This window comes from Thermobia domestica, chromosome 13 (assembly GCF_964235325.1).
Source record: "Thermobia domestica chromosome 13, izTheDome1.hap1.1, whole genome shotgun sequence".
Taxonomy (NCBI): domain Eukaryota; kingdom Metazoa; phylum Arthropoda; class Insecta; order Zygentoma; family Lepismatidae; genus Thermobia; species Thermobia domestica.
The window spans coordinates 133,883,648-133,992,888 of record NC_137466.1 but is presented as its reverse complement, the minus strand read 5'-3'; the positions used below and the strand labels follow the sequence as shown (position 1 = coordinate 133,992,888).

The 109,241-nt window shown below is 35.8% G+C and overlaps 1 protein-coding gene across 1 annotated transcript; it reads right to left on the bottom strand.

Moving 5' to 3' along the window:
* Positions 1-21,516: 21,516 nt before the first annotated feature.
* Positions 21,517-96,775, bottom strand: LOC145668528 (uncharacterized). Its single transcript, XM_081736507.1, has 6 exons — positions 96,496-96,775; positions 90,170-90,263; positions 77,796-77,911; positions 56,246-56,318; positions 35,687-35,908; positions 21,517-29,780 (listed from the first exon to the last, which is right to left on the bottom strand). Exons 1-6 carry the CDS (start codon positions 96,654-96,656, stop codon positions 29,721-29,723), a joined length of 726 nt encoding a protein of 241 aa, XP_081592633.1. The 5' UTR covers positions 96,657-96,775; the 3' UTR covers positions 21,517-29,720.
* Positions 96,776-109,241: the final 12,466 nt, after the last annotated feature.

Genomic DNA, 109,241 nt, shown 5'->3' with positions numbered 1-109,241 from the left:
ACAAGGTATAATAAAATACTGACAAATGATAATGGAAGAACGGTGGAATAGTTCGGTCAGAAAACCTACGTACAGGAAATAAATTGTGTAAGAATGCAAACAAGTGAATGAATATTTAATTTAGTTGTTGATTACGCGCAAAGGCACGGCTTTTGAGTACCGAAACCATAATGAAACGTAGCCGCAATTTAGGTATTGTCCGTTCACTGTAGCTTGGCGCTGTGTTTTGACACAAAACCTGGCCAGCGAATCTTAGCAGTCCTTCCCCTACTTTCCCCTTATAGCAGTTGTAACAGTGGAACTAACTCATCAATTTTAGCACTAGTAGGGTTTGGTATTTGCAAGTTGCGTAAATTTCGAAAGAGTTTACTTGTTCTCTAATCAGGACCGTAACTTGTGTGGGACAGGGGAGGGGCAACTTCCCCCCAGGGAGGTTCCCCGCCGTTCGAAGGGGCCCATTTGGAGACAAAATTTTCTTAATCCATATACAATACGAATATGAAATTATAAATGAAGCATTAAACAGTTTCACTACATTACATAAAGCAGCGCACAAAAGGTAAATAAAACAAAAGTGAGCCCTGTGCCCACTTCAGAAACGTCTATTATTAGGGGCCCTAGAAATAACATATATTCGTATGGCTTTGAGATTTGTCAATGTTGTCCCCTTAATTAATTTGTCATGTATGGAATGGGCCCAAGGGCGTAAGTAACGGCCCCGCAGACCTTGCCGTGAGGGAGGGCCGACAGGCTCCGGGGGGCATAAATAGTAAGCAAAAGGTAGAAAGAGGGGGGCCAAGAATGAGAAAAACAACTTTTTCTAGGAGGCCCAAATACACATATTAATGCTTGCCCCCCAGAAAAAAATATAAGTTACGGCGCTGTCTCTAATGTGAATTTATTGGTACACTTCTGCTAATAGTTGACTATATCAGGTTGGTCTCTTTAAGCCTTGGGCCGTGGAGAGAAAGAATATTACAGGAGGATAGTATTCATATTTTAAGAATGTGGGGAAAGGAGAGCAAGGATGAGAAAGATGAGAAGAAAGAAAGAAAGAGAATGAAAGAAACACTTCTACATTTACTTCATAATGAATTTAAACACACATAAACGAAAAAGGGATGTCGGAACCCACCACCATAATATTTGTGGAAGTGTTGACAACATAATATTCTGAAGGAATATATTTCCCGCCAATTCTGGGGCCTCGGTGTTTGGCCCAATTCTGGCCTTGCAGCAGTGGCGGATCCAGGGGGGCGATCATGGCGATTGCCCCCCAGGAAAGGAACCTTTCTCATTTTATATATTTAAATAAAACCCAATCGCAGAGTTTGGAGCTCTTAAAAATAGCTCTAAGTAGCAGTATTAAAACCCACCGCCCTCAAGAAGTCCGTCCTGGATCCGCCCCTGCCTTACAGAAGCTACTATCTAGTCATTCACCTCGTGGGACTGAGGAAAACCTTAATAAGGAATACCGGCCAGAGCCGCGTTCATGCCCACGCTCGATCTACCTATTTTAATGTCTTTTTTCGTGTTGCACAGTGTCTGGTAAGGGCACCCAAACAGGGCAAATGTGTACAGCTTTAAAATGTTTAAATGTTAAAATTCGCTTTATACTGTACTTTGAACACTTAATTCAATGTGTATTATATTCTTCTTACAGCAGCATGGTTTATTTCCTAATACTTTAAGTCTATGGTTGTTAGTATTTATAATTATTGCATCATACTAATCCTTCTCAAAGCTCGTTCAATTAGTATGAAATTCTACACTTAGCAGTTTGCAACATTGCAAACCTTCACCAACAGGCAATATGTGGGGAGAATATTTCCACCTATACTCGCATCGAAATTCCCAGCCCTTGTTTACAATCAGTACAATATGTTTCTGTCGCCTTATCATCAAAACAACGCTGTCCAGCGAACCTAACGGTCTTCGCTACCTCTGTTTATTGTTTACAACACAAACTGCCATCTTCCAATATTGCCAGGCGTACAAGGTTTTCGCACACTTTCGAACAAGAACACTTGTACAAAATTGAGTGTGCATTATATGTAAGATTGTATTACATAATAACTAACTCAATTTTTCATAACGTTAATATCTCAGTCATCTCAAAAGCAGCAATTTATGTAGTAATAGCACTTGGTCCATGACTGTGCAGAAGTAGGTACGTTCGGTTCGGAGATTCATGTGCCTGGCAACCATGAATTAACCATGTAGGGGTGAGAAGCAAGGTTTTGACGCTCGCACTACAATTGTTGTTTGTAAACAATCTTCCATCCTAGAGTGAACAGACAATAATTGGTGTACTCTCAGCGGGATTTGAACACATGCATGCTATAAGTAAACTATTTGCAAACCCTTGATCTATTTTAAAAGAAAACATCGGTTCTGCCAACAAAAGAACTTTGCTACCTGTTAATAGTTCGGTTTATATTTTCATCAACTCGTTTTATTTAGTTATGTCCTTCCTTACAAATATTATCGGTGTTATTAGATTATAGGTTCTCCATTGTAACAACACCGACTATATCAGATATGGACCTATTGTGTAAGATGGAATTGGATTCAACGTTTATACGTTCAATGCTTTCCCACAAGGAAACGAACTTGGGACCATTGTGTAGCAAAGAAGAGCACGCTAGCAAGCATCTAGACCAAAGGATATGGCAATGCCCAGGTATGAATTCAGGGATAACCCAGATTGGAATTTCCTGCTCTTCGTCAGTGGATAGAAATTCTTCTGAGAAGGTTTTGAACATTTCAATCATGAATTGAAAAGATGGTTTGGTTTCAGCTGAGAAAAGAATCTTCAGCTCGAAGGATAAACATTTCCTCTTGGGTGAAGATGTGTAGATTAGAATTTGACTTTCTCCAAAAGATATTGGATTGCGCTACTATCATACAATTTATGGATTATTGAAAGGAAGTAGAAACTCTATTGTCTGGTTGCTTATATTAATAAGGAAAAGGCTTCAACTCAAATACTTTAAAAATATATGTTATACACAGGGCCGTGCCGTGGGGGGGGGCGACGGCCCCGCGCGCCGAAGTAAGGGGGGCGAAAATTCGGGAGTGAAAGTATGGACTACGTTTCATTAAATACTAAACAATTTTTATTTAGTTCCTACCAGAAAATTATTTTATATATGTGAACTTGGCAACGTTAGGATGATTTTATATTTTTTTACTCCCTTATTCTCCATGGATCCTTGCAACATCAAACAATAAAGTTGTTTTGAAACACTAGAGGAAGGCATATGTCAAATGCAATATCATTAAAATTGAATGAGCTTTACGAGAATTATAGTGAAACAGACTTACAGACACAAATGCTGGTTGCGTCAAGTGGTATAAACTTGTAACCAAGTTTCAACTAAGTGTACATTTAGTTTCAGATGTAAGCTTATTTGTATAGTTTATTAATGGAAGAAAAATCCAGAACATGCTTGCTTTTGACCTACAATTATTCTTACTGCCTTATATTATTCTTAGCAAAATAAGAAAAATCTAACAGAATGAAAGCAGATTTAAAACTATAATAGTACATTTTACAACTATTCTTTCCAGGAAAAAGTAAAGCTAAGTTCAAGATGGTTCCATAAAATCGAACATGAACCAGCAGACTTCTAGGTAAGAATGATACTCACTATGTTAAATATTCACGTGTTGTACTCCTGCGATAAACTTTAAACAGTCAGGTGATTTTTATATTTCTATTGTGTGCAATTAAACATATAAAAGATTTTTTTTTTATTTTCTTCGTTGTTACATTATTGTGTTGTGCTGTATTTGCAAACGTAATACATTTTGTTGTTTTATGAAGATTCACAGCTTTTAATAATGCTTATCATGAACTGATTTTACCATACTTTCCATTACTACAAGGGTAAAATATGCTATTGTGCAAACATGCATGTTTTATTGTAGCACATACTACATATATTTAACTGAAGTTCTATCATCTCACTTTTATTAAAATGCGTATCCTATAGTACAGGGGCATAAGAAAATATTTCCTAGTCCGTGGGATTTTGAATGATGAAATATTGAGACTAATCGTGATATATGTGTAATGAACATATAATCATGTGCTACCAGGTGTTTGGCCTGATTCTACTGCAGACGGGCTGTATGACGTCATAATTTCAAGATGGCCGCCAGAATAGATACTAATATCTTTTTTCGTCTGTAACTCGTTTATGGTTAATTCTATATAAAAAAAATGTAAATAACATTTTTTGTTCAGAATAAAGAAAGGAAGAGAAAAGGTTATTATAATATTTTTGATATCTCCTATCGTTTCCGAGATATAGTCATAGTTTTAAGTTTTCTTAGTTGTTTTTCATTCAATAGCAAGGGCATATATCAATATCTTCTACTCGAGGAGATTTTAAATGACGAAGTATTATGACTACTTACGATATATTTGTAATGAATCATGTAATCATTTACTACCAGGTGCTTTGCCTGATTCCATTGCAGACGGGCTTTATGACGTCACAGTTTCAAGATGGCCGCCAGAATAGATATTAATATATTTTTTGTCTGTAACTCGTCTATGGTTAATTCTATGTTTTGTACATAACACGTTTTGTTAAAGGAAAAAAAAAGAGAAAAGGTTATTATATATCTTACCGTTTCCGAGATATAGTCACAGTTTTAAGTGTTCTCAGTTGTTTTTAATTTATATCAATAAAGCCTTTTTGGCCAAGGCTGCAGGCGGAGGTAGATACCGTAATTTGTATATACAAAAGGAAGTATGTTATTAGTTTGTGCTATACATGTTATGCAACTCGTTTCACAACTAAGGAAATACAGGTTGCCGATTTGAAAGGATAATTTCAGACAATGGGGAATTTTTGAAATGCTTTACGCCCCCTTTTTTGGAGCTTTTTCTCAGCCCTACACCAAATTTTGTGGGTAGCCTTTTAAGGCCCTGCAAATTTAAGGTTGTTTTGTCCAACAAATTTTGAAACCAATCGAGTGGAATATACAGGGTGTTTTATTTATTTATTTGTTTTGTATTTTTCAACGGCTTTCAATCTGTTGTCCGGGCTATTTCTCCGTCCCTATTTGAATAGATTTACACCATATTTTTAGAATGATTTTGTATGAGTATCTTGTTGTGGCCCCCAGAATTTGTGACAGATCGGAGGAGAACCTCGCTTACAGTAGTTGCTACAATAAAATAATTGCAGCTATTTTTGTTGCATTTTCAACTCCCCTCCCCCTGCAACCGCACGGCAAATGCAGAAATTCTATATTGATTTCAAAATATATGATGTAAAAATTTACCAATTAAGCTTGAAGTTAACAGCATCAGAAGTGTCATTATAAACCTAAGCGACCACAACATCTACAGATTCAACACGACCGTTCGCATGTCACATCCTCCTCCACCTTCTCTCGTAAAAGCCGTTTCGATCATTGTTCTCGGTGCATTAACCTATATTTTGGAGGGTGAATATTCTAGTACCAATTCAAAGGACATCTTCAGCGACTCTACTTTCTTGACCGCTGAATACCAGGGTTGATATGGGCATGTAGAGAGCTGGTTGGTTCTGTAGGTCGCGAATACGTTGGTCTCGATGTCACAAAGTGAGGTGTGTTTGAGCAGGAGTCGAAAAACCGATCGACGTTCGCAACAACGTTGTAGTCACTTCTCGAGTCACCGTGCGCCACTGAAGAGGCTTCCGGTGGGGATTTTTGGGTATATCGTCATCTTCTAACTCTGTTGCATAATTCTATGCCGCACATTACCCATGAAACTACAGAGATCCAGCAAGATCCTTACAAGAAGTGACGAGAACCGGTCCCAAAGCACGAATTGTTTACTTGTAGGGGGCGCGTATTTCCGGTAACCGACGGGCCCCTCAGGCATTGTGCATATGGGGACAACGGAAAGGCACGCTAGTTTCCGAATATGCATACCTCAATATCGCATTTGAAGTTGTTTCAGTGCCAGGGCTCTAAACAGTGGACACTGCTAATAGCTCTCTGCTGTTTCGACCTATGCTTGTTTTGTGTGTGTGTTAGGGAAGAAACTGAACTGTTCCTCACCATAACATACTCCTAGCTACGAGCCTGCTGGATATCACAATTAAATCCAAGAATGGGTTCCAACTGGAACCAAACCAAGCTCAGGGCCGTCGAGGGGCCGCCACAAGTAAACAATCTCTGCTTCTGGGCCGGTTCTCGTCACTTCTTGTGAAGATCCTGGTGGATCTCTGTGGTTTTATGGGTAGTGTGCGGGCATAGAATGACAAAACGGAGTCAAGAGATAAGGACAGACCCAAAGAGCTCCACTGGAAGCCTCTCCAGTGGCGCACGGTGACCCGAGAAGTCAGGGGTGGACTGGCTATGTAAAAAGGGCGCGGTCACATACTCTGGGAGGGCGCCGTCCATCCGAGGCTTTCGCTTGTATGGAATACCCTCTCCTAATAAGAGGAAGAGCCGGGGGCTTACCCCGGTAGTACACAAAAAACAACAAAAGATTAAGTAGCTATTGCAGTTAATTACGATAGAATTATACAAATTCAATATTTTCATAAATAAAGATACTTTGAGTACTAAATATATTAGGCCTATATAAATCTGCACACTTTAACTGAGACTACAAAAATCACACCAGTTGTTTACATTCTTCGGCTACATTTGTTTACAGCCTAATTATAACTGAAGATTTGAGTTAAGTTTGGGGCTTATGCTATTTTTCACACTTTTGTCCTTTTAAAGCTATGTTCATCATAACATTAACTTATATTTCATCTATTTTTAAAACCGTTGATAAAAAAGTATACATGAAACATTTACTACGAATTAACAAAAGTAAATTTAGAATTATATACCCACCTAACAAACAAAGAAATTCAAAAACAAAACTGGAAAATGAAAGTAAAGTCACTGCTTTATGCTTGAAGGAGCTTTATCCAATTCGCGCACTGAGAACAATGATTCCAGATGTTCATCTGTAAAGTCTTGAACGGAGTCTTGTTTTTATGTATCTGAGCTTTGAAAATGCTCGCTCACAGGACACTTGTGTTGCCGGTAATGTATGGAGATACTTATAAACTTTGAATAATTCTGTGTAGAGTCTTGAGTACATATTGTGCTGCAGAATCACATCGAAGGCGCACTTAAAGCAAGAATTGCACTTCACTCCATCACATTTTATAGACCTTAAATCCACAATATCGTCAGTCGGCCCCAAATATTCCTCCTCATCCTCCATGAAATCTTCAGAAAACTTGTCCTCTTCAATCAAATCTTCAATCGTACGAACCTCAACAGCTTCTTGATTCTTTTCTTGGTTCTCATAAGGGGATTTTGAAACCTCTTCCCACATTGATAAGTTTTCCCTCTTCACAATCAGGAATTAATTCATTGATTCTTTCCAGTGACAACGGATCCAGACTTACTCTTCTTAGGATCAAAACACTCTAAATCAAAGTATAAGCTTTGATTTTCAGCAAATCGTTCCTGCATGCTGTTAAAAATTTGTTCTAGAACACAGTTGAAAACTGTTATTTCAAATCTGCATTTACTGTCTTCAATTACTACACAGAAGCTGATTCCCCTGCCATTTTCTTTCTTTTTCTACATCTTACCTCAGGCAATTCTGTTTCTATAGTAACTTGTTCTAGACTAGGAACATCTGTAATGAGTCCTTCAATACTATTTGACATTTTTGTTGCAAAGTGTTCTGCTGCTTTGTAGACTTCGTCAAACTGGTCCCTAGCTTCTTTCAACTTATTTTGAGTTGAGGATATCATGTTTGGACATAGTCTGTTTTTTTGTTTGCAAGTAGTCTGGTAAGGTGTGGTATGCTGAAAAATCGATAAAAACATCATAGCCACAATGATAGTATCAAAGGAGCACAACTTTTGGATGAGAGACATTGCATCATGTCTGACTTTGGAATTGAATTCTTGCGAGTTGCCAATCACACTTAAAGCTGCTACGAGTTCCACATATACTGGTTTCATTTTCTTGGTCTGACATCCTTTGAGTCGGGTGCCCAGTAATGAAAGTGTCCAAATATTTTATACAGCAGCGTTGCTTTTACTTCTCTATCGAGTTATCCCAATAGCCTCAAGACGGACGCTTGGGTTTTGTTCCAAGTACACCTCAAGTCGTTTCTGGGATTCTTTCAAAGATATCTGAATTTCCCGGAGAAGCCCAAAGAAAGAGATACAAACACACAAACTCTGGACGATGTCAGTTATCACCAAGTTCAACACATGTGAATGGCACCATATGTGAATGTGTTTCGGATTGATCTCTTTCAGCTTTGCTGTCACACCTTTATACAGTCCACTTATATTTGACGCTCCATCAAAAGCATCTGCCACACATTTTTTGATAGGTATTTTTACTTCAGCCAAAGACAGTTCGAGGGTTTGAAAGATGTTCTCTTCTGTTGTTGAAATCACATGTTTGAGGGCAATAACTTTTACGCATACCGAAGCACTATGAAGCACTGGTCATATGAGGAGACATCTAGGGTCGTGTCCATCATGACAGAAAAAACTCCAGCTTGGTTAACTTCTTTGGCAATTACTGTTTTGATTTCAAGTGATATTCTATATACATTATGTATTTGGGCATCATATAATTTTGTATATGTATACTTTTTCAATGTGCATATATACGTAAAATAATACTGTACATCTACTACATTATAAATGCCATTGTATGTTTGTATGTATGTATGAGTATGTTCCACATCTCCTCCTAGACGGTTCAACCGATTTTGAGCAAACTTGGCATAAATATTCTTTGGTACCAGGTAATCAACACTGTCTAGGTTAGCAACCCCCAACTCTTCCCTTTGCAGAGGGGAGGGGAAAAAATGAAATGAAATCTTTAAGTTTAACGTCCCACGGTTATGCCGGTTAGGCTAAAGGAGACGGTGATAATGAGAAATGAGTGAAATGGTGGAATGAAGAAAGTGGGAGGAAACGGGAGAACCCCGAGAAAACCCACGAACACGGTGTTTGTCCACCACAAAGTCCACACGGCGCGGGCTGGGATCGAACCAGGGACCCCAACCACCGGAGGTGAACGCTCTACCACTGAGCCACCGCGCCCACAGAGGGGAGGGAGTGGAAACTTGAACCCAATGCAATTTAAATGGGGGTTATAACAGTAGGAATGGTTTCAATGGTATAACGTAAGAACGAAAAAAATAATTTTAACGAAATTTTGGAAACATATAGGTTATAGTGTGACATAAAACACCCTTGGTATAACGCCCCTAACGGCGGGAGTGGGAGGGAAAGACATGTAAAAATAATCCAAAATGACCGAGATTAGAGTCAAATCAATATATTTCGAAGTCGCGGAGATCATTAATAGTACTACCAAAGCCTAAAACAGAAAGGGCATGGCCGTAGGCCGAGTAAATACGGGATCTGGAGGCGAAGCAGTGGGGGTGGGAGGGTTGATATATAAAAATCATCCAAAATGACCGATATTAGAGTCAAATCTATAAATTTTAAGGGTCCTTAAGATCATTATAATGACATTCCCAAAGCCAAAGACAGAAAGAGCGAGGCTGCAGGCTGAGCAAATACTGGGATTTGGGGCGGAGCGTGGGGTTGATAAGGGCTATATGTAAAAATCGTCCAAAATGACCGATATTAGTCAAATCTATATATTTAGGGATAAATCTAATATCATTAATAGCTTTCCCACGCCGAAAACAGAAAGAGCGAGGCCGTAGGCCGAGCAAATACCAGGGTCTGGGATAGGGCCCTAGCTGGCCAAAGGCTAGCAAATTTATAAAATAATTATGTAGCTTTTTTTTCTTTTTTTAATGTGTTCAGAGAGGAAACTGTGCGCCTTCCCGAGGCTAGAACGGGTCTTAGTCCCTCCTGAGGAAGGCGCAAAGGCACTGATGTGAGGAGGGCGCAGCGGCCATCGGGCCGGTACTTGATTATGGCCAGTCCACCCCTGCGAGAAGTGACTACAACACTGTCGGGACCGTCGATCGGTTTTTCGACTTCTGTTCGAACATATCTCACTTTGCAACATCGAAACCAACGTATTCGTGATCTATATACCCTACTGATTCTCTACATACCAATTTTGACCCTGGTACTCACCAGTTAAGAAAGCAGAGAGTCAACAATGCATTTCATGAAGATACCCTTTACCAATAACAACACTGAAAATTACTTGCTGGGTTATTTATTACTTACCGGTGGTTGTCTTTACATGTAATATTCTAAGATGATGGCAAATTTCTACGTGTTTCATGTTTCAACTATATTATTTTTAGCATATGAACACATATTCTTTTTTATTTTATAATTAACACAAAAATATTATGTAGAGGAAACTTCACAGGTCATCCTCCAAGTCAAGAGTTCTTCATCAATGTCTGCAAAATCACTGTTATCGCAGATCTCTTCTTCGCCACCACACTCAAACATTTCTGTGCACGGTAAAGTCCGTGTTTTACACATGCAATTTACAACACAGCGCCCTTTCCCACAACAAAATGTACGAGTTTCAGTAACTATTCTGGTGAATGTGGCATCGAACTCAGGGAGAATACTTGTTTCCAGATTTCTTCCATCTACTATATTGTGATGATCCTGGGAGGTTTGGGTGTTGCTTATCAGCATGCACTAAAGACATGCACGGGCCGGGCTTGGGCGGGCCGACACTGATTTCTCTTTAGCTCGGGCCGAGATGGGGCCGATTAATTGCAATTCTTTAATAATTATTGACTTTCGTTAAACGATAATTGGAATAAAGCCAAACGTTGAAGAAGTATCCCCGTGAAAAATGTTACAAACAATGCAATAGCTATGTAGAGTTTGTGATGCTTAGCGGCTCCACTTTCACTTTAGAGGATTGCAGGCATTGCGCGGTAAATTGAGCTCTGACCTTGACCTTCACTGAACCTAAAATATGACAAGAAGGTGTGGGAAAGTTTTGCCTGTCGCTAAACAATATTGCTATCTTCACTTTATGCTAAAACTCAATTAAGTTAGATTTTTGTTACAGGAAATGGAGTTTTTGTTCCCTCGATGATAGGCAAAGTTCTAGGAGGCAATGGTGCCATTCGGGAGGCAAGCGTCAGGTTGTGAACCAGACTTTAGAAAAAGTTTCTGAGCGTTAGGTCAAGTTTAATACTAAATTTTGAGAAAGATTGGGGCTCGAGCTAATTTTTTTTAAAATTATCGGGCCGAGGTCGGGCTAAAAACTTTTAAAATTTATCGGGGCCGGGCCGGGCTTGGACCAAGAATTTTTAAAGACTTATCGGGCCGGGCCGAAAATCTCCAAAACTTTTCGGGCCCGGGCTGGGTCGGGTCTAGGTACATTCGGACTAGATTGGGCTCGGGCCGAAACATTTGGGCCGTGCATGTCTCTAGCATGTACCACTCCAACACTTGATAATATACTCTTAAAATATGTGGTGTCAGGGAGGATTTTTGGAAGTAAATTTTCACTTTGCAAACTTTTCTTAAAAATATCCACCATGTACAATTGACCTATGTCTGATATGTTTTTCCTGACAAGTAGACTTGGCAAATGAATTGCTCGACTAGTTGCTCATGTTCTAGTTTAAATTCTACTAGAGATCCAAGTAATGCCAAAACCTGAAGAACTTCTTTCTCTCCAGTTTGGAAAGCTTTCCAAAAAGATAATTTGCCTTTATTCTTGAAGAACTTGATATGCATGAAGAGCTAATAATGCCTGAACTTTTGTTTGTCCTATACTGGAATAAACGAGATTAATATCAATAAATCGTTTATTAGCACCAAATCCGATGACAAATAGTCTTTCGGAAAATGTTGCGACCACAACAATAAAAGGATGAAAAGGTCTGGATCTGGTAAATATGTGCAGGGTAGTAGAATAACGTGAGATGTACTGTACAATGAATGTAGAATAATTTTGGTATCAGCTTCCTCTTGAATGTTTTGAAGTTCTCGAACATTTCCGTCTGATTATTTTGCCTCATTCCTCCAATTATCAGTTTTTGTTTAATCTTTTGTGCATACAATATGGCTTTATTTACGAGAAATGATATTAGTGCATCCCTAGTTTTTCAATGAGACAAGAGAAATCTTATTGGCAATCTTTGGATACTGGTAAAGTCTGTAATTTTGTACTCAACATGCATTTCTTTTCCAGAAAACAGAAATAAAAATTTGAATAAAAAAGAACTGAGAAAACTTACAACTATATCTCTGAAACGGTAATATATATATAATCTTTTCTCTTCCTTTCTTTATTCTGAACAAAAGACCTTAGTTACAAAATTTGCATAGAATTAACCATAAACGAGCTACAGACGAAAAAAGATATTAGTATCTATTCTGGCGACCATCTTGAAATTATGACGTCATATAGCCCGTCTGCAATGGAATCAGGCCAAACACCTATGGTAGCACATGATTATATGCTTCATTACAAATAGATCGCGATTGGTCTCAATATTTCATCATTCAAAATCCGACGTCATTATATATGCCCCTTGACTACTAAGGGAAAGAGGGGCTTTAAAATTAATGCAAAAAATAAAATACCACAAGGGTCCTTCAAGTTAGGGAAATAAAACTTAGTGTATAAGCTTATTAAAAACAAACAAATACTTATCCCAGGCCTTTCTGGAAATTCTATGTTTACCGGGGAGGGGAGGAGAGGAGTAATTTGAAATAACTTTTTCCTGCACAATCAAATCAACATTGCTTGTATCATAACGGGAACGGCTACATCAATTGAAATTAATTTTTAAACATTCCATGTTCTCGAGCCGTCGTTTCATAATGTCACTTTTATTAAACTGTTCTTAGGGAGGAGGAAAGGTTCAAAATGTATGTGAAAAATAGGATATCTTACTAGTGCCTGAAGTTTGGAAGATGAAATTCGGAACATAGATTGGTTATAAAAAATAAGCTGACACGGGTCCTAGCGTTCTCGAAACTTTCGCTTCAAAAGGAAGTGGACAATTTGTATGTCCATATTTAAATTTTCCACTTTCCATTTAGAAAATGGCCAGTGAGATCACAGTTGAACTGCTTAAAAATGATTTTTTAAATATGGGCGTGGTTACCACTTGGGTCTACCTGGGATTTTATACTTCGACTGAAATGCACATCCTAAGGGAGCGAGGGATTTTAAATATAGGTTGCATATGCTCTCCACAGACCTTCCCTTTTCTTACGAATAACGTGGATTTCAGCAAGTAAAATATATATTAGGAATTTTTTTTTTTTTTTTTTTTTTTTTTTTACGTACGAAAGACTAAAGAATATTCTTTAATTGACCCTTTCCACGATATATTTTGAGAAGATACTTTTTTTTTTTTCCTAAATGGACTCCCGAAAACAATGGAATGAACTCCAGATACATAATCTGGCTGTCTAAACGTGAGCTGAATCTTTTCAATATTAGTATATTCTGGAAATTCAATAACTGCTTTACATGAAATTTCTAACATAGGCCTATAAACGATAAAAACTACCACCTGCTTTTGTTTCCGTGTGTACTGTCCGAGTAGGTGTATGTCCTGAAGGGAAGCTTCTAGTAGACGATTCGCCACGAATACCTCTTCGCGTAGTGTACAAGCCAACTATTCATAAAGATACATACAAGTCAAATGATTCGTGAGCAATTCACTGCTCTTGTTCAACATGGTGGTATATATTTGGTGCCATCTGGCGAACAGCTTGGCATTCCCCCTCTACAGCATTATTCACTTATTGGAAGAGGTGAAGAAAAACAGATAATATGGCTTGAAAAGCCGGCACCAGTCTTCAAAGAATTTTTACCTAGCAACAAGTTAAGATCTTGATTAATATAAGCTGTCATAACTTTCACAGGGTGTCTACTAAAATTCCAAAATGAAATTTCGTGACCTTTTCTTTACCAAATCATCAAATTTCCTAACATTTCCCAGAGCGAATTTGGGTGCAAATTAGGCCGAATTTCATCCATGCGATAGAAACGTACGTACTTTGGTTGCGATTTGGTAGCGTCTAAAGCCGACCATAGACATTTTTGGTGGTGAATTTTGACGTTTTATAGAACAAAATTTTCCAATCTGTACTTACATTTGTAGTTAAAAAAAATAAAAAAAAAAAAAGCTAAATTTCGCGACTTTCATGGACGTTTTCTGATTTCGTGACCGATAGACACCCTGCTTTCATGACTTTCGACAGTTACTAGTGGCATTTCGTTTCCCAGGCTCCTCTCGCTCTGCTCAACGACGCATCAGATTCTGGTTTTAAGGCCTATTGAGCCGTACATAAGGAGCAATTGACAGACATTCATAAAATCGAACGACTAGCATTTGCTGAGGCAAAATATTCATCGTAACTGGGATCGTGTAATACTCACAGACGAGACGATATTTTCCCCGGCAAATGATGGACAACTGGTTTATAGACATGTAGGTAAACTATTCGATCCGCAGTACACGCTTAGAATATCTAGAATGAAACATGTTACGGTTCACTGATGGGGTGGTTATAAATAAGGAAGCAATAGGTGAGTTACAACGCATAGATGGCCGACTGAATAGCCACAAGTAACTGAACACTTTATAATATGAATTGCTCCTAGTTGTAAGAAATGCATTTCAAGATGCCATAATAGGAGTTCAGCAAGATCATGGCTCAATTCTTGATTACCATTTGGTTCAAGTCTGGCTTCAACAGGAATCCAATGTTGCATTAGTCAACTAGATTCCTAGAGCATTCGACCAGAATCCAATGGAAAATATATGGGCAGAAGTTACTAGAACTCCACATGAAAATTAATCTGACAACTCTCCAAGGAGAGCTGAGTTATGGGAGCTAGTTCTTAATAGGTGGGAAGAAGTGGCACAAGGACAGGAATATGTCGCCAGCTTAGTTAACTTCGTACCAAGGCGACTAAGGGACGTAATAGAAGCAAATGAGGACTACACAAGAATCTTTACTAATTAAGTCACAGACAACACTAAAAGCTCTTTATAGAACTGCCTAATTCCATAATTTCTCCTGTAACTTTATTTCTAAAGAGATCTAAAGTTAACCTGCGTACTTTTAGTACATATAACGATTGTTTACCAGTAATGTTTCTCGTAGGTAGGTGGTTAGTGTTCTTGCCTTCAAAGGAATAGATCTAGGTTTGATCCCCGGTGGGGTATCTTTTTGTTTTCATTAATGAGCAAGATTTGTTTCAAAATTATTCACTTACTGTGGAAAATTTGAAATGACGACATAACAAGTAAGGAGAGTAACCATCTGCTAATGTTGCTTAGAGAAGATATTGAAATCCACACCATCAACACAAACAAAATACATATAATATAAAGAATAGAAACAAACTGGTAAACAATGAAAAAATAAAGGAAATGAATATAATATACAAAGTAATGAAGCCAAAAAGTGCAAAGTTGTAAGGAAAAAGTCCACTTGTTTCAACGAGAATAAAAAAAGCTACATTGGTATATAATTTTGTTTTCACTGACATATTTATGTCACCTGAAAGAATGTTTCGTATAGGAAATTCTCCCTAATGCAATCGAAATATAAGAAGTTATAAAATATATCACTACTATGAAATACAGTACTTTTGAGCATATATATTTCAAAAACAAAATTACAACTCTCCATAATTTATACCCTTGTTCCGAAAGCTATATAGAAAGACTAACTGAAATCTGTTCTTTGCACAAGAAAAATAGACGTATGCAAGCTATTTGAAAGGTATAACCGAACCCCTTTTCTGTCCCTTACGATACGTATTTGAGTGAAAACGAAATTATAAAAACCCAGCCCGCCCCTAATCTAACTACTTTCCAAAATTCATCTGAAGCAGTTCATACGCTTTGTCGTAATAGTGAAGAGAGAAAACGTCGATATCGTTTTTCTCAATATACAAAGTGGCCTAAAAGTAGGCATACAGTCCTGTATCTTTTATATATGTAGGTCTGTATACCTGCTTTTGGGCCACTTTATATATTAAGAAAAATATTATAGAAGTCGACCCCTTCATCCCTATTCCTTAGAAGCAGAATTTTCCGAAGCGCCGGACGTGTCCACTTATTTAAGGACTTCATATTTGAAGTTCCAAATTTCTAACATGAGAGTTCATGCGATACTCTATTTTGGTATGACGAAGATCTCGGTTCGAAGTATATGAAAGTGCCACAAGTTTTTCAGAGTAGTCTTCATTGGTTCTACTTGTCATTCAACCGTCTTACACGTAACCCCTGGAACCGTTTGACGCATCTTATATGAGTATTTCGAGTCCCACCCCTTTAAAATTTAAATAGATCATCAGTTCCTTCCCGGTGATCTTAATTAGCGGAGTGAATTTTACAGGAAATTGTTATAAGTGATCTAAAATAATGATAACAAACACCGCGATTTCTTTATAGTGTGATATCGTGTACACCATATCCTTCTAAATAAAACCAAGGGAGCGTGAAGGACATACGTACTACCCGAATGTCCACTTTGAGGCCACGTCCGGATGGTCTATTTATTTCTATTAGAAAATATGCATATTGCTATGTTACAGAATGGAGAGAAAATAATTTTTCTTGTAAGGAGATCCGAGGGCCGTAAGGCTCTAGGTTAAACTTTTTGGACTTAAGACTCTGGAAGATAGTCAAGCTTTCTGTGGCCAGAAATGTACAATAAGACTGATCGAGAAAAATTGTATGTTATATAGGTGTAGGATATCCATGAGGTCTCCGTACATCCCATTCAATCTCTGAAACTATACAAAAATGTCGTAACATGTATTTCACTATTTTCATGGACTACTTAATGATTAAAAAGTATCTCTCAGCCATCATCGAGAACAATTGCAGGTAGTTTATCTTTAAAATAGCACAGGATCGTGTGTTGGATCGTTTGAAAGGTCTTTGTAAAAGGAACATTTTTATCAATATTCACAGTTGGATATGAAAAATACCAAATGTTTCTTTTATTCCGTCGATATTTAAAATTTTGAAGTCATTTGCCTTTACAGGTGTTTCTAGGAATTATTTTGTTGGCTCATTATTATTTTAATACTTTCAGGTTCTTCTAAGACTCTGGGGATAGGGAAGACTTTAAGCGATGTATTATTCATGTAAAGAATGCGTTTCTCGTGTTTTTTTTTTTTTTTTTTTTTTTCGCATAAGGAAAGGCCTTTCAAAATATGAAGGTAAGCTTTCTAAACAATACGGGCTTCGTTTTCGGTTTAGCAAGGGGAAAAGAAAGAAGAATCTATCACTCTATTTCGAAGTTCATCAGTAGTCTAACATCTTCGATGTGTGTAATTACATTCAGCTGTGCGTTAAACTAAATTCAGCTACTTACAAACTTCATAATTAAATATGTAAAAGCCAATTTCCCTATTAAAATCGTAACTTTTCCTAATGAACTTTCGTTCAAGAAACACAAAAGCAAATTCCACCTGGACCAACCGTGGTGAAAAGGCTTTGATATATGTAAAAGGAGAAATGTTCATACAAGCATTAAAAGAATGTAAGAGAACCAATATTCAATAACACTCCAATGTGCAATCGAAAGGTATTTTCTCCTATTCACTTTCAATGGCTTGAGCAATTATAGTACCATTTTACTTTCACTTGCATGATTACAGAGTTTGGTAATATTTATAGAGATCCCGATCTTTAGAATCTGCTCCGGAGCTTTGGTCATGATTTATAGAACGAAGGTAGAACAGCAAAAGCATCCCAGACTTAAGAAGGAACAAATTTGTTGAGAACAAACTGTATTATGTTGATACTGTATCAGTCTTGGTAGAGTTTTAGTATGTAAAGGAGATTGCCTAGTTACGAAATCATACTATGAAACCCTTAAAAGGACTCACAATATGCCATCAGTACACTGATTCTCTCTGGTAAGTTGGTTCTTTTCCCTACCCCTTGATATTTTTAATTTTAGTTTATTAACTTCGATCAAAGCTCTAGAGGAAACTCAAAACTAAGCTCTTATAGATATTAGAATTTAAACTAACCGTAAGCAGAAATCTTAGTTCGAAACAAAGTCAACTACATATTACCACCTAAATGTGCAAGAATCGTAATTTTTATTTAACATTTATGTAAACCAACTGAGTCTATTTCTCACAAACGGAGCATTACAAAGCATTCATGTGCAGTTAAGCTATAAGCAGAATGATTACGGACTATTCTTGGTTCAAATTCTTCACAATGGAACTGACAGATTTTACAAGCAATTTGAAAAAGGTAACAGTTTTTATCTTCTAAAATTCCAATTTACACATGGCTAAAGTGAATATAGTTAAATAACAAAGTGAAAAAAAAAAAAGTTTTCAAAATATATTTTAACATTTATTAATCATTATATACATATAATCACACACACTTTTTTTTAAAAATTACACCACCAGCTATAACGATTAAAGATTTCGTAAAAAATACATCGAACATTTGATATACCATATCTAGATAAAATTGTTTTACTATTTACCATTATAGCGGATGCATAAATAATATTACAAGTAGAATGAATGGAAGCACAATGCAATATATTATTTTCTAGCGTAGTATCAGAAATTAAGCATTTCTTAATGATTGTTTTATTCTTGTCGTGTTGGAATTTCCGTCAAGGAAATGCGAAGTTGTAGATACATATATATTTACCAAATCCATTTTCACCTTATAAAAACAAATGAATTTCATATACGAAGAGACCAGGGTGAAAAAAAACATATTTATTCTAAGCCGACATTCAAATATTAGCATTTGATCTACTATATCTTATGAATACTTTAAAGTTAAATAAGAGAAAAATCGCACACAAGTACATCAAAAGAATAATGTTAAATATTAGGTCGCGTGTATTCAAGACTGATTCCATAAGGATCTCTTTTGTTGAAAATTTTTCTTTTTACATGACTATGGATCATCCTCCGCAAACAATTTTCGGATTATAATTTTGAATGCTGGTATGAAAAAACTGATGGGGCAAGTGACCAACTCACTCACTCTATGGTCTCTGGAACCCGTAGGTTCAATGCCGTGTTCACAAAATCTCTCGATTGCCTTTTGTCCTTAGCTAACTGGATCCAATTTCTACTTTGTATTTCTATATTTGCGAGATCCATCTTAATATCGTCCTCCCATCCGTACCTATGTCTTCATAATGGCCATTTTCCAATTAGATTTTCCGTTAAAATTTTGAAAGCGTTCCTACTTTCTTCCATTCTGGCTACATGATGTTCCCACCTGAACCTCTAGACTTGATGACCCTAACAATGTATGCTTAGAGATACCAACTACCGGAGCGAAAAATCAGAAAATGGCCAAAGTGCCATATCATGTTTTTGCCATTCTCGTATAGATATATGCGCCTGGGAATATGTTAGGATACTTAAATCAAGACATTTAATTGAACTGAAGATGTATTTATTCATGAGGCCTGCTTCAGCTGTAAACGTCTATCCCAAAATGAAATGAAATCTTTCAGTTTTATGTCCCACAATTATGTTAAAGACGACGGTAACGATGAGTTGATTTTTTAGTTTAGCGTCCCTTTCAGCAGCGAGACTATATGAGACGTGGACCTACTGATTAACGTGGAAACCGAACCACATGAGCTCCCGCCGGGAATCGAACCCGGGTCTCCCACGCCAAAGGGGCGTACGTAACCGCTTAGCTACAAGGGAACTCGGACAGTAACGATGAGAATGAATAAACTGGTAGAATAAAAGTGAGAGGAAACGGGAAAATACCGAGAAAACCCCCGCACACGATGTATGTCCACTACAAAGCCCACTTGTCGCGACCTGGGATGAACCAAGAACACCATGCACTAGACATGAACGCTCTACCACTGAGGATCCGCGGCCCCGTTCATCGCACAATAAACATACTCTGGATGCATAGTATTTTAGTTGAATGCTTCAAGCGAAGAAACCGTTATGTAGGCCAAAAAAGCTGGAATAATACAATGAGTCGGATTAACAACAATCCCGACTGGACTATTATTGGTTCAAGATAAGTACGGTTGTCAGATATTACATTTTTCCCGTAAGTTTTACGTTTTTCTAGCAGGTTTTACGTTACACATTTTTTTAGTTTCTCATGAAATTTCTTCCTTTTTTGTCACAGAGCTAAAAAAATTGAGGAAATGATTTCTCTTACACTATGAACAAGAAAGCCCAACGATGTAACATCGTATTCAGATGAAAAACGCAATATGTTACGTTCTTATCTTCTACCTCACACTCCAATCATTCTTTAAAAATGGTTCGTTTTTAGCATCGTAGCCTTCGTCTATCAACGCCGTCTCGATAATATATACATATGTGTTGTTAATGTAAATTTTAAATATCACATATAGGTAAAAATCTGGCAACTCTAAAGACACGACCACTGTTAAGCTTGTATCCGCGGCGACCTTCGGATTTGTTAAGCCACAGAAAGTTGAGTTATTCTTTCCCTGGACTCTTCAAATACTAGCAATAAACAGTTAAAAAATAAGCATGCATAAATTTCTCATGGTAACAAATTATAAAGCATCAACAATACTTTCGCTACATGATATAGGATACTACTAAATGCTACAAGTATGCTTATAAAGGAACAGAAAAGGTTTCTGTAGACAAATTAAGACTATGAACAGCAGTACAATGATAGCCTGCCAAAAGTTTGTGTAATCTTGAAAGATACTTTTTTCAGAAATACACATCGATATGTAACCACAACCCGTCAATTATTTTTAAAATACTTGCATTGAATTATGCAAATATGTTAATGAAATATTTAATGTGGTAAATTACAGACAAGATCCTACATTAGATTGTACAGTTTGAACTAATGAAAACATTTTCCTTGTTATTGAATTAATTAACAGAATAAAAATAAATATTTATTACGATGTTATATTTTTCTAGATTTTATTTGTTACAAATTTTTCTGCAATGTTTGCTTGGTTACATTAATCTGTGTAGTATGATATATCTCCCTGAGGTCAAATGTTTTCTTTTCCTTTGCTGTTCATTAGTGAAGTATAGCATTGTATATTAATTCAGTCACTAAATGAGGCCAATGAAAATTAGAAAATAGACTTAAATTTAATATTTACAACCCCTGAGAAGAGAAACTCACCTTTCCTATTACACACATTTAATACACTAAAACGAATTTTAAAACGAACTAAAATTACTGTTGTTTCTACTAAACTATAACACTAACAAATTTTTCAACATTGTTCAACACAACCAATAACTCTTTTCTGCTTAAAGCAGAAACTACATTTAGATTATTGTAATACGTCAAATCATCTTCCTGATATAATTTTCGTCTAACAAATTTAATTGTACAAGTATATATGTACCATATTTAGCAGGAATCACATGCGAATTTTCATGAAATATTGTTTACTCATCAACGCTATTCCCGTGTGTTCCACCAAACCGGACTGCCCTGCAATTAACTGGTGCAAAGAAGTCCCATTTGAATGATAGTAATAATGATAATAAATATCGAACTTTTCAAAGTGTAGTTTTCATGTAAGCATGTAAGCTCTATGATTTATTAAATTAGATTTTTTCAAAATTTGTATGATCAAAACTTAGACAATCAACAAACCACATTTCCCGTAATTACTTGCAAAATACCAGTTGCGCTGAATTTCATACAATAAAAAGTACATTGACTCTGCACAATCATATATATATATATATATATATATATATGTAAAACATACGGAAGATTGATCTGTCTATATGTGTCCGATTTTAACCTCTATCCCTGCACATAATGGCTTCCAAGGAGAACCGATTTTGGAAGGCCTACCTTGTAGTACTTTTCCACGCCAAGTTTTCCGTGATACAGATTCAAAAACGGTACAGAAAAAAAATTGGTGCATTGTAGTCAACGGCCATCAAGATAATTAATCGACATAAATACCATAACGTTCCAGCACTTCATTCACCTAATAACGGGAGCAAAAAGCACCATGTACTAGAGTGACTCCACCTGTAGCTCGGAGATTGTGTCCAGCGGCTCGGCAGGAAAACTTCCTACACAACGTGTGATGGCAAGACGATTGCACGTAGCACAGTCAATAGTGAATCGCACCCTAGTGGCACATTAAAGCTCCAGATGGTGTTTAAAAGTCATGGACATATCCTTACTGTGGCCCATCGGAGAGATGGCGCCTCTATTAACGCCATCTATCCGGAGAAAAATGAAAGTTCGTTGTCACACTCGATGAAACATGAATTTATCTATCAGTGTGTGGCAAAATTAGAGCCGTACCGTACACCCTGCGGGACGCACAAAACCTTCCTAACTTCATCCGTCAGTGCAAATCGAGTTCGAAGGGATTTCGTGTTGTGGCGGGATACTGCTATGAAGACAAGTAATGATTCGGCAGGTACCTAAAAACTGCAAAATCAACGCCGCATTTTATTACGAACATACACCAATTTATATAGAAGATCTGACCCGTTTGAATGGAAATGCAATAAATCAAATATATGTGCATATAGATGAAGCCTCATCATATACATCCCCTTCTATACAAGGATTTCTCCAACAGACGGCGGCAGATACTGGCATCCAGGCTACTCCCTTCCAGGATATACCAGTCAAGTCGCCTGATGCCAGTCCCATGCATTTCTGCGGCTTTGGCCTATTGAAAAGAGCACTTGCATCTCGTCGTGTCACTACTGTTCGTGATCTCTGGAAAGTCTGCCAGGAGGAGTTGAGTTGATTTTAGTTTAACGTCCCGTTCAGCAGCGAGGCTATATGAGACGTGGACCTACTGATTAACGTGGAATCCAAACCACATGAGCTCCCGCCGAGAATCGAACCCGGCTCTCCCACGCCAAAGGCGCGTACGCTAACCGCTTAGCCACGAGGAAGCTCGTCTGCCAGGAGGAGTGGCTAAAGATTCCCGTTCCCGTATCTCAACAGTTTCCTACTATGGAAGTTACGGTGCACGACTATTGCCAAGATACACAGTGCTTATATCGAGGACAACTGATAGTAGTCCCGTGGTTTTTCGGAAGGTAGGTGAGACGTTAAAATCGATACATATAGACGGATCAACCTTCTTGAATCCATATATAAAAGTGTTATCTTGTGAAAATTTCACATAATGCCACATGGAGCTATGTTCCTTTTTTTCATTGGTGATTTGTTCCCACACCTAGAAAGAATTACGGTAACTCTATTCATCAAGATGCTTATACAGTATTTAAAGTTACAAAAAACAAGGAAGAGAGGGTTTTTTTTAAGAGTTTCCTCAATCACACGATCAAAACGTGAGAATACAAAAGTAGTACTTTTCTTTCAACCTTACACTTGATACTTTTACTATTATTCTGTGCAAACAGCATATTTTGACATATATTAGTAATAAGAGTTATAACCATGATGCTCTTTATGCACATTGTTGCATTTAATGAAATATTGATCTCAAAACACACGTCAATGAACAATTTACATACATTTAGTGCCCAAAGAAGATACTACATTTGAATATTTAAACTGTAATATTGTTTCGTGTTAAATTCATCTTCCAATGAAGTTCAACATCAGTTATTATCAGATATGTTCGTACTATCACTGGAAAAAAGAAAAAAACATTCTTCATTTCTCATATAATACCTAATGCAATTGTCATAGGAAATCATTGATATACAATAAACAGTAGTTCACATCGTATGAATTACCAATCACCGACGTCAAGAGTGCGCATATGACTGGTTTGGGATGGACTAGGTAGCGTAACACTACCATAGTAAGACAGAGATCCAGATTTGAATATTTTCCATTAAAAAAAAAAAAGCTTTGAATTTTATTGAAATTGTAGGGTGTTAGAAAAATAATTATTTGTTTCCCCTATTCTCTTTTACGATGACCTATTAGAACTGCCAATGATACTATTTATAATTTTCTCGTTCCTTGGTTGAAAGATTAAACTATAAGCCTGATTTTATTATTATTATTATTATTTTTAAATTTATTTATTATTATTATTTTAGGTCTGGTTTCAACACTTATTTTCAACACCGAGACATGATCTTTCTATGCTTACAATGACATCTGAATCACTATTCGGGTCTGTATCTCAGGCTTGGTACCACCACTAAAAATCAGATCTAGTGGCTACGAAGAGGCACTGATTATAATATTATCTACCATCAGTTCTATTACGGGCATTCTAGAAACGTATATTTTGATACGAAGGAGCACTGATTGTATTGTAATATTGCCCGTTGTCAGTTCTTACACAAATTCTAGAAACGTATCGTCGCTACGCCTCGAAGAACCGCTACGCGTTAAAACGACAACTTTTCAGAAGCAAAAAAACATTCCAAACTTAAAATTTTGCCAAATATACACGGAAACACTTGAAAAAATATAACAAAATTGGTTCTGCGTATATTATGAATTGGACATTATCGCAGCTTGCTTCAACAATATTACATTACTATTTTTGTGTTTACGCAGCACATGTCGGCTTATCTTTTGCGCCTTTATAAGCACATTGAAGATCAATACGTACGTCATGAGAACTTGAAGCCTCTAATTTCAATCTATTATTTTTTCACTGTTGTGGCGAAACAATTGAATATTCACTTATCACATTATAAGGGACGCTGCCTGACAGCTTTCAAGTTTATCTGCACGGCATAACTCATTTTCGACAAAAACGTCATATAGCGGTTTTTCGAGGCGCAGCGACGGTATACTGACACGAGGGAAACTTTTTTTTTTGTTTAGCGTCCCACAATTATCCACCGAGACTAAAACCGGTGGATGATAATGGAATGACGGAAGTGGGAGGAAACAGGATAAACCCTAGAAAACCCATGCACAAGATGTTTGTTCACCAAAAAAGGCCACTTGATGAAAGCTGGGGTCGAACCAGTGACTCTACGTGTCAGAGTGAGCGCTCTATCACTGAGATACTGACCCCTTCCCTCACGAAGGCCGGCGTTAGTTCTCTCATGCAAAAAACAGAAACGTGTATTTTGATACGAAGAGGCACTGACTATAATACTATCCATAGTCAGTTCTATTATGCAAATTCTAAAAATGTACACTGTAATACGAAGGGGCACTGATTGTATTGTTATGCACCGTCACTTATAGTACGCAGTTTCTAGAAGCGTACATTTTCATAATTAAAATTCATAATTAAAAATCAGCTAACGCGAAGCGTATCTTAAAGCCATGTAAGCCACGATCTATTTAAAAGACTGTACGAAAAGATACACCAGCATAATTGTAAATTTTATCAAAATTGTCACAGATAAAGTACTTCACTGATAAAGAGGAAGAAAAGAGCTTACTGCAATCTATTTACAAAAATTCAATACATTTTGATGTCAGCATTTCTTTAAGCTTGTAATTTTAATAAATCCAAATATCTCCACGTCATAAATTAAACTATTGTATTATTCGTAAAAGCAATCAGCATATTCAAAAGGTATCTTCATAACGGCATTTGAAGCTTGTTTCGGAAATAGAATTTGCCAATTTTAGGGCGAACAGTTGCTCGCTACTGAAATTCACTGCAATATCCCTGCTAACAGATAATTTAGATATAAGAAAGAAAAAAATATGTTCCTTTAATTTTGTATTTCCATGCTTATCTTCTCTAAATAAAATGTAGTTTCATATATATATATTGGTAAATGAATTATATTTCATGTAAAAGGTAATTAAAGAAGGCTACACGCTCATCAATATGATGCAAAATACTGATTACAAAAAAAATTCAGGACATTCTTATAATTACACTGGTAAGCAAAACTTAAGAAAGAGATAAAGTAACATACAATACTGCATAGTCAGTGGAAATGAATGAGAGCACAGCACCATGATGCTAGAGGCTTCCTACACGTACACACAGAGCAAGACGTTGCAATGCGCTGAATGGATCTGGTCTCTCAACACGGAACAGTTTAATAAAAGGGACTAGACAGTATATGTCAGTCAAAGAACTGTTAAGGTACACTCATGTCCAAAATTATTGTTGCATGTCTATAAATGTGTTGTAGGAATATAATTTGATAACGAATTCTCCAGGTATTTCTTAGAATGTTAGTATGTGTATAATCGGCAAAGACATGTATGAGGTAAATTTCATGTCAAAAGAGCAGTAAATAAAAACACTAAAACGAAAATAAAACTTTCTTGTCCATTTAGCAACATTTTGTTTTTCTAATTTTCGTATTTATAATTCTTTTCCTATGAAATTAATCACAAATATACATTTCCCGATTATACACATAGTATCAGTATTAAAAGTACCCTGCAAAATCATTATCAAATTATATTCTTACAAGAAGACAGTTATAGATATGCGACAATCATTTTGGACATGAGTGTACATTATGATGGTGTTACTCATAACATGGCCCACAGACATTTGGATCACTTCGCACGGGAAAGAATAATCAGAAAACTTGAAAAAGGGCGAAGTGTGACTCAGGAGTTTGATATTGCTCACAGCATTGTTTCACGTGCATAAGGTGCATTCCGAACTACAGGCGATGCTGTGTGAACGAGAGGTAGTAGTTGATCATGGTCAACTGCAGTAGAAGACAACGGCTACATTGTGTAACAGATAATAAGATACTGACGCCAAATAGAGGGTGCAATTGCGTACTTAACAGAACTGCAAGGCAACCAATCTCACGCTTTACAATGGCACGTTGATTGCATGACGGTAATTTCTTTGGCCGATGGCCATTATGTTGCGTTCTGTTGATAGGTACATCGACGACACAGTTTGCAGTGGTGCCAAAAAGATCAGGACACTGGCTCGACGAGGTGTCTTCTCTGATTCTGTCTGAGTAGCGATTCCGGAAGTACACTTACCTGGGGAAAGGTGGGAACACGCAGTGGACATTGTCGAACATGATCGTTTTGGTGGTACAGGTGATCTTGTGTGGGAAGGCACCATGTTACATGGGCATACATACCTTTAGATTTTTGAATGCGGTACACTCATCGGCCAATGTTACTATGCCATTATACTTCTCTACGTGCATCTTTTCAAACGTGCAGTCAATTCTTGCAACAAAAGGATATTCGGAGACTAGACTGGCTGCCCGTTCCCCTGACTTGTATCCCATCGAGCATGTATGGGATACTATAGAAAGACGTTTTGCAGCACATCCAGATCACCAAGGACCATCCAGCAACTGTCAACAGCGCTGGTGGAGAAATGGAACTGCATACCACAAAACTCATACCAACCTTGAGAGCAGCATGAGAGCACGCTGCAGAGCATGAATCACTGTTCGTGGTGATCACGTACCATAAGAAGTATTTCACTTCTGTAATGTCAAGGGAAGGAGACATCATAAATCGCAGTGACTTCAATGTAAGCTATTGTTTCTGTACAAAAGTGTTAACTTTGTTCTTCTAATCAAATGATCCTTCCTGTTGCTATCTGTATCGCACTGTAGCACTCACTACTTTCTAAGCATGGTTCAAGTTTTACCGATCTATGCCACCTGGAAGTGCCAAAGTATACGAAACTTACTTTCGTTCTTAAGTTTTGCTCAATAGTGTAGTATTAATTAAAGCTGTATTGATTCTTCTGATACTTTTATAATTTACACAATACAAAATATAAATTTAAACACATATGAATAACTACGCAACAATATAAACGTCTTGCAGACGATTGGAGGCCACAATCAAATAATTTTTTAACAATATATTACGAGACAACCATTTTAGAACACTAAATTTAATAATAATTTGTATGTTACTACAGCTTGTTCAATTAAACGATTTTAAAAAAGAAATCACTTTCCTCTTGTACATTCTGATTCATATATGGAATTTATTAAACAATGGCATACCTAATTTGTTCTCTTCAACATTAGTCTTCTTACAAGAGTACAACTTTAAAGTTTTCTTACAAGTGTAGAGTCATTCTTACATATTAGTGAAAAATTTCACTAGTGAAGTATTTTTTTAAAAAAAGAAAAGAAAATAAGGAAAACTAAAAAAATAATAAAGCTTTAGAAATGCCAGACAGAATTAATCTTATTTGAATCTTTTGATATCCTTGTGTGTGTTAGTAACAAATCTATGGTTTGAATATCAGGTAAATACAAAATTAGAAGTTGGAAGTACATACACAACGTGTGCACCGTGAGACTCCATGATTATAGAAGTATTTCCTTTTAATTTCTGGTATTTAGGTTGGAATACTAGTAAGAGAAGAAGGAAACACCAACAAGTTTATGTGGTACTGTTATAGTTCGTGATAGAACCACAATGTTGTTGGAGCAGTAAATTGTTTCTAAAATAGCGATTCCGAACGAGCGTGCCTATGTTATGAGATGTTACACAGAAACAAAATGCATAACTTCACTGCAACGAAACTTTAGTTGTGTGTACAACAAGGATACCCCGATATTTAAGACTAAAAAGAAGTAATATACTCAGTTTTTTTGGGAATCGAAAGTGTTGTGAAAGAACACGATGACGGAACTGACTACAGGCTAGATATTATTCATACTCATTTGTGTTACGCTAAAACTTTTTGAGTTACCTTGTTACTTTCATGTAAAGTAATGATGGAATACAGATTTTCTTTCCTGTTCGAAATACTGGAGTCTCATGCTGAATACTATGTATATATATCAACAATTAGTACTAAATACTTAACAATTACATTTTATCAATTATTTAACTATTATTTGTTAACAACCAACATTACATTCATTCTTTGAGCAATACACTATTCAATATCATCGTTTTCAATATTGATTGTATATAAATTGTTGTCACATACGATATGAAAACTCAAAAGTACCTAATGTACATGAGAATGAACACAGTACGTACTATTTCGATTGAAATCACCTGAAACGTATAGGCTCTTTTTACTAACTTTTCAAGGTTCAGAAAATACATTTTTCGACATAAGAATTTCTTACAATAATCAAACACACACAAACCTAATTATTATTATCATTTAGATGGGAACTGAGAAGAACGCAAATTCAAGTTGAGGAAATGTGCAGAACACACATTTCTCTTCTCTTATCAACATGAAACTACATAAAATCGCAAGAACTGTGGATGTATTACCCATAAAATGAAACACACTGAAGCCCAATACAATTCCAGGATCCACATCTCAGCCCCCTACTACAAAATAAAATCGATATATATCACAAATTGATACTTTTAACCATGAATGTACAATCAACCGAAAAAAATGAAAAATACTAATTTGTATCACAGTTATTTGAACGATTAGGCTTTAGATATTACATTACTTCAATTATAATGTATAAAGTAACGATTTACATACTTAAAAATATCGACTGTCATATGCAGACAAATAAGAATACTCAAATCATGTAGTCGGAACTTTACTTATAATCAACAAAGCAACGAGAAAAAAATACTATTTATACTCAACTATGAACACAGTAATACGCTTGAGTACATTTACTGTATCAGTCTTTGTAACTGGGACATCTCTTATGCAATATATGTAATACAGCTATATATACACACAAATTTTCCAAAAAATTAATATACAATATGAAAAACAAAATCATCTCAATGTTAATGTTCATGTATAAATTCACTAGATGTTTTCATACTAATATCAAGTCACGATACTTTGCAATACGTCGCTACTTTGTCAGGTACGCAGTACTGTATGACGGGCCAAGCACACAGACAGTAAATATACATCTCAAAAATCCGTGCAGTAGTTTCTTTAAATTCTTTCGTACGTATTTGGAGGTTGAAATCCTCCAAGAACGAACAGCGTTCCATCCTGGAGAAAAGAAATACATTAATAAATATTTAAAAAAAAACAATGGTATCATACAAATAAATACAAGAATTAAACGTTATCAACAAAGCTATTGTTTCAATATTAAGTTTACGAACTTTCGTATCTGGATCAGTCAAATGAAACCCAGCCAACTTCCAATACGCCAATGACTAACGAATTTCGGGTTCATTTCCAGATGGGATACTAGTTTTTCATACAAACTTGATTAGTGGTTCGCATCACATTTTTCAATAGTATTTAATAAGTACAGTTTCATTTAGTTTGGTTGCTGAAAAGAGAGGTTAAACTCCAATAATCAACTTTACGCCCCACATGTAACTGATTGCAGACTGATTTTCTCGAATTGAAAGAGACCTCACTCTTGTCTATATAGTTTGCGCATGCGCCTTTAGCACGGAAGACCCAATTCGATTCCCAGTGGGAGTGCATGTGATTCGGGTTCCATGTTAAGCTGTCGACCAACGTTCCATATAGCCTCAGTGCAGAAACGGATGCCAAATTCCAAATTAACCAATCGAACTAAAAGAAACAGTTAATACTGTTTGATATACTTGGAACTTCACAAGCCTCCCAAACGTAATGCAGAAAAAGCAGCTGGATTGGTAATCGAAGCTGAAATTCGCCCTCATCATAATATGCATCTACACACGCAACAGTAGTACGTTACTAAGTGCTTTTGTTAGGTACCGATATTTATCTGTCGTATAGTTCTGATCTGTAACCGGAAGATATATATACTTTTTATTATGGAGGAGGTTGCAGGCTGGAGCAATATGCTATGTAAGTGGGCTGAGATACAATCGGAATATATATATATATATATATATATATATATATATATATATATATATATTTATATTTATTTATTTATTATAATAACACTCAACGGACAGATGTAGAGTAGGCTACGTAACTGAATAATTTTGGTTTTATAAATCATTTACTTACACTTTCTTTTTCATGGACAGTTTTACTCGACTGACTCAAATATATACATTCAAGAAACTATTCACGCAATAAGCATGATCACTTTGAGAAGTTACTTGGGAGTCCGATTCGGAAATCTGTTTTATATTTACTATCTTACAATACGTAGAAGTCAAGATTTAAACACAGAAAGCTTCGATACAACGATTCTTTTATTCATTCTTGTAATTTTAAAAGACAAAGTAATCTAATAAAAATGAGAAAGGTTAGAAAAAGTCAATATTCACCATAAAAACTCAGAAAACTTAAACTCAAGATGACTGATGATACATAGAAATACATTATTACAGAATTAGTGCAATGAAAATGAAAGAAAAGGGAGAAAAGTCGAGAAAATCCACGTGACAATATTCTTGACACATGCGCATACAGCAAATGATCCAACCAAGGATCTTTTGTACCAAAGATAAGCGATCTACTACAGAATGACAAATTATTGTCCCCCAGCTGGCCGTCTAAATCGGCCATACCGCACAATGGCAGCAATTGAAGTTGCAGAGTTTCAACTACTTTTACATCCTCCCTACTTTCCAGATCTCAATAACCTCCATTTCTTCCCAATGTTAAAACAACATATTCACGAGAATAAATTTGAAACTAATGTTACTATTACACACGTTGTGAAACAATGCCGTGATGACCAACTGCCATTGTTTTTTTCTGTTTTACAACGTGTAACAGCTCTAGAACGTAGATGGATGAAACGAACTTCTGTAATTGGTAACTTTGTGGGAAAATAAATTTTCTTCCGTATCAGGATATCAGGGACAATAATTGATGAACATTTCTCGTACGTGTGCTACGCGCACTGAAGACTAGTGGAAGTTACTGCCCGTGCGAGAGCGATTGGCAGTTCATTTTATAAACTATCGGCTTTCTTTCTTTCCCATGCGCTAGTGCAAAAGTACAATTTTGCCTGTTATACTGTTGAGTGCAAAACAAAGTATTACCTTAAATATTTGAAGCAAAAGTAGGCGAAGAAATGAGAAAAAAGAATTTCATATATCAAACTTCAACATCTTCATCAACAAATATATATCAAATACTGATATTGAACAGACGTGAAGAACAATCAATATATCTAGAAACATAAACACAGATCTCCAATGAGCTTTTGAATTACAGGGAGTTTCGAAATTCGATCAATAAACTCTAGGATACATTGCTCTTCAGTATCGTTTTATAAATTTGTTCAAAAATTCACGTTAAACGCAGAGGATTTATGCTGCAAGCTGTCAATATTGTCAAGACAGGTAAGAAAAGGTTTCAATAGGGATAGGGTAACGGGATTCTAAATGTCATATTTAACTAATTCCGTACATCCTACCCCTACTAAAACTATTTCTTACCTACATCTTAATGCTGTCAGCGAAAATTCTCAATATTCTACATGATTTTTTAAAGCAACATATAATACGAAACTGAAAAACAAGATGAAACTTTTGGAGCTTATTGATAAGATTGTTCTTTAAGCAGCCTACGTTAAAATCATAACTTAGTGATTTTTCTACATAGAGATGCAACGAATAGTTAGATCGAGACGTGGTTAAATGGAAAAAATGAAATGAAATCTTTAAGTTTCAATATCACGGTTATGCCGGCTAGGTCAAAGAAGACGGTGATGAGAAATGAATGAAATGGTGGAATGAAGAAAGGGGAAGAACTCTATGAAAACTCACGCACACGGTGTTTGTCCACCACAAAGTTCACTTGGTGCGAGCTGGGATCGAACCAAGGACCCCATGCACCAGAGGTGAACGCTCTACCACTGATCCACCGCGGCCCGCCAGTTACATGGAAAATACACACTGGGTACATAGTGTAACAGCTGGAAAGTCATTGAGAATAGCTCATTACACACAAAAAAACTCTGTCCTGTCAAGTGTGCCAGAAAAAACTTAGTTGTTTCGCATTTTTAAACAAATGTTTTTTGTTTGTGGTTTCCTACATGATTACAGACTCTAAAAATATTAACTTTAATTTTTGTTGTTTTCCTAAAAATAAATACTAAGAGTGCTTCCTTTACAAGTTACATTTCAAAAATTGAAAATTAAAAAAATAAATAAATAAAAATAAAAATAAAAAATTTGTACACCCTGTACCTTTTTTGGGACAAGTTTAAAAACTGTAAATTTTGACAGATAAATTCTCTAGTAGGTATTATACTGCTGTACAAACGTCATGTTTAAGATTTATCTACAAATCAAGTTACAGGACTTAAAAATCACAGAAAAAAGAGGAAATGTATTATGCTAAATTATAATATAATCGTACTATTTTAAACATACCCGTGTTACATGAAGCAGCTGACATTATGTACATGTTAAATAAACGTGAATAACTTGAAATTGTGGATAATTAGAAAATTTTCATTGTTCCTTCAAGTTCGAATCAAAGAAGTTCTACTGTGTCAGGTCTGTTCGTGTTTGTTTGTCTGGTCTGTCCAGTCACTATTTTATAAAAGTTTGGATGAATGATACAATTAATAAAATCACTTTTTGGTTCAAACAAGATTATTGCTATATTATTTACAACTTATTTTTTCACTCTTTGAATACTGCTGTGGTTCTGCTGTGATTTGTGTCATTACGAAGTTTTGATATTTCTTTGCTTAATTTGGTCGTTATATTGTATCTCCAGCCAGTAGATGTACGGTACTTAGTTTAGTTAGAACATTCTTAATGAGCATTTAAGTCTGATCTTTCTCATTTTTTGTAAAAGCAGTCCTTGACCCTGTGGGATGATAAAATGTTACATGCACACCTTAATGTTCGCCACTAATGTCATTTACCTCTGCCAGCCACTACTATCATATACACATGAGATAGAGTTTCTTGTGTAAAAGGTAATTTGTATAGCTTTTGCAGTGGAATGAATTCCATATTATGTCATTTGTGAAGCAATGAAGCACAAGGCTTCTCTGACACAGGGGCAAAACAATAAAAACTTCTTGTACCAGTAATTGTCACACAGTTTGCAAGTCAAGGAACTTACTGTTGTGATGCCGAATGATTTTTCATCTTTTACATAAGCGATGATGATCTAGCCAATGTTCTATACTATTATTAATAGGCAATTACTAACAACTGGCGATCCTATCAACCACATAATTATGAAATAAGAAAGAAACCACCTATAGAGCAAAAACCTGTTTAGTATACTCTTAGTAGTTACATATTTTACAAGATACTAGGCATTTACAAATAAATGAGACATTATTATTCTATTAACATTGATCACAGCATTTAAACTGTTACCATAACTGAAACAATGGACATTAACGTATCTGTTTTCAACAACAAACTCATTTTAAACTTAACAATCGATAATTAAATTATGGATCCAGTTCAACCCTGGCACTTGCTTATCTATCTTCCATCTTGCTGTCCTCTGTTAACAACATTACGTTTTTTTAAGGAACTTTTAACGTTCTGTAACTTGACTTATATATAAATCTAAAACATGATAATTGTACAGCAGTATAATACACATTAGAGAACTTACCTGTCAGGATTTCCAGTTTTTAAACTTCATCCCAACAAAGATACAGGGTGTTCATATTTTGATTTTTTTTTTTTTTTTTTTAATTTTCCGTTTTTGAAACATTGTAACTTGTAAAGGAAGAAACTCTCACGGCTTATTTTATTTTTCTCATATAGTACATTTAGGTAGCTACACCCCCAAGCAATTCGGCCTGAGAATACGTTTCTTTATCGGGTGATATCCCTTCGAACACTGCAAATTCATCAATTTCGACGTCAACTGTTTACGTGGATTTGGACTATTTTGCCTACAAACCTTATTGAATATGAACTAAATTTAAGAAGGCTGTTCTTTTCTGAATAAAGCAGTTTTTGTTTCATAAACGTAGGGTTCAACACTTCTGAATAATAGAAGTTAACGTAAACCTCTACAAACGCAAGAATCAGGACTTTTTTTTTTCAAACAAAAATAGCTGCCATCATAGTTGGGGAAGATAAAAAACTGTTTATGGACTCAGTAATCACGCAGGAATTCACAAATATAAAATCATTTGATTATAAAATGGTCAAACAACCCTCATTGGCTCACTTTATATGGATTGACCCATTAATATAAGTAACAATCTTACTAGACTCAACTGGCACAGGATAGGACACTTGAAGACTTTTATTTCTGAGGCGATACACAAAGTTAGTTTACAATTTCACGAATATGTTAATAGTAATAAATAGAACGTACGAAATTACTACCCCTCATGTTCCTTATAACATCCAAGTAATTTGAGGCATATATATATATATAAATATAAACCCGGTTATCCGTCATCAGTAGAACAAAGCTTTTATTCAATCATGTGCAGGGAAATAAGCCACAATTTTTCTTGCTTCACCTTCTTGTTAAAATCCGTAACCAAGTAAATATTAATAATGATGTGTACGATTCTTCAGTGTCGTAGACGAAATCACTCATTAAACTGAAGAAGGAAGGAACCTAATCACTATACTTAAAAAATGCACTACTAACTAAATATTTGTTACAGGTTCACAAGGAATTTTAGTTCCTTAAATAAACAGATTCTGCATAAAATTTAACTGAACTTTTAACTAATTACTACTTAATTAAAAACATCGACTTAGCCATGTTAATGTTTTCCTTAGATTCAATACTACCAACTCCAATCATGGACTTTTCATTGACGTGAAATTTCCTGAAATTTAGTGATCTAATGTATAACGAATATACACATAAATAAACTCATAAATGTCTTTTGAAAGAACTTAATGTTTATGGGTAAAATTTGTGATTAATGAATAAAAGCCTTGCTCTACTGATCAAGAATAACCGGATTGTTATTCAAAATTTAGAAGCTACTAATTATTTGACTGAAACTACTTTAATAATAAAGAAATACCTACCCTCACTAATAACGGGAGATCAATCCAGAAGTCATAGTTCGGAATCATTTCTCTTCCTTCAGCTCCCCGAATACACTTGAGAACAAGCATTCCACCAAATAAGTACAGCGAGAAAAACACGAAGAATATTATCACAAGAACAGAACCAGTGGATAAACCGTGTTTCTCATCGTTGCTCATCTTCTCTCGTGGGCAAGAGTACAATGAGCTCAGGGTCAGGTTCTGAAAATAACGAATGAAATATTTTATTCACAACAAAATTCGGTTTATAAGAATCTTAAAAAAGAAAAACAACACAGGATATAAGAACAATGCACTCGCTTTCGCAGCGCATTTTTAAAAATTAATTTTCAATGCACACAAACCTCAATATTTCAATCCGTTTGGTGACCTTGTTCGCGATGTGTTCTGCATGCGTCGCTGGAAACCTACCACATACCAGACTAAGTTAAATTTTCATTTCGTATAATATATACTTATGTATAATAAAACAAATAAAATCAACGTTCCTTGCGTTGTGATCAAGCTTGATATTTGACTTCTTGGGGACGTGTGCTTAGATAATGACACCAAAAGCTTATTAAAAGTATCAAAATTATCAGAGCTTGATATGTAAATAAGAAGATACGCAAGATACATTGATTTTATTTTTTTTTTATTATGCACATAAGAGGAAATTAGTGTGGAAATATTGTTTTACATATGATTTTACATACGAGGGGTATCGTAAAGTTTTAATTATCACCAGGAAGTGATTAAGACATGATGATGAAATTTTGTTAGTGTTACGTTTGGTTCTCACGTGCATGGTGTTAAGGAAATCAGCTCCTAGTGATAGTTATTTTATTAGGGTGTGTGCCAAAAGTGACCGAAGTCAAAGATGGATAAGAAGCAAGAACGGCGTGACCTTTCCCAACAGATGTTGCTGCTGTTAGAAGAGGATGAAGAGGGTTTTTCGGGCGTCTGGTAACCATGGATGAAACGTAGATATATCAGCATGATCCGGAGACCAAAACTATAAGCATCCAATGGAAGCATGCCGATTCTTCCCCCCCTCCCAAAAAGGCGAAGGTTTGAAAGCCAGGGAGGAAGGTCATGCTGTCCTTTTTTTGGGGTTCTCGTGGGGCACTCCTCACAGATTACCCTGCAAAAGGACAAACCGTCACTGGGAAGTACTACAGCAACGCTCTGAAACCGAAACACCACGGCATGCTCTCGAAAGACATTCTTCTACTAGCTGACAATGCACCAGCTCATTCAACTCAAGTTGCTGTTCACAAAGCAAGGGCATGTGGCTTTCAGGTATTGCAGCATCTGCCTTATTCTCCCGACCTCGCACCCAGTGACTTTTTCTTGTTTACCCAAATGAAGAATCCGTTGCGTAGTCGCCGTTTTGACAACACAGATGATGTCATTCATGAGGTGGAAGAGTAGTTTAAAGCACAATGAGCAGACTTCTACAATGACGGTATTCGTAAGGTGAAGAAACGCTGGGAAAAATGTGTAAATCTAAATGATGACTACCAAGAGAGGAATTAACAACTACAAATCACAACAAGCCTTGTACCCTAATATATATATACACATATATATATACACATATATATATTTACTGTGATAGTTAAAACTTTACGATACCACTTCGTATGCTACATATCAGAACATTGCAATCAAGGATTCACAAGTGAACATACGAAAATCGTTACTTATTAACTCTTTTCTCTTCAACTTATTAATGAACAGATATGATTCACACTAGGTGATTTTAAATAGTGATGTCATTAAGTGTTTTTTCGTAATACTTTGGGATTTGACTTTTCTTTACAGGACAGTACAATAAGTCCACCAATTGATGCAGAATTACTAGGTTTCAAGCGAAGCAGATAGAACTGATCACGAACAAGATCACCGAGGTTACCGAAATATTGAGATTACTTAGCGCATACGGGGGAGGGGGGAAGCGGGAGTCTATTTTTCTTAAGCAGGGTGTCCGGAAAGTCGCCACAGTTTCGAAGTTTGGGTTGCGCTACTTTCCGGGCACTTTGTATAATATGTATTCTAGTTTATATTAGTAGAAACACAGTAACACATTAAAAAGTAATTCCAAACTGGATTAAATTCAATTTCATAATCATGCTTGAGTTTCTCACCACACAAATGGCTACTCTACTCTCTCATTCGTTTCTCATAGTTATCAGTGCAGCCTCTACGTAGTAAGACTTGCACGACCTCATTTTAAGGAAACGTATTTCAATCAGTTGTGAATTAGTTTACAGATCACGCGATATTCGTTTTTGTCTATGTTTACTTACTCTTTACAATAAACACTCAATGTCAGCATTACGAATGTTGCTATTCCGCTTTCGGTTTAAATAATTAATTATTATTCTCATTATCGATGTTTTAATTTTGTTATATGAAGGTAACCAAGAAAGTTCTGTCGCTTTTTGTGGAAGTCTATGTTCAATTGGCCCTCACAGCTCAGTTGAATGCAAATGGAGATAAGGCGAAGGTCAGTTGTTGGTGTGGGTATATCCAACATACTACCTGCTTGTGGCAGTTCAGTTACACCGTGAACTTGCGTAAGGACAGAGTGAACATGGACCTCCACAGAGCGCCATAAAGGCATGTATGATATACGAGTTCAAACTGGGGTCAAACGCCGCTGATGCGGGTAGGAAGATATGCAAGGCCTTTCGTGTGAGCGTGTCGTGACTACGCGGACAGTGTAGCAGTGGTTTAACAAGTTTAGGGACGGTGACGAAATAGTCGAAGACGCACGGTGACGAAATAGTCGAAGACGCACCACGTGCCGGAAGACTAACACACGTACAAAATGAAGATTTTCAGGCAGCAATTGAGGCGAACAGTGGCCAGACATGTGAGGAACTGGGACTACAATTCAGTGTGAGTGGAGAAACCATTCAGCAGCACCACCATCAACTTGGGAAGCACTACAATTTGGGTTGATGGGTCCCGCATGATTTTACTCCGGGTCAGAAGACAACGCGAGCAGACACCTGTATTTCTTTGCTGTCTCGTCTCAGGAAGGAGCCATTTCTGGACACGGTTTTGACATGTGATGAGAAGTGGGCCCTGTACGAAGCTCCACGGCACCGTCTTCATTGGTTAGCATCTCATGAATCGGTTCCAAACAGCCGAAACCAGCACTGTACCAGAGGAAGGTCCTCCTGTGTATTTGGTGGACTGCTCGGGGTATCGTGCATCGGGAACTGCTACCAACTAGTCAGAGCATCAATGCAACTGTGTACTGTCAGCAGTTGAGCAGTATTCAAGAAAAATTCAAAACTCTGGAACCAGCATTTTTGAACTGCAAAGGGGTCCTCCTTTACAGGTCAATGCTAAGCCCCACGTGGCTCGGATGACCCGGGACACCATTCTACGCTTTGGATGAGAAACACTATTGCATCTGCCATACTCCCCGAACATTGCACCGTTCTATTATCACCTGTTTCATTCCTTGGACAATTACGTTAGAGGACGCCAATTCAAATCCGTAGTAGAGGTGCAAAATGCACTTGATACCTTCTTGGTGCGCTTCATGACCCACTAAGTTGTACCGCGATGGAATCCATGGCCTTCCAGAACGTTGGCAGAATGCCGTTGATGCTGATGGGGACTATTTTTGATCTTCCAGGTACGTCTTAGGTGATATATCGATGTTCGAAAGTGGTGGGTGAAAAAGAGACAGAACTTTCTTGGTTATCTTATACCTGTATTTAAATTCCATTCATTAAAACCAAATTGCTATTATTCTACGCTGAGCGTTTCTTTTCTACTAAATTCAAATGTTCATAGTAACGTAACTCTCAGTTAGGCAAATTAGACTAATTAGAAAAAATAACAGTAATACTATAATTTCTTCTTAGGAGTAGGCTTACTTAACTCTCACAGAAATACTAAATCTCTTTTGATTCTGAGATATTCGATTAATCAAATTTTTATATACTCACTTGGATTCTATTTGTGGGATTTATTTCACACTTAAATGATAAAATCAGTATAATCGTAGTTCCTCAACAAAATTAAAGGAAGAAATTATATTATAGCTTTGTAGCTTCTAAAGTGTGTGAATTACAATCTAATTAATCTCATGTTTATCCTTATTATAAAAGAGAAATTTATCAATCTCTGAATAACGTTAATTCCTAATAGTTAATTCTCTTCGCTTCGCTACATGTGCTCTCTGCCTGTGGTGGTCAATAGATGGCACTAGTGTACAGGCAATTAGTAGATTTAGAAAATATTGTGAATTTGGAACTTATAAAAACTTCATTGTTTTAAATTAATTGTTTCAGAATACGACCAGACGTAACCATACTCACATTTAAACATCAATATTTGTGCAATCGTAAATTACTTAGTAGACAAATAAAAAATAATAAAAAAAGTTAAATGTAAACCACTACAGCTCTAAATTAGAAACAATTTTAACCTATAGTGTACAGTGAACCGAAGGCCTAAGGGAACATTAGTCTCCCTAAAGCTCTGGAGTATCGTAAGAAATTGGACTGCAGAGATTAAGTTTGTATATTTAATGAGGAACAATGGAAGGAAAATTGCCCCCACAGTTCTCATTTTGTCCTGGCAGTGAATTAATAAAATAACAATCACTGGCCTGGAAAGATGAACACCGAGACAAGATAAGGAAGAATTGGTGAAAGTTTTAACTAATAAAAATAATATACTTTACTACTATTTGACCACTACTGAAACACACACTGTCTATCTAGTTGTCCGTATGTTGCTGGACGCAACCACTGCACACGGCGAAATAGGTGTACATCATGCACAACATAGATTGCATTAGAAGAAGGATCTCCTTCATATTCTGCTATCTCATTTAGAACTATAACTAAAGAAATCTTTATTCTTTTACGTATCATGTCGTCAGCAGGAGGGATAGATGCCAGTTCATAAGAATAACAAATTGGGAGTAGGTGCATTATATTACAAAGGTCTTTTGGCATCGACAACCTATAAAATTCAGTACAAGTCTATCAAGAAAGAAAATAGAAACCATGCAAATCCCATAATAAAATCATCAAGATAAAATGAGTAACACAATGGGATGTTAATCTTCTTTTGCCGGAGATCCACGGCAAGGGTAAAGAAAAGCCCAAGTTAGTATAAAAGATACAAGAAGTCGAATATTTGTCGGGATTGTCAATTTAACTGGAAACGAAAAATGCGTTTAGTGAGAATAGACATGTGACAAACATATAGGAAGAAGCAAGAGATGAGTCAAGCAAGGTGCTATTTCGTAACTTCAGTAGTTAACAACTCACCTAAGCTCTTTGTAGCACACATTGTGCGTTGGAATACCTAGCTTGGGTTCACTGATACATCATCACGTACTCTCATAGTTTTTGCTACACAGACCAAGGATTTCACATTCTTTTTTCCTTTTATCTTGATATTGCTGAACGCTCGTCGCAATATTTTATTCAGAAAAGACTCCGACATCAAAATCACAATCACAGTTTATATCATTGTCACCAGTCACTCCATCATAAATGGAAGCAAGCATCGAGCTATATCTTTGAAAAGGATTAGGCGGATGTAGCCCCTTTACGAAAGAATTAATATCAGCGTTACCTCAACTATGTCTGAAATATCTTGGGTCAACATGCTGCTCCGAAGCTGACCTACTACTCCAGTGAAAGTCTCTAATGGCTCTACTGCTTTTGTTGCGGGTATCATGAGAATGCATCTTGCAATCGTTGAAATGTGATGCCTCTTCCATGAGTAAGTTCTCTAACACACTTCAATGAGCGCATAAGCACCTGCTTAAGAGCCATATCCGGCCATGGACCTGTTCACAATTTGTAGCTGCTTCTAATAGGAAATATCCTTTCTCCGAATTCCTGAATTCTTCGTGATCCATGCTTTCTCGAACATTTATCATTTGCTGAAGATGTATGTGAGCAGACTTAGCACAACTGAAATGCTCTGTGCTGTGGACATAAGGAAGACAGAAATGTTCGTGAATGGTTATTAGTTGCCGTTTTTAGGGAAAGCTTTGAAGTAGATCGTCTCTTTTTCACAGAACAGCGGTGCTCGTAAATCAACCGAAATACAGATGATGTTAATAAAAAAAAATCCATCAAGTTTGTGTCTGGTGTCGTTATAGCAGTCATAATTTGGTTAAAAATACAATATCTTATTGCAGCCGAACACTTTCCACAACTTTGTCCCTTACTCATAAATGTATATCTTCTTTACACTACAACAATAACTTACTTCGCACGAAAAACACAACACAAGCACAACGTATACTATTAACCGCCAATTCTTGACCTCCCAGGATCAGTGTTATTAATCAAAAGTAAGAACATAGTAGCATAACGCGAGGGAATATAAAGTATTTGCGACAGAAATTAATAGTTTATCGTTAGTTATGTTTACACAAAAATGAAATTTTTTTGATACTAACATTTATGTGAGGACCATGCTTGTGAAAGATGTTGAACTAGTCATTTCTGTTTTGTTATATTTCCTTGTTACTGCTCCTAGGGCCTGTACAGAAAACTTCAGTAGTTCAAAATAGATCGAGTTAGTAATACTGAGATATACCAGTGTCTATCTAAGCCAAATCATGGGTTGGACAGGATAAAGACAGGTAGAAAAGGTGTGTTCGTAAAAAGATATTCTAATTCTGGTAAAGATCTTTGATGTTCGCAGCAAATTTTGGGCACCCGAAGAACCTGGCGTAGGACACGAAGAAAGAGAAAACACGCATCTGAGCGATCGCATGGGCAGGGTTGTAACAATTTCGATAAGTACAAGAGAACAAATTATATGCATAACAAAATATCTACTTTTTTCTGTGAACAGGGGATGTCGGACATCTATAAGTTTCCTAACGCTAAGGCACTGTTGTGAAGTGACATATGACTTTCTTTCAATATTTAGAGGCGTAGGCGAGATCCTGTGTTCAGAAAATACTTGTATTTTCCAAATCATTATTAATGAACTGACTTTTGGAACAACAAATTGTATTATAATCAATATATATTTAGTAAAGTTACTAGCGGTTGCTTTAGGCTGAATGCTGACAAATTTTGAAGCACTAAAATTGTTCCAACCACGTTTCTTATCGATCGAGAATATTGTGTAAAAAACAAGGATTTTATTTTTAATTTTTCATATGTTAACGAAATGGTTACAGTAATACTGCCTTGATACTCCGTTTTTTAATTTTTTTTAAGCTGATGTAATGAAGGTAATGGGAGGAAAGAGAACCCCGAGAAAACCCACGTATCAGAGGTTTGCACTCTACCACTGAACCCCCGCGGCAGCGGCCCTTATTTGTTTTCTTAACACACATATACTATATTTTCCTTTATACATATATTGTTGTTAAATTGCTTTATCATATAAAGGGTGCGGCAGAAATAGTTAGACGATGTAAAATGAACATAGAAAACGTAACCCGATAGAGAACGTGCTCATTGTTGTTTTGTTTTGTAAAGTGGTTCAAAGCATTGTGTATGCATGTAGGTTTGTTCGACTGTTCGGTGCGCATGCGCAGTATTGGAAGAATTATGTAAGCCTTCCGTCAGTAGCCATGGAGCGTTGGTTGGACGAACATCGCGCTTTTGCAGTGGAGTGTTTCTTCAAGAACAAAGACTCTTCAACAATTACGCACCGTAAGTTTCGGAGTCATTTTAACATTAGCAGAAATGGACAAGTACCGACACGACAAACTATTCTTAATTGGGTGAAAAAGTTCCGAGCTTCGGCTTCTGCAAGATCAAAGAAATCCCCAGGTCGTCGACGTTCAGTGAGAATACCAGGCAACATAGAGAGGGTTCGAGAAGCATTAATTAGAAGTCCAAGGCGTTCAGCTCGTCGGCATGCTGTGTCACTAGTGCTGTGAGGCGAAGTGCAGAGATCTGTTTGAATAACCATGGTGCACACCTCACTGACAATTATCAAGACGTAGTTACCATATGTAATGCTTTTGTATGTACTCCCATGCGCAAAAAAAATTGCGCGTATACTGTAACTCACGATTTTCCGCATTTATTACTTTTTCCTTACGTTTATGGGTAAAATTGAGTTATTAGTATGTGGAGATAATAGAGAGCAATCCATCTAAGGAGATATTTCCAAAAAATATAATAAAATAATAAAAATATAAACAAAAAACAAAATTATGCTCGGTTTTGTGTATACTGGCAACGATGATTTCTAGGGATTTTTTCAGTAGCACAGCACGATTGCGGAAGGAATTCAGTAGGGGAGTCGAGGAGATGGATCAAGGAACTGGATAGTGGACTAAAATGTTGCATTTATTGGTTAAAACCTAGTGTGTAGATTGCCTGCCAAATATAAATTAGCTTCTGTAACTAAGATGTCGTACGAAAACATAGAATTAAACAGAAAAACTCTTATGTTAAGGTTCGGAGCGATACGCACCATGGTTATGAAGATTATTTCTTAAGAAAAAAGAACAAACACAACGTAGCCTCTGTGGTTAGGTGGATAGAGTGGCGGACTCGTAGTTATTTTATTACTTTGACACCACATCGAATCCCATCCTATCCCATCCCAGTTTTTTAAAACAAAACATTATTGGAAGTGTATAACTTTGATGTTAATAAGAACCGAAACAGTATAATAAGGAAATAACTTATTGATAGTATCCTTTAATCGGCGTATTTATTCAGTATTAGAATACGTGTACTATTGGAAACAGTTATTGTTTTCAGTTTATGGTCTTGTATGTTACCTGCCCGTTCTTGAACAGCAGACAACTCACTTCGGATTTGAGTGTCAACAGGAAAAATAACATACGCGACCTTGACAGTCTTCCCAAGTTTACCCCTTGTTATATCGACATGACGTTACATCGAATGATGCTTGTTGTCGTGAAAAAAAGGAAGAAAGGAAAAAGCTGATGTCAAATTATCGTTTGTGTGTGTGTGTGTGCTTGTGTTTTTTTTTCTTTTTAGAGTATTGACTTTCTCCCTCTCTCTCTTTTTTTCATATCCACAATTGCAAGAAATTATGACCGACCTTTGTGGGTTTATTGGGAATAAGACGATTTATTTTGGATTGCTAACAGACGACATTTTTTTAACCATTTGCTTTAAACTTTGGCTTTGTGGCTCTTAGCACCCACGAAAGGTCATTATAAACTATATAAGCAGTTTCCGTTTTCACCGGCCGCTGAAAAGATATTGGGGAAGAGAAAAGTGCTTGCCGTAAAGATAATGAATAAAAAACAAAACAAATTAAAACAAATAATTTATAAATCTTTATAATACACTGTAAAGTTACGAGCGATTACGGCTAAGAATTTAACCTGAGATTAAAATTACGAGTATTATGTATTATGATTAAACAAATAATATACAATAAGTAAACTACAAGCAAATTATATATTTAACAACCTGAGTGCTTAAAAAACAATTACTTAATTTTTAATTTTTATTTTTTTTTAATTATTTACTTTGATTAGATGGCCTTTTTGATTTATAGGAATGATTTTTTTTTTAAAAAATTATAATTTGCGCTAGCGGCAACGAATGAGAGTAGGGGATAATTTATATAACACTTGCGTTTTATTATGCACTGCACAAGGAGGGTGGGGATTAAGTCAGCCGCAGTTTTTTTCTTTTGGGCTTTTTTTTTTTTTTTTTTTTTTACAGAAATTTGGTTTTCTGTAAAAGTCAAAAACTAATTTGAGTGTTATGCTTATATTTACTAAATTCTAACGACGACAAAAACACGATTTCAAAATGCAATCATAAGTCTGTGTAAGGAATGTTTTCGTTGAGTGAAGCTAAATTATACAGATCTATGTATGCGGAACACAGCAATATTTCCAAAAGACAGCATGAATATGAACGATAATCATACCATATTTCTACATTATATAGTAGCGTGAAAAACTGATATTAAAATGATATAACAAACAGGCATAAGCTTTTTTTTCTAGCACGGCAACACATTAAACTTAACTCATTAAATTTTGGGAATTACAAATTATCACCTTACGTGTCGTTGTATACCTATTCGTTTTCACGTTCGAACGACGAAAGAAGATATGGTAGTAATAATGATAAAAATCGAATTCGAGATTTCAATGAATTCAAGTTTCACGCCCCCACATATCGAAAAAGTAATTTTGATGTCTGTCCATCTGTTCGTCTGTCGGTTCGTCACGCTTTTTCATGTATTCAAATAGAGGCCATACTGTTCGACGTATCTGGACCGAATTCTAGACATGAAGTTTTTATAACACTTTAAAAAAACTAACTAACTCTATGGCCTATGGAACCCGGAGGTTCAATGCCGCGTTCACAAAAGCTCTCCACTGACTTCTATTCTTAGCTAACTGCATCCAGTTTCTACTTTGTATTCCAATCTCTGCGAGATCCACCTTAATATTGTCCTCCCATCTGCGCCTAGGTCTTCCTAATGGTCGTTTTCCGATTGGTCTTTCAGTCAAGACTTTGAAAGCATTTCTACTTTCTTCCATTCTAGCTACATGACCCGCCCATCTAAGCCTCCTAGACTTGACGACCCTAACAATGTTGGGTAGACCATATAAATTGTGTAGTTCCTCGTTATGAAGTTTCCGCCATTCCCCATTCCCGTTCCTCTTGGGTCCGAATATTCGTCTCAGGATCTTGTTCTCAAATACTTTCAGTCTATGTTCTTCCCTCAGAGTAAGTGACCATGCTTCGCAGCCATACAGAACAACAGGCATAATTATCGTTTTGTATATTTTAAGCTTCAAATTCCTCGACAGAATTCGCGACAACAAGAGATTTTGAACCGAATAGTAACACGAATTCCCTGCTTTGAGTCGACATTTAATTTCTTCGTGAATATGATTTTCCTCCCTTAATATTGATCCTAGATATTTGAAACTATCCGCTTTACCAAAAGTATTATTTAATATTTTAACGCATTCATAATTTGCTGTATTCCGGTCCCGGCGCACTTCCATGTATTTAGTTTTCTCTGCATTTACTTCTAAACCCATGTCCCTGCAAGAGTTTAATAAGATCTCTGCATTTCTTTCTATTGTTCTCCTATCATCCCCTATTAAATTTACATCATCAGCATATGCCATAACCTGGTCAATACCGTTCAACTGTAGGCCCTGGTCGCTATCTTTGATTTTCCTTATAGCGTATTCCAGAACGAAGTTAAATAATAATGGCGACAACGCATCTCCTTGTTTCAGGCCATTTTCGACGTGAAAGCTCGTGGACAAAAATTTTCCTACCCGGACTTTACTTTGGGATTCATTTAAACATATCTTAATTAATCTAATTAGCTTTCTCGGTATTCCAAGTTCTGTAAGAACGTTGTATAATGTTTCTCTCCTAACCGAGTCGTACGCCTTTCTAAAATCAATAAATAATTGATGTACCGGGGTATTGTATTCCCACTTTTTTCTGAGTATTTGGCGAATGGTAAATATTTGGTCGATAGTTGATCGATTTCGTCTAAATCCGCACTGATAATCTCCAATAATTTCATCTGCGTATGGGGTCAGTTTTGCTAACAGAATATTTGAAATGATTTTATAGGATGTTGACAGAAGAGAAATGCCTCGATAATTATTACAGTGAGTTTTGTCGCATTTCTTGTAAATTGGAACAATGATTGATTCTTTCCACTCTTGTGGCAATTCTTCCTTGTTCCATATAAGGAGAATGAGTTTGTGTATCTTGTTCCACAATTTTTCGCCTCCAGCTAAAATTAACTCAGCCGGAATTTCATCTACACCCGGAGATTTGTGTTTATAACACTTTATCGTTTCGAATTCTATATCCTCCGACACCTAAAAATAAGGGTAGTTTACTGAAGGATGAAAATTTAAAATCATTAAATTGTCTCAAAAACGGCTGTAAAGATTTTGCTTGTATTTTTACAAATATAGTATGAATCATTGCTCTGAAAAAATACGCAAGGTGTAATTTACTGAATGGGATGCATTTTTTTGAACAATTTTCTCAATCACATTTTATAAATAAATGTATCATTAATAACCTGACAATATGACACAACTCGTTCGTCCTGTAAACATTCAGAAGAGGTAAATTAGCCTACTCTTCGACGATTTTCCCATTAACGCCTGACCCAATTTTGTTCATATTTCATAAATAAATGTTACATAAATAACCTAACGATATGGTACAATTCCATCATGCTAAAAAGCTAGAAGTGGTATATTACTTTTCGGAGCAAGTTTTACCCTACGATTTTGTCGAGAACGACTCAGGCAATTTTGTTCGTATTTCATAAATAGCATAACTCGTTTGCCCTGAAAAGATATACAAGGGATATTTTATTCTTGGGGATGACTTTTTTAACGATTTTCTCAGAAAGTACTCAGAGGTTTTTGCTCATAGTTCACATACAATTATCTCCTTAATAATTCTAATGTATGGCATAAGTTATTTCTAACAGAAATATGACGAATGGGTACTTTACTTTTGGACGTAAGTTGCTTCGAACAAAGTTTTCTAAAACACATTATTTTATTCGCATTTCCCAAATAAATGTTTCAGTAATAGCTGTAGCCTAACACGAGTCAGTTTAGGAAATTCGAGCGAGAAAATTCAGTGCGTTTCATCCGTACCCATTCTTAAATATATTTTTAAATGTTACACTCAATCACAATTTTCCTAACAAAATCGAAACTTCTTTTTAAATGTGCCTTGTTGTGGCCAAATGGTTCAAGTGCATTGGTTCTGGATTTGATTCCCGGTGAGAGCTAGTGTATTTTTATCCAACGTTAAGGAATAGGTGCAAAGAGAAAAGTGTTTAAACAAGTCTAACCAAGCTAATGAATAATACAAAGAAATAATACAATATTACGAAATTCTAGAAGAAACGTTGTTAATATTAGATATTTGCGTGTAAAATGTCCAACCCATGACTGTCAACTCCAAAGGTAAGAAAGTGAAACATTTAATACCTGGTTAATCAGTGGTCTCTAGTTAAAGCTATCCTACTAGGAAGTGATCGAGAAACCAAAAAATATTGTAATCGCTGGGAGACATGTTAGGAGAATGCATTGGGTGAGAGAGTTTAATACTGGAACTCATGAATAGTCTCTGCACCTTCGTTGGGTATTGAAGTGCGTACGTCTATATAGGTTTGCATTGAAATGAGCATTAATACACAACACCTGTTGAACATTACGGGGGGCTTGCGGACAGGTTTGCAGCACATTTTACGAGGTTCGATATTGTAACGATCCTAGCAAACTCCTCAGCCTTTCCGCACTGTACTCTATAAGTTAAATTCGTGCTTAATTAAAACTATGTGTTTAAATTTAACACTGTTAACCGTTAATACCTGTGCACTACGGGCAACAATCCGCCAGTAATTCTTTATTTTTGCCCTTTGTTTTAGCGCCATAAATGTCTTTGTTCATAAATTTCTTTGTCTATGGTTTTGCATATACGTAGCGTGGACATTAAATTTTGACTTCTACGCCATATGCATCTAATTACAAACACACCTATAGAACGAACACAACAAACTTGGAATATATATTTTATGTATGGAAAATCATACACGAGGCGCTGCACGGGAGAGCAGTGTGCATACATATGGCAGTCAACTTCCTAAGAAATTTATAGTAATAATAATAATAATAATAAAAACTGAAAACGAAACAGTTATTTACATAATGTATTTATTTAAGCATGGAAGTGCAATAGACTTGAGTTATTTCTCTCTCTCTCTCTTTAATGGCAACAACCTTTAGGGTGCCAAGACGTAGAAAAGGACTTGTGGCACTCATGACTATAGAGTGGTGTGTGTTTGGCACATCGGGTTCCTTCGTTGTTAGCCCCAGCTTTCTAGACCGGATGCAATTATTCCCCGTAGAAAATACAAGAAAATATACCTTTCTATTACTATTAAAGTAAATAATTACACTCATTCCCTCAACGTGATACTTGTTTGTTTAACTGTATACAGACAGCTGATCCATGGGAGAATCGTTGATAATAATAAATAAAATAAACTCGACAAATATTCTTGTAATTTGCTGGGCACGCCAGTGTGCCTGTTATCCGGTTGTGGCACACGGGAATATAGCTTATGGCTTTCTAATTTTTCCCCAACTATTTTAACTGCTTCAATTGAAATTAATCTATAATAATAAGAGTGAATTTAGTCTTCTTACCCTTCGATTTAGAAATAAGGTCCGCTAGAATTGTATATTTAAAAAATAATAATACTCAGAATTTTATAGAGTAGTTTGTTTTATTCGAAATGACATACTTCCTGCAACTGTTTGGGTTGGAATTATTTGAGATCAAATCTTTAAGTTTTACGACCCACGGTTATACCGACTAGACTAAAGGACACGGTGATGATGAGAAATGAATGAAATGGTGGAATGAAGAAAGTGAGAGAAAACGGGAGAACCCCGAGAAAACCCATGCACATGGTGTTTGTCCACCACAAAATTCACTTGGTGCGAGCTGGGGTCGAACCAAGGATCCCATGCACCAAAGGTGAACGCTTTATCACTGAGCCACCGCGGCCCCTCTGAAATTATTTATAGGAGAGAGTGACTACTTTATGAAAACTTGATATCGAACACATTTGTTTAAAAATACCAGCTTTTTGCGAAATATTGCTTAATATTCAGGAAAACCTAAGTCAATAAAATAATAATAATAATAATAATAATAATAATAATAATAATAATAATAATAATAATAATAATAATAATAATCTTATATTAAAAACTCTCTGGACCTAGTGCATTGGCACAATTCCACGAATTAAAAAGAGTTTGTTTACTTCTCATGGAAGTGTAGAAGGACTTAATCCCTGTTGCTTTCAATATACGAAGAAAGTGTCCAACTGTCAAATGATATGCTACATAAAATGCCCTATGCAACATAATGTAATATAGAGTCATCATTTCAGGTTGTCTAAAGAACACTTTCGTTTTAGCAAGAAAGGAAGAAAATAGAAAATACTCAGTTTTAACCTACTAGAAAGTTTGCAGATTTAAGAGAAAATGTACAGAGTTGTTGGATATTAAATGTAGTTCGGATTAATGGAGTAAGACACCGTAGTTCATTGTACGAAATATACTGGGAGTGACCAAGCCATTGCCTATGGAAATATCGAAAGAGATACGTTAATGGTGTTAGTTGCAAACTGTTGTAGAAATGAAAAATTTAAGGAAATCTCTAAAACTCTGAAATCACAGATCCAAATTGACTAACTGCTAAGTAAAACTGCTAAATCTAACTAAAGCAAAAAAAAAAAAAAAAAAAAAAAAAAAAAAAGTCTTAATGACCTGTGTTACAGTTTCAGACACATCATTTTCATATCAAAACTACGATAGAAGTAAATTATGAATACGGGTGAATTTGCAGTTTTGGAATACCAACAAATGATTTTGCTAGATGTAAATTTTGGGAAAACTTTTTTTATAAGGTTTAAGATTTATTTATTGGTTTGTTTGTTTATTAGCTTCTCCATGCCGTAAACGTCGCCAACACCTAGTGGCCCACTTGCTGGTAAATGGCGATCGTCAATATAGCGACACGTCGAAGGATTGCCGCTAGTGTGCCACTAGTGGCAGGGATTCGTCGAGTCGAAGCAGATATCTAGAATCGGGGATATTGAAGTTACCACCACGTACAGCGAGGACTTCATTTTGATCCCCGCTCCTTTGATTTGTCACGGAGAATCGCAAAGGGACCAACACGAACTATCGCCAGTCATGTGCATGCGGTTATTATTATATATTACTTTTCCCTGACGAATTGTTATTGTTATTATAAGGACAATGCTTGAGCTCCGGGGGTCAAGAGTAACTCCTGCCTTTACATCATGAAGTGAAAAATCTTGAGATGGGTGCGTATAATTGTATGAATTTAGTTGGCAACTGTCGCCGATCACTAGCAAGTGAATATGGGAGAACTATGAAAAAAGTAAATAGACGCTTGCCATTTTGTTATAAAATTACATGACGAGTGCATTTGATCTGATTCCAAACAGTTATCGTCAAATATACACGGTTAATGGAGCACTCTGATTAGAAATATTAAAAATACTTCAACGATTTATCACTCTACAAGCTGTCTTCATAATCGCCTCCGTGGAGAATCCGGAAGAACACGCAACTAATAACCCTAAGGTTGGTGGTTCACGCCCAGCTCAGGGCACTTAATTTTTACTTTTTTTAAAAATGTTTGTAGACTCACCTTAATGCAAAGGCGATTCAACGTATTTTAGGGGAACAATTTTGTGGTTCGTTGGCGTTCCGTCCCTTCTCTGCCGGTGGTGGTATAATTTTCAAAGCGGAAGTGGACCAATTTTTGGGGACATGTCGCTAGTTGCCTATCGGTAGTCCACCGACGCTTACGGCATGGGGTTGTCCCCTCACAAGTGAGGCAGATTGTAATCGACCAAGAGTGTTTGGGAAAAATGGGAAACATCTTCCGACTTTGACTTCTGAATAATCCGTTTAGGATCAAGTCGAATCAAGGCTGCGTCACGGGAAGGTAGAACAAGTGAGGCAATCTTTCCAAGCACTAAGCTGAAGAGCCTCTGTCTCATTCAAGACTTAGACTCTTCAGGAAAAGTAACAAGTTTATTACTTGTAATTTATTCTTTGAGTCAAAGTATTTTGCAATAAACCATCGTTTTGTAAGATATTTTTACGATTGTATACTATTAATTTCGAAAATTGTACACATAATATAATTTTCCATCATGGATTTGAAAAGATCAAAGTTCGAACAAAGAAAGATCTTCGATCCACATGTCTCTTTCATTATTTACCCTTAATTTATTTTAGTCCTAGGCAAAGCGAATCGACGGGATGGCTCTAAGTGAAAACATTCATTTAGATGGTTAAGTAATCTGGAAATTCCTGCTGTTATTTCACGAAACACAACAAATCTTGAGAAACAAAAACAATTTTGCTTACCAGGGGAAGGGAGTAAATCATCTGCTTACGTTTGCTTAACTAGGAAGAAGGCAAGGGCGCCGATCCTAGGGGGCCGGGCCCCCCAAAGCTCATGTAGGCCCCCTTTGTATTTATGAATATACAATATTTGGCATAATTTGAATGCAATTTGCCTTAAAATCCTAATATATATCGTCTGCATTTGAATGCCCTCCCAAAAAAAATTTACAGAGAAATCGGCGCCCTTGGAAGAAGGTCTAGTGAAAGGAATAAAAATGTGATAACGTAATGCTTGAACAACTCTATCTAATGGAGAAAAGTAAATTAGTATTCAACACTTCTTTCAATTTTAAGCATTTCAAAGATTCTCGTAATTTAGTAGCGTCCCGGATTTGCATTTTTGAAGTACGGGTACTCTATCTATACCTTAACGTTTCAGACCACGCACTTAAGCCGCTTTGCCACAAGAGGCACATAGGAGTTTTTCTTTCGATTTCCTTAGGAATATTGAGAATGGTATGACTTTTAAAACTATGTTTAAAAAAAGAATACATATCGACACAATACAATTCTAGTTCATGTATATGCTAGCTTTGGAAATACAGTAGAATTTCGCTTATCCGACATAAACAGGCAGGCAGAACGCTGGATAATATGGATGTGTTAAGAAAAGACCTATTAAAAGTAAAACTTATGATATAATTTTACATATTACACATCTAATAATAATGTTTTATAACAAATAACTGCACTGCACTGCATCAGGGACGTATCCAGCGTGAGGGCCTGAGGGCTGTCCCCCTCCGAAACTCAAGCACTTTTTAATAAACATGCTTTTACCCTTTTGAGATTCTTTTATATCAGTTTACTAATAGTCAGTGTCCAAACTTTGGGCAATGTGCTGTTGTCTTGTTATAATTCTAAGAACATACCATAATGCCATTATACCATTTGGAATTAAAGAACGGGAATTAAATAGGATTAACATTTTGTTTCCGCTCTGTTTTTAACTTTAATATATTAGAACGATACACTCAATGTCTTCTTGTTATTTTTGTTATATGATATACGTAGCAGACAGTTTTCTTTAGTTACATTTCTCTCGAAAATATGTTTCATTTTGTTTGTGCTATAATGCAGTTTCCAAAGTAAACCGGTTTATAAATGAAAAGTAGGAAAAAGTTTAAGAGAAATACAGAACCGTTGCATTATTATTATTATTATTATTATTATTATTATTATTATTATTATTATTATTGATATTGATATTTTTAAAACATTAGAATTACGTGCTTACGAGGATTCGTGTTGGGCCCCCTCCGAATAGAAAACCTGGATACGTGTCTGCACTGAATGATAGATGTATGAGTCAACGTGTAGACGGGCGCGCTAGGCGATATACTCCAGAGCATGAAAAATAGATTAAGACCACAACTTGCAGTTCTTCTTGCCGATTGGTGCTTTCTGCAATGATATCTCGGATCATACGGTGTGTGTAACAAAGGATGGTCGGATAAGCGAGACCATGGTGTATTGGTGTTTCACGCACCTAAACATGTAAAATGTTTGTATAAACGATTATCTTTCACTCCCTAGCTAAATTTGTGGGTATGATCACACACCTTGCCTCATAAAGTATAGTCTTATAAAGAAACAAATATTTTTTTAGCTAAAAGCTAAAGGGAAGTCAACTTCAGTATCGTATTTTTTTTTTTTTTTTTTTTAATAATGGCAAACTAGTCCATTTCATCACGATAAATCACGTTTGATACTAAGATGTCTTTTTCTGTCCGTATATATCCTTTACATTTTGTTGGAGACAAAATTGTTATTTTCCCAAGAAAACAGGGTGAGAAAAGCTATACAACAACATGAACTGAAAACAATACCTATTACCAATAATACTGTAATCCTGGATATCAATAAGTTGTCCTTAGTATATTGCTTCGGTTCTTATTAACATGAAAATTATAATGTTTTGAAAAAAAAGAAGAAGAAAAAGAAGAAAAAAAGAGAATGGGATTCGATGTGGTGTCAAAGTAATAAAATAACTACGAGTCCGCCACTCTATCCACCTAACCACAGAGGCTACGTTGTGTTTGTTCTTTTTTCTTAAGAAATAATCTTCATAACCATGGTGCGTATCGCTTCGAACCTTAGCATAAGAGTTTTTCTGTTTAATTCTATATTTTCGTACGATATCTTAGTTACAGAAGCTAATTTATATTTGGCAGGCAATCTACACACTAGGTTTTAACCAATAAATGCAACATTTTAGTCCACTATCCAGTTCCTTGATCCAACTCCTCGACTCCTCTACAAAATTCCCTCCGCAATCGTGCTGTGCTACTGAAAAAATCCCTAGAAATCATCGTTGCCAGTATACACAAAACCGAGCATAATTTTGTTTTTAGCTTATATTTTTATTATTTTATTATATTTTTTGGAAATATCTCCTTAGATGGATTGCTCTCTATTATCTCCACATACTAATAACTCAATTTTACCCATAAACGTAAGGAAAAAGGAATAAATGCGGAAAATCGTGAGTTACAGTATACGCGTAATTTTTTTGCGCATGGGAGTACATTCTGGGCATGTAAAACTTTTGTTCATAAAAGGTCATTAAAATATTAAAAAAAAAACATCGTCTAACTATTTCTGCCGCACCCTATATATTTAATATTTATAATAGTTACTTATGAAAACTATTACTTTAGGAAATTATTATAAATAAACTTTGATTTACACAGGCAGGCCTTTGGACCTCTTACGTCAATGCATAAAAACTGACAAGTTAGGAGAAACATGTTATATTTTACGAGGACAGATTTTTCTTGTTCTCCAGCTCTTGTGTATTCACTTTATTTATTTAAAATAGTTTAGGTACATTACATATATTAAAACCAAAATCTACAAAAAAGTTTCAATGTATAATATAATGACTACTGTCGAAATGTTATGGATTAATGGAAATAGCTCTCATCATAAGTTCAATATAAGTAATGAAAAGATCAGAAGACCAATTAAAATTAGAGGTTTCATGATCGAAGTCAATATGTCGTTACCATGGGAGTTTTACACAGATCTGACATTTGCCAACAAAGTTTATTTTATTTTTAAGATATTGTTCTCTCGAAGAATGTCGGTCTATTAACACCAAATAAGGCATTTCCTCAGAAAGGTTAAGACTCAGTCTAATTTATCAATGGTGATAATCACTTGGTTCACTCAATTCAGCTTTTGAATGTCACCTAAAGATGTTTTGAGAAACAAATATATTTCATATATACAGTGGCGTATTTACGATTTTGTTTCGGGAGGGGCTTTGCTAACTTTCGGGGGGGGGGGCTTTGCCTGGAAATGTGAAAATTCTGCAAGATATTTCATTTACTTTACTATACTAAGTAAGATTTCGGGGGGGGCTTAAGCCCGGAAGCCACCCCCCTAAATATGCCACTGATCCAAACATATTGATTTAAATTTACTAATTTCAAACATATTTCAAACATAAATATTATTCTCTTATGCTCAACAATATTATTTATTGAAAAAAAATAACTTCAAAATTATAAACATGTTTCTTCTGTATTAACAATCATGAGAATACTTACATATGGTCCACTGGAAGGCACAGTTAAAGAGCTAGTTCGGTTACCAATGCACTGTAAGAACACTTTCGAAACACTGAAAAACAAAACAAGAAAAAGTAATATATTAAAATGAAAAGCTTTCAATCATTTCAATTACCTACATTCACTATTAAATACTAAATGAAATGTTAGCAGATAATATTTATTTTAACATGGCGTAGTAATATCTTTCTATAATGTTTAAATAATCCAATCTCACAGGTCAAAGAGATGAGTATAGCGATAGCTCCATAGAGAGCCTTGTCTTATTCATATTGGCAATGATTAGTATGGTACAGACACAAAGAGGCATGAGATGGAGTAGTGCTTTGCGTGTTTCTTTGTTCTGCAATATGGATCAAAAGATATATCAGGGTGTCTACTAAAATTCCAAAATGAAATTTTGTGACTTTTTCGTGACCTTTTCTTTACCAAAACATAAAATTTCGTAACTATCTCAAGAGCGAATTTGAGTGCAAATCAGGCCGAATTTCCATGCATGTGACAGAAACGTGCTTTGCTTGCGATTTGCTAGCGTCTAAAGCCGATTATAGACATTTTTGGCGCTGAATGTTGACATTTTATAGAACAAAGTTTTTCAGTCAGTATTTGTGTGTGTACAGATAAAAAAGAAAAAAAATCGTCATCCAAAAGCTAAATTTCTTGACTTTCATGACCGTTTTCTGATTTCGTGACTTTTTCGTGACCGACAGACAGCCTGTATATATACCTGAGTGGCGAAGAAGACATGTCACTGGCAAGTCCATTAACCAAAGCGAATAAAACGACAGGATCTGACATCACGAACACATTTAGGTAGACTAATGAAAGGAGCCCTTATACATACTAAGATACCAAACTACGGTCTAAAATGAGCTTCATGGAGCTGAAATTCTATTCTAGAGCAGTAAAAATGAGGAATTTGATCAAATGAGTCTCCCTTCTGTTTTTCCCCAATGACGACGTCGAATTCACCATTTGCCAGAAGAAAGAAAATGAAATAAAATCTTTGAGTTTTACGTCCCACGATTATGCCGGTTAGACTAAAGGAGACGGTGATGATGAGTGATGAATGAAATGGTGGAATGAAGAAAATGGGAGGAAACGGGAGAACCCCGAGAAAACCCACGCACACGGTGGCCAGAAGAAAGAATGAAGTCTTTCATTTAGATTGACGGATACTGATATTATACGAAAGGCTTAGGCTGGAAAAAATTCTGGGATAGCTCGATTATTTTGAACTAAAAGACAGGTTCTCTCATTGCAATGCCACTGAAGTCAACCAATGATTTTCGTTAAACACGTTCAACTGGAGAGTTCATTTCATATTGATGTTCCTGTCCTTTAAAATGACTATTGCTGCATACACAGGACTAAACCAACATATGAACAGCATGAACAGCGTTCGGCAACTGCCTCATATCAACCACTACGCGAAGTTCTACATTTAAATATTGGTAGAAAATATAAACATTCAGAACTGGAATTGAAACTGCAGAGCAGGCATCCACACATTCTAACGGAACTTCGAATGTTACGTTGCTGTCTGAGACTGTCTGTCTCAGTCTGTTGCTTGCTGATTGAGATGGCTAGAACTTTTTTTTTCTTAGTGATTTTACATTTAATATACACTAGAGGCCCACTTAACCGAATTTGATGGCACTTCGGTAGAATGAAAATTCAGTTAAGCCAAAATAAAGGTTTTTTGATATACAGTACTGTATATTTGATATATTTTCGGCGTGAGAAGTTGTCGCTGGCAACATACGATGCCTTATTAGAATATTAGAACTAAACATTGCTAAACTAAGACCGCACAACTAAAACAATGAAGTCTAATTCAGCTTGTGAAAAAAAAAAATCTATTCTCTTTTGCTTAAGATCAGATGAATGCTCTTTCTCTAGCGATTTGGTTAACCCAGAAATTCAGTTTATCGAGATTCGGTTAAACTGGACTGTAGTGTATATGTAAAGATTAAATACAAAAAGTGGAATAATGTACGACGGGCCGAGAATCAAAATCAAGTTTCCGCCTTACCGTGCTGATGCTTTAACTAATGTGCTACCTAGTCCGCTCATGTAGTCTGAGTAATTGAGCACAAACTTCAAGAGTGATAAAATGTATGGTTAACGTATCGGTGCGGCGTGGTAAGAAGAACACCCGGGTTTGATTTTCGGTCCAGTCATATATACTTTCACGCTTTGTACAATGTTGAATCTGCTTGTTTGGAATTTAGCATCCCTTTCAACACCAAGGCTATATGAGACTTGGACCTACAGTTTAACTCTTAGACACACTTCCACGGTCAAATCGATCCTCCAAATGTATCAATTAAATTTTTCTGTGCTTTACTACGTTATATAAGATTGTTCTTTTGTGAAATCTTCGTAACTTGTGTTTTTACGTCCTGATATGAAAAAAGGTTTTGTTTTGCAAATGCATCCGTGTCAGATTTGACTCTTACACTTCTAGGGTCATTTTTCTTGCTACAAAGCACAGTAAGTTCGCATTTTATATGAACAATTTTTTTCTTCTTTTAAATTACGGATAGTGAAGCGTAAAGGAGTGACTTGATATCTACACAAAATAGAATGAGAAGAACAAAATGAAATGAAATCTTTGAGTTTTACGTCCCACGGTTATGCCGGTTAGGCTAAAGGAGACGGTGATGATGAGTAATGAATGAAATGGTGGAATGAAGAGTGGGAGGAAACGGGAGAACCCCGAGGAAACCCACGCACACCGTGTTTGTCCACTACAAAGTTCACTTGGCGGGGGCTGGGATCGAACCCGGGATCCCAAGCACCAGAGGTGAACACTCTACCTCTGAATACTGCAGCCCCAAAGAGAAGAAGAAAAGTATACTGCTTGTACAATTGTGGTTCAATTCTTTGTGTGTACTATTTCATGTTCTACTCAGGAGTCAGTTCTGATAATAGATGAAAATGTCATAAATGAACACACAAGTGTTCTGACAGGAGAAGAAAACATTTCACCAACAGACAAAAGAGAAGATGCATGTGAACTGAGTGAAAACATGAAAGATCCTGTTTCGAATTCATCAACCACAATCTCGAGGAAAGATCTTGGTGAAACTAAAAGTGAAGAAGATATTCCTATTGCTACTTGCCTTGCAAACCGTCAGTAATCTCAACAGAATAAATGTTGATGTATTTTTAACACGTGCATGGAACAAAGATCCATTTAAATGTTCTCAGCCTTATGCCTGTAATGTTCTAACAAACTATCCCCAGTTCTGCTCGTAATGCTACTGTGACTACACCAAAAATTGCACTTGAGTTCATCTTTAAGCCCTAATCTTCTGGAAGAAATTAGTCTTTGTAACAATCAGAAAGGAGGCAGACTGCACAAGCAAAAGGAATAGCTTGGAAAGAAGTCGCCTTATTGTGTCATTTTACTTGCTAGCGTTTAAAGAATTTATAATATCACTTTGAAAGAATCCTTTTTCAGATGCTCGATCAAACCCCAGTATTCAAGCCATTATGTTTATAAACCGTTTCTTGAACGGGAAAGAAGAAAAATGTTTTTTTTGAAATTAACATCCATTATCTATTATGTGCAAATTGAAAGCAATAAAATAGTACCATCTGTTTCAGATATTATCGTGTTTGTAAACCGAAGGTCTCGTATGCATGCAATTTAGATTTGTATTCTTTGTAAATACTATCAAATACTATTTCGTACAACAATAATATGATAAAGTAACATTTTGTTCGCGATGCTGAAAATATGACGATAATAATGATGATATATCGTTTTATCCGGGATCATTTATGTTACTCAACGAGGGGAAACAAACCTAGTTTGCATTATGTAGCATGTAATTGTGATCTGACACACTGTCTCTCTTCAGGTTAAGGTAGCTTATAGTTTTAGGTTTGATTGAATTACTTGTGTTCGAACCGGAAATCGAATCCTCAACTCTTGAGTATGTCCGACACGCTTTAGTACTAGTCCATCACAAGAATTTTATAGAAGTTAAAAAAAAAAAAAAAAAAAAAAAAAAAAAAAAAAAAACTGTTGTTTTCAAGTATACTTCCTAGTTAAATATAAGGGAAGTCTCACAGTACCAGACAAAGCTATATTTCGCATTCAGTACTAGATAACAAGAAATTACATACAAAAGCACGAACGGTATTTATCATTGTGCAATATAATTAACGCACAACCTTCTCTGTTCGGTGTCTAGTGAGATGCTTGACACTCATTCAAAACATAATTTTACGCACACAATTCCACTCATTGAGGTAAGGTACTGATTTTGTATTATTATATATTTCATGTGTGTTCTATTAAACCATACAAAAGAATAATGTTACAGCGATTATATTATCTGGTAATGACCAAGGATGTCATTGCGTGGCTGTCTTACAGTACCAAACAGACAATGTTGTGCAAATATTAGACAAAAATAATTTCAAATTGAGCATTGTGAAACATATTTTACTTTTTTCTTGCAGCTAAATGTCTGCTAATGAGAAAAGAGAGAAAGAAAAAAAGACGGAGAAGGAGGCAATGAAAACTGCAATAACGCAAGTAATATCAAACCATATGACACACAAGCAAGATTTTCTTTTTCTCTTTTTTTTCCCTCAAAAAGTATGTTAGGTGATCGAGTGAAAGATACCAGACTCAGGAGACAGTGGATCTCACTTCTCAAATGAGAAGAGTTAGAAAAATTTGAGGAGGAAATGAGCAATCTGTTGTTTACAAATAAAGAATTAGACAATTTGTTTGTCTTTCAAATAAAGAAGAATTTTTAAAATGTGTTTTCTGTGATCGAGCAATTAAAGATACAACATCAATTTAAGTATAGAAATACCAATAAACAATTTTATTATGATTTATGCACATCATTCGCAACTATCCCTGAGATCTCCAGACTTCACGACTAGATTTCGTCGGAAAGGAGAAGCGTAAGACAGAGTACATCGTTTGCCTCGAGTTATTCAAAGAACAAGAAGAATGGGTACAATGCCTTAACTGCAACAGTTGGGTACATGCCAAATATGCAGATTACGAAAAGTATTTTATACTTTATGTGTGAACATTGCCGAAACAGCGCACTACTTTACGTCAAAGAGTTTTAGAGTTGAGTAAATACCTGCCTGGTACCAGAAGATGAATTTTACTTTTTGTCAAATTGCAACTAGTTTTATTTTTTAAACTAATGTCTACCGTGGACGGCATTGTATATAAATGGTTTACTGTCATTAATGAAGTACATTGTGATCAATTTTCTTTGAGACTATGGGTTTTGAGGTGCCAATTGAAAAAAAAAAAAAAAAAAAAATCTTCGAATGTTCGGTACTGTAGGACTTTCCCCTATGTACGTAAAAATGACCATGTGTTTGTTAATGTTTGTAATTTCATTTTGTTTTTGCTTACGTCATAGCAGAATTTATTTTTGTCAGACAGATGGCAGTGTTGTTGGGGATGTCGAACATGAACTACCTGATGTAGTTCTTTCCGTGTGACTGTTTTTTTTATACCTAAAACAGTAGTGTATAATATATATTTGAAGATACATTTAACTACAGCAATCAAGTTAACACGCCAGTGTTGTGGTATATCTATTTTGTGAATCTTTCAAAAGTAGAATTTAGTTTTATGTACATTTGTAGAAGTGGTGAAGATGCTTGTAATTTAGTGCAGTTTAAATACAAATTTCAACACAGATTTATTCACTTATTATCAATCAGCACCTATGGTAAATAAAACAATATTTTCTGTACAAGCAGCGGATGGTCCTCCAACATATTGGTCTACCAGGCCGCGATAATTTAGTGGAAAAAAAAAAGTGTTATAGGCTCAGTTCAAGTCGCAAGTCAGACATGTTATTGTCAGCTTTTACCCATAGTGCAACTTAATAGTGGAAATGTATTGTGTCCCCATCAAGGTTTCAAAGTAAAACAATCGTTAAATTGTTAGTTTCTTGCACAGCATTCTAAGAAAGAAAAAAAAAAGTTTATTCTTCCTACATTTACGCAGCAATAGGCAGCAGCTACAAACATTCCTATTGTGTGAGTGAAGCAAGCAAGAGAACCAAGAACATTTTTCCCTTCCACCTTTAATTCGACCAGCGCAGCAGTTGTGTTGTGTGAGGTAGAAAGCAGCTATTGTTCATCCCCCTGCTCTGCATTTCAACAATCGTGCCACTCAGCAGTACGTGCATCAGTTGATTTATACGTATTTTTTTTTCTTTCTTTTTAAAGTGTTTTGGGTGCAATGTACAATGTTCATGCGTTTCAAGTCTAGCTGGACGATGTGTTGAAGTTTATGCACTTGGGCTTAGCAAGAAGCTCAAAATTTATACTTTGATATCAATGCATGAATGTCATGCTTACATTCGACATCGCAAAGTAACAGGGTTGCCACCTCCAACTAAAAATTTACTGTGTGTGTAAATTTATTTTGATTCATTTGCATTCTATTATTTTGTTTATTTTAATTGTAAGTAGTCGGCATCATGGCTGAACTATCTCAGCTTGTAAAACAAAGAGCAGTTTACAAAGGTCAATTAACATAAATATGCTAGTTTGTCAATCAATTTAAGAGTCAAAAACATAGTATTGAAACAATTAACACCCGCCTAGAACAGCTGCAAACTATGTGGTCTAAATTAGAGATTATTTTAAAATGACATTGAGTTACTATCAGGTGATAGTGAACAGGCAGATGCGCGTGCAGCTACTGAAGAAGTTTATTTCGATGTAAAATCTCGCATGCAAGCTATCATTAATGCTCATAATACTACCGAACCTAAGGATCCGAAATGTAATTCACGTATCACATCCAGTGTAAAGTTGCCGACTATTGAGTTGCCAGTATTTCACGGTGATTACACGAAGTGGATATCATTTAGGGACACCTTTCTTTCATTGATTCACAATAATTCTGATATATCAGCTATTCAAAAATATCAATACTTATGTGTTTCACTTCGTGATGAAGCACTAAACCTTATCCAAAGCTTACCAATTACTGAAGATTACTCTATAGCATGGGAACAATTAAATGAAAGGTATGATAATAAAAGGTTATTAGCTGCATCTCATGTTAATGAAATTCTTCACATTCGTTCAGTAACGAAAGAAAATGCTCACGAGTTGCGTAATTTCTTGAATACAGCTATGACGTCAGCGCTTAATGCACTTGTTGAAATTGTTAATCTGGGTGACGTAATATTAGTACAACATTTCTTAAGTAATCTTGATCAGGAAACTAGGAGAGCATTTGAGTTACAGTGCAAGCGTTCAGATTTCAGTACTGTTAGTGAGTTATTTAATTTTCTACAACATAGGCTTCAAGCACTCGAGAAAGCTAAACCGTTACTAAGTGAAAGTAATAAACAGAGCAAATTATCTGTTAGTGTTAAAAATCATAGTGACAATCAATCACCTATGTCCAAATCTTACTTAGCCACCGTTAAGACTGATTGTAAATTTTGTAAAGCTGGAAAACATCCTCTGTTTACTTGTGGGTTATTTAAAAGTGCTCCAATCAATCAGAAGTATAAATACTTGCGTAAAGAAAACATTTGTTTTAATTGTTTGCGTAGTGAAAATCATAATTCATCTCAGTGTAAGCCTGGAACATGTAGACATTGCAATGCTGAACATAATACTTTGCTTCATACAGACAGAATTGTATCGAAGAGTGACGAAGCGTCAGTACATACTCAGCATTCAAATAGTAGCAGCAGTGGTATGGTGTCTCCAGCTACCAGAATTTTATCCTCCAGCGATAGTAATGGTACACCTCAAGCATCGTATTGTTCAGTCAAGCAACAGATCTCGTCACAGACTTTACTTGTCACGGCAATTGTGAAGGTCAAGGACAGTGCGGGAAATTGGGTCAACTGTCGGGCACTTTTAGATACAGCTTCCCAAATGAGTTTTATTACTGAAGATTTAGTTCAGCGTCATCGTTTGAAGAAAATCAAACATCATGTGCCAATACAAGGAGTAAATAACTCAACATCAGCAGCACACTTTTGTGTTAACATTCAGATCAAGTCAACAATAAATGACTTCGCCATTCAAATTACGTGTTCGGTTCTTCCAAACATAACTAACTTGATGCCAACGGAGATGATTAACGGGATGATCTACCTTTTCTCGGCACAAAAATTTTTATATTGGACCTTATGGGAAGAACATGGCTACCGAATTTCATCAGTTTCTAAGGAACTAGGTATCTCTAATGGGAAAGAAAAATTTTGCAGCATTCTACAGAAGTTTATTAACGGGTTGAAATACTTAAATTGTATATTTGTCTGCTAGTTTAGCAGAAATAAATTATTAAAAAATAAATAAATTAGTTTCTTTTTATACAAATTATAATATGTCTAACTTTGGAACCAATTATGGTAGAAAGATCAACTTTTTTTTTGTTTTATTCCTTGAGAAGAAACGACTCTAATAGTTTTAATCACAACCATATCTGATACGCCAATTAAAAAATAGTATTTTAATATAAGTATTAAAGTCCACCTGTCAAAGTTTGACGAGGGTAAGTCACGCTCCACTCTATGCTTGGCCGCGGAAAGGGCGGGGGTTGGTGAAATGGAGGGGGAAGGGGATGGATGTCTGAATGAAACAGGTTCTCGACCAGTTTCTGAGATTACCTGTCACCTGCCAAATACTGTTAGCTTTATAGAGTTTGTCTCCCTCAATGGTTCCATACTAAGAAACTGGACGATGTGGTGTGAAGTATCCTCTTTCCCCGTTACCTCTGGAAGTTCATCAAGATGCATTCTAGAGTGCGCGGGAAGAACAGTATTTATCAGAAAACGCTGTTATTTTGGGATTTTTTCCCTTCCGGAAAAATATTATAGCATACAGTAGTGGCGAAGGGAAGGGGGCAGAGGGGTGTCCCCCAGGCCCGTATCCAGGGGGGTCTAAGAGGGACGCCCCCTTAAATTTTTGCTGGCCCCCTGAAAGTTTTACAGTAGGCTTGCAAAAGAACTATAATATGGTGATGAATTATCATATGGTTGGATCGGGCCCCCCCTAAGTTTTAGGGCTGGCTACGGGCCTGGTGCCCCACAGGATTCTGACAATGTAAAGTCCTGGCCCAAATATATAGGTGTCCGTAAAAAAATGTCCCCTGAGTTCTTTTTAAAATAATGTCTTGGGAATATATTTCAAATTTGAGGTGTTTTCCTGGTAGCCGTCATTTTCCAATATGGCCGCCGCCCTACGTAAATCTCTCTCTCTCTCTCTCTCTCTCTCTCTCTCTATATATATATATATATATATATATATATATATATATATATATATATATATATATATAAAGAGAGAGATCGTGAACCAAGGCACTTAGAAAGATTATTTTGGTGTCAAACTATACGTTTCTGAGGCCGATGAATTTAAATATGGCATTGTTTATTGCCACTTAGAAACCTTCCAAGCAACCAAGTAATGGACTTATTCAAGTGCCTGTCAGTCCTAATTGGCCTAGAGCCTAGAGAATGGGAGAAAGAGGCAGGATACGGTCTCATTGAAGAAGTGTCTCCTGAGGGGGCGAGGGAAATTTAAAATACTCCATTTTTTAATGAAAAACACGGTTTTGCCTCCTTGTCCGCAGACAACACTGCACACCAAATACTCTATAAGACGTTCTCTAAATAGCCCTGTTAGATCCAACCTGTATTGTGTGTAAACCGTGTATTTTCACGGGGGAACAGCGGAGCAAAAGCCCTGTATTTTGTGATATTTCTGGTTTCTCGTGCTTACTTCGCTAAGACTAAGCACAGTAAGCCAATCTCCAATTATCCTATAGCAGTGTTAATTTCAGATCATTTCCTCCGGAGGCACCACGCACAGGGGGGAAAGCGACTAAAAATTGCGTGCTCCACAGAAATTTCTGCGAAGATCTCAAGCACCCGAGGGTGAATTTCGTAGCTCTTGGGAGAAATCCCCCCTAGAACCACCCCTGAAATCATCACTGTCCTAGGGAGTTGAAACAAGAAGCAGGATACGCAAAAAAGAACAAACTTTCAAAGCATTTAAAGTTTAGGCTCGTTGCACTAAGCACCTTATTAGGGCGAGGATATGGGAATTGAAAAATGCACGTTTTCTTTTATTTATTTATTTATTTATTGAAAAACATGTTTGCCCTTTTTTGTCCTCAGACAACCATACAGACGACACACACCAATTGTCTTATATAAAAATTTTGCCATGATAGCTCCTATAAGACCCATTTGAAACGGTGTTCATACTGTCCATTGTTATATGGGGACAAGGGACCAAAGCCCTGTTTTCTTTGACTTTTTCGTTTTCCGCGCGTACCCCGCTAAGACTACGCACTGTCAGTTAGTCTCGATTTATCCTAAAGAGTTGAAACAAGAAGCAGGATACGCAGAAAAGAACATACTTTCAGAATGATGACGTCCTATGGGTGGGACCTACAGCTTAACGTAGGATCCGAACCACTTGTATCTTCATCGGGAATCAAACAAGGGACTCCTTGATTATAAGGGATGAGCGTAACTATTCATCCACGACACACACATACATACATACAAACATATACAGTAAAACCTCTACTAACGGACACCTCTATAAAGCGGACACCTTCCTTAACGGACATATTTTGTAATCCCCAAACACTGTAATAGGAAAAAACATATTGGCAAACCTTTCTAAAGCGGACACTCTCTTGTACGGACACGGACAGTCTTTTCTGTCTTTTATAAGTATTATTTACCTCCATATTACGGACACTTTCTCTAGAAATAAGTTGAAAAGTGTAATAAAAATACATTTTTAGTAATTCATACATGTGTCACCAAGGATGCATTGTGACAACATTTTGCCTCCTCAACTGTCTGCTTAGCAACCCAGACGAAGCGTCTTTGTTTAACAACACTCTTATGTTCTTTGCTTGCATCGCACTCCCACCTAAGCTGTTTTAGACACAAAAGTGATTGACAGTTGCCCGCCGTTAGGGATGACACATTATGCTACTGTCCCGTTGGAGTCTCTAACCAACCAGAAGACAAGTTTGGTATTTTTTGCCCTCAGTTATATATACTGTCTCAAAAAGGACACTTCTGGACTGCAATTACCTCACAAATTATAGCGCCATACTGAAAACGAAGGAAGTACTGATAAGTGTAAAGTGCAGAAAACTATAACATGTTATTTCCATGTGTGCCCCGAACATAGAGTATTGGATGACAGGGGATAATGCATGTAATATTCGTAAATACGTGATTCATGCATAAATATTTTTTTCTAATTGTATATTACCTTGCCTACTAATTTACATAACAAAATACTGAAACCTCTTGAAGGCGGACACCTCTCTATAGCGGACAATTTTTGATTCCCCACGGCTGTCCGCTTTAGAGAGGTTTCACTGTATATATATATATATGCAGATATAGATAACCAGATGGTAAAGTTATGGTCGATACATTTTTGGAATTCGAAGGCATTTTAGAATGCTTGTCTACCATCTGGCTATCAGAAATAATTGATCACCATTTTCTCTACATATCTATAATTTTCTTACACGGTAGAAACACCTCCTCGGAAGAGAGAGAAAAAGAAGAGAGAGAGAGAAAGTGACCGAACTTGGGCTATTGAACGTGAGGACAGGATGTTTACATTCGCATTGACACCTGCTGTGAAAACGGTCCCTTCATATCTCTCGGGACGAAAACAGAAGTAAAGGGTGGGCGCGGATGCCTTACGCTCGTCAAATTTCTTGACAGGTGGACTTTAATACTTATATTAAAATACTATTTTTTAATTGACGTATCAGATATGGTTGTGATTAAAACTATTAGAGTCGTTTCTTCTCAAGGAATAAAACAAAAAAAAGTTGATCTTTCTACCATAATTGGTTCCAAAGTTAGACATATTATAATTTGTATAAAAAGAAACTAATTTATTTATTTTTTAATAATTTATTTCTGCTAAACTAGCAGACAAATATACAATTTAAGTATTTCAACCCGTTAATAAACTTCTGTAGAATGCTGTAAAATTTTTCTTTCCCATTAGAGAACCTAGTTCCTTAGAAACTGAGGAAATTCGGTAGCCATGTTCTCCCCATAAGGTCCAATATAAAAATTTTTGTGCCGAGAAAAGGTAGATCATCCCGTTAATTGCAAGACATGGGGCATCCTTACAGACATCAATCTAGCCGACCCAAGCTTTAATACACCTTCAAAAATAGATATTTTGTTAGGGTGTGATGTATTTTTTAACATTCTAAAACCAGAAAGAAGGACTAGACCTGGCTGTTATCCAGTACTTCAGAACACTGAACTCAGATGAGTGATAGCAGGAAAAATTCCCAGTACATAAGCCAGTAACTCAGCGTTAACGTTCTTCATCAGATCCGAAGACAATCTCAGCCAACAACTTCAGCGTTTCTGGGAATTGGAGGAATTCCATACGAAGTTATTGTTCGTGAATCAAGCGGACGTTATGTGGTTTGTCTCCCATTAAAGAAGGACAAGGCCACGCTTGGTGATTCATTACAGATAGCTCTCACACGGTTTCGTCAACTTGAACGCAAATTTAATCGTGAACCTCAACTGAAACAAGACTACATAGCCTTTATGGATGAGTATTAACAATTAGGACATATGCGTCCTATTGGTACGTTAAGTGAAGTGGCTAAGGATAGTGTAGTTAGATACTTCATATCTCACCATTGTGTATTTAAAGATTCAAGCACAACTAAATGACGTGTTGTATTTGATGGATCTTGCTCCACTACAAGTGGAGAATCATGAATGGCATATAAATGGTAGGTCCTACAGTACAAGAAGATATGGTTTCCGTTGTACTTCGATTTCGTACTCATCAAGTGCTGATATTGCTAAAATGTATCGGGCAGTTGCTATGCATACAAATGATCAACCTCTTCAATCCATTTTATGGGGGAAATCTAACCATGATCCCATATTAGTTTACAGTCTTGTTACAGTAACATACGGATTATCTTCGAGTTCGTTTCCTGCTACAAGATGTTTGCGGCAGTTAGCACAAGATGAAGCAATTAATTTTCCCAGTGCTTGTGAAGCATTAGAACGTGACTTTTATATTGATGATTATGTAGGGGGATCTGATAGTGTTCAAGGTGCACTTCAGATGTACAATGACTTGACAAGGTTACTACAGAAAGGAGGATACGTTTTGAGGAAATGGTGCTCCAATGACGTCAGTGTTAAACTCCATTCCTGAAACGTTAAAGGAAACTCAGACTTATTCACTTTCACACAGAAGGTATCAAGACGTTAGGAATTTCATGGAATCCCACCTTTGACACATTTTTCATTAATGCTAGCTTAATTAATACGAGTGAGAATCCTTCATCCCAACAAACTACGAAACGCAGTGTTGCCAGTATCATTGCAAAAATATTTGACCCTGCTGGATGGTTGTCTCCAGTAGTGATTAAATATAAATTATTTCTTCAGCAGTTATGGTTAGTAAACATAGCATGGGACGATTTTCTTCCATGGAATTAACTTAAAAGTGAAACAAACTTTATTTGCAACTGCCAGTGCTCAGTGATGTGCAAATTCCAAGATTTGTATTAGTGCCAGGAAACGTTAAAGAAATTCAAATCCATGGTTTTGCAGATTTATCACAAAGGGCTTATCGTTGTTGTGTGTATGTTAGATCTACTAAAACCAATGGATCGACTGTGACTCATTTGTTATGTTCAAAGTCAAAGGTCGCATCGATTAAAACGACTACTTTGCCAAGATTAGAGTTATGTGCTGCAGTTCTTCTTAAGAAACTTATAAACAAAACACTAGCCACATTGAGACTAACAGTATCTAGCATTCATCTGCGAACAGATTCTCAAATGGTTTTAGCTTGGTTAGCATCGCCAGCCCATCGTTGGAAACCATTTGTAGCAAACCGTGTATCACAGATTCAGGAACTAACACATACAAGCGATTGGAAACATGTTCTATCGCAAGAGAATCCCGCAGATCTCATTTCAAGAGGAAATGACTCTAAAGTCATTCAGCAGAATCAACTTTGGGGGCATGGACCAGTTTGGTTGCAGCAAGAAGCTACTCACTGGCCTGGTTCGTTGCCAGACGACACTCAGGATTTTGAAAATATTCCAGAAAAATGTCAAAAATCATTTACTAATGTATTACTCTCTCAAGTTAAAACTGAAGAAATTCTCTTAAGATTTTCAAAACTCACTCGACTGTTAAGAGTCATAGCATTATGTAAAAGATTTATTGACAACGCAAGAAATCCCCAAAACAAACATTGTGGATCACTCTTAGCGTCTGATATTCAAGACGCTACACAGACCTGTGTTAGGATGACACAGCAATCATACTTTTCACAAGATATTAAGGATCTCCAACGTGAGAAGCAAGTTTCTAAGCAGAGTTCGATGCGAACATTGCATTCTTTCTTAGATAAGGAAAATATTGTTCGAGTAAGCGGTAGATTAGAAACTCATAATAGTGAGAATAGTGATCTTAAATTCATAATAAGCATCAGCCATTTCACTCGTCTTTTAATTGAACACGAGCATAGAAGATTAATGCACGCCGCTTCTCAATTGCTTATGTCTTCAATTCGAGAAAGATATTGGATACCTAACATCCGACAAACTATAAAGCATGTAATACATAATTGCAACACATGCTACCGTTTTAAGGTATCAGTAGCACAACAATTAATGGAACAATTACCATCCACAAGAGTGTGTCCAAGTAAGATATTTACTCATATTGGCGTTGACTATGCTGGACCTTTCTACAAATTGGGTTCTTCAAGAAGCAAGAACACAAGAAAATGCTACGTCGCAGTTTTCACGTGTTTGTCTACAAGAGCCATTCATTTGGAATTAGTTACTGATCTCACATCAGAGGCTTTTATAGCGACTCTTCGTCGATTCACATCCAGAAGAGGAAAGTGCTCGACCATCACAAGTGACAATGCCACTACATTTCAGGGAGCAAAAAACGAGCTCAGAGAATTATAACTTCTATTCCAAGGAAAAGAATTCAGCGACACGATTCAGACTTTTGCAGCAGAGGAAAATTTCGACAATGGTTAGATCGTTTGTGCCTATAGCTTTTATATGTACTGTAGGCATTATCTAACCTAATGTTTAGATACAATAAATATTTAAAGAAAACACTTGCACCATTCATATGATTGTAAGCTTCCTCTTTTTTTTAATATTTCTTGAAAAATGAAAAAAAAAAAACTTTCATCTGTACTCTGATCTTTTAGTGCAGTACATTTTCAAATCATCTTAAAGCTATATCCATGTGTTAGTTATATATTCATTAAAGTATGGTTCACCAATGGTTCATATCTTGAAGCACAAATGGAAAAGCACAGAAGTATATGCCTAAATTTACTAAATACTTCAGTAGTCGTCATACATTATTGATACACTGATCATTTTTTGTAATATCTTCATTCATTTAAAGAATAAACAGATTAATTAATATCCATCTCTTTTAAGTTCCAACCACGTTTTTCCATATGTAATCTTTACCCATCTCTAATATATAATAAATTGTTTTAATTATGAAACAATGAAATAAAAAAATATTTATGCAATGCAATATAATTGAAAATAAGAAAAATAATACAAAAACACATGACAAAAAGCATATTTATCAATTCTAGGAACCTGTGTTCTATTGTATGAACTGCAAAGCTGTAAAACTATAGATACATAATTTTATACAATTATCTCCATTATTTACTACCTTTTAACTACAGTAAAGTATAATAATTTACAATCACTTGATTGCAATTTAAACACTTTCGTTTAACATGAAATAAGAACTTTCAATGTAACAATGGGTAGCGTCTTTGCTTCATTTTAAGGAAGTCGTCAACAAGTTCGTCACGACAGATTTTCTTAATCTCTTCCCGCTCTACAGCTAAGATCATTAGGGGGGAGAGTCGGTCATCGGAAGTTGATGATCGGAGATAGTTTTTCACCCTTTTTAGTAGAGAAAAGAATCGTTCATTTGAGGCAGTGGAAATTGACAATGCAAGGAAAATTTTTAACAGAGCAATAACTTCTGAATATGCCACTGGAAGTTTCTGCAGATTCTGCAAATGTTCAATAGAAGTTGAATTGTCTGTGTGATTAAGGAAGTTTCTTGCCAAAGGCAGCTGTTTCTCTAATAGATTAATATCAAGGAAAGTCTGATACTTTCTAATTAAAGGATTCAATATTTTTCTGTCGAGGAAAGCGGCATCTCCTTTGCGGAATGCATGTATTGCTTCCATAATATCTTGATGTTCTGAGAATCTCCGGTCGAACTCATTATTAACTGTATCTAACTCATTAAAATAGACGGATTTTGTATTTCTTTTACTTTGTCCCAACGATGTGAGGACTACACTATCTGATAGATGTGAAGAAACAGTCCTTTGCCTTTCAGTCACAGTCCATTCGATGTTGCTGGCGTTGGGCAATAACTTGGCTTTATGCACTAATTCTTCATATTTCTCATTGCTTCTAATTTTGAGCAACTCTTCTTTGGTGCTTTTCACCAGGCCTCCAGCTGCCATCAAATCTAAATCCTGCGATTGAAGCTGCTTCGAAAGCGAGTATGTTATTCCCAACATCAGCTCCATTGCGAATAAAAGAAATATCCATTGTTGTCCCATTTGAGCTCGAATGCCAACAGCTTCAGCTCTGTCTTTTGTATTCTCAAGTACAACTAAAATCGCTTGAAATATCTTTAATATCTTCCTCACTGCATTATACCAGGAAAACCATCGTGTAGGGACTAACCTCTCTAGACTTAAAATGGATAGTATCTTCAGTTCTCTTTGGGCTTCTAAAAGTAACTCATATCGTGGAGCACTATTCGATATGAAGCTGTAGAGCGCTTGAATCGTAGAAAGAAATCTTTAGCTTCCTGAACAACACCCAAAGAATGCACTAAAACTAGATTTAGGCGATGAGCATGGCAATGAACCTATAGCGCATGAGGTGCTCGCTCTTTCACTCTAATCTGGACACTATTTGCACAACCACTCATGACACTGGCACCATCATAACACTGTCCAACACAATTTTTAACGTCCAATCCTTGTTCTGCAAGAAGAGATAAAAGATTGTTTGTAATGTTTCCTGCACTACAATCTTTTAGGTGGACTAAACCAATTGCTCTCTCTTTTACCGTCCAATCATTACAATCACAGTATCTAACCAAAATTGCTAATTGTTCAGCCTTTAGTTTCGTCAGCAATAATTGAATAGAAACCAGCTTCCTTGATTCTTGCAACGATATTTTTTACAATTCGTGAGGAAAATACAGATATCACATCATTCTGATATTCTGGAGAGATGTAATGACCATATCGGCGGCTCATTTTTCCCTTAAGTTTAGGGTCTTCTTCACATAGGGTTTCTAGCATTTCTAGAAAATTGCCTTTATTCACAGAGTCCTCTGATTCAGCGTGTCCTCTGAATCCTATACCTTGGCGACCTAGGAAACTACTCTGAGAAGTGTTTTCATATGTCTTCGATTTTCTTCAACTTCAGAAGTTCGTTCACTATCTATTAATGACGATATTGACCTCTGCGTTGAACTTTGGCTCTTTAGCTCTGACCATGCGGCCATTGAATTTTTGTGTTTTTCGCTGTTTTCATGTTGCTGGAAAAGTGCCGAAGCATCCTTCCATTTCCTGAATCCCTTGTCTATAAATGTGCGATTTCCTAATGTTTCTCCTTGTCGAACTGTGGCTTTTGAACAGAAATGACGGCATGAAAGGCAATACACAGCGTCCTCGGATTCGTAATACTCGATCCACTCATGAACAACATAATAACGACTAGAGAATCTTCTACCCTTGGTTTGAGGGAAATTTTTACCGGTTGAACGGGAGATTCCAAAGGTCCAGTGCTTAGTGAGAGAATTACTCTTGCAGGTTCGGACGTCTCTGCAGCTGTTTCTTCTGAAAGAAAAGAAAACGACACAAAACTATCAGTTTAATAATGTATATACAAAGACATGTCAAGTCTTGGCTATTGTTTAGTTTTCGGGGGGCCTGGTTTTTTGATCGATCTTTTGCAATATTTTATTCACATTCGATTAGGTTAAGTTAATAACATTTAATTTATACAGTATCACCAGCAAGTGAAGGCGGGTTAGAGCCTTTAATGATGATCATTCACTCCGGGTATCTTTTGGTTCCTCCCCCACTCTTACACATATAAGATCTCCAGTATTATTTACTTCACAAAATATAGTTGAGCGAGCGAATGGGGTTAGAAACCTGCAGGACTCGTTGGTTTTTTACTTTTATCACAATTTAGACAAAAACAAAGTACTCGGTTCTGGAGCCATTGAACGAGTTGGTGAGATTCTAAATGCCATCCTTCACTTTTTTCTCTTATTCTTATGCTTCCATTGTGTCTGATTCTGTTCATTTTTCTGTAAATTTTGTATTTTGAGGCCGTCATGTGTGGAAGTTAACCCGTCTGAAGTCTATTTGGTATTAAAGGATTTTGTTCTTGAAATTATAGGCAAAAATGCATCTTTTTTTCATCTTCAAAATACGACAACCCTATTAAAATAGGATAGTACCTTTATATATATATATATATATATATATATATATTAGGATAAAGGTTGGACACATCCATTATAAACGTAAATATGGCAATTATTAGAAAATGAAAGGAAAAGTCCTTACCTGTACTCCGATCTGCTCCAGAAGATGCTCTTGATTTCACGGATACATCAGCAATACTATCTGACTCTTCGATTTTCGATTTTTTTTGACTAGAAATGACGTGATGTTACTCTGGATCCTTTTCACTTTCAAAATCTCAATGTTAAGAGTTTAGTTATTTTTATAAATCTAATCCAGTTCACGAGCTTCTGACATTCAATTGACATGACATACACACAACAAATTAAAACAATAGTGTTCAGTGTTGCCAAAATCGTAACTCACTTCTTTTTCATAAAGAGTTTGCAACTCAATTTCTCACTTTGGCCCATATTCCCATATCGGACTCCTCAAAATTTTCATTTTGGTTTGCGGTAATCAGTATAGAAATTGTAATACTGTAGGTCTCTACATTTTATATGTTGCGTTTAGATAAGACATTTTACCGAGACCACCTCGCAATGAGATGTCTTACCTTCCTAGATTACTTAACTAACTGTACAGAAAAGAAATTACATGTGAGCAACATTGTCATATAAAACTATTTTCAATATGAAAACAAGGTGCAGATGATATAGCCCCCTTATTCCCTTGCAGTTTTAGTTGCAAACACAACTCAAAATTAGCGTTTTAGTTGCGGTAATAGTCATAGCAGTTATGATTGTTTTCCAATTTCTTTGTGTTGCGATACGCAAATATTGCGGAGACTGATACATAATGTGGTCCATAATTGTCTCAAATCTCAAGACATTTCTTGAATTCCAAGTTGACCATTATATTATTTCTCCAACAGATTTTATCTCTGTTATATATATATAGTATGTGCGCGTGTGTGAAACTCAGGGGGAGGGGCAATTGCCCCCCTGTCCCCCTAAATGACGCCCCTGACATGAATGGCAATGTTGCCAGACAATGCCAAGCAATGTTACCAAACAAATGTGGGTAAAACCTAAAAACCTTAGGAAACACCAATTAGGGGTACGCCCAATTCCGGGCCAACGCTGTATACCTACAAAGAGCGCTCAAAAAGTTTTGCATAATGGGGCATAACTTTTATACGATTAGCACTAGGACCATGAAAATTGTTATGCATGTACTTGTGTCCTCTATATTGAAATTGCATAACAAATTTCCTTCCTCTATTTACAGATCGATTACAATTAGGGTTGGCAACTGGCCGGTTTTTCACCGGCCTGGCCGGAAATATTGCTGTTATTTTGATTAAAGCCGGTGACCGGTACAAACTTCTTACCAGCTCCTTTATGATTTTTTTTTGTTTGTTTGTTTATTTGTTTTTAAATTTGTGTCTAGTTCGAAGTATACATTTAAACAGTAACATTCATTCTGTAAATCCAAAACTGTCACCTTTCACCATCTATCAACGATTAATATAGTTTGTTCATCAGTTTAGATAATTTTAAAGAGATGACAGAGACTGTATAAGGAAAAATTTAACATTTACTTGTAAGGAATTTTATACATTTACTGAGAGTGAAAAAGGACTTCTTAAAGCGATTTCCAGTAGTTGAAGTATAAGTTTAAAGAATACATTTCACTTTACAAATACAAAATTTTCATAAAGGTTAGTTTCATCTGTTTATCTGTTTCGATAATTTTGAAGAAGTGGCAGTTACTGGCAAACACAATAAAATGATTAATGCCGATTTCAGTTTCTCATTTATAGCACAATGTATTTGTTAAGCTTATTAGTAAATTTACTAAGGATATGCAGAATACAAGTGCTAATGCACTTTTGTTCACGATAGTACATTTTCTTCCCATGCAAGGATCCGAACAAAGATACTTCACATTTAGACCTGTATCATAAGGAATTTTGTGGGAGTGCCGGCTTTTTATTTACCAGAGTTGGCAACCCTAATCACAATGGAGAAGGAAGCAGACAGCCGCACTCGCCAACGTAGCAATATTCAACGATGTGTACACAGGATTCACAGTGGTGATTTTAGTTTGCTGGGTCAACCACGCTCCAGCAAATCATCAACTCCAGTGAACGACGTTAACCAAGAACATATCGCTCAGGAATGACATATGTGTAATGACACAACATCTTGTTGAAGCGATTGAGTTATTTGTGGGTTATAATGTTTGTCACTGGCAAAGCTGCGACGTGCTCTAAAGACGAAGAGACCGGAACTTCATAATAAAATTATAAAACTGAACCAAGGTAATGAGAGGCCCCACTCTGCGAATTATACGCAGCAGAAAATCAGAAGTATGGGATGCCAAGTAGTCCTTTAACTTCCCTACAGTCAGAACTTGGCTCCGTCGGATTTCTTTGTTTGGTCACCTGAAAGCCCATCTTCATAGTAGACAATTTGCCAGTGACCAAGAACTTAATGCTTCTGCGAAACAATGGTGTAATAACCAGCGTCCAGAGTCTTACCAAAGTGCATTTACGGCATGGAAAGAACGGTGGACTAAATGTGCCACAGCGCATGAAAGTTACATAGAGTAACATACGTATGTAGATACAGAACACAAGTACATGCACAAAAAATTTCATGGTCCTAGTGCTACTATTAGGTCTAAATGTGCCACAGCGCATGAAAGTTACATAGAGTAACATACGTATGTAGATACAGAACACAAGTACATGCACAAAAAATTTCATGGTCCTAGTGCTCATGACCCATTGCGCAAAACTTTTTAAGTGCCTTTTGTATAAACCTGCATATTTGACAATTATATTGAATACTAGCTTTATGTATTTACTGTGCCTCGGAATGGTAAGTTTTTCAAATATTTTTTTAGTTGGAAAATTATATTACAAAAAACATCAATGAGAAAAAAATACAGCCATTTCGATTCTACATATACTTACCTAGTATTATGTTTGTATTGTAGAAATATATTTCGTTTATCTTCAGTCATAAATGTACTTTCATTTAGTGATCCCATGTTCCTGCATTCCCCTGATGTTGAGTTAAACAGACACAGCTACAAAAAGAAAGAAAGAAATTGTTTTATACTCACTTTAGGAAAACTAAAAGTAGGCCTTAGCAACTGCCACAGAAGTACACGAAATGAATCATGAAATAATTAAAAATTAAAAGTTATAGTTATTTAAACACCCAAACAGTAACGGTCATCCGACGCAATGTTTCAAAGATCCACTGTCATCTTGATCATCAGTTGTTTGTATGAAACTACACACTATGCAGAACTACACATTTTGATCTATTCCATCACTGTCGAGATACTTTTGATGTTCTTTGAATCACTGTCATAAATATTTCTGGCCGAAAATTATTCCACCCTCTTCTACCGTTTTACCAAAAATACACGAACAAACAGACACAGTGCTAATCAATATTGGTGTTATTTAAAAAATGGTATACATTTTTACTACCATTTTCAATGCAATTTAAGAGGATGCCTGTTAATTAAACGTTTGCGTGTAATCAACTTGACATATTTACTTTACTTCACCTGAATACCGGTGCAAATGTCACACCAAATCATTTGAAAAATATTTCTTATCTGCATTAATTTCCCTAACATGTCGACAAGGTGCTTTCAGGTGCTTAAGTGACTACAAATTTTAATTTTTAATTATTAATTTGCATCCTATTACGTCTTTAAGTAGAATTATGATACAGCTACTACAAACTGTCATCAATTAACATAATAATATAATGGTATTTTGCAGAATATTTCACTCTAGTAACACTATTTCGAGTAGACAAGTTGTATAATTTTATCTCTAAAAGGTATCCACTATGAGAAATTGGGAACACATTACATATGCTAAAGAGTGATTTAGCTATCTAAGAATTTAAACGTTTTATAACATACAATCAAGGTTGTAATATTACGTAAGACTCTTTAATTACTAAAAGAAATTTATTATATAAGTCTACAATAATCAACATGTTTTTATTTATTCTTTTCACCGAAATGTACATAACAATTTCACAACAACAAAATCAAAAATTACAAAAATGAAATGAAATCTTTAAGTTTAACGTCCCACTTTTATGTCGGTTATGCTAAAGGAAACGGTGATGATGAGAAATGAGTGAAACGATGGAATGAAGAATGTGGGAGGAAACGGGAGAACCCCGAGAAAACCCACGAGCGCGGTCTTTGTCCATCACAAAGTCCACACGGCGCGAGCTGAGATCGAACCAAGGACCCAAAACACCGGGGGTGAACACTCTACCACTGAGCCACCGCGCCTTCAAAAATACAAAATTACGTATAACGTATTACGGAAACACATGATTCGGCAACCCTAACATTTGAATCTGTAAAAGATTTTAATATGGCACCCAATTGGTATCCATAGAGTAGGTATATATTGTTAAATGTTTTTGTGTAAATAAACTGGAAGAGTTTTGTGTATAATCACCAAAAATAAGGGCTCTTCAGAAAATGCCAGTTTCAATGTAGATATATAGCAAATTCGTTCAAATAAAATATTAAATAGCGTACTATATTTAAGCAGATGTAAAAGGACACAAGACAAATTATTTTGCAATTTTTATATTTGGATTTGAAAAAGGTATTAGGTAATACAAAATCTGTAGTTCACTTAAAAGTACAAAGGGCGCAGTCGTATTATTTTTCGTTGTAATTGTTACAAAATGCATCATTTGCAAACTTTGACATAGGAGACTTTAGTGTTAAGTACATAGGGCGCAGTCGTAAGTATTATTTTTCGTTGTAATTGTTACAAAATGCATCATTTGCAAACTTCGATATAGGAGACTTTACTGCTAAGTACATAGGGCGCAGTCGTAAGTATTATTTTTCGTTGTAATTGTTACAAAATGCACCATTTGCAAACTTTGACATAGGAGACTTTAGTGTTAAGTACATAGGGTGCAGTCGTATTATTTTTCGTTGTAATTGTTACAAAATGCATCATTTGCAAACTTCGATATAGGAGACTTTACTGCTAAGTACATAGGTCGCAGTCGTAAGTATTATTTTTCGTTGTAATTGTTACAAAATGCATCATTTGCAAACTTTGACATAGGAGACTTTACTGCTAAGTACATAGGGCGCAGTCGTATTATTTTTCGTTGTAATTGTTACAAAATGCATCATTTGCAAACTTTGACATAGGAGACTTTACTGCTAAGTACATACGGCGTAATCGTATTATTTTTCGTTGTAATTGTTACAAAATGCATCATTTGCAAACTTCGATATAGGAGACTTTACTGCTAAGTACATAGGGCGCAGTCGTAAGTATTATTTTTCGTTGTAATTGTTACAAAATGCACCATTTGCAAACTTTGACATAGGGGACTTTACTGCTAAACTTAAAATTCATTAATATGAACTAAATTCTGAGGGGTTACTTCTTTCCGCGCTACTACATTTTTATCATTATATCAAATAATTATATTTTGTTTCCTTTATTTCTGTATCGCACATAGAATTTTAGAGTATTAACTAATCAATTTTACGGCTAAACAAACATTGCAGGGATGAATTATTAATAAAATTAAATATTTGGATCATATTGAGGCTGACAGTGACCTTTTACAAGAAATTATAAGGGAAGTTAACAATTTATTGGAAAGATCATGGTTGATCGACGAAAAACTGACTTAAGAGTAGTGATGTAAGGTGGAAAAATTTCCCCTATATTTTCCCGGAAAATTTTCCGTTCTAAACAAATATCAGTGATCAAGTAACAATTCCTTATTAACCATAAAATCAATAGAATTCATGTATAGAAATGTTACAAAGTGAAAGATTGTTTAAAGAATCTAAAAATTTTCATGGCTCAGAAAATTTCCAGTGCTATGTAGAAGCAAAGGAAAATTTTTCATGAATCGAAAAAGTTTCTGTCGTGTATGGAAAAATTGAAAAACTTTTTGGGTCAGAAAATTTTCATCATTTTAAACCAAAAAGTAAAACATCTTTTTATGAATCGGAAAGTGTTATTTCTCTGTAGAAACAAGTGAAAGGAATTTTCATGGATCGAAAATTTTCATTACGATGAAGAAACAAGTGGAAAAACTTTTCATAACCCGGACAATTTTCAATATTATGTATAGTGATGTTAGGTGGAAAATTTTCCACTATATTTAACTGCACACTGAGCTATAAAATTGAACTCCTGTAAAGGTAAGTTAGACAAAAATAAATAATAATTTTCCAATTAACTTTTGGGAACCGAAAATTTTCTAATATTTTGAGCTGACAAATAAAAACTTACACAGTGTTTCTCTTTGTAGGTGTGTGTGTGTGTGTGTGTTTCTAAAATGCAGGGAACATAAATGGAATTCGTCGAGTACAAATATATCGTACCATTGTTTAAAATGTAACAAGAAAGCGAAAAAGAAACCTTTGTGAATTTATCAATTATTTCGAAAACAGAAAATTCAACTATTTCTTCACATATACCCCTGCCTATGTAACGTAACAACCACATAAAACATAAAAGTTCCACTTCCTTATGAAGATAGTTTTTGTAACAGAAAATAAGAAGAAACGCTTTGATTTTATTATGTTTCAAGTTATGAGGAAACATCGTTTTACGCGTATTAAATTAAAGAAATATGATTTTGTGAGATCAAAGGTGAATTCTGAGGGAAGAATACACTGAAGTTTTTGAAACATTTTTGCACAAATGAAGAATCATTAGATTTTCAGTTCATGAAGCTTTTTCCAGACAATATTTGTAACAAATACATTTTAGGCCCTAAACAACCATGTAGGGATAAGTGGAGTATGTTTTTATGAATCGGAAAATTTACATCACTGCTTAAAAGTATGCATATGTAAAGCGGTTCCATTTGTATCGGTAATCTATGGCTTCCCCGCGGTACAAAATAGTGACATTCCATTAAGACCTACAGTTTCTGGGAATTATTTATTAATTTGATTGTTAACTTGTTAGCTAAATATATTAACTAAACATATTTTACAACTAAATATATTATACAAGATGATTTAAATATACAACTGATAATAGTCAGATGTTAGAAACAAAACTTCAAGTTTTGGTAAACGTCAGCAATTTAAAATTAGCCTCTATAGATGTTGTAAGTATGTTCAATTCCATTATTTAAGACTCAGCAATGGCTAAAATTCACCGATTTAAGAGACAAGGTCATTACTAAAATCTTAGAATCATGACTGCAAACTTTTTTTAACCTTTGAAGACAAAATTTACAAGCAACAAGAACCGTTAGTTTTGAGGAGCCCTCTGTTATGACTTTCTCGTGAACACTGTAAGGATTCATTATTTTGCAGAAAGAGTTTAAATTCGTGAAACACTATCGCCGCGAAGACGATTGTATTTATATTTATGAATCAAATGAACAGTTATAGACGTTCCTAACGAACTCAACAGCACTATTATATTAATGAAAGCAGGAAACAGCCATTTTCAACACACCAAATTCTAGTTAGGTGCGAATTCAATTATACACAAAGAGTGAAGAAGTGGATGACTCGAACCCGGGATCTTCGGCGTAACATGGCAATACGTTAACCACTACGCTACCCAGTCCGCTCCCAGAACAGCCATACACTCTCTCACCAATGAAGTCGGTCTTCTTTCACTCAGACCACATGAGCTGTATCACAATCTCCTGTTGTGTTTGGTCAATCCAGTAGTGTTCATATGTAGAACACCTCTGACGATTGTGTTATCATATATTAATGAAAGGGGGAAACAACCGATTTTTAACACACCTGATCATCTGTAGGTGCGAATGGGTGACAGAACACCAACTTCACGGGTAAGAGAGTGTATGGATATTTTGGGAGCGGACTGGGGAGCTTAGTGGTTAACGGATCGGTACGGTACGCCAAAGATCCCGAGTTCGAGTCCCCTTCCAGTCACCCACTTTTTCACTCTTTGTGTATTAACAATATTTACTCAAAAATCACATTTACGGTGTCACATGAAATGCATAATTAACTTTGTGTGTATACTGTTCTACAGATGCAAAATGACACATAGAAAACCGAGAGCTAGTGGTTATAAAATGCTGGCACATTCGAAAAGGATAAAATACAATGTATAGATCAACCTCCTTTTAAGAGCGTACACGTTAATGTCACCAGTAAATTTCAATAACTAGATGGAGTTTCAACTACGATGTGAAAAATCTTGGAAAAACCGAAGTAACAACCTCGCAAAATTCATAACCAAAAACAAAAATTCGGAATGTACTTCGGACAAGTGGATTTCCTTTCCTTTACGGCCTTGCCTATTTTGCAGGTGCCAAAAATATGGGTTAAAAAGTTAGTTATAAATTAGCCTTGAGCGATAAGAAATTGCTCACCGGTATCAACAATTATTTTGTAGACAGTTTGATTTTTTCAGGAGTTTACAAGGCTAAATGTGAATATAAATGTATCTATATACACATGTTAAAAAGTAGCATAAGGACGAGAATCAAAGAACATATAGGATACTAAAGATGTCCTCGGCAGTACTACATTTGTCCAAGCACCAACGTATGTTCAAACATAATACTAAACAGACGAATATCCTACACAATACGTCATCCCCAAATTGAAAGAAATGTGTGTGAGTCATTTCACTCAAAACAGAAAATCCTTCCTTCAGTCTAAACAAAGTAGGATTTCATTAATAATATTACTATTGATAAATAGCAATGTAATGTTCGATAAAACTAAAAATCAGCTACAAACTTTTCTTCCACTAAATTGTCATCAGCTATCTCACTGTAGACCTGCACAAAATAACTAAACGCTGCACAGGTACAGACCTGGGATCGACTACTTAGACACAACCTAACTCCAACATGGCTGTAGATATAACGTATACTGAATTATGTGAATTTTTAGGCTGTAAAATTCTAATATTCACGTTATTTTCACGTGTTTTTTAGATTTCTTCAAGAGATTTGACAAATGGTGTAAAAGTAAGCATTTCGAAATATAATCTGTAGGGAGAAAAGAATTTATGAAAAATGTAACCAAATTTAAGATACCTGTTTCACAACAACTTCGACGACGCGGCCAAGTCAGGGGTGAACTGACCTGCCGAGCAATCAGGCAAATGCCTGATGAGCCCTCAAAAAACCTAATTAGCAACGACAATAAGAAAAATAAATTTCCCTGATACATTATTGTTCTGTAATAATACACAAAAATATGCAATTCAATTAATAAAATAATACACGAAATAATGTACATATGTTGTGAACATATGTTGATATAACTCTTTAGGGCGCACGTAAGGTTGCTAACCGGAAGTGACACTATATCACCGGGGCGCCGCAGTTGTCTTCTGTAATCGAACATCAAACTAAACTAGCACCTTGATATCCATCGAAGTCAGTGATGAGGATTTTAAGATAGGTTTCTGTCTGTTGGTATTATTTATACAGTACATGGATTAATGTTGTAAATTGTTTTCAATACTATATTTAATTTAGGCATGTAGTATGATTGTCGTCTTCTGTAGTATAAACAATAAGCAGCAAGACGATATATATACATATATTGTAATAATTTTGTTCGTCATTTTCTATTCCGTATTTCCTTACCGGTATATGATTCAACCTACTATATTTTCCTTTAAAAGCAAGATGGCTATTATTGAAATTGACTTTTTTTATGTATAAGACATCTGTCACGCTAATGACAAACCAAACTGGGTGTTGAAATAATGGTGACAACGGAGTTAGCCATCATTTAGAGAACCTCGAAGAAAAAAAATGTCAAATATACATGGAATATACGTAACTTGAGAATACAGCATAACTCACTTTCCTGAAAAGTCTAAGACGATTTTTTTTTTTTCTCGGACGGTTTGCTCACAAACGACTCAGGTGACTTTGTTCATATTTCATAAATAAATATGCCATAACTCCATAATGTTGTGTAAATTACTCCTTACGAAAAAAATTACAAGAGATGAGTTTCTTTTCAGGTTACTTTCTCAAAAACGACTCAGGCGATTTTAGCCATATTTCATAAACAAGTATTTCACTATTATTCCTATGGTGTTGCACAAATCACTTCCAAGAGAATATCAAGAAGAGATAGTTTACTCTTGGGTTGAGTTTTTTTTTTTTTTTTTTTTTTAACTATGTAAAATACCACTAGTGCTATTTTGCTGTTATTTTATAAACAATCATTTCATTAGTAACAATAACATATGGTTTAAGTCGTTACTTATGAAAAATCTACAAGGGATAGTTTTCACTTTTGGAGATTAGTTTTCTTTGGGTAAAGTTTCCCGAAAACACTTTGTTCGTATGTCACACGAAAATGCTTAATTAATAACTGCAGCACAACATGATTTAGTTTACAGAATTAGAGCGAGAAAGTTTAGTGTTGTGGCCCGTATCTTTTATTTAAATATTTATCGCACGAATGATGATAACTTATGTTTTGGAGGGAAACAGGAGCAACTAGGTTCCAACAAATTCATGGAGAACAATGTAAATACAGAACCGTTCCGGTTAAGCCGGCATGTCAGGAACTCCTAACCACTTTATTTTCTCATGTAACAGCCAACAGTATTTTCAGGAGTAATCACACATAGACATATTGTTACCATGATAAGGTTATTGGTATTGTCATTCATTGTTATCCAGGGTGTCTACTAAAATTCCAAAATGAAATTTCGTGACTTTTTCTTTACCAACTCAAAATTTCCTAATATTTTCAAGAGCGAATTTGAGTGCGAACTAGGCCGAATTTTCATCCATCCATACTAGGCCGAATTTTCATCCATACGATAGAAACGAACTTTGCTTGCGATTTGGTAGCGTCTAAAGCCGACGATGGACATTTTTGGTAGTGAACTTTGACGTTTTATAGAACAAAATATTTCAATCTGTACTTACATCTGTACAGTTAAAAAAAAATCGTGACCCAAAAGCTAAATCTCGTGACTTTTATGACCGTTTTCTGATTTCGTGACATTCGTGACCGATAGACACCCTGTTATCAGCATATTTACGAGAGTTTCTATCAAACAATCTGACTCTCACAAACTTGGATTATTTTTCCAAGTAAAACTGTAATTTAACAATAAATTTAATTTAGGTTTTTATTAATAACTGATTACTCCACTTTAGTATGACATAATTAATTTTCATCTAATGTTGAAATTACGAAATCAATTGTCCACCTAAGAAAAAAAAATCCTTGAGGGGGCATACGAAATATAACTTGGCGCAAACGACTTATTTACGAAACTGTATTCCTTGTTTACCAAATCATACAAATAATAATAATATTTTAAATTCATTCTTACTACTGTCTTGATTACTCTCTCTATAATTCATTTCTGTATTTTGAACAGTAATCGATAATTTCTATTTTGATAATTTAAAAATTGAAATTATTTCAATAATATACCCAATATAAAAAGTGATAACGTTTCCATTTTAACGTAAATAAAATTATTTTATATTATGAATTGTCTTTATGGTTTTTGTTACGAATTAGGTAACTAATTATTGCGAGGGCAGCTGGAACGTTGCTGGCCTGACAGAGAAGGGGATATAATGGCGAGCTAAAATTTTGTGTGTTTTACTTGAATATAATTTTTCCAGCGATGCTGCAGTTTCTCTAACCCACTGCAAAACAAATCTTCCTGTGTGCGTAACCAATCATCTACAAAATCTGTAGGAACCTCCTTTGTGCAGAAATGCTTGCTGTTCAGATATGTCTTCACAGCAGAAAACAGACGACAATTGGAGGGTGTTAAGTCGAATAAATAAGCGGGATGTTAGATAAATTCAGCAGTTGCTGGAGTGTCTGGCGAGTGATGTGGCACGGTGCGTTGTGATGAAGAAAGAGAACACCGCATTTCAGTCTGTCAGAGCGCTTCAAGTAAGTCTGTTGTCGAAGAGCTGCAACTAGTTTGAGTAACGGTCTGTCTTTTGGGCAGGAAGTTAATGAGGACAACACCTTATGCGTCCCAGAAAACGGACGTCATTACTTTCCTGATACTAATTTTCTAAGTCTTACGAAAAAGATTAGGAGGTTTAAGAATGTCTTCTTGACGATTATACAAATGAAGCTTCTTTTTCTTCAGATTCGGAAATACAGCGTGATTCAAAATGATGTGAACGATAAGGAAACGTTCTATAAGTGATAATACTCTATCAACAATGAAATCTCTATGGAAATACTTTCAATATTATCCTCAAGTTTTGTTTACAACAAGCGTACTAGTTTAAAATTTATCCGCTAGGTGGCAGAGTGATTAGTTCCAAGATGGCTGCCTGTGGTGCAGAGAGAGTATTTTGTGTTTTACAGTTTCACGTTCGTCGATCTGTTGTTAGTATTCAACGCGAGTTCCGCACAAAATTTCATAAAGATCCACCATCAAAGAACTCCATACGTAAGTGGTATGACAAATTCAACAGAACGGGATGGATTTGTAAAGAAAAATCGCCCGGTAGGCCGTCCACTTCTGAGGCAGATGTCGAAAGGGTTCGAACCAGTTTTCAACGCAGCCCTCAAAAGTCAACAAGGAGAGTTAGCAAAGAGCTTCAAATGCCTCAAACAACTGTTTGGCGTGTAGTGCGTAAACATTTAAAGATGTATCCGTATCGAGTGCAGTCGTTACAACACTTAACACCTAATGATCACACGTGTCACAAGACTTTTTGTGAGTCATTTCAAGAGTTGTGCAGTGTTGATGATGATTTTTTGGGCAAACTTTGTTTCAGTGATGAGGCTACGTTCCAGGTAACAGGAAGAGTGAATAAACAAAATGTTCGCATTTGGGGAACTGAGAAGCCTCACCAAATCTGTGAAATTGTGCGTGATTCACCGAAGACGAATGTGGTTTGTGCAATTTCATCTTCAAAAGTTTATGGTCCGTACTTCTTTGACGAAGGAACTGTGACTGGACAAACATTCTACAAATGCTTACTACGTGGCTTATGCCACAGCTCGAACATGACAGTGCAAACTTCATCTATCAATTGAATGGAGCTCACAATGTCAGAAATTTCCTCAACAACAGACTGCCACACCACTGGATTGGGCGGTCAAGTAAAAATGATCATCAGCTTCTACGTTGGCCACCAAGATCACCGGACTTAACCTGACTTAGCGATTTTTTTTTCTGTGGGGACATCTAAAAGACATTGTCTACAAACCCCTCTACCCCAAGATGTGAATGAACTGAAAGAGAGCATCACTGCTGCAGTGCAAACTGTTGATGCAAACATGTTGAAACGGGTCTGGGCGGAATTGGAATACCGAATAGATGTATGTAGGGTAACAAAGGGGGGCCACATAGAACATTTGGGATGTACTATTTTCATATTTTTTTAATCACAAAACTTAGAGAGTTTTAGCATTTAACTGTAAGATTTGAAGCTATTTGGATGATTAATAAAAAAGTTATAAGGAGTTGTAATCGTTCACATTATTTTGAATCACGCTGTAGAACTAACAGAAGATTCATAGAATCATTCCCAACTTCTCAAGAAAAAAAAAAAAAAAAGAAAGAAACCTATAAAATGTAAGTAAAGTGTGATTTGCGTTTCAAGTTTGCCTTCAATGTAATTCTGAAATATAATTTGTACAGAAGACTTTACACAAAACTACTCAAAGTTCAATGATAACTAATTACACTGCCTTTAATTAAGTATCGAGATATTTTTCGAAGCTTAAATACACAAAAACCAGACTTTATTCACGACTTAGTGACGAACATCTGGAACCTCTATTTTTGATGAATTCAGAAACAGACATTTTGGTCAAAACCGACAACAATGTGCTAGAGAAGCACAAAATTCGGAAGACTTCTACAAATTCTGTAATAAGTTAAACCTGAAAATACAATAAAATGAAATTATTCAATGCTTTTTTTTTTTAATATAAGGCTTTAGTCATGATATTAATGTTTATATTTGTTAAAGGAAAATAATCATTTAGACTCTTTGTTTAAAGAATCGTTATTTCAATATTATGTCATGTGTTACAGTTAGAATCATATGTGATTATAGACATAATATGAGATGTCTGTATGAATCACGGGCGCCAACTTCAGGGTGCTTTGGTGCTCGAGCATCCCCATAATTTCTGTGGGTTTGCTCTTCACCCATGCATAAAAAAAGGAAAGAAAAATATAAATTTCTCTTTTCGTATCCATTATCATCATACAGAAATGTGCGTGTCAATTTTATTCTATTTAATTAACTTCATTTGCTTTCTTTCGGCATCGGTATTGATCAATCTCAAGGTTAGCGTTCAGAACAGAGTGAAAAAAAAAAAAAAAAAAAAAAAAAAAACTAACATAGGGGATGAGAACCATAGAATCTCCTTAGTTACGCCGCCATAATCTCATTCAAGAGTATTTTCCTCTGCGAAAAAAAACTGCACGAACAATAATAACAAAGAAAACTTCATTTATATTTTCAGGCGGGTCAATCAAACTCATACGAAGTAGGTTTTGTGATGAATATGAGTTGGTTTTCTTGGGATTGTTCCATTTGCTCCCACTTTCTTCCACACAACATTATTGTCATCATCACCGCCTGCATATAATCGTGGGGGTGGGGGAGGCGGTGTCAATGTTCAAAATTTTACCGGGAAAGACCCCCGGCTTGCGAATTGTGAATTACAGCACCCACATTCACTTTCAAAATCCGGTGTTTCTGCTATCAACAAATATCTATAAATTTACATGATACCGACCACATGGTATGGCGTTCTGCTAACATCTGTGCCATCGGTATTTTCATGGAGCCAGTCCACCCCTGTGGTCAAGAGAACAACCATCCGCTCAAAAACTAATCATAGCTTACAATCAATTTTTACAGATTTCATGTAAATCCTGAATAACTAAAATAGGATTGTTCTCAATTTTTCTGGAATTAATTAAATATCTAAATTATTTATGCAGTTAGTTAATTTAATAATGTACTCTCAACGATGTGGAATATCTACAAAATATAATTTTACTTAAAAAAATATTTAAAAAATTAGAAGTTCTAATACTAATATAATACTAATACGAATATAAAATTTAAAACAATAAATGTTTGATGACATCTTGAGTATCATTATATATATATATATATATATATATATATATATATATATATATATATATATATATATATACAGATAGATAGATAGATAGATATACGGACAACGTATAATCACAACAGACTCAATAACAGTGATGCTCATTCTCAATAAGTAAAACAAGCTACATCTTTCTTTATTCATATATTAGTTAAGAATGAAACGTGTAGAGGAAAATTAACTTACAGAGCAATTACTCTTCGAACATGCCTGTGGAGACGATACAACCTCACAGGGATTAAAATAATAAGTCAAATTACCATTACCAGTTGCGCTCAAGCTAGAAAGAAAAAACAGGCAGCAGATAAAACATTTGTAATTTTAAGCTTTTGACAAAATATTTTTGGAATCTCCTAAAACTTTTTTTTTTTTTTTTTTTTTTTTTTTCACCTTCGAGGCTCCTCGAGTTCTACGAACATAAAACGCAGATTTTATTCTAATTTTCTCTCACACACATACCTTACACTATTCAATGATTTGATACGATGTACATCAAATACTAAACTACACTAAAACTTTATTCAAATCAATATTTCATTAACTATTTAATCACCTGATTTACAGAATACAGGAGATCTCCAGGCACGTAATAACTATTACGTTCCAAAATCTTACGTCTTGCCATTTATCAGAGAATATAAATTTAAAACAATAAAGGTTTCAAATTTACTCCACTCGGAGAATTTCTCTGAAACACTATTTCTAGAAGCATGAGATTTTTTATATAGTAAAGGTATAAGTTATGATGTAGGTTATCTAGCAACCTTAAATTTTCTGAAAGTCTGCGTGCTGAAGATGACTACAACTCTTTGCTGAAACGTTATTGGTAAGATTTGCAATCTGGATGCTTTTAGTGAGCTAAGTTTTACATGACATTCAAAATTTGTTGTGTTTATTTGACTCTTCAAAATATAGTCGTACAGGGCTGAATAATACTTTCTTGCGTACGATCTATGTCGAGTGATAAAGCTAACGACCATGAGAATTTGGAAAATTAGAAGTAAAATTCATGATTGAGACATGCAATTCACTCGTCTGTAGAACAAATTTATGTTTGCAATTTTAAAGAAAACCTATTAATAAACTGAAATTTAACGTTAAAAAGCCATAATCTAACACCTAAACATAACACACGATTACAAAACAAGACAGTAAAATTAAAACAAGAGATAAAATATATAAGGCAGTTATACACCATATATAACATACATAAATCATTTATGATACGTGACACATCTACTTACACACACTCACGTATGCTGAAAGTGGTCAAGACACTTCTGCGCACGTCGCAGATATATTGGCTAACACCGCCTGTAGCTCTTCACGGGTGATACTCTGGATAGTGGGTAAGTTCTATTGCAGTTTAGCCAGGGTACAAGAGTTATCTGCATTCACCTTCAACTTTGAACATCCTCACAGATACAAATCACTGGAGGACAAATTCAGGGAACAAGGGAGCTACAATCTCTTGCTTACTCTGAACGCCAAGGATTCGTTCGAAGTGTCTCCATGCGTACATTTAAACAACCGGCCATTTTCAAATACATTTTTGACTCTAGGCCTCTTCGATTAAGTGATGATGAATATTTTCACCTAAGTGAATACACCAACTGTCAAAACTGAATTTGATTTGAGTTTAGTATCCCTTTCAGCAACAAGGCATTATGAAACATGAATGTATAGATTAACGTGGAATTCGGATCACATGCGCTCCCGCCGGGAACTGAAGTCGAGCAAGCTATCAACATATCCATGAAGGAGCTTCTCATTAAATACATGATACATTTATAATTTACTAATTTTGTATACATTTAACATATGACGAATGGTGCGTTGCGTGATAAAATTACATGTTACAAGATCTGAAGAAATAAGCGATTTTGTGATGATGTATCGTAAGTTGACCAGGTTTCACCCGGACTCATGTGGATTTTCTCGGGTTTTATTATGTCATTCGTTTTGGAGGAAACTGGTTTTTTATGGACGAAACTGAGTAATCCAAAATCGTATCCAATAATGGTGAGAAAAACAAGCCCAAGACTATTATGGTCTTACATGCAAAACCAAGACAGACAGACAGACAGACACACACACACACACACACATATATATATATATATATATATATATATATATATATATATATATATATATATATTCGGAATAACGTGGAAACAAACTGTCCAAGATAGTGTTAAAGTTCCCTTCTGAAGAGGTTCTTCTTAACATTGATGGTGATGGTGTGTGTACATTGATGAGATTATTCTTATGGAAGATTTGAGAAATCAATGATGTTGCAGCTGAAATCGCATAAAGGTAAGTGAAGTATAGTATACTACAGAGTACAGCTTATTTGAAACTTAACATACTAGAATACAGAGACAGATTCCAGCATGCGTCTCATAATTACCCTCTATATTCGCAAAATGAGATGAAAAAAAAAAAAAAAGTAACTCTGAAACAAAAACCCAAGGGACAAATTCAACTTAACCTATTAACTGCTGACCTACCAGGCTTCCACCAATACTCATTGGTTTCACATTAGTGATAGTTAGAGCAACCCACATTATGCTTTATTTTTCGTTTAATTATGCTTTATTTTTGCAAATTATGCTTTATTGTTAATTTCAATCATTTTTTTACATTAATCGTGTATAATGTATAATATTTACTATACATTAAATAATCTAAATATCTTGATCTATTTATTAATATTTTATGAAGCAATTTCTTTCATATTTAATGAACTTTCTACTTAATGCACTGTAAAGAGATATGCTTTGCTGGAATCAGTTTTTTCTATCACTTGTGTGCACCTTAGAAGTGCATATATACAGAAAGGTGTACAAAAAGTACAGAAAGTGCTCAAGTTCAAGAGGTACACATAACAATATAGTGTGTAGTTCTTGTGTACTATTCATTGTTGGCGGAAAGTTTTCTTCTTTTCTTTTTTCTTTTCTTCACATCAAAGGATTACACCGAAAAATTTACAGAAATAAAAATAAGCTTTTTATTGTTGAATTGTTATATTCTCAATGATTTTGCATTGTAAAAATTTTAAAAAATATTAATATAGTGTAAAAATTTAGTTTAGTTTAGAATTTTCCAAGAATTATGCTATATATTTTAAATTATGCTTTTAAAATGAGTTTCTTCGGGGCACTTAGACAACCACAACCATGTTCACGATACCAACCATATGTCTAAATTGCCATTATGCTTTTTATGCTTTTGGGTTGCTCTAGTGATATTACTGCACGAGTAGATATAAAAGTTAATGATAGGATTTCAAAACAGATCTTTTGAATGAGTTTGTTAAAAAAAAAATGGTACATCCAAACTTTTGTAAACTGAAACTTAAAATGTAGACAGAACATTGTGAAAGATGCTACTAAATGCTTGTGCTGTTAATTTGTATTTATCCTACAGGGTTGAAGATCAGTGAGGGGTGTCTCATAATTACCCTTTATAGGAAGTGTCGCATAGTTACCATCACTGACCCTAGTTACGTGGGTAAAAATATTTCTCAATCCTGTTTCACAATACAAATGAGATGCTATCGCAGAATCGACCCCACTAACGACACTCTCATTCCTCTAATATATATATATATATATATCTCACGCATTATACTTAAATTACACCACCCAATTGCCATTCGCTAATGAAAATGCAATAAATCCACATAAATAGCAGCTAACGACAACACTCACTTCCCTTTTTTGCCTTAAAACTAGATCATATAAAGTTTCCTGGATGTAAGGAGGGAAGAGAAAAAGGGGAAAATCCTATAATATTCATTTCTTAATATATACTCATGAACTGTGAACCTAAAGCACCAACAAACAATACTGATAAACTTTCTTTCTTTTCCGCTGTTGCTAAGCAAAGATATAAATATTTCTACGCTATCCCAAAACATGTAGTTTCATTTCAAGCCCAAACTGATGGGGCGTTATGATCTTATATCGACGAACGCAAAGAGGGAAAATTATATTTTGTTAGGCATTTATTCCGAAGTTGGTCGTCCACCTATTTTAGACCAAAAGCGTAATAAAAGCTACGAAAATTTAAAAATCATCAAGTTTTACTTCACTTTATCAAAGCTCAATACTCAATTCATATAGTAATGCCAAGCGAGTGATGGCGAGTGAAGGTGGGCTATTAGCCAGGTTGGTCATTTTCTGGACTTTCTTCACAGTTATTTGCTTACTACACTTTTTGTAATTTAATGTTCGATTCATGAATCCATGACTTTTACATACTTTCGAAAGATTTTTCTGATTATCGCCACATTGTTTCACAAACTGTATTACTGTTAACTAACATCAGGGCAGGATGTCTGTATACCTGCTGCCATGTTCACAATACAAATACTCCTTACTTTCCCACAATCCAACCATGTGGTAACTTTGCGCCAAGTAGTTTCCTCCGCTTGCAAAATATAGTTCCATGTTTAGAATCGCTTATATATATATATAAACAACTGTCGCTCTCCTTATAAAGTATCAAGCACAGAAATGAGCAAATTATCCATTTCTTCCCGGTAGATTTTCAAAATTTTGCTAGAAACAGACGACCAACTTTGAAAATTAACCCTTTTGTTATAACGTCATACCCTCTGGACATAAACAAAAATCACTGTGAAGAAGCATATAGACCTAGGGGATAGTTGATGATATGTGCGTGCGTGACACAGCATTTGTGCCAATAGGGTTATTCATTTCTGACTCCTGAATGAGATAATAGTATTTGCCTGGCATATTCTTAGAGAAGTTAAAGAAACTTCAGGCAGGACGACTGGTTCTTGAATCCTGCGTGTAATAGGGAATTTTATTCTTATCCTAAATTATATAGAAATATATATTCTTTTGTTACTATACAAAATTGTCTACTACTTCCTTGAACCTAAGCGAATGCGAATGCAAAATATGTCCATGAAACGTGGATGGGTCTTCACGGCACGGATTCCCTTTATGCGACAAGGGAATTCCAAACTTCCATACCATATATGTTCAATAAATCATTAATGCTTAAGTATTATTATAATTGTACATACAACATTGAATAAAACCCAATTTTGCCCAATAAAATTCGATTTCCACTGGGCTGGACTTTTTTGAAGAAACTCTTGTTTTTTCAAAACCCTGATTTACGTAAAAACACAAAACAGGCCTATATTCTAGGAAATGCTGGAGATGATATAACTGGGAGGAGAGTGGGAAAACTGCAAAATAGTAAATGTCACTGCTGTATATTTGCACGAAACCAGCACCTAGAACTGCAATCTTTATTTTATATAGGCCTATATATATATATATTTAAAGCACCAAGAGTAGATTTTATCCAAAAGACAGAGATTTTCTATTGTTACATTCATTCTTAATCTGCACCCAAAATCTCAAATGTTAATAGCTGTTTTTGCTATGCCCAACTGGAACAAATCTATATGTAAATCCCTAACTAAAAAAAAAAAAAAAAAAAAAAAGAAGAAGAAGAAAGAAATCGTTACATGTGGCTTTGCTTTAGTTCAAATAATTAGGGTTAAGTCCCGTATAGCCGGACTAATTTTAGGAAATTTACCGAGTCAATTGGAGAATTTATTTAAGTTTGTGAAGAGGAATGAGTGAAAAATCAGGTAAGTGAAATAGTAAAAGTGAAGAAAGTTATTGTTTTTGATGTATGCCGCACTGTATGTGGAGGCGAAAGGCTGTGACAAATCATGTTCGAGGGTATTTAGCGGATAATTTATTTAACTTAAATAATAATAATAATAATAATAACCAGGAAAATGTTGTACACGATGTTGTTCTTGAAATTGGAAAAGTTTACAAGCCTCAGTTTTGAAGGTAAGTGACTTCTAACTCAACGGGAATGTATTTCTGCTCAGCGTACAAAAGCTGATTTGATTTGATTTATTTGCGTTCATTTGACCATTGTATTGTATGTTATCAAGTGAAATGCTGCAAGTATGAAACCATGACAAGTGCTATTGAAAATTTTATGATTGCCAAAACCCACATGCTTTCACTACCCTCGCTTACGCGTACACCCAACGTCACTGACGCACCTGCATCCTTTGGACGCGCTACCGCGCAGGCCCGCCAGCTTTGCCACGCTCTGACTCGGTTAAATAGCATTCGTGCTTTTTAGTGGCTACCTAGCACAGGTTGGTTTGTGTTTTTGCACTGTAGTTTTTATGCCCCAAACGCAATGTAACTTAATGTAATCCAACAAAATATAACCGAATATAGTACTCAGTTTTCAAATTGGTTCGGTGATACGGCACTAATGCCAATAATTATATATTACACACGAGTACACTTAAATTAACATAAATTCTGTTAATCCAACCAGTTTAAAAACACATGTTAGTTTTACGTTAGATTAGGTTGTATAAGGTTTACCATGATGTTCGCTGCGGGACTAGACAGAATTTAACCCTTTAAATAGATTTCAGTTGCACATGGAAACCCATATATGTGTCAAGTGAAAAATGTCAAACGTACCTCTTACTTTTTCCCACTACTTTTCTCAAGTTGATTTCTAAATTACTTTCCAATATGCAACTACATGGGTCACTATTCGTACACAGCTTTATGTCTCCAGTAACAGAAATAGAAATACAGTAAATTTTAATGATGAACAAAATATACAATAAATTATTCATCACTGCAACAAATTTTAATGATTTCTAAATGTGTCAATTTTGTAATCACTAGCTAAGTCTTAACAAAACATTAACTCAATCAGCTGCAAACCACATCAGCCATCACCCCAGACCACATGATATGATCACAACAAAAAATTACCCAAATTATCGTTGCCAGTTAATGTGAAACAAGTCATGCAAAATAAAGCATACTAAAATCACTAAATTGGATGTTTAATAATAAAAAGAGATTGGACGTTTGAAAGTTTAGGTATGACTTTTAAAAGGAAAGAAAGACAGAAAATAATGCAAACGAAATTAAATTTCTAGTTTTATGTCCAGTTCTGGTCAAGTTTTGGCACTGCATTTTGCCAAATTTACGGGTAAAATTCAATACTTTTCACGGAAAGACATGTAATGCTACTTTAGACGATAAAAGAAAGCTTGAACAAGACCATTCAATACCTCAAATTTACACCTTCAAAGGAGTATTGTTCAAGACACTTGAACAAGAGTTTCGAATGATCTTCAAACAATTTTTACACGATCATAAAGGTATTGAATCATGTTTTATATACTTCTTGATAGGTGGCAGTCCCAAGCAAGTGACTGACACTGTGAAAGAAATGAAAGCGAAACTGTGTACTGATATAGTTCAGACATGCGTATGAATAGCTATAATATTAGCATATCTTTCATAACTTTCTGCAGGCATTTGGAATTTAATAGATTATATTAAATCATTTAGAAAACAGGTCAATTGACTTTGTAGCAACCCCATCGAATTGTCACTAAGTACACTGTATTTTGGCCCTTTTACATTAAATGCGGGTTAGTTTAGCTTAAGTTAAGAGTAAAGTGCTGCTGAACTATAAAATCCCTGTATTAAGCTTTTTGAAAATCTGATTCTTCAAGTGGCGCACTGATGGCAGAATCGCACTCAAAAGAAAAAATTGAAGTGTTTCAAAAAATTGTGTGTCGATGCAATGCCTACCTTTTGATGTTATTTATGCTATGGCATCCAAGATTGTTTTAAAAAAAAGACTGAAAACACAGGAAACCAAACAAAGCAATGATAATACATTTTTCAGCTAGTGGACTTACCACTCGTATCTGCAACACTTTCTGTACAAACCTTTCCCATGTTTGGTACTGGTTAAGAACAACCCGTCAAATAGTAATTTTACTGTTAAAATGTGACCCGTCAAATAGTAATTTTACTGTTAAAATGTGTGAGTATATGAAAGAGGATTGTTTCGGATAATAATATCCACTGTCGGAATATGCCTGTATAATGTAGGAAACCAGTAATTTATGTTTAGAAGTTTAATGTTACCAGTATCAAATCTTTACTTGGGCTATACTTGAGTTAAAATTAGTGAATTCGATGTCAAGGGTTTGTTGCACTATTTTTATTTATGCATTATTTTTATTCTTATATTTCTTGCGCAATAACCCCCGTCGATGACGTGCCTGCTCCTTACGAACGTACTCTAGTGTAGGGCCCTTTCTAAGTTCCTTCTCTGATACTGTTAAAAGCATTCTCGGTTTTAGAGTTTTTTTTTTTTCAGTTTCTTATATGTGACATATATGGAAGCGCATTTGTACCTTAAGGAAAAGTCCTCGTAAAATTAACCTTCACGCATGAAAGCACATCCTACCTTAAGAAATAACTTCTGAAATACTACGTGTGAATTCCGTAATAAAATAATTGCATATCTTATAATAGGATAACATGTGATCATTTCCACGGTACTTAAGTTTGCGAGCATATTGTCAATTTGTACGCAATTTTTTTTATTATCCCAGATTAATAACAGTACAAAACGACTTATTAAAGCAAGAAAGTCAGATATATGTTTTTTTATTTGATGGACTCTTCTTTCTTAATCTATACCCGATATTCTTGTACATTAAATTCTCAAATTAACACTTATAGCTATCACTGCCTCAAAATTTAACAATAGTTATGGGCATGCAAGCACTGTAACTACATAAATCATGTATATTATCAACAAAAATACTAATAATATCTTCCAGTGCAGATATTAGATTTCGTTATTATTGTAAGCACACTTTGAACATCAGTATTATTGGAAAAGAGTAATGAAAAATATTTATTGAATAACTGCCGCGTCTCAGGACACCATCATAGTTGTTTAGTATTTTCCTACACTCAATTCGAGCTCTCATTGGCTATTGAACGTTCTTGAATTGGATTGTTAGGAACAGGACCGAAAGGAAATTTTTTGAACGAAACTATTGGATTCAATACAAAAATGACGTCAATGCTGATGTCTTTTTCATCAAAGAGTCTTGAATGATCTTGAACAAGACTCTTGTTCAAGCTTTCTTGGATCGTCTACAAGCAGTATAAGCAGCGTTGCCAGACTCACAGCTCGGAATTATTCCAAAACCTGATCGAACTTATGCTAGATTCGGTCAAATTATGCTAGATCCTCATAATTACTAATTCAGGAGTTTTAAAAAAAGGAAGTTGAGATACGATAACGTAACTTAAAATACACAGAGAGCAAGAATGCATGGATAGAACTCAATACTTCACGCACCAAAATTTTAACTCAACTAAATTACTGCAGTCGTTGTCAGACTCAATGGCGTATATATCGTATAAATGAATGCAAAGTTTTTCTTTACATATTTTGAAAGAAAATTACTTCGCAGCATAAGCGGAGTTGGGAATCATCTGCTGGGGGGGGGGCAGATTTTTGGTCGGTCTCGGAGCTGTCATTTCAGGAATAAATATGATCATGAAGTCAGAAATAAAGATGGTGAAGTTGCCAAAAAGTTGGGGGGAGAATGGCCCCCATAGCTCCGCCCATGCCTCGGAGTTAAAGGATTAGAAAACCCTGGGTGGAGCCACAAAAAAAAAAAGCCCAAAGCCGTTCCGAACTTACTTCGGAAAATAAGACTGCCTGTATGGTTTACCGAGTGTATGAATCAATGGAAGAGGATACATTTCTGCCGTTCTTTTTCTTCCCACGACCAACTTCTTTCTCATCTCCAGGTTTTACGGCTTTTTGATAACTTGCTGAAATTGTGCTAGATTTGGGCAGGATGCTAAAAGCAAGATGCTAGATGCTAGAGACATGCAAATTATGCTAGATCTAGCATCATTATGCTAGATCTGGCAACGCTGAGTATAAGGAACAAATTTCTGCAAGCGGTAGAAATAAATAGTAAGTAATATGGTTATATTTTGTATTTACAAGTATAGGTTACTGGTGTAAAAACATTACAGGTACTTTACAACGGTTAAAACGGTAAATGAGTGATTATGAAAGATGGCTGTATTGTATTACATACTATCATCCACCAGCGGAGTATTTCTACACTGTGTACAAGAGCTATATTTCATGTTTACATATATAACGTTCATAAGCGGAGTTAAGAATTGTTTGCTGGAGGGAGGAGGCAGGGCTTTTGGTCAGTCTCAGACCTGTGGCCATCTTATAGGTAGCATTTTTATTTTTTTGTCAAAAAGTTAGGGGCGCAATGTCTCCTATGCCCCTCTTAGCTCCACCCATAGTAACGTTACTAAGTAAAACCATTATAAGTGGTATAGAAAATCGCACCACTGCGAGAAAAAAAAAAACGTGTTTTCACTATCTTTGCATACGCACATACGCACCCCTTCTGATCTTCTGATGTGCCTGCTCCCTTCGGATGCAACTCGGTGCTACCACTTGGAACCACCAGCTGCGCCTTTGCTGACTCGGTTAGATAGCATTAGTGTTTTAAGGCACGTGGGAACTAGAAAGCATTTTTTCATGCGTCAGTGATCCTTTATTCATATATGTATCACCAAAGTTCACTAGTTTGCAAAATTCTAAAGTTTAATACCAGTGATTTCACATAGTAGGAGAGATTTGTGTCGGATTTGTAATAATTTCACTGAATGATAGTTGCTGCTGAAATTGTAACAATAGATGTAGATATTGGAATATGCCTATCACGCAACTACAATTTTTTAAACATTTGATTTGTCAACACTAACTTATTTGCAACGTGGTAGGAACTAGAAAGTGTCTGCTCACCAGGTTCCCAAGGGATCTTCACAACTGGAAAAGGTATATGTGTTATGGTCGTTAATAAAAGAAAGTGAACACACATTTTCTTATAGAGAAATCTGAGGAAATTTGAAACTATGTAAGCTCATTTCTGGGATTTATGTTGATCTCTAGGAGCTTTCGTATTTAGATGTTCTGAAGTGAACGTTTCTAATGAATATAAGTAATGTAGCACAGGGTTGGTGCAACCATTACAGAGCAGAACTCATTAAAATGGTACGTGACTTTGCATGATTATCAACCTTAGACCTTCAGAGGATTATGTATTAAATTAATTAAAATGCATATCCTTTTCTAGCGACCTTACTCATATGTACGGGGGCGCCGTCGTGTGCTTTCGCCTCGGGCTCTGATTTTTTACGGCACGGCACTGGACAAGCACTCATCTTGATTTGGAATCTGGTGTTTCAGGGCACTGGATTATTTTGAAAAAGTTAACTATCTTAATGAACCTTCCTCAGTATCTTATGTTTCCCATTTTTACGCGTTTTACTTAATTTTACTCGTTTCACACTCACTTTTACAGTTTTCCCAGTAACTCTTTAAGAACACGGACGAAAACACAGAAACATTGAGGACAGTAAAAATCACAAACACTCTTCGAGCTTTCTTCCATTGCCTGAAGTAATGGCATTCTCTGCTTGCACACTTTGCCACCAATTCCTGACACGAAAATAAGAAAATAATCTAGTACATTAATGTAGTTATGTTAGATAAACATAGAACACAATATTTCTACACGTGCTGATATAATTCAGAGAGTGTGAAAATAATTTCTACCGCCTTTTCTTCTTTGGAAATTAGAAGTTAAGATAAAGAAGAATTGTAATGTAAGTCGGGGCCATCGTTGAAAACGATGACGAAGCTTCAACTTGAAGAACGTTTCGTGATATTTTCCTCATTGAGGAACGTCTATATAACATGTTTTGAGTTAAGCAAGGAAATCTCAAGTAAGTTATTGTGACACTCATATAAGGAACGTCTCCTTATACGAACATTAGTATTTTGTGTATAATCACACATGAAACGATTTTAACTAGCTAATAGTTGGGCAGGAGCTGAAGTGGCGCGTTAGGTAAGTGGTTAGCTCATTGAAATTCTACTCGACTCACCCGGGTTGAAATCCCCGCCAGGGTTGAAAACTTTTCAAATGTTTCAATTTCAATTTCAATACATACTCAGTGTGACAAGCCAGATCTCCCCAGGAAGAAAAAAGATGCTGGAAAAAGGAGAATTGGAGAAGTTCTGTGAATGGAGACAATGATTTACAAACTTATTTCCAGCAGTTGTTCTAGATTTGATATTTTCATCTACTTTCGGGAATTTTCTCATTCATGAGTGGTCTGTGTTTTTATTTCGTGGGACTGGAAGTACCTTTAGGATACTTCCCCCAGATATACAAAGCTGAAATGTAATATCCAGGCTTGGTGTAGCGTGCTAGTGGCAAATAAAAAAAAAATACACACTGATATTTCCCTCCCGTAGCCCCTTGCAATGAAGCGTGTTGATTCTTCAACAAAAAGACGTGCTCCAATTGGAAACTTCATAAAATATAAAATCCACAGGCAGATAAGTGAAATTTTTCCAACTTACACATGGCCACTTCTGATTCCCTGTAACTTCTATTACTATAATCTAATCATTTACCATCTACAAGAAAGCAGCAAGATGTCAACTCAATTCACTACGAACAACTTGTGCCCCAGAATGTTAATACCTACGCAAAGGATTGTCTTCACTTTCCATTAACAATTCGAAGGAGAAGCTGTGACAGTCGCGTCTCGCTTCAAACTGTAGGTGTAACTCAACTTACATACTTAAACATCACATTGGATGCAAGGGCTCCCACCGAGCCCAGAACTAAGTCTAGCAACTCGTCAAGATAAGGATCATCGGGAACAGGGGAAGCGAGGTTATAATTTATGTTTAAAATTGAGTAGTAATATTGAAAGATAATCGAAAACGACTGATATTTTGTATCCAATCCATAGTTTTCGGGGATGCTGAGATGAATATTGACACTCTCGATGCCGCTTCTTAGACTACCAATTTTTTGAGTTGAGTTGAGTTGATTTTGAGTTAACGTCCCGTTCAGCAGTGAGGCTATATGAGACGTGGATCTACTGATTAACGTGGAATCCAAACCACATGAGCTCCTGTTGGGAATCGAACCCGGTCTTCTACGCCAAAGGCGCGTACGCTAACCGCTTAGCCACGAAGGATCTCTACTATTTTTTTTGTCAATTTGAGGATATAAATCTTAGTGTGTTCAAAAATAAATCAAACTTTTGCTATAACATTTTTATTGTTCATTGTACAACATTTAAACACTGTTTCTCTCAAAGTAGTCTCTCCTACTGGCAATACACCATTCCGAACATTTTTTTTTTTTAATTTTTGTAAAGCCTTCTGTTAGAACACAGGATTTGGGATGGCGCGCAGGTCTCATTGTCCTCAACCTCCTCTGTGGTTTGGAAACGACGCTCTTTCAACATGGTTTTAGGTTTGGAAAACATGAAAAAATCTACTGGGAAGAATGCAGTGAATGAGGCACAACGGGAGTGTGAAGCTTTGCTAGGTAGCTGCGGACAAAGAGAAATTCTTGAGCCGGTGCATTGTCATGATGCAACATCCAAGTCTGATTTTTTTCATAATTCGGGCCTCATCTTGCGCACGGCATCTCTTAAAGGCGCTAGAATTTCCTGATATACTTTCTTGTGTACCACCTCACCATGTTCTACAAGTTCCTATTTGACAATGCCTTTGCAGTCAAGAAACACAACCAACGTCGTCTTGTTCTTTGACCCACATATGCATGTTTTTTTTTGGGGGGGGGGACGAGGAAACCTTGTGCCCAACCACTGCGACAACTGCTCGTTCGTTTCAATATCATAGCCATAAACCCACGTCTCATTGCATGTTATGATCTTAACGAAATGTTCAGTCATTGGCAGTGGCAAGCAGTTCCTGGCTGATTTCAACACGGGTCCTGATCGTCTGTCTACAAACGCAACACGAATTTTGTACTGACACAACGCATTTCAAGTTTATCAGTCAAAATTTGATGGCATGATCCTACGCTGATGCCCACTTCGTCAGCAACTTCTCGAACAGTTAAACGACGATTTACACGAATCACGGCACGAACTCAATTGACATGGTCATCATGTGTTAATGTGGAAAGTAATTCAGGCTTAAGATAGTCACCGACTGATATTCTACCATGTTCAAAACGCTTAAACCACTCATAGCAATGCGTGCGACTCATATAGTCCTTTCCGTATACTTGGCTAAGCAAATGAAATGTCTGTAAAACCCAAGTTTGTAACAAATTTCACACACACACACACACACACACACACACACACACACACACACACACACACACACACACACACACACACACACACACACACACACACACACACACATTGGTCTTCAAGCTCTTTTGTCACTTTGGCACTAATCCAACGAAGAGCGAGCTTGTACACATACTTCTGCGGCTGTAGTGATCAGAACGAAACGCAGCAAATGGTAGTTTGTTGTCTAAATCTGCAGCTACCGTAACGCGCTTCCTCTGCCAGTTTTCGCACTATATCGAAAGTTCGGTTTCTTTTTAAACAAACCTCAAATATTCCTTTGTGACAAACGTGTTAGATAGGCTCGCTATGAGTAAGTTATGATTGGTTACATTCAAATAATGTAGTAGGGAAAACCTCGGAGCGGAATACAAATCACTGGTGTTTTGATTTAAAAAAAGAAAACTGTTGTTAAATTATTTCATGGGACACATGCGTGTCCTCCATTGGTAGTCTGAGAGTTAAATCGAAGTTCAGCCCCCATGGGTGTAATGGTGGTGGTCACGTGATTTTTCCATAAGATGGAAAAGGGGTTCTAATACTTTGCATAAAACTATTCCACCTGTTCGAAAAAAGGGGCGTTTCAATTGGTTAGAGAAAATTGAAATACACACAGAGTAGTCTGGAGAATAAACTTTAATACACGAAACGAACGAAAATAATGCGTATTGATCATTTCAATCTCTGCAAGGAATGAGTAGAAAATGGAAATAATATGATGCTTCCAGAAGCTAAAAGAGAATTTCTTGTTCTAACATTCATTGTTATTGTTTTAATAACTATGTAAGAGAAAACCGAAATCCTAGGAACGAATGTGAAATGAAAAAGGCTCACTCAACTAAGGCTAAAGAAGGCGATGATGATTTTAAATGACTGATGAGTGATGAAAGTGGTGGAGTGATAAAGTGAAAGAAAACGGGAAAACCCTTGATCATTATGCTATACCATCACCAAACTCAAATAGACGGTCAAAGTGACCCTATAGATCATCATGTCAATAGAGATGTAGACAGTACAACATCCTTATTAAAATTTGGTGAATCACAATGTTCTGCAATTACGGCAAGCTTTGGCTCTTGCATTATTGCAACAAGTACAGCAAAGTTACAGGGGTTATTACGATAATATTGTCATACTTCTAAAATATGTGCTTTTAGAACCGTTTGGTTTCTATCTTCTCGCGTTTCCAACCATTATTGCATCATGAAACTCAATAGATGTTCCATTGGGTTGAGATCAGGAAACCGTGGAGGCCACTCCATGCACATAAGTTTTGGGTCTTTATATACCCATACCTAGGTATATTTGAATGTATGCACAACATTAGCACAAACCCCTCTTGGTCTGCAAAGTTTGCAATACAGGATAATAGCAAGGTGTTCTCTAGGTCATCAATATAAACTTGGATAGTCATTTCCCCGGTACCGAAACCAGTTTTTATGGATCAGCAGCTGTCATGTAGTCCTAGAAACTTGCAGCAATTGTCCTTACTTCACTATATGTTGAGACACATACCTTATTCCTTGTGACCTATATAGGATGAGTCTTCCTCATTGATGGAACAGAGATGCCTTTTCATCACTCCATATAATTAGATCTCAGTATGTTTGTGGCAATTCAATGTTCCACGTTACATATCTAATCTATCTAATCTGTGAGAAGAGTCTTCGTTGCAGGACAATAATTTTCCAGCAGGCTGCATTTAGCCTTTGCCATATGGTTTCATGAAAATAGCCGTACTCTACAGCCTTCTCCCACAAGATGGATCTATGACATTTTGGATGTTCCTGACGTTCTACATTAGTGCTTAATCGTCAGGTACAGTTGATGACCGATCTGCCTGATTTGGACGAAGATTTAATTCATTTAATTCTTAATATTTGCTAACACTGTGTCAGTCATGGTCAAGTACTCGGTCAATTTGAGATGCATTCTGCCCTTGTGATGCACGATCCACAACTTCAGCACGCTGAGCTACTGTCAACTCTTGAATACAGACGGACACGGCATGGTATTGCTTGTCAGAATGAATAATTTGATTGATATGCTGTAAACAACATGCATGACATTACGGTACATGCATGTTCTCGACAATACCTTTGATGTTCCCCTAATTATTCCCTAATTCAAGGATTTGAAACTTTTTTTTTTTTTTTTGGTATTAAAGGAAACATTGACAATACTAATTTCTTAAGAATGACGCATATAATAGTTTTGAACGTACCTAACTTTTATAAAAATTTTCCAGTTATTAGAGTTACATAATTTACGTGAAAATGTATAACTCTATAACATAGTAAAACTATAAAATAAGAAAATGTATAATTTATTTACTTTTTCAGAAATATATGTCTAATATATTACATATTCTTTATATGGGAGAGGGGGGCATTGGTACGATTTTTACTTACCCGAGATTTTAGAACATATCGTCAGCTTGAGAAACATGATTTTTTTCCTACTTAAACTGTGATTCTTTACCTACATTTAGAATGTACAATATTGTTTCTACTAATGTACTACCTGGAGTAAATTACAATTTACGAAAGGTCTGCAATCTGTACCAATCTTCCCCATGTATGGGCAAATTGGTACTGGTTTGGGGCAGATTGGAACGAGCAAAGTGAAATATCACACACACTTTTTGATAACAGAGATGACGTAATTTTTTGTTTTATTTTTTCATAAAATATTTTGAAATATAATATTCTATTACACTTCCACAGTCTCAAGTATTTTAATGGATTTAAGGATCTACGGCAGCAAAAATGAAAAATAAAAACATCTTTCATAAATAGAATGTGAAGATTTGTAAGAATCTTAAGTAATTCAACAGATCTAGTACAACCTGTTACAAAAAAAAAAAAAAAAAAAAAAGTCCAATGCTTGCTTGTGTCCTCATCAAAATTTAAAAGTTCCGCAAGCTATTTAGAAAGATATAAACGTACTGTAAATGAGGTTCTGTCTCTATAAGTAAAAATAGAAGTAAATAATCCAAGGGCTATCTACAGTTTTACAAAATTTTGAAATTTTTCATACCTCAACTACTGACTGGAAAAGATGTTATACTTTTGGTTCGAGCGTACCCCTGGTCTCCAAAGGAGGCGGAGCTTTGTTATTATAAAGGTAACCAAGAAAGTTCTATCGCTTTTTCACTCACAACCTTCGAACACCGATATGTCACCTAAGACGTCCTTGGAAGATCAAAAATAGTCTCATCAGCATCGACGACCTTCTGCCAGGTTCCGGAAGGGCATGGATTCTATTGCGGTAGAACACGTGATAATCCGATGTGCAATGCCCGGGAAGTATGGAGGAAGCAGTAGTGTTTCCCAAGGCATAGAATGGTGCCTGGGTTATCCTAGCCACGTGATACTTAGCATTGTCCTGTAACAGGAGGACCCCTTTGCGATGCAGATGTGCTCTATAGTTTTGAGTTGTTCTTGAATACAAACCAACTGCTGACAGTCCACAGTTGCATTGGTGCTCTGACAAGTTGGTAGCAGTTCCCGATGCACGATGCCACGAGCATTCCACCAAACACACAGGAGGACCTTCTTCTGGTGCAGTGCTGGTGACGGCTGTTTTGGAACAGGTTCATGAGATGCTAACCTGTGATGACGGCGTTGTGGAGCTTCGTATAGGACCCACTTCTCATATGTCAACACCCTGTCGAGAAATGGCTTCTTCCGCAGGCAAGATACCAAAGAAACACAGATATCTGCTCGCGTTGCTTCTGGCCCGGATCCAATCATGTGGAAACCATCGACCTAACTTGTAGTGCTTCCCAAGTTGATGAAGGTGCTGCCGAACGGTTTCTTCACTCACATTGAATTGTAATCTCAGTTCCAGTCTTGGGAAGTAACGTAACGCAAGTAACGCGTTACTTGTAACGTGTTACTTTTTAAGTAACGTTTCCTAGTAACGTATTACATTTTTTCCAAAGTAACTGTAAGGGTAACGCGTTACAAATTTTTAAGTAACGTACCTAGTTTGCGTTACTTTTTTCGCGTTACATTTCGGATGAGTAACTACAATATATTTTTTTCGGAAACAAATGTTTGTTTCCTGTAAGTGAATTTCTCAGAATGGAACAATGGAGCATGAACGATGTCAGTGACCGACAATTCCTGCACTGTTCGCCTTTTCCCGTTTCGCCTTATGACCTCTAGCAATGGAATTTGCATGTAAAACCTGTTATCACTTTTCATCTTAATGTAAGGCGGAACGGGAAATCTCGATGTGCATTTTCCCGTTTCGTCTTACGAACTTTACGTTTGTAGGCTTGCAAATACATTCATAGATACAATTTGATTTGTTTATTTATATAACAAAATATAGTGCCACTTGTTGTTTTGGAAGATGAGGACAGCCTCAGGGAAATCGCGTGTATTGATTGCAAGCACCTGGAAGATTTTGTCTTAGATTTTGACAGTTCCAAATCTATACATTCAGTGAGTGAACTACGAGTGCAATGGTACTGGTAGTCTATTTTACTTTGAATGGTGTTTTTATAAAGAAGGAGAACGAAAATATTTTATCGTTCGAACTTTTGAAAGAATACTTTTTCTTAAAAGCTGAAGATGATGGTGAACAGAATTTAAAAGTAAAATGGTGCCCGGCGGGAAATATTTATCAACAACTAGGGTGCCATAATTAACGACATACAGTAAGGGATTAATATGAATAAACTGTATTCTGATGAGCATTCCTACTTTATTGATGTAATGTTGATGGTATGTAATATTAGAGTTCTTTTAAATCAGTTTGCATATTCTAAAGTCCCGTTGATTATAGAGTTTGGAACAACTAGCTTTAAAAAGTATGTATCGATTTTAGTTATTGGCAAATTTTGATTCACCCCCAGTTCATGTGTTCTCATTTTGTCAGTTGTAGTGTAATGTTTCTCTATATTCTGTATTTTTAATTTTACATAGCAACGTTATTATTATTATGTAATTAGTTTAGCAGAATAATAATAAGCAACCATTTTTTCTAACGCATAGGGATGGGCACGAGTCAAGCTAAAACTCGACTCGAATCCAAGTCGAATTTCGAGTCGAGTCAAAAGTAATATTCTCGAGTCGAGTTCCGCGCCGATTCACTGTTTTTGGCGTCGAGTTTGATAAATGGCTCGCTCGTTTTGAAATCAT

What these genes read in the sequence shown, in the direction of transcription:
- LOC145668528 (XM_081736507.1), bottom strand. Translation starts at nt 96,656, where the DNA reads ATGAATAATTTATTGTATATTTTGTTCATCATTAAAATTTACTGTATT. An exon ending in TGCCTTCCAGTGGACCATAT is followed by an intron (nt 35,909 to 56,245) that starts GTAAGTATTCTC and finishes CGTTATTTTCAG; the next exon opens with AACCTGACCCTGAGCTCATT. An exon ending in ATCTCCCGTTATTAGTGAGG is followed by an intron (nt 29,781 to 35,686) that starts GTAGGTATTTCT and finishes TCTTTTCTCCAG; the next exon opens with GATGGAACGCTGTTCGTTCT.